Genomic DNA, 144,179 nt, shown 5'->3' on the forward strand with positions numbered 1-144,179 from the left:
GACATGCTTACTAATCTACACCACAGTAGCGTAGTGGTTAGAGTGACACTATTAAAGCTCAGGGTGTTGGAATGTGGGGTACAATTCTGATATCGTCTGTACACTTTTCCTGTGGAATGCATTTTTTTTTTCTGGGTGATCCAGTTTCCTTCCACAGTCCAAACACCTGCGAGTTGGTATGTAATTTGTTCATAGTAAATTTTCCCATGATTGGCGTAGGGTTGAATCGGGGGTTGCTGGTGCAATGCTCTTGAAGGGTCAGAAGAGCCTAATCATGCTGTATCTCTAAATAAAATTAAATAAGTAAGTAATCAAGGACATATCAAACTCCACTTTTAATACACCCAATGACATGGACTCCACAGCCATCTGTGGAAATGAATTCCAAGGTTCACCACCTTCTGGCTAAAGAAATGTCTCCTCCACTCCATTCTAAAATGACATCCTTTTATTCTGAGGCTGTACCCTCTGATGCTAGAGTTTTCCGTTACAGGAAACACCCTCTTCACATCCATTGGGTACAGGTTTTTCATTATTCGGAAGGTTTCAATGAGATCCCTCCTTGACCTCCAACAAGTATAGACACAGAGCCATCAAACACTCCTCATGCATACATTAACTCTTGCATCCCTGGGAACATTCTTGTAAACCTCCCAGGACCCTCTACAAAATCATATTCTTCCTGAGATATGGGACCCAAAACTCCTTAAAACACTCTAAATGTGTTCTGTGCTCTATAAAGCCTTAAGCATTATAGCTTTGCTTTAATATTCTAGTTCTCTCAAAATGAATGGTAACATTGCATTTGCCTTCCTTATTAGCAATTTTGTCTGCAAGTTAACCTTCCCAAAATCCTGCACGAGGATTCTCAAGTCTCTTTGAACCTTCATTTTTTGAATTTTTTCCCCATTTGGAAAATAGTCAATGTCTTTATTCTTCAATCAAAGTGCATGACCATACAGTTCCATACACTGCATTCTATCTGCCACTTCTTTGCTCTCTCTCCCAATGTGTACAAGTCCTGCAGACGCCCTGACTCCACAGTACCATCTGCCCCTCCACTTGTCTTTACAGTCAAGATCCAGATTTCTTGGGTACTTCTTAACAAAACTTGGTGGATGCCGAAACTGAAAAAAAAATCATCAAATTTCACTTCATGGGCAAAGAAAATCATGATCTTCTACAGATATCCCCAGCAAGTTAAACCAGTTCTGGATGTAGGTGAGTTAAAACCCCATGTCCTGGTGTACAGATGACTCCAACTCCACAAAAGCAATTTGACCCATCATGGCAAATGCAAGTTAGCAACTTAGAAATGAAGTGTCATGATTACATGAGATGGAGCACTTTGTTTTCTTATGGAGAGATTGGTGGTATTAATGCATTGAGAAAAATTAGAAACTCAAGTTATAACAGAATTTAACAAACTAATCTTTCCTCAGTTATAAACATGATACATTTAAGCTAAACTAATGTCAATTAAGTATTTATACTTTTCATTTTGCAAACTTGCAATAGATCTACTATCAGGCAATGAAATGATATAAGTTTTTGTAAGCAAAATCAAACTAGTTATTGGGTTCTGTTGTAAATTCATGAAACTGAAAAGTTAACTCTATTTTATTCTCTGAAAACACTGAATGGCTTGATGTGCATTTCTAATAGTTTTTTTGTTTAAGACTCAGTGTTTTAGGAACAACTCCTTCCCCCCCCATCATCAGATTTCTGAATAGACCATGAACCCATGAACACTACCTCACTATTTGCTCTCTTTTTTGCACTACTTATTTTGTTTAAATATTTTTATTGTAACTTATAATATTTTACGTATTAAACTGTACTGCTACTGCAGACAACAGATTTCATGACATACAGCATGTCATTGATATCTGATTCTGATTTCATTTCAAATTCTCTGTTTACATTTAAGTTGGTCTACACCTCAGTTAAAAAGATAACCGATATAAATGACAAATGACTGAAGCCTTCTTCATGAACCATGTTTCCGGATGTCATGTGCTGTTTTGTTGCTTCCCCTAATGTTTCTTCCTTCAAGTTCATCAAATGGAGAAGGATTTGAATTACTATATCACCTTCCTGCCCCTTTCACAATATGCCAAAGCCCTTTGTGAAGAAACGTTGGACTATGTTGACACAGCACGTTCTCATAAACTGCGATGGGATGGTAATAAGATAATCAGTTTCAGCAGTATTGATCGGAGTTAAAAACTGGTCAGACAACTAGCGATAATTCTTTTTTTTTCTTCTTCAAAATAGTGCAAAGAGTATTTTACAGCTTGCTGAGAATAAAATGTTGAACCATGTTTCTGAAGTCAGTACTCCTGCTGCACTCTTCACCCTGTTGTTTGTGCTCAGGTGAATTTTTTTTTAAAACTGTAAATGCTGGAAATCTGATATAAATACAGAAAATGTCAGAGACATTCAAGTGGTCAATCAGCGTTTGTAGAGTGAGAAACAGGTAATGCATTCTGGTTTCTGGAGTGGGACCTGCTCCTGCAACCTCAGCAATAGTAGTATTGCCCACTGAGACAGGTGACAAGGCAACACTTGGTATAAAGTTAGAGCAGGAATATTTAATTCACTGCATATGCTGGTAAACGATTTTACATAAGTTATTCACAGTTAAATGCAAATAATGTTTATGCATATAAACAAATCTAGTGTGCTTTTCACCCTCTGATAGAGGAGAATTAATTGCACAGTTCGGGGAACAGAGTGTGAATTTCTGGTTTGGAGCACTTTTAGATTAAAGTCTCAATGTCATTCCAACTATTCAATTGAAGAGTTAGGCTATAGGTTAATCCGTTAGATTGTCAGTCATAATCTCAAACATCACATCAGAAGAACTAATGAAAAATGCAGGGCAGAGATCTGTGTCAGATGCACACACACATATTGTGGGTATTTGATTCAACTATCATGGTAATATTGCAGCTGTCAAACTAACAACAAAATCTGTTTGGTTGAAGGAGACCAAATAATCAGTAACTTAAATCACTTGGTAGTAATATCACTTTCTAATATACACTGAGTGTATGTTCATGGTCTTCTGTAGCTCTAGTCCACCTAGTTTGATAAGTTGTACATTCAACGATGTTCTTCTGCACATCGCTGTTGTAACAGGTGGTAATTTGAGCCACTGTTGCCGTCTTGTAATCTTACCCAAATCTGACCTTTCAAATTATCAAAGTGTTTTCACCCACAGAACTGCTACTCACTGAGTATCTGTTTTCTTTAAAATTTTATCACCATGTTTGTAAACTGTAGAGACTGGTGTATGTGAAAATCCCAGGAGTATGACAGTTTCTGAGATACGCAAGCCACCCCGTCTGACACTGACAGTAATTCCACCATCAAAATCACTTAGAAGACAGTTCTTTCCCATTCTGCTTTTTGGTCTGAACAACAACTGAACCTCTTGACCATGTATGTATGCTTTTATGCATTTAGTTGCTGCCATGTGATTGGCTGATTAGATACTTGCATTAATGAGCAGGTGTACAGGTGAATCTAATACAGATGCCACTGAGTTTAGAATATTTGGTTACCATAACGGCAATGGTTAAATCATATTTAACTATTGCACATGAATGAAAGAAAAATGGAGGGTTATGGGCCGTGTAGGAGGGAAGGGTTAGATTGGTCAAGGAGTAGTTTAAATTGACATTGTGGACCAAAGAGTTTTCACTGTGCTGTAGTGTTCTATGTTCCATATTTTCTTAAATACATACATCTTTCATATTTGATCTTAGAGATTATTTTGAGTGGAATTATTAAAGTAACAATGCATTGAAAAATCTGCAATTTCCAGTTATATCATAACTTGTTTATTTCTTGCCTCTCAGTTGCATCAGAGGACTATCAGAATGAACATCCGGAGGACTACAATTTTAACCCACATCTTAAATGGAGCAACACTGTTGCATCAGGAGTTTTATGTAGTAGGTGACTCACCCTCTCACTTCCCAGTGGCTGTCTACCATCAGTGAAGTATGAGTCAGGTGTGTGACACTATATTCTCCAGTGGAGTGAATGGATAGAACATCTTCAATTTCAGGGAGCGCGATATCATCTAGACCAAAGAACTCTGCTTGCCTGGCATATATTAAATATTCACTGCTCACAAAAATTACTTCTGAAAGAAACTACATTGGGATCTCCCAATCTAAATTGGTTTACTCCACTCCTTAAAATGACTATAAATTTATGTTGTTAGCTGTAAAATCAACTCTTTGCAGTGCACACCATTCAACTTATGACTCATTCATTTATACATAAATCCTAATGAACCCTCTGTTGATAATGAAATATTCAAAAAGTTTTAAAATGTGCATTGCATGCACTAGACAAAAAGTTCCAGGAGTCTGAGTGAAGATCTATGAATGCACATGATTAAAAAAGATTCCCTGTGGTGATTAATTCACAAAGGCACAGCCGATTTCAAGGACAGGATCAATTTCTGGAGTGATCATTCTTTTAAGCCAAGAGCAAACCTAACCAAATAAAAAGATGCCAGGTCAAATCACTCTATACAAGGTGATAATTCAGAGTTAATTCCTATTGCAGGCTGTGCTCAGCAAGTCTTCTCTTTTCCTTCAGCTGTTGTCTTTGCCATACAGGAACCTGAATAAATAAGTGTGTGAGTCTTACATCAGCAGATCAGGCCATTGTTCTAAATTAATTGCGAAAATTATTTACTATCACTGCAGTATCCAGCAAAACAGAATATCAAGTTACATGTCCCCAGCCTTTGATAGTCAACTGAAAGTTGCAATTTATGTCACTGTGCATTAAATATGACATTGTCATGTTCCCAAAAGGGCTAAAATCATTATGTTGTGTGCATTGTATGATCAGCGATGTCTGCAGTGTGCTTTTTTTGCTTAAGAAAAAACAGCCTGAAAGATCATCTAATGAGTAGACAGGTAAGCAAGACAGATTGCTTGGTGGGCAGAACAGGAGTACAATATGTAGAGTGGGCTACATTTCATCAAGAAAAGGAATCTGCTGCTTTTGTGCATAAGCATTTTACAATGGTTATTTAATACTTCTTTTAAAAACTCACTGCTTGATATTTTGAGCTACTCTCTATCACTGGGTCCATAGTAACTGAAAGCTGATTCCCTCCCTCATTTCCCATCATTGTCAGAGTCCCAAAGGGAATTATAGTTTGACAAATATTATCGTTGCAGAGAAGGCTCATCTAAGGTTAGCAGTTTTAATCATGAGGGCATGCACTGATAACTGATGCTTTCTGTTCTGCAATATTTTTTCCACTGTAGTGAGTAAGACCAAATGGAACCTTGGTGTGGTGAACTAGATATACCTGTCTGGGCTGCTCCTGTGGCTCGTCCCACAGACCCCTACTGACTGCTTCTGTGGCTCCTCCCACAGACCCCTGTATAAAGGCGACTGTGACCTGTTGCCCTGCCTCATTCCCCAGGATGTAGTGTTGTTCATTCTTCCAGTCAATAAAAGCCGATACCTCGTTTCCTACGTCTCAGCGTGAGTTATTGATGGTGCATCACTTGGTGCAGTTAGTAGAGCCACTGCCGCTTTGAACGTTGACCCATAGGTTTTCTGGTTTCATTAGACATCCCAAAAACTTGTGGGTTAGTAGGTTACTTGACAACTGTAAATTGTCCTGTGTGTAGGTCAGTTGTCAACACTGCGGGGGGGGGGGGGGGTGGATGGGTTGCTGTGTGGGGAAGCTGGGAATTGCTTGATGGAAATATAGGAATGATTGATTAAGGATTAGAATAAATGCATGCTTAATATGTGGGCTAATCTGGCATATGGGTCTGTTTCCATGCTATACTACTCTAATCTATGTAATCTGAGATGAATCCAACTAGTATTCATTCCAAAGTTTAGCACTTTTGATCACAGCCAATGTTCTTTATAATGTTACCTACTATTCACTGATGGCAGATGGCCTTAACTAATATTAATCTTGCCACCGATATGTGTAATAGAATTAGCTAGTGCATGCAAGGCAGAAACTGGCAGCTTAAGCCCCTTACTTCTTTCACTACGGACACTTCGCAACTTTTTGTTTTCCCTCAGATTTCTGAACAGTTTCTTTCCCAAACATTGTTGCCACAAGCCTGATTGGGATTGGGGACTCTGTGGTCAGAACGGATGGTGAATGGAGATCTAGCAGCTGTAAGAAAAGATGGGGAATTACATTATATGAGTATAATAGAATGGGCTGAAAGGGATTCAGCCATGCGCTTGAGGGATAAAATCAAGCAGATATGAAAAGAAGATGGCACTAGCATCTCTTTTTCACAGTCACTGTAATATTGCCCCAACATGCTTTACTGCTGATGAGGTAATTTTAGAAGAGTAATCACCACTACAATGTTTGTTCATGATAATAAATCTGATTCTGAAACATGCCCACCAATTTGTGCATAGCAAGATCCTATGAACAGCATTTGTAAAATGCAGGGATAATCTGTGTGAGTCACAGTTGACCAGGGTACAGGGGGCAACTTCTCTGCTCTTTAGAGTGTAACTAGAAGAACATCTTCATATATTGACCAAAAATCAGCCAAAAGTAAACTTCTCCAGCATCGCAGTACTGACTGGAACACATCAATGTCAGTTTTATGTGTCCAAGTTCCTGGAGTGAGAATTGAACTGAAAGTATTCCGACACAGAAGCAAGAGCCGCATTTGTTACCTTTACAACAAGCACAAGCCATTGTGGGTAAGCAGAGCAGGAAATTCATGAAGACTCTTCCTTCAAATCACATGGATTGATTCATGTAATGAAGAACTGACTGCTTCCTCTGGTCACATCACCTAACACACAAAGACTAAAGAAGTGACTAAACAAATGAGGATTCGAAGAGAGAAATCTGTTGCAATCTGGAATCACAAAATTATCAAAGTAATATTCCCTGTGAATATTTAGTAATTAAGTTCCTGTCTCTGACTACAACCTGTGTTGTGGAACTTTCTTGTGTAGACTTAGCCAAAGATTTGGATAAGGTTACTTCTGGTGTTGTCAATTGACATGAATACTGTATTGTACATCTGTCTAAAGAAGCTAGAACAAGGTAGGAAGAAAATAATGAAGTGGCAGCATTTTGAATTCAGTGACATTGGGTGATATATTAATTTATTTATTTATGTATTGCAATGCAAAATTTATTATACAGAGTAGGCCTTTCCAGTTGCTTGATTTATGCTGGGAGGCAATCCTCCAGTTTAATCATGGGACAACTTACAATGACCAATTTACCAACTGGTGTGGTTTTGTACTGGGGAGGAAACCCATGTGGTCAAAGGAAGAACAGACAGGCTCCTTACAGGCAGCAGCGGGAATTGAACTCAGATCACAGGTACTGTAAAGTATGCACCATCGTGCTCCCCAACAATAATGGGAAATAAATTCTAAGATGTTTCTGTGTATACGAAATTATAAAATAGATGAATAGAGGAGGTAGTATGATTTTTTTTTACCTTGGTGGGGTGTCTTAACCAAAAAATCATAAATGTAACAAGAGAGCAATGGATGGTGGTGAAGGGAACTGCAGAATAAGTTCTAGAATTGAAATAAACAAGTTGGCACAAATGAAATCCAAAGGCAAAATCACAAACGGAAGTACTAGAAATGGAATTCCTACAATTGAGCACCGAGTGATCAGCATGAGGCCTCTAAGTACCAACTTTCCATAACGGAACGTGGCACTCTGAGTCTTAAAGCAATAGTGGCAGCTGGGGAATTAAAGCGCCAAAATTTGGATGCCTGCCGCTGTTGAGTCACGACCATAACATTAAGAGGTAGGAGATAGGGGATCTGGGGGGGGGGGGTGGAGGGGGCAATACTTTTGCACTTAGTGTGGTTGGCATCTGGAACACACTACTTGAGGAAGTGGTGGAGGCAGAGAGTCTTACAACATTTAGGAAGCATTAAGAAGAGCACTTGAAAGACTTGACTCACAAAGACATAGGAGGATACAGACCAATTGCCAATAAGGGGGATCAATATTGATAAGTACGACAGTCAGCATGGACATAATGGGAGTGAAGAGCCTGCTTCTGTGCTGTATGACTCTATGGCTCTATTTGGAGGGGTTAATTCCTCTGTTCATGCCTTTCCTTGGAAACAAAAGTCGTTCCCTGGGAATTTCATGAAACATCTTGGTAAATCATCTTGTAGGAGTGGATTAGGACCATTTATTTTCAAACAAAATTTCTCCTTGTTGATTCAGGCTGATATGTTACTGTAATTCAATAATTATTTCATGGACTGCTTTGTTCCATTAATCACTGATAGGCTTACCATGGAAATGTTAGCAATGGTGTGAATTTGCTGTAATTATTCACTGGCCCTGCAGTAAAGATGATTGAAAAGTTTAGAGCATGATGCACTTGGAAGTGAGAAAGATTTCAACACATTAAAATTTATTGATAATACTGCTGAAAAAATTATCTTGTCCTGAAGAAAGTCAGAGTTTAAACTGTCAGAGGAAAAAACCTTTAAAAATTTTTATGTTTACTTTTTTATCTTTTTCTGTTAATTCCATACAAAGGTTCCTTTCTTTAATTTGTTTTCTATATGTTTTTAAAGTTATATACTTTTCTTCATGCTTTCTAATTTAGAATCAGCGTTACTCTATGTTACTTGTTTGGTGAAGATGCCCAGTTGCTTCCCCTATTCCCCAATGCCCTGCAGAAATTGGCAATTACAGTCAATGCCAGATGACTGAAAATCTTAGCTCTAAAGTGATCAGATCTTTGAATATTTCAGAAAATGATATTTTTTGTCAACCTAAGGTTAGCGATCAAAGTTGGATTTCACTTTCTTAAGGTTTGGCAACCTCAGCTGTAGACAATTGAAAGGTGATGTCATTAGTGAAAGAAGATTTTTTGGATAATGAGAGATCTGGATAATAGAATATGCAACAGGATGGTCTCAAACTGGTTCAAGTTAATAGATTTGAAATGTTAGAATTAGTGTTTATTGGAACTTGTTTATTTACACAAAGGAAGTCAATGCAGAATTTTGATTAGAGCACAGGAAACAAAATCCTTTATTGATGACATAACATCCACTAATAAAGTGAAGCATGGGAACAACATTTACGAGTCACAGGAAACGATCTCGTACAAAGAAGGCAAGGTACTCAAAAAGCAAAATCTGTTCCAAGAGTGAGGGAACAGAAACCACAAAACATCTCCATGTAATATAAAGGTAACTTCTCCAGAGGAAAAGTGCAGTGAGTGGAAGGGGAAGCTAAGAGAACAGATACCTCATTAATGCTTGAACAGTGGAAGAGGTGAGCAGCTTCCAATACCTGGGTGTCAACATCTTGGAGAACCCCTTCTGGGCCCAACACTGATGCAATCACAAAGAACTCATGCCTAGGGCTCTGCTTTCTAAGGAGCTTGATGAGATTCAGCATATCACCAAAGACTTACAAATTTTATGATTGTACAGTGGAGCACATTCTGATTGGTTGCATCATAGGCTAATATGGACCCTCCAATGCAGAGTATCACAAGAGGCTGCAGAGGATCATACGTTCAGCCAGTGGATCATGGCCACAAGTCTCCCCAGGAATGCAGGATCCATCAATAAGAACCCTCACCATTGGGACGTATTGTCTTCATATTGCAACCATTAGGAAGAAGGTATAGAAACCTGAAAATCGTGATTCAGGAACAGCCCCCTTTCCTCTATCATCAGATTTCCAAATAGTCCATTAAACCATGTACCCTTTACCACATTATTTATTTTCTTTAATTATTTATTTATCTTTTGATCTTGGTAACTTATGGTATTCTTAAGTCTTTGTACTGCATTGCCATAGCAAAAAACAACACCTGCTATATAAGTTTGTGATAATAAATCTAAACCTGATTCTCAGTTCTGATTGATGAGGGATTATGTACTCAGCTTCATCCTACCTTGTCACATTCTTCATCCTTTTCATAATAGTGCAATAGAATCTTTCACCCTGTATCTTGGAAAACAGATTAAATTCTCAACCAAAAAGAAAGCCCACACACCTTCAACAATGAGGAACTGCACAGGTCTATCAGCCTAGATTTTTGTGTTCTAACCTTTGAGAAAGTCTTGAACTCCATTTAGAATGCTGAACACAAAATCTTTAGAATTATTTATGAAATAATTAAATCCACCAGCAGTTGACTTCAGGTTATTGCTTGATAAATCGTACAATAACACCAAAATGTCTTTTATATCTGTTAATTTCATCCTTCCAACACATTATCTCCTAAGCAGCAGTTGGATTTTACCTGGGACAGAGGTGCATAACGGTTTATTATCCAGATACTTGTGACAAAAAAGTGGGAGTTGAAGCAAAGTTACATTTTAGGGTTAAGTAGGGGTTGAGACAAATTGACATTGTGGTAACCCCATTATTAATTTCACACCATTCAATTTGCTTCATAGTTTTGAATTTATTTCTACATCACCTCTTAAAGAACTCACAAAATGAAAAGTTTTCAAACAGTCCAGAAATAAGTACTTAAAATCTTGCATGTTTGAACTGAAGTTTAAAAAAAATTCATCTAAGCACTTACTGTTTATTCCTACTGATCACATAACAGTAGTCATTATGTTGGAAAAGTAACTCACTGTGTGATCAGCAAGTTAGAGATATTTAATAATTCTGCAAGAAAGTCTTGCAATTTTACAGTGTAATATAATTGCACCCATTACAATTTTAGACTTGTAGTTCTGCACAACCTTGTATTTTTATACGATTAAATTCTTCTGCATTTGTGCATAGCGACCTTTCTCAAAGAACAGTTGGTTATTGACCTGACAAGACATTTCAGTGATGTTGGGTAAGTAGGCCTCCAAGCAGACCTAGCTATGCCCTAGGGAAATTCTAGGCAGTCTCTAGAATAGGTCACATGGTCAGCACAACATTGTGGGATGAAGGGCTTGTAATGTGCTGTAGATTACTATGTTCTATGCACAACCTCGTTGTAGGGTTTAGAGGCTTGTGTGCCTCAATGACTCAGAGATCTATGTTGGCTGGAGTCAAGGCCTTGTGTTTTGGCTCTTGGTAGGGTCACCTTTGTCAAACAGGTCAAAGGAAGAGGCCAGGCTAAAAGTGGTCCACCTGTCCTCCAGGTTTGAAGGTTCAGTTCAGGGCTAACAGCCATGTCTGGTCAAGAAATTTGTTACAGAAACAACAATGAAGAATCCTTCTATATCAATATACAACAGTATGGATAGACAAAGAGGGAGGGCTTTCATTGCTGCCTTAAATAGCAGTAATGTAACAGGGAGTAAGTGGTTCATACCAGCTAGGAAAGCAGGAATACTCCCTTGATCCCTTTCTTGATGTCACCACATTAGACAATGAGTGAAGATCGAGGAAGAACTTAGGAATCACAGAAAACATCTCTATTGTAAATCAAGGCAAGAAACTTAGAAGACAAAGTTCTTTCAGGAGGTAACCGGAATTACAGCAACTTCTATAAAAAATCAGGGTAACTTCTCCAGAGAGAAATGCAGTAAGTGGAGGATTGTTATGCCTGTAAAATCAATTTTAGTCACCGACTTTGATCGACAGAGGAATTACCAAAACATTTCAATCCTGTAGTCTTTTCCTAAGAGATTCCTTCAAGAACTGTTTACACTATACAAGAAAAAGTACATAGAGGTTTTATAGTCCCAAAGGAGCACTTCCAATATCAAAGTAGATTTTAGTGTTTAGTCTCTAAGAAAGAGTCAAACCTACAACCTTCAGATTCAGAAGGAGAAATGCTACCACTGTCCCACAGACAATATTATTCAAAAGGAATTTTAAATTATTCTCACATTAATTTCTTGACACAGCCCAATAACTTCTCATCTACATGTCCTTGATTATTCAAGAAGAGTCATTGAATTTGGATCTTAAATGGATGGCCCAGTATATTTCATCTTTGTATGAATAGCTGAGGAAATAATGGAGAAAATAAAAGATTCAAAGTGTATTTATGATCAGACTGTATAAATTATACAACCTTTAGATTCGTCTGCTTACATGCAGCCACAAAGCAAGAAAACCAAAAGACCCCAATTTTAAAAAAGAACCAACACCCAACGAACAGAGAAAGAGGATAAAGCACAAATCATGCAAACAATAGAAGTGAACAATAGCATTCTGAACCAAATTAAATCCTTAGATGCAAATCCCTGGAGCAGCCCAGAGAAGGCCCAAGCCTTGGTCTCAGCAGGCAAATTGCCGTGAAGCTCACAGACACCAAGCACAGCAGCCAAGGCAGTTTACATCCTCATCTGCTGAAGATTTCATGAGTTAATGGTTTGCCTACCTTGCTTTCCGGCTTGAGACACTGATCTAATTCAGTTTCTCCTCTACTTTGAAGCAGTTGACATTTGAATGAGTGGTAATTAGAATTCTGACCATTGATCACAGCAGGTCTGATACAAGGTGTAAAAAGATGCAAATTTGCTTTAATTGTATACTCACTGGCTGTTTATAAACACCATATGTTTTATCCTGGAAGGTTAATATATACCAACACAAATACCAGCAAATTTGGGTCTTTGCTATGTCTATGCCTGAAAACACTGATGAAGCTTGTATCATTATTGATTTATTATATTAGAGTCACTTGTACCGAGATACAGTGAAAAGCTTTTGTCATCCAGGCAGATCAAGTCATACAAAAGTATATTGAAGTAGTAAAACAGTGCAGAATATAGTGTTGCAGTGCAGGCAAACCACATAAAGTGTTAACAATGAATTCCAAATGGAGTTCAAATTTGGAACAAAAACCAGTGGAATTATCCTGCTGGGAACCTACTGACAGAGTCTGCATCAAACACATTCTATGTTGGCTCAGCAGGCAAAGGGAGTCCTCCCATACGTAAGTAAGATTGATCTCATAGACAAAGAACCGCACTCAACAGTTAATGACAAAAAAAGAATCAAAATAGAGTTGAGTGGTGTGTGAGAGAAGTTGCAGGGATACAGAAAAACAAGACGTGAAATGAGACTAATGGGTTCACTTTCCAATGGGTTGGTATTGACTTGATGGGTTGATTCTCCTGCTCTGCGTCATTATAAGAACAAGATACAATAATATTTCCTTCACGCTTTATCCATTTCCCAAATCTTTTTTGAGACTCACACCTCGGCACCACTTTACCTCATTCCACTGTTTCATACCTGTTCCAAAACTTCTCTTGACTTCCCCTACCCATCAATCACACTTCAAATCCTCTGATTATCTGAATCTCCCCTCCCCACTCCTAATCTTAGCCATTGACTCTCCCAAACCCCACTCCAAACCCAATTGCAGCTCCAACTTATCAAGTCGAAGCAGATTGAAATGATTGTAATTTTGGTCACATTGCTCATTGAAGAGTTATGATATGCAACATCTGCTTCCTGTCTTTTTTTAGAGGTTGTTAGAGTAGAGGTATAACGATTACCTACAGGTCTAAATCCTATTTTCTATTATGACAATGGATGCATGCTCTAACATAAAATACTGAAGTTCCCTATACCTGGGTGTCATCACTGCTGCACTCCATGTCTCTACTTTGAGGCTTTGTCTGCAGTTCCCTGTTATTACATTGGCACAATCAACATCCCTATTCACTCAAAGTTCAAAGGTTTATGCAAATTTATTATCAAAGTGAATATAAGTCACCATATACAACCCAAAGATTCATTTTCTTGTGGACATACTCAATAAATCTATACAATAATATCTATAACAGAATCAATGAAAGACCATCTAACTTGACCATTCAACCAGAGTGCAGAAGACAATAAACTGTGAAATACAAAAAGAAAAAATAATAATAATAAATAAATAAGTGTAATACCCTGGTAAAGGTCTACTGCTAATGTTCTAGGGTATTTCATTTAATTGTCTTTCTGAAGTAGCAGTCTTTGGGTTACTGTTAAAGATAAGGAATGCTTAGGGATGTGGGTCATCCAATCAGGAGAGTGGAATGGGGAGAAGGTTCTAGAGAAGGCTGGGGGAGTGGCTTTTGTGACTAACACTGATGTGGGTCTTTGTCTTTGTTCGGTGGGAGATGAAGAGAAAAGACATTGGATAGAACAAGTCATAGGTTGCGATCCGGTGGGAAAACACGATTCAATGGATCTGAGGTGTAGAGGTCTACGAGGATCGATGAATATGGCTTTTGAAAGATTTGAGGTGCATATTTGACTGTTTAGTTGTAATGGTCCCTTTTTTGTTTTTTTTCTTTACTAACTCTTTGGTTAAATTAACATTCATAAATACACTTCTTTATAATTGTATGCAGCATGCAATCTGTTATTTTATAGTGATAGGCTATTGCCAGGGCAGTAAATCATACAGCATTCTCACAAACCAGGGTTTGGATGGGTGAGACATTCCAATCTCATGAATTTGGTGATACCAAAGTCATATACATCCTTGACATATGAAGCCAGAAAAAGTTGGATTTTCTCGGCACTGAGCCTGGTGGCTGTTAACGAGGGGCTAACGTGCCATTTCCAGAGGCGCCCAGTAAAAAGGGGTTTCATAAGCAACGCATATTGAGAACATGATTTGAAGAGTCCGTGCAAGTGAATCCATTGGTTATTAGCTTTCACTGTTCTGTCCTGTACTACATGTGGGAAGAGCCTTAATGATTAGAAATAGGAAAAGGCCACAGGGCTCTTTGATCCTGCTTCCCCATTCATCAAGATCCCGGCTGATCTTTTGCTACCAAGATGGCATCATGATCAGGTACAGCAATTCTAATGTGCGGAAATATGACAAGCTGTAAAGAGTAGTAAATTCAACCCAATACATCATGGGTACATCCCTCCCCATCATTGATAGCATCTACAGGAGGAGCTGCTTAAAGAAGGCACATCTATCATCAACGATCTTCACCCATCCGATCTATGTCATCTTCTCATAGCTACCATTGGTCAAGAGCTACAAAAGCCTAAAGTCCCAAAAGTCCAAATTTCGAAACAACTGCTTCACTTCAACCAATAGTTTCTTGAACCAAACTGTGCAACCTAAATCACTACCTCAGTACAACAACATTATGATCACTTTACATTACAATGGACTTTCGTCTTTTTTCTTGTGTTGGCTTTTGTATAAATCTTGTATAATTTATGCTTAATGTATGTTCTTCTGGTAAATATTGTGTCTCTATTGCTATGTGCCTGTGATGCTGCTTCAAGCAAAACACCCAAAATGCTGGAGGAACTCAGCAAGCCAGGCAGCATCTATGGAAAAGAGTACAGTCAATTTTTTAGGCTGAGACCCTTCGGCAGGAATGGAGAAAAACTGCTGCTGAGTGTATTTAAAAGGTGGGTGGAGGGGAGAGAGTAACACGAGGTGATAAGTGAAACCTGAAGGGGAGAGATGAAATAAAGAGCTGGGAAGTTGATTGATGAAAGAGATACAGGGCCAGAGAAGGGGGAGTCTGATAGAAGAGGACAGAAGGCCATGGAAGAAAGAAAAGGGGGGATAAGCACTAGAAGGAGGTGATGGGTGGGCAAGAAGATAAGGTGACAGAGGGAAAACAGGATGGATGGTGGTGAAGGGCCAGGCATTACCGGAAGTTCAAGAAATCGATGTTCATGCCAACAGGCTGGAGGCTACCCAGATGGTAGCCTCAAGTAAGCTTTTCATTGTATTTGTGCATACATGTGCATATGACAATAGGTTTGACTCTGAACTCAGTATCACTTTGTTGCACTATCCTAGCATCTTTTTGTGCCCTTAGTATCCAGAGATTTAGAGATCTATTGATGTATAAAAATTATCTCAGAGACTTTGTGGTACTATAAGTAAAGCATTTTTTTTATTTTAGAGTGCTGAGAGAGAGGGAAGATATCTAGAAGCATGAAGAATAGAATATAGCAATGCATAAAATGACCAGTTATCACAGGCCTCACCACCACTGAAAGTTGACAGCTGACACACTCCCTGACTCCCATTCCAGTCCATGACCCCTCATGGATCTTTTATCCCCAGAGTCTGTCTCACCTGATCTCACTTGTGTACACTGGTACAGCACATGAAGGGAAGTCCTTCGACATGTAACGTCAGTCTGATAGGTCTCGATCCTCACACTCTATTGAATTTCCAAGCAGCAACTCCAGAACAAAAATCCACATTTATTCCTCAAATGTTTTCCAGGATCATAGACCTGAAATGCTCTCTCCATGGATACGGCCTGATCTGAAAAGCATTTCCAACATTCTCTGCTTTCACTTAATTCTCCCCGACTAATTACTTCTTTTAGTATGCTGTAATGAGTTTACTGTCAAAAGTCATTGAAAACCCCTAGAACATTTGGACTTTAAGCTGTGTAAGTATGTTTCTTGTCAGAGTTTGGCTCTGAGTGAAATGCTGAATGGATGATTACATTGAGTTCCACTACAAAGATTTTTCCATTGGCTATATTTGCTAAAAGCTTACAGAAAGCCTGACTAAGCATAATGACAAATGAAGCAGTGCCACTTTCAAAGTCATAATATGGCAGGAATTGACTGTGCCAAACAATAGTTCTTACTCAGTTTGTTGAGAAACACAATTTGCATAATAGTTTTATATAATTTAAAGATATCAGAAATATACATCTGAAAGAGATAATCAGTTGAATCTCATTGTGCTTTTACTGTTCTAGTGGTGCTGCTACACCAGTATCTGATGTTACTTATAATTTGACTGCAGCACAGACATAAACCTCAAAATAATTCCCCTTCTCTGGAGACAATCATATGCATGCTGCATGTATGAAAAGCTGTATAATTATACATCCTGGACTATAATTTTTGCACAAGCTCAGATCCATTCTGAATAACATTGCTGAATTATTCATTCAAGTATCCTGGTTACATTCTATGCAAAAACATTTGCAAGAATGAACATACATCTTCACCCAAAACCATTTCCTCATTAGTTGTGCGGTATAATAAAGTACATTGACAATATAAAGTTTCAGATTAGATAGTTCCATTTGCTTTCAAATCCTTTGGAATTCAAATCAGTATTGCTGTGATTATCAAGACAGAAATCCGCTCTAAGTGTATGGGCTCAATAGTTGCACATTGAGCTCTGGCTGAAGAATTCAGCTACAGGGACGTCTATGGAATTGCATGTCAGAAATGGTGTTGATTATGCACGGGTTATTATTTTGCCGTCCTGATAACTATTGAGTCTAGAGAAGGATTATTGTGGTGTCACTGTGCATCACGTTAAATACTGTTGTAGCCATGGTCCTGTCATTAAAGTTCAGCAGTGCACCTACCCTCGGGTGCAAATGACACTTCACCATTGTCAAAGTCATGTTCACTGTCATGTATACACAGGTGCAATGAATACTTTCCCACAGCAGTGTCACATGTACATAGTATCAGAGACACAAGAAAGACATGCAATACAATAAATGTAAATTATACAAAAATTATGGGAAATGGTTTATTATTGTCACATGTACTGAGAGACTGCGACGTTTGTCTTGCCTACTGTACATACAGATCTAATCATTATTTAGTGCATTGAGCTAAAACAGTAATAGAATGTATTGTCTCAAATAAAGATACAGTACACTGTTAAGGCAAGACCCTTAACAGTGTTGATAAACAGAGGGATCCTGAGTCCAAGTACATAGTCCCCTGGGAGTGGCTATTCAGGTTGATAGGGTGGTTAAGAAGGTATATAACATGCTTCCCTTTATTAGTTGAAGCATTGAGCTCTAAAGTCAGAAAATTATGTGGTAGCTTTATAAAACTCTAGCTAAGCTGCATCTAGAGTACAGTATTGCCTACAGCTCTGGTTGCCCTATTATAGCAAGGATGTTGAGGAATTAGAAAGGGTGCAGAAGAGGTTTACCAGGATATTGTCTGGATTAGAGGGCATGTGCTATAATGAGAGATTGTTTTCTCTGGAGCAGCGGAGGCTGAGGGGAGATCTGATAGAGGTTTATAAGATTATGAGAGGCATAGATAGAGTAGACAGCAAAAATCCCTTTCTTAGGGTTGAAATATCTAATACGAGAGGGCATGCATTTAAGGTGAGGGGTAATTTTAAAGGAGTTGTGGAGGTAAACATTTTAACGAAGAAAGTGGTGGGTGTCTGGAATGTGCTCTCTGGGGTGGTGGCAAATACATTAGGGACTTCTGAGGCATTTAGATTGGCACACGAATGTGAGGAAAATGGAGGGCTAATGATATTGTGTAAGTATAGGGATTAGTTTAGTTGGCCATATAATGCCAAATATATTTTGTATGGCACAGTATTGTGGGGTGAAGCACCTGTTCCTGTGCTGTGCTGTTTGATGCTCTATGCTGTAATGCAAGAAAAAGCACAAATAAATAATAGAAAGTCCATTGTATTGCAAAATGGCCGAAGTAGTCATAGAGTTGTTGTATTGAGATAATGATTAGGGTTGTGCAGATTGGTTCAAGAACTGAGTGGCTGAAAGGAAGCAGTATTCACGAACCTAGTGGTGTCAGACTTCAGGCTTCTGTATCCCGTGTCCAATGCTAGCTGCTAGAAGATGATTCAGCTCATTCGGCCTATTATGTCTACACAGCTCGCAATACAGTGTGATTCCTGCCACTGGATCTTCCTCTGCAAAATTTTCACCACCAGCTTCTTATCAGCTTCCTTTTTGAAGGCTGCAATGTTGAGGAAAAGGAGGCAACTATCAAGTATGTTTAAGACTGTTGCTGCAGTTGAACTAAGATAAATGATCATTGTAGAGAAGGAGCCAAATAAAGATAAACAGCAATGAATTTGTACGTATTTGAGTTTAAATCTTTTGGAGTGGTGGAGAATCTATATATATTTAATATTGAGATATAGGACGGAGTAGGCCCTCTGGTCCTTCAAGCCGTACCACCCAACAACCCTCCAATTTAATCCTAGCCCAATTTACAATGACCAATTAACCTACCAACTGGTGCACCTTTGGACTGTGGGAGGAAACCAGATCACTGGAAACTGGGAGAGAAGAAAGAATGACCGGGGTGGGGAAACACTTTGTAATACTGGATAGCCTTTTTAAGAATGCCACATTAGATACTTCTTGTATTATATTGGTGTTGAGATGAGATTTAAAATATTATCTCAGCACTGATATAATGTGTGAAATAGCTAACGCTATTCTTAATTAGGAAACTATCCAATCCTATCACTCCCACCACCCCTTCTATCAGACAGAAGACACCTTTGTTTGAAAGTGCTCAACGCCAAGCTCAAGGACAACTTCAACCCTAATGTCATAATAATTTTGGACGGTGCACTTGTACAAAAAGATGAAGTATTGATCCCTCAGTCTAATTTTTCATGGCCTTTACACATTCTCTGTAACAGGATTTTATATGCTCCATTCTGTTATTGTTTTCCATTTGTAATGCCTTGATATATTTATATACGGAATAATCTGTCTGGTTAGCATTGGAAACAAATGCATTACTCTGTACAATATCTTGGTATGTGTAACAATAATAAATCAATTATCAATAAATGTATTCTAATTTAGCAACAACAGGAAAGTTCTATAATGGGTAGTCAACAGCCCAATCATCACTGATACCAGCCTACCATCCATCAAGAATATTGATATAGGAAAGTGCTTGAAAAAGATCAGCAAGGGATCCCGCCCACTCATCCTGCTCATGGACTGTATGTCCCACTCCCATCAGGGAGGAGGCAACGTAGCATCCAGGCCAGACCGCCTGACTTGAAAATAGTTACTTTCCCCAAGCAGTAAGGCTAATCAACATCTCTATCCAGCACACCTCCCACCACTACTATTTTATTACTTCCTGTCAGATCCTCTTTTAAGTACAAACATTACTATGCGTAGTGTCACTTAATGGACATACAATAAATCTAAGTATATAAGCTGTCTTACGTCCTTATATTTATTGCATTTTTATTATTGTATTCTTTTGCATCCAATCCGGAGTAACAATTATTTAGTTCTTCTTTACACGTGTGTACTGGAAATTATTTTAAACAATCTTGAACCTCTCTTGAGACAAGGAATTCACAACACATAACACTCGTGTACACATCACTACTTTGTCGTGGCCCTTGCACTTCATTTGTCTCTTTACATTGCACTTTCTCTGGAACTGCAACACTCTACTCTACATTCTGTTTTTCTTTGCCTTGATGAATTTAGGTGTGATCCGCCTGGATGGCACCCAAAACTATATTTTTCATTGTATCTTGGTACATGTGACAATAATAAATAAACCAATATTCAACTGATGCTGATATTTTGCTTATTGGTAGAGACTGCCTATGCTCCTATCAGACAGTACTGTAAAGAACGATCTGTCATGTCACGTTTGCCCGGGTGTTATCATGAACTTGAAGTATGGTCATCCTAGAAAAGCAGAAAGCAGTAGCTGTAAGATCTGCACAACAAAGAGCCAGAAGCAGCAATCAGAAAGATAAGCTGATTAGATGGTATTAAAGTCATAAAGTAATAAAAATGTACAACACAGAACCAGGCCCTTCAACACTGTTAGTCCATGCTAGCCTGGCCTTCTGTCTTGCCCCATATACCTGTACTTGGAGCATGGCTGCCCATACCCTCTCATCCATGTACCTATTGAAACTTGTCTGAAATGTTACAATTCAACCTGCATCTACCACTTCTTCTGGCAGCTCATGCCATAATCACACACACCACCCCCTGAGTAAAGAAGCTCCTCCCCAGATTGACATTAAATATTTCACCTTTCACCTGTGACCTCTATTTCTAGTCTCATCCAACCTCAGGGCATAATGCCTGCATGCATTAATTCTATCTATACTCCTTGAGACGTTGTATCCCTCTGTAAGACCTCCTCAACAATCTCCATAATTCTCCTCTATAATATGACCTCGATAGGTGGATGTTGGCCCAGGAAACAGGACTGCTTTACCCAATGTATTTCCATGGGTTTGGATAGATTTGTTGGACAGGGATTTAGTTAACCATCCCATCATACAGCAAACTACAGCAATCTATGCTGATATGCCAAATTATTGAACCAAAGACGAGATCACCAACAGTTCCATTAAAACTAAATTTTCATGAAGCATGCCCTCCATGTTAAAACACTTTATATTCTGCCTCCATTCAGATGGAACATCACACATTTTAACCGATGGCCAAGCAAAACATTTCCACCTGTCAAATCTCCAATTTTCTTTCTTTGTTTCCTGAGCCACCCCTCCCTCCGAGACTTAGAGATGAGAGGTAACTAAAGGGAACTGTAGGTGAGTAATTGGTCTTAATTTTGGACATAAAATAACAGAGCTGCAAGAAAGCAAGGAAAATGGTCTCACTTCAACAAGGGAAGTGGACGTGTATGTGTCAGCACTTATATTGACTTTAGTTGTAGAGGATGCAGCCCAATTGATCTTCTCTGAGACCCAGTCACAGAAGAATCAGAGTTAGAACCGAAGCAAAGCACAAACTTGTATTGTTGCACGGAATAAATATGCACATATTACCTCAAAAAAACAATTCTTCAAACACAATCAGAATTTCTCACACTTTTCTTAGCAACGTGTATGACTGAATGAGTCTCCTTTTGTTTTATTAGATAAAGAGCTGCTGATCTGCTTTCAGCCTGTTTGGGTTATTGTTGAAGACAAGGGATGATGTAGAGTGTGTGCCATTCAATTAGCAGGAGGTTTTGTTGGCGAGGGACAATCAGGTTGGGCTTGAGTTTTTTTTTGTTCAAGAGGAGTTGAAGAGGGTAGATACAGGGGAGAACCAGCAATAGCATACCCCTGTGGGAGACCCGTTTGTTCGTGATGGATTGCAAGCGATGTTTGGAAGGTGGTATGTGCTTTCACATTGACCGAGGGCCCAGCACGTAAGCAACTGAGAAGTTAAAGATGAGTTCCAATTTGTGCATATTTGGATGTTTAATTACAATGGGCCCTTTTCCTTTTGTTATTCTTACTAGCCCTTCAGTTAAGATTCATAAACATAACTCCTTTAATTGTATGTGGTGTACTGTCTGTTATTTTGAGACATTAATTTGTAACAGGGTAGCAGGGTAGCAAATGACACAGCATCCGCACAAACTGAGGTTTGAGGTGGGATCAAGCGCGCCTCAATCTCTAAAGTTTGGCTCTGCCAGATGTTGTCTTCCCCAGACTTATGGAGCCAAGGAAACTGACGTGTTTCACATGTATTTCATTTCCTCCTGTCTAGCTCAACATTTTTCTGTGTCTCAATTAGATCTCGCTTCAGTGTTTATTTTATTTTATTTGAGATTAAGTGTGGAGTAGGTCTTTCTGGCCCTTCGAGCCACACTACCCAGTTTTCTGCTCGATTAGACCAAGCTGAACATTCCTCTTGGAATTGGTCCTCCAGCCCCGACAGCATCCTCCTCAGCAAATTGTTCTGAGGAAAAGTTACATTCATGGGAGATTTGAAGAGCAAGTGATAACCTGACTGAAACATAAAAGATCTCCAGAGATCTTGAAAGGGTAGATGCAGAGAAGTTGTTTTCTTGTGAGAGAATCTAGACCAATAGGGTCACTATTTAATAATAAGGCATCACTCATAGACACAGGTGAAATGTGTGTTTTTTTTTCCCCTATTGGAAGTGTTCGTAGAGTCTTAAAATATATTAAAGATAAAGGTAAATTATTTAAGGCAGTGGGGTATGAAGAGAAATATGAAGTTGAAATTATGATCAGAGTAGCCATGGCCTTATTGAATGGCAGAGCAGTTTCAAAGGGTCTTGTTCTAATGGTTCTGTTTGCATATCCATGTGCAAATCTCTTCTGCACTTTCTCTAGTGCTGACACATCCTTCCTCTGTGGGGGTGACCAGAACTAATTGTGGCCTAACGTTTTTTGCTGTTTTAATAGTGTTTTGCATGAACTGCCTAACCTCACTAGTTTAAAGGTTAGTCATAACCATCTGTTTCTCTCATCTTTATGGCTATGTCACTGGACTAATCTCAGGGATGTATTTGTTGCCTATTAGTTGCTCTTGGTTCTAATATTAAGTACTTTACCTCAGCATCAACCCCCAGGGAAAGACAAGTGGAATTCTACAAATTAGCTATACAAAATGAAGAATCAAAAATAAACATTAATCTGCTAAAATGTTGGTTTATATCTTCCCCATCCTTGCTAAACTCGGATATAGATTTACAGTGTTTATCTCATATACACCAAAACATACATTGAAATGTGTCATTTGTGTTCACAACCAACACACCTAAGGATGTGCTGGGGCCAGACATTCTAGCACCTGCTTAGCATGCCCACATTGTTTAGCAGAACAACACTGACAGCAGCAACAGCAACAAAACATCAAGATAACAACAGTGCTACAAGCCCCTTCCCCACCCACTCACACATAATAGGCACCTGACCCCAGGACAGGCTAACCTCTGTGCCTCCAGACCTTGGCCCTGTATTCTCAGACTCATGTCCCCCTTTTGACCTTCAGGTTTCTACCTCCAGATTTGCCGTGCTCTGGCTGTCGTACGTAAAGAGGTAGTTATACCTATGAATCGTAATTTATGTTCTAACTCTGTAATGAAATATGTTCTATCACTGAAGGTTTCCATCACTTACATTTTACACTTTACCGGGTAGCCATTTCATTAATCAATTTCAAAACTCTGAAGCTCATCGTTTGAAGGTGCCATGTTTTTTTTTGTGTGATTATGAACAGAACTTAATTAACACAATCCCGACAGCCCGGGTGTCAAATCATTTAGAGTGAAAACCTCGCGAGATCTAGACAATGCCAATTTAAATATTTCATTATTCTCCAGTTGATGAAGTATTCTAATAACGAAACTTGAAACTCCTTACAGAACACAGCATGTCAGACCTTAATTGTACTTATGCCTCATTAAGCAATGCATTTGCCATTAAAATATCAAAATGATTACCTATTTTTGTCTCTTTCACTTACATACTTTTGTCACTAGTTGGTGAGGAACTATGCAATGTTTCTTATATATACTCAGACACTAACATTCATACATTCTATTCTCTTTTTGACTTATGATAGGCTTTTTAATATCTGCTGATACTAAATGACAAAGCCAGCGAAGGAAGTATCCTGCACCATGAGGACTGCAAGAAGAAAGGGAAAATAAGCAGTCCTCAAATTCATACACGTCGAAGATGGTGACTAAGTGCTTGCGGACAAATGCTAAGCTGGTTTAAATGTACACGAGTTAGGACTTTGAATGATAGGAAACACTTGGTAATATATTAATTAAATGTTGAACTTGCAGTTGACAGTGTCAGAGACAGGGATATTGGTGTTGTTCTTCAAAGTCAACATCATTATTTAACAGATGATTGAGAAGTTGCTATTCCCACACATAAATGCCAATTTATGCTCCAGGATATTTGTACTCCTGTCACCCAAGAGATCTAACTCTTTTTCTCTCTCTCTCTTTTAAACTTGACTTTATGGAGTTCTGAACACTGGCAGATATTATTCATAAATGGCACTAATGAGGTTTGAACCACAATTCAGGGAATGTTGGAAATTAAACCATTAATAAATGGTGTAATTAATGCTTTGTCAGTGACATGCCATTTTATGACAGCAATGGATTAGTTACCCCAGCTCACGCCTGGCATCCATGCCGACAGCCTGAAAGTATAATGAATAGCAGCAATTTAGCACAGGTTCTTCAGCATGAGACCACCTGCCTAGCACTGGCTCACAACTTGTGCATCTGAATGGGATAGTGTTCTATTTTCAAAGCTTAAAGTAAGGTGATCATCCCAGGCAGTAAGATTAGTGCTTACATTTCTGTATATCCAGCTCGGGTACAACTCCTGAGATATGCCAATTTATTTTGGAGCCAAAATTTTAATCCTTGAGCAAAAAGGTAATTGTTCAGAAAAAAAACTAGTCACTGTTTGTCTCAGGAGAGGAAAAAAAAACGCTGATATAGGTTGATCCATCGATCGGATTCCATAATAGTTCATGTCAAGTAATTTTTCAGATAATTTCATCTCCAGCTTTTCCACTTTGTTACAGATCACCCTGAATGTTAGCAAGGAAATCACAGCACAATGAACATCTACACAGGGGCTGAAATTTATCTGTACTTTTCTGCTTAAATGCACAGTGAAGCTGTGGCAGGGCTCTGTATTTTGCTGACACAAAAGACTGCAGATGCTGGAATCTGGAGCAACACACAAGTCCTTGGAGAACATCAGTGGACTAAGCAGTATCTATGGAGGAAAATGGACCATCTTTTCAGGTCAGCTGATCCACAGATGCTACCTGACCTGGTGAGTCCATTCATCATCTTATGTATTGCATTATAAGTTACTGAAAAAATATATGCACTATACATTATTATTTTATTATATATTTTGACTGGTTGCATCACCATCTGCTATGGAGACACAAATGCACAAGATTGAAAGAGGTTGCAGAGGGTTGTAACTCAGCCAACTTCATCACGAGCACAACCCTTCCCACTATCAAGGTCATCTTCCAAAGGCGGTGCTTCAAGTAGACAACATTCATCATGAAAGACCCTCATCATCCGGGACATACCCTCTTCCCATTATTACCATCAGGGAGGAGGAACAGGAAACTGAAGACCCACACTCAAAAGTTTTAGGAACAGCTTATCCCCTCCGCCATCAGATTTCTGAATATTATATGAATTATGAACAATACCTCCCTATTCTCTTTTTCATTACTTACTGATTTTATTTCTCATTATTACTTACTGTATTTTTGCATGTTTTGCACTGTACTGCTGCAACAATAAAACAAATTTCAGGCATTTGTATGTCAATGGTAAAAAACCTTATTCTGATTCTGATTTCTGTTCCTTTTCAACCAATGGAATATAATATGAATTCTTAGCACAAGAACCCAAAGCAATTTTCTCTTTGAGCATTTCAAAGTTCAAAGCAAATGTTTATTATCAGGGTACATATATGTCACCACATACAACCCTGAGATTCATTTTTCGGTGGGCATATTCAGCTAATCTCTGGAAGAGTAACTATAACAGGGTCAATGAAAGATCAACCAGAAAACAACAAACTGCAAATGCAAATACAAATAAATAGCAATCAATAATGAGAACATGAAATAACAAGATAAAGAGTCCTTAAAGTAAGATCATTTGTTGTGGCTACATCTCAATGGATGGGCAAATGGGCGTACAGACAGAGAGACATACTTTATTGATCCCGAGGAAAATTGGTAGTTATCCTCTTTTGTTCAAGAGCCTGATGGTTCAGGGGTAGTAACTGTTCCTGAACTTGATGGTGCCAGTCCTGAAGTTCTTGTACCTTCTACCTGATGGGAGCAGTGAAAAAAGAACATGGCCTGGGTGGTGAGGATCTCAGTTGATAGATGCTGCTTTCCTATGACAATGTTTCATGTATAAATGCTCAATGGTTGGGAGGGTTTTTCCAGTGATGTACTGGGCCAAATCCACTACCTTTTGTAAGAATTTTCATTCTTAAGGCAATGGTGTTTCCATACCAAGCTGTGATGCAGTCAATACACTCTCCGCTACATATCTATAGAGTTTGTCAGAGTTTTTAATGACATGCCAAATCTCTGCAGACTTCTAAGGAAGTAGAGGCACTCCATGCTGTCTTCACAATTCTATTGACATGCTTTGTCCGGGACATGAGTTAGTAGTTATGACTTTTCCATGATAAGCTAATGAAGCTTTTCTGATGTAATGCAGCACCCTTAGCACTGGCAATTCCAAAGCCTTTCTATAGGAAAATATTAGGCAAGTTTAGCAGTGAGACTCATCAAAGAATATTAGAATTGGGCACTAAAATAAAGGCTTTAAGAAGTGGGGAAGAGAGAAGCAGAAGATGAGTTACTTAGAGGCAAGAGCAGTTTTGTTGGAATGGTATAATAATAGAAGCTAGGACTTGAAGAGGGAGGTTTCTTGGTGGAAGGTGCAGTTGTAGTCAGATCAACACACAAGGCCTCACGCAGGTCAGGGAGTGGGAGATTTAAATAAAAGAGCTTTTGTCAGATTTCAGCAGCATGTTCTCAGTTGAATCAGCACAGGAGGGCTCTCACATTGCCAAAGAAAGATAAAAATAAGACAAGGACAGGCAGAATGGCCATTGTGTGGGAAGGCCAGTGTTAGAGTGGGGAGGCTTTGGCTCATTAGGTTTGGGTAAGAACTGGCTTGGGCAGGTATATATGTGTTAAATTTCTTCATCTCCATTCTTCATTCTTTGTCTGTTAGTACACAGTTAGGGCAGTGAGCATAGCTCCAAGGGCTGTGAAATATTCTTTGTGTGCGGTGTGGGAATTCTGGGAGAGCTCCAGCCTCCCAGATAACCAGTTCTGCACCAGGTGCACCAAGCTGCAGCTCCTCAGAGAACGTGATAAGGAACTGGAACTGAAGCTTGATGACCTTTGGCTTATATGAGGAACTGAAGAGACAATAGATAGGAGCTACAGGGATGCAGTCACACCTAATTTTCAGGAGGCAGGTAAATGAATGACTGTCAGAAATGGGAAGTGGGAAGAGAAGTAGACAGCCAGTACAGAGTACCCCTGTGGCTGTTCCCCTTAAAAATAACTATACCATTCTGGATACTATTGAGGTTATCAACCTATTGGGGATGGGGGGGGGGGGGGTGGCGGAAGGAGGAACTACAGTGTGACTAAGTATCTAGCACTGTGTCTGGTGCAATGGCTCAGAAGGGAAGGGGGAAGTAGAGGACTTCAGTACTGAGAGAGGATTCAGTGGATGCAATATAAAAACCTGGATGGTATGGTGCCTCCCAAAGTCAAGGTGAGGGATGTCTTGGATCAGGTCTACAACATTTTAGGGAGGGAGAGCAGCCAGAAGTCTTAATACATATTGGCACCATCAACAGAGTGAGGAGGTTCTGAAGAGCGATTTTAGGGAGCTAGGTAGAAAGCTGAAAAACAGGACCTCCGGGGGAGCAATATCTGGTAGCTCCTGTGGACACACTATTTAGGATAATAGAATGATTTGGTAGATGAATGTGTGGCTCAGAATCTAATGCAGGAGCCATAGTTTTGGGGTTCTTGATCATTGGGATCTTTTCTGGGGAAGGTATGACTTGTACAAAAGGGACAAATTACACCTGAACCCAAAGATGACCAGTAGCCTTGAGGGCAGATTTGCTAGAACTGTTAGGGAGGGTTTAAACTAATTTGACAGGGGTGTGGGAACTTGAGAGATAGGGCTGAGGATGGGGCTGTTGGTTTACAAGCAGAGGCACCATGTAGTGATACTGTCAGGAAGGACAAGCAGATAAAAGGGCAAAATTTCAATCAGTGGGATGTATGGCAGTGTAGATGGGCTGTTGCATAATGAGCCAGAATTGATTACAAAGCATGGAGTAAAAAAAAATCGCTTAAGAGGCAGTGATCATAATATGTTAGAATTCACTCTGCATTTTAAGAGGGAGAAGCTAAAGTCAGATGTATCAGTATTACAGTGGAATAAGGGAAATTTTCAGAGGTATGAAGGGGACACTAGCAGGGATGACGACAGTGCAGCAATGGCTGGAAATTCTGGGAGCTATTCAGAACATCAGGATAGATACATCCCAAAGGAAAAAGTGTTCTAAAGACAGGATGACGCAACCGTGGCTGACAATAAAGTTAAAGCCATCGTATAAACAAAAGAGAGGGCATATAATAGAGCAGAACTTAGTGGGAATTTAGAGGATTGGGAAACTTTCACGAACTAGCAGAAAGCAACTAAAATAGCCATAAGGAGGAAAATGATGTAATGCGAATGTAAAATAATCAACTTAATCAAAGAATATACCAGAAGTACAAAAAGCAGGAAAAAAAAGGATGGTAGTTTGCTTCCCAGGTGCCATGTGCCAGGGTCTAAGATGTTTCTGGATGCATCCACAATATCCTGAAATGGGAGGGTGAGCAGCCAGAGGTCGTGGTACATACTGGTAACAACAGCATAGGTAGAAAAAGGGTGGAGGCCCTGAAAGCAGAATATAGGGAGTTAGGAAGGAACCTGAAAACCAGGACCTCTAAGGTAGTAATCTCGGGGTTGCTGCCTGTGCCACATGACAGTGAGTATAGGAATAGAATGAGGTGGAGGATAAATGTGTGGCTGAAGGATTGGAGCAGGGGGCATGGATGCAGATGTTTGGATCACTGGGACCTCTTGTGGGGCAGGTGTGACCTGTACAAAAATGAAGGGTTATACTCGAATCTGAGTGTAACCAATATCCTGGTGGGAAGGTCTGCTAATACTATTGGGGAGGGTTTAAACTAGATTTACAGAGGGGTGGAAACTGAAATGAAGAGGCGGTTGAACCGATGGAGAGGTTGGAGCACAAGTAGAGACAACTTGTAGGGAGTTTGTGAGGAAGGATAGGCAGATGTTAGAGCAAAGATGCACTCAACCTGATAGTTTGACATGTGTCTATTTTAATGCAAGGAGTATCATAAACCAGACGGATAAACTTAAAGCGTGGATCAATACGTGGAACTATGATGCTCTAGCCATTACAGAGACTTGGATGTCTCAGGAGCAGGAATGGCTGCTGAGTGTGCCATGCTTTAGATGGTCCAAAAGAACAGAGACGGAAGCAAAAGAGGTGGTACATGGCATTGCTAATTAGAGATACTGTCACAGCTCCAAAGGTAGTCGTAGCCGAAGGGTGGTAGTGGGGACGAGCTCCCCTGCTAAACAAATGCTCTTCATGGTGTGTATCTCAAACAGCCTCTGACAACCAAGTCCAACTCCTGGCCTTCACATGTGGCATAGTTCTTACGCCTGGAGGAGCTGTTCTCACTGACAGGAGAAGGGGCAAAGACGGGCGACTGGCGCCTTAAAACCAGTTACTCCAGGCAGATGGGGCTCGTTAACCTTGGAAGGCAGCTCATCTAGGAGAGGGAAAACTCCAATTTCAAACCTCCGCTGCCTTGCGGCTATACCCGCTCACGGGAAAGGCTTTGGGAGTAAACTCTGAGGAAAAAATCCGGAGTTGGAGTCCCGAAGGCGGATGACTGCTGTACCCAGCACCGGCACGGCAACTCCTGCGATGCTGCTGGCACCAAACCGTACCGACTTTCGTCGTTCCTTTGGACCTGTCATCAGCATGGGGGGGGGGGGGTCCCCACTGCATGGGCAACAGACGGATCTCCATATCAACTCTGCCCTGGTATGCGTCCTGGAGAGGCCACCCTCAGTGACTACCAGAGGCGCAGTACCCATGGTCGACCACAACCGACGGAGGCCACACACACACACATGGCTGCAGAAAAGGAGGAAGTTATGGAGAGATGATCTACTGAGTCAGTGTGGGTGGAAGTCAGAAACAGGAAAGGAGCAACAACTCTACTGGGTGTTTTCTACAGACACCCTCTGCAACGCCCCCCCCCCCCCCCGCCACAACAGTAACAGAAATATCGAGGAGCAGATAGGGAGGCAGATTCTGGAATGGAAAATAATAATAGGGATGTTGTGATGGGAGATTTCAACTTTCCTAATATTAGTTGGCATCTCCTTACTGCAAAGGGTTTAGATGGCATAGAAGTTTTAGGTGTGTTCCGGAAGGTTTCCTGACACAATATGTGGATAAGCCAACTAGAGGAGAGGCTGTTCTTGATTCGGTATTGGGAAATGAACCTGGTCAGGTGTCAGATCTCTCAGTGGGAGAGCATTTTGGAGGTAGTGACCACAACTCTATCTCCTTCACTATCATGCTGGAGAGGGATAGGAGCAGAGCATTTGGGAAAATATTTAATTGGAGTAGGGGGAAATATGATGCTATTAGGCAGGAACTTGGGAGCATAAATTGGGAGCAGATGTTCTCAGGGAAATGCACAGCAGAAATGTGGCAATTGTTCAGGGAACACTTACATGGAGTTCTGCCTAGGTATGTTCCATTGAGGCAGGGAAAGGATGGTAGGGTGAAAGAACCATGGTGTACAAAGGATGTAGAAAATCTAGTTAAGAAGAAGAGAAAAACTTATGAAAGGTTCAAGAAACTAGGTACAGTTAGAGCTCTAGAAAATTACAAGGTTGCTAGGAAAGAGCTTAAGAATGGAATTAGGAGAGCCAGAAGGGGCCATGAGAAGGCCTTGGTTAGCAGGATTAAGGAAAACTCCAAGGCATTGCACAAGTATGTGAAGAGCAAGAGGATAAGCTGCGTGAGGATGGGATCAATCAGGTGTGATCGTGGAAACGTGTGCATAGAGTCGAAGGAGGTAGTGGAGGTACTTAATGAATACCTTGCTTCATGATTCATCAGGGGAAAAGATCTTGGTAATTGTGGGGATGACTTACAGCAGACTAAAACCCTTGAACATATAGGCATTAAGAATGAGGATGTGTTGGAGCTTTTGAAAAGCATTAAGTTAGATAAGTCACCAGGACCGGATGAGATATACCCCAGACTACTGTGGGAAGCGAGGGAGGAGATTGCTGAGCCTATTGCAATAATCATTGCATCATCAGTAGAAACAGGAAAAGTACTGGAGGATTGGAGGGTTGCAAATGCTGTCCCTTTGTTCAAGAATGATAGTATTGATAACCCAAGAAATTATAGACCAGTGAATCTGACTTCAGTGTGGGCAAGTTGTTTGAGAAGATTCTGAAAAACAGAATTTATGAGCATTTGGAGAGACATAATCTGATTCTGGATAGTCAGCATGGCTTTGTCAAGGGCAGGTCCTGCACTACAAGCCAGATTGATTTCTCTGAGGAAGTAACAAAACACATTGATGAACGTAGAGCAGTGGATGTAGTGTATTTGGATTTCAGTAAGGTATTTGATAAGGTTCCCCATTCAAGGCTCCTTCAGAAAGTAATGAGGCATGGGATCCAAGGAGACCTTGCTTTGTGCATCCAGAATTGGCTTGCACACAGAACACAATGGGAGGTTGTAAATGCTTCATATTCTGTATAGAGATTGGTGACCAGTGGTGTTCCGCAGGGATCTGTTCTGGGACCCCTCCTCTTTGTGATTTTTATAAATGACCTTGATGAAGAAGTACTAGGATAGGTTAGTACGTTTGCTGATAACACAAAGCTTGGTGTTGTTATGGTTAGTCGGGAGGGTTGTCAGAGGTTACAGCGGGACATAATAGGATGCAGCACCGCGCTGAGAAGTGGCAGATGGACTTCAACACAGATAAATGTGAAGTGGTTCATTTTGGTAGGTCCAAATTGAAGACAGAATATAATATTAATAATAAGACTCTTGGCAGAGTGGAGGACCTGAAAGGTCTGGGGTCCATGTCCATAGGACACTCAAAGCTGCTGCACAGGTTGACAGTGTTGTTAAGACGGTGCATGGTGTGTTGGTATTCATCAACTGCGGGATTGAGTTCAAGAGCCGTGAGATAATGCTACAGCTATATAAGACCTTGTTCAGACCCTACTTGGAGTACTATGTTCGATTCTGGTCACCTCACTACAGGAAGGATGTGGATACTATAGTGAGAATGCAGATATTTACAAGGATGTTGCCTGGATTGGAAGGCGTACCTTGTGATAACAGGTTGAGTGAACTTGGCCTTTTCTCCTTGGACCAACGGAGAATGAGAGGTGACCTGTTAGAGGAGTATAAGAAGATGAGAGGTATTGATCGCGTGGCTAGCCAGCGGCATTTTTTTCCGGGCTGGAATGGCTAACACAAGGGGGTATAGTTTTAAGATGCTTGTAAATAGGTACCAAGGGGAAGCCAGGTGTAAGTATTTCACACAGAGAGAGGTGGGTCCGTGGAATGCACTGCCGGCGGCAGTGGTGGAGGCAGATACAATATGTTCTTTTAAGAGCCTCTTAGATCGGTACAAGGAGCTTAGAAAAATAGAGAGCTATGCGCTAGGAAAATTCTAGGCAGTTTCTAGAGTAGGTTACATAGTCGGCACAACATTGGGGGCTCAAGGGCCTGTAATGAGCTGTATATTTCTATGTTCTATAAGTATTTTCAGATATATAGAGTAAATTATAGGTGAGAGTTGTTATTGGATCACTGGAAATTGACACTGAAGAGGTAGTAATAGGAATAAAGGAATTGGCAGACAAACTGACTTGTGTTTTGCATCAGTCTTCACTGTGGAAGATTCTCACAGTATTCCAGAAGCTGGAGAGTGTGAGGGGAAGAAGAGAATACACCTGGTATTACCAGGGGGAAAGTGCTTGGGAAGTTGAAAGGTCTGAAGGTAGATAAGGCAGCAGAACCAAATGAACTAGACCTCTGGATTTCTGAAAGAGTTAGCTGAAGGGATTCCAGAGGTATGAGTAAGGACCTTTCAAGAATTACTTGGTTCTGGAATGGTTCTGGTGGACTGGAAACTTGCAACTATCACTCAACTCTTCAAGAAGGGATGAAGGCAGAAGAAAGGAAACTATAGGCTAGTTAGCCTAACCTCTGTGTTTGGGAGCATGTTGGAATTAATTGTTAATGATTGGTTTGGGGGTACTTGGAGGCAGATTGTAAAATAGGCCAAAGTTAGCATAGTTTCCTCAAAGACAAATCTTGCCTGACAAAATAGACAAAGGGGAATCAGTGTATGTTGTGTACTTTGATTACAAGAAGGTCTTTAACAAGGTGGTGCATGATAAGAGCCCAAACTATTACAGGAATAATACTAGCATGGATAGAGCATTGGCTGATTGGCAGGAGACAAAGATGCGAATAATGGAATCCTTTACTGATTGGCCACCTGAGACTAGTGATGTTCTTCAGGGGTCTGTGTAGGACCACTTCTTTGTACATTATATGTCAATAATTTAGATGATAGAAATTTTGGTTTTGTGGCCAAGTTTGTGGATGATACGAAAATAGGTGGATGTGCCAGCAGTGCTGGGGAAGCTGGGAGGTTGCAGAAGGACTTGAACAGTTTTGGAGAATGGGCAAAAGAGGTGTCAAATGGAATACAGTGTCAAGAACTGTATGGGGGTCATGCACTTTGGTAGAAGGACTAAAGGCATAGACTATTTTTAAATGGGAAGAAAATTCAAAAATCTGCGTGGCAAACAGACTTGGGAGTCCTTGTGCAGTTTGAGTTGGTGGTGAGGAAGGCAAATGCAATGTTAGCATTAATTTTGAGCGGCCTAGATTATAAAAACAAGGATGCAATGCAGAGGTTTTATAAGACACTGGTGAGGCCTCACTTGGAGTATTGTGAGCAGTTTTGGGACCCTTGAAAAAGATGTGCTGATATTGGAAAGAGTTCGGAGGAGGTTCATGACAATGATTCTGGGAAGGAGAGGGTTATTGTATCATATGCAATTGAAGGCTCTGTGCCTTTACACATTGGAGCTTAGAAGAATTAATAGGGATCTCATTGAAGCCAATTGAATGTTGAAAAGCCTAGGTAGAGTGAATGTGGAGAGGATGTTTCCTATGGTGAGGGAGTTTAGGATCAGAGGGCACAACCTCAGAATAGAGAAATGTCACTTTAGAACAGAGATGCGGAGGAATTTCTTCAGGAGGATGGTGAATTTGCAGAATTTGTTGCCACATATGGCTGTGGGGTTAAGAGAGAAATGGATCAGCCATGGTGAATTGTCGAAACAGACTCAATGGGCCAAAGGCTTAATTTATGGTCTTACGGTCTATGATACTGAAGAGCTTATAGAGTTTGCAGCAAGGTGACGAAAACTGAACACAGTATTTCGAATCCAGCTTCAATGACATCTTGTATAATTACTAATACCCCTGTAATTAAACACAGACCTCTTATATACTGAGCCTAACAGCTGACAACTAACAAATTTTCTCTCTTTTCCAGTTCTGAGGAAGACTTCAGGTATAGAATTTTCTCTCTCTCTCTCTCTCTCTCTCTCTCTCTCCACAGATGCTGCCTGACCTGCTGAATGTTTCCAAAAGTTTCTGCTATTATACCTCACCTAAAGTTTGCTTTAGACAAATTTCATAAAGGCATCGGATGACTACAGTCCAACCCAAACTACCTTTTTTATCATTTGAGTATAAATGAGATTGAATTCTGTACAATAACATCTGCAATGTAGGCTGCACATACTTATAATTTAATAAAATGTCACATCAATGGCAATGTTTTCATATTTTATACGATTAGTTTTTTGACAGTGCCCAGGAAACATTCAAAATAATATATTGAAAGCAATAGAGGGAGATGTGGGAGCATTTTGGTAAAGACTGATTAGGAATCTGGAGTTGGTGAATTACTAGTAAGCTTATATTGCACTTCCTATTATTACTGATGATATGGCATTGTCTCTGTATTAATTTTTCAAGGTGTCTCTGTTTTATTACTCGATAAAACTCAGTAGTCACTAAATTAGGACCAAGTGCTTATATTTTAAAACTGGAATAATGCTGTTGCCACTGAGGTATCAATGAAGACATTATAAACAACTAGATGTTCCTTAAGTACTTTGAGTTGTCTTTACTATTGATAGTAGGGATATGTGTTTACTCCCAGGAATTTGCTAAATTTAAAACTGCTGTCAGTCTGTGGCAAGAATCACTTATGGCTTGAAAGTAGATCTGGATAATTTATTCCCCTCCTGTGTATTAAACCCTTCAGCCACACTACCTTCTGCATAATGGCTAGCACAACACTTTACAGTACAGGTAACCCAGGTTCAATTCCTGTCACTTCCTGTAAGGAGTTTGTATGTTCTCCCTGTGACAGCAGTGGATTTCCTCCGGGTGCTCTGGTTTCCTCCCACAATCCAAAGATGTACCAGTTGGTAGGTTAATTGATTATTATAAATTGTCTTGTGAATAGTCTAATGTTAAATCAGGGGATGGCTGGGCGGCACAGCTTGAAGGGCTGGAAGGACCTATTCTGTGCTGTATCTCAATAAATGAATACAAATGCTTCCCCCTGGTGAATTCACCCCCACCCCACCCTTCACTTCCTCTTTGAGAGGCAGGAATGTGAGATCTAGGATTTCTTCCCTATCCTTTTCTTCCTTGCCAGCTTTCACGTGAAAGCTTTCCTTCTGTCCAGCCACTTAATTGCATGTCCTAATCACACTATATGTTACTTGCTGACAAACTATGTTGTATTTACATCCTTGAGAAGTGCCTTGGGGTGCTACTTTTTTACATAGATGGCTCTGGGTAGAAGTATGTTGCTGTTGTGAATCTGTTTCAAGAACCAATAGAGTTTAAAACAATAAATGTAAGCATAACATTTCACCCTCATCTATAAGTAACATGGACTAGCTACAGCTGATTAAACTTTTCTAATCATCACTTTTTATTGTCAATTTCCACACATTCATCTACTAAGCTATTAATTTGCTATTATCTGGTTTCTGCTTCATTGCCCAGTTGGTTATTTTTGCTATGAAAGCCAAAACTGCCAAGCTGTTGTCATGATGAGGACATCGTTTTCAAGACCATCACACTGCCTGTCCAAAATTATTTTAGAAAAGATCATGGTGAACTATCTTCTTTCTGATTCCTACATGGTATTCCCACTGTGAATTTGAGAGCACATATATTTCCAAGTAAGGAAGGTGTGACCACATTGTAGGTTCCAAGTTGCCCAAGGCAATACAAAGGTATTGGATACGATGTGTCCATCTTCCCCCTTGTTTTACAAGCAAGTGGAAGTTAGGGTTAGAAAGTGCTATTGAAGCTTTGACAAGTGCTTCTAGTGAATGCTGCTAACTGAAGTCATGATCAATTGGACCATAAAATAATAATATATAGGAACAGAATTAGGCCATATGGCCTATTGAGTCTGTTCCTCTATTCGATCATTGCTGATTTATAATCCTTCTCAACTCCATTCTCCAGCCGTTTCCCTGTAATCTATGAAGTCCATACTAATTAGGAAAACTGTCAAGGTTATGAAGATTGCCTGGGCTGCTGTGCTCCATGCCCACTAATGTGATAGATTGATACCAAGGCTTTGAGCCTACTCTGGGGTTTGGATCTAAGGACACATTTTGGTTTGGAATGCTATTGTTTGCTTCTATTTTTTGCATGATTTGTGTTTTTTTAAATCCTTTCTCTGCACATCGGGTGTTGGCCTTTTTTAAATTGGGTTCTTTCGGGTTTCTTTCTTTATAAGCAAACAAATCTCAAGGTTTTATAATTTATACATTCTTTGATAAGGAATGTACTTTGAACTTGAACTTTGAACCTCCACTATAAATATAAATCAAGTGACTTGATCTCCACAGCCAGCTGTGGCAGTGAATTCCGCAGATTCACTACTCTGGCTAAATAAACTCCTCCTCATCTCGTTTCTAAAGAGACATCCTTCTATCCTAAGGCTGTGCCCTCGGGTTCTAGAAATACCCACTGTCTTCTCCATGTCCAGGCTATCTAGTCTTTGCTGTGTTCAATAGGTTTCAATGAGATCTCTCCTCATTCTTCTAAACTCCAGTGAGTACAGGCCCAGAGCCATCAAGTGCTCTTTACATGTTAAAGCCTTCATTCCCAGAGTCATTCTTGTGAGCCACCTCTGGAGTCTTTCCAATGCCAGCATATACTTTCTTAGATAAGGGTCCAAAACTACACACAATACTTGAAATCCAGCATGATCAATGCCTTATAACACATCAGCATTACATCCTCCCTTTTATATTCTAGTCCTCTTGAAATTGATGCAAACATTGCATTTGCCTTCCTTACTACTGACTTAACCTGCAAGGTAACTTTAGGGAATCCTGCACTAGCTCTCCCAAGTACCTCTGCGCCTTCGATGTCCAACTTTGCTCCCATTTACAGAATAGTCTATGCCCTTAATCTTTCTACAAAAGTGCATGACCATGCACTATATTCCATTTGCCACTTCATTGCACATCACCCTAATCTGTCCAAGTCCTTCTGAAAACTCCATGCTTCTTCAATACTACCAGCTCCTCCACCTATCTTTTCATTATCTGCAAACTTGGCCATATTGTCATTAATTCCATCATCCATATTACTACCATATATGTAAAAAGAAGTAGTCCCATCACTGACCTCTGTAGAAGGCCACTCGTCACTGACAGCCAGCCAATAAAGGCTCAGGTTATTCACACTCATTGCCTTTTGCCAGTCAACTGATCTTATATCCATGTTAGTATCTTACTTCTAATACCATGGGCTCTTATGTAGTTTAGCAACCCCATATGCATCACCTTGTCAAAGGCCTTCTGAAAATCCAAGTAAATAACATCCACTGACTCTCCTTTGCCTATTCTGCCTGTTATTACTTCAAAGACTTCCACAGATTTGTCAGGCAAGTTATCCCCATGCTGACTTCGGTCAAGTTTATCATGTATTTCAAAACCTCATCCTTAATAACAGACTCCAATATCTTGCCAGCCACTGAAGTCAGGCAAACTGGCCTATAATTTCGTGTTTTTTGTTTCCTTTCTGTCTTAAAGAGTGGAATAATGTTTGCAATTTTCCAGTACGTCAGGACCATGCCAGAATCTGGCAATTTACTAACGCCTCCACAATCCTTTCATATACTCTACCTTGGGTGTAGTCCATCTGCCCCAAGTTATGCATGTATCTTCTGTCCTTCCAGTTCACCAATCACTTCTTCCTAGTAGTAGTGACTACACTCACTCCTGTTCCCTGACACTCTCAAATTTCAGACATGCTGTTGGTGTCTTACACTATGAAAACTGGGAAAAATACTTATTGAGTTCATCTGCCATCTCTTTTTTCTCTCATTACTACCTCTCCAGCATCATTTTCCACAGGTTTGATATTTACACTTGCCTCTCTTTTACTCTTCATTTATCTGAAAAAAACCTTTTGTTTTTTTATATTATTTCATATTTCATATACCTTCGTATTTCATTTTTTCTCTCCTAATTGCTTTTGTAGTTGCCTTCTGTTGTTTTTAAAAACTTCTAGCTATTGCTGTTCTAACATCACCCCTGCTAGTGACCCCTTCCAATTAGTGTTGACTATCTCCTCTCTCATGTTTCTCTAATTACTTTTAGTTAACAGTAATACAAATATATCCAATTTTATCTTCTCTCTAAATGCTGCGTGAATGCAATCATATTATGATCACTATCTCCTAAAGGTTACTTTACCATAAGCTCTTTAATAAAGCTGCTCTAAAAGAACATCTCATAGACATTTTCCAAATTTCTTCTCTTGGGATTCAACACCAACCTGGTTTTCTGAATTGACCTACATATTGAAATCTCCAGAGACCACTATGACATCATTGTCTTTTTTAAATGTCTTTTCTATCTCCCTTTATAATTTGTACCAGATATCCTGCCTATTGCTTAGAGACCTGTATGTAACTCTCATCAGGGTTTCATCATCCTTGCAGTTTCTTAATGCTACCATTAATAATCTACATCTTACATTGCCGAGTCACTTTTTCTGAGGATTTGATTTTACTTTTTACTAAGAGTTGCCCATTCCCTCTTCTCACCTGTCTGTCCTTTTGATACGATGTGTATTCTTGGATGTTAATCTTTAGGCTATGATCTTCTTTCAGCCACAAATCAGGGATGCCAACAACATCATTTGTGCCAATTTCTAGCTGTTCATTCAAGTATAACACATATTCATGACCTTCTGGTGAATATTGTCCTCATTTTGCCTGAAGTTAAATTCTTCTCTTTCATAATTTTTTGCCTTTTTCTTTATACTAGAGACGTGAGTAACCTCTCTTGCACTCTACCTCCCTTTATCCATAATTTCCAAGATTGTGAACCCATTCCCCCTCCACTATTCAGTTTAAAGTCCTATCTGGAGAAGTCAGTGTTCAGAGTTGTATTCTGCACACATTAATAATAAAATAAACCTTTGAACCTTTATCCATAGCCCTAATTATGCACTTTGTCAGGACCCTGGTTTCTGGCAGAGCTGGTCCCATCATAAAAGCTTCCTCTTCCCCCAGTACAGGTGTCAATCTCCTATGAATTCAAACCCATTTCTATCATATCAGTCTTGGAGTCACACAAATGGCTCTCTGATCCATTTTGCATGTGGCTCAAATAACAATATAGAGATTATTACCTTTTTGGTTCTGTCTTTTAATTTAGTCCCTAGCTGTTCAAATTCTCTCAACAGAACTTCTTTCCTTGTTATCCTATATCATTGGTGCCTACATGAATAACATCAACTGGATCTTTTCCTTTCCACTCCAAATTTTTCTGTAGGTCGGATGAGATTTCCCAAACCTGGACAACAGGCAGACAACACACCTTCAGCATTCTCAATCCTCATAACAAGAAATTATGTCTATTCCCCTGACTATACTATCCCCAATTGCAATTTCTCTTTTCTCTCCCCTCTTGAATGGCACCCTGAACCATGGTGCCATGGTTCTTTTGTTCATCCTTCCTTGGAAAGAATGGATATTTAGAGGGGTGGTGGCACTGCTATTTAGCGAGCTTTGTTCTGAATTATGTGGAGCTCCTTGAATGTGGCTGAGAGTAAGTAGTCATGAAAATCAACAACCAGTTCATGCAGTGGAGGTTCCTCCTCAAGGGGCACTCTAGGACTAGAGGGCATGGACTCAGAATAAATCAACACTCATGAGGAAGAATGATTTTGACTCTTTTGAATTCCTTGCCTCAAAAAGATGTGGAGGCAGAATCATTGATCATAGTCAAAGCTGAGGTATACTTTAAATCAATGAAGCAGTCAAGAGTTATGGAGAGAGAGAGAGAGAGAGAGAGAGAGAGAGAGAGAGAGAGAGAGAGAGAGAGAGAGAGAGAGAGAGAGAGAGAGAGAGAGAGAGAGAGAGAGAGAGAGAGAGAGAGAGAGAGAGAGAGAGAGAGAGAGAGAGAGAGAGAGAGAGAGAGAGAGAGAGAGAGAGAGAGAGAGATTGTGAATGTGGATTTAATTTAAAGTTGGATCAGCCAAGATCTTATTGAAAGGTGGAGCAGTCCTGAAAGAACAAATGGCCTACTCCTGCATCTACTCCTTATTGTCTTAATAACCCGAGACCGCCTCAATATGCAAACATTTGTATGAGCCATGAATATAGTCAATGTTTCATCTCAGGTGTAAATAATTCCAAAGATCCACAGCCCTCTGGGGGCTGTATGGGAGCGTAATAGTTAGCACAATGCTTAAGAACGTCAGTGACCCAGGTTCAATTCCCACCACTGTCTGTGACGAGATTTTACGTCCTTACTTAGGTGATGAGGGCTTGTAGGCCAAAGGACCTGTTACTCTGCTGTATCTCTAATCAAAATAAAAAAAATATATAAACAGAACTCTCTCCTCATTATAAGTGGGCAATTCATTATTTTGAAAGTGTGTTCATTAGTTCTTGGCGTCATTCAGCCTCTACTCTGACAACCGCCATCAAAATTATGGTTGTTTCAATAACTTAACCCCTTCTTCTGATCTCCAGTAAGTGTAGGTCCAATCTCCTCCGTCTTCCGACACAAAATAATCTCCTTATTACACAGTAACTCCTGATTGGTTTATTATTATCATGTGTTCTGAGATGCAGTTTAAAAACTTTTGTTTCTATGCCATCCATCCAAGCAGATCATGCCATACGTAAATACTGGATATGCAAAGGGAAATCAAAATGCAGAATATCTTGTTATAGGTACTCAAAAATGAAGTGCAAGTAAACAAGTAAAGTGCAAAGGCCACAAGGAGGTTGATAAAAAATTCATTTTAACTATGAGAGGTATGTTCAAGAGTCTGGTAACAGTGGGATCAATTGAGCCTAGATATATATGCTTTCTAGCTTTAAAACCTCCTGCCTAATGGAACAGTGGAGATTTTGCTGGGAAGTGTTATGTTTTGTAGCTCCAGATGAAACTCCAGAAACTCTTGAACACTCACTTGCACATCCATTGAGATGTTCCCACAGCCAATGATCTCACATTAAGGACACTTTATCTCATTATCTCATGTTCTCATTATTGCTATTTATTAACATTTGTCTTTTGCACTTTGGTTGATCTATCACTGATCCTGTTATAATTACTATTCTAGAGATTTGTTGAGTATGCCTGCAGGAAAATGAATAAGACCATAAGATAGCAGAATCAGAATCAGGTCTATTGCAGTTCAATGCAATACATAATCTAGCAGAGAGAAAAAACAATTATTATAATAAACAAAATATAAATAATAATAATAAGCAAACAAGTAAATCAATTACATATATTGAATAGATTTTTTTTAAATATGCAAAAACAGAAATACTGTATATTCAAAAATGTGAGGTAGTGTCCAAAGATTCAATGTCCATTTAGAAATCGGATGGCAGACGGGAAGAAGCTGTTCCTGAATCACTGAGTGTGTGTCTTCAGTCTTCTGTACCTTTTGCCTGATGGTAACAGTGAGAAAAGGACATGCCCTGGGTGCTGGAGGTTCATAATAATGGACACTGCCTTTCTGAGACACCGCTCCCTAAAGTTGTCCTGGGTACTTTGTAGGCTAGTACCCAAGATGGAGCTGACTAGATTTACAACCTTCTGCAGCTTCTTTTGGTCCTGTGCAGTCGCCCCTCCATACCATACCAATATTCTCTCCACGGTACAACTATAGAAGTTCTTGAGTGTATATGTTGACATGTTGAATCTCTTCAAACTCCTAATAAAGTATAGCAGCTGTTTTGTCATCTTTATAGATACATCAATATGTTGAGACCAGGTTAGATCCTCAGAGGTCTTGACACCCAGAAATTTGAAATTGCTCACTCTCTCCACTTCTGATCCCTCTATGAGGATTGGTATGTGTTCCTTCGTCTTACCCTTCCTGAAGTCCATAATCAGCTCTGTCATCTTACTGATGTTGAGTGCCAGGTTGTTACTGTGGCACCATTCCACTAGTTGGCATATCTCACTCCTGCACGCCCTCTCATCTCTATCTGAGGTTCTACCAACAACAGTTGTATCATCAGCAAATTTTTAGATGGTATTTGATCTAGGAGCAAAATTAGGCCATTTTGGCCCATTGAGTCTTCTCTACCATTTCATCATGGCTGATCCAATCTCAGGGTTAGATATGGTGAGATATATGTACTTAGTTAATAGAATTTACTTTGAACTTTAATTTGAGATACTAAGCTTTGGGAAATCTTTTGGGATGATTTCTATGTTGTAAAAGTTTGTAAGATCATTGGAGACATGCTGAGTCTCCATAGCCTTCTTAGCCGGTGTACGTTCTTGGCCATGTGGCTGAAGCAGGACAAATTGTTGGTGATACTTACATCAAAAAACATAAAGCTTTCATTTCTGTCTTGCTAATCACAATATACTTCAGAGATGGAAGGGACAGGTTGAACTTAACACTTAAAACTCACTCCAGTCTGAAACAGCTCTCCATTTATACTTTGTTCCAGATGGAAACAACAGCATTTATATTACAGACCTTGCCCGTTGACCAAATCTAGTTAAGTGAATCATTTACATAATTGCATGCTAATCGCTTGGGACATGCAGCAAATCAATCAACTTCACATATATGCTTGACAAGCCCTTGGTATTTTTGCCTCTCTGAATCTTGCTTTGCTGAGCATTACCTGACTGTTATCTGATCTCGATAAATTAAATCAGTAGCAAGCTTGGTGAATTCCTCCAGCAACAATTGATTGACATTGATGGACAGCTGTGGAGAGAGGAAGATGAAAAGGAGTGCCTGGGCAGATTGTACGCAGAGATAGAGATTTGATTGTCGACTTTTTCTCCATCATGCTTTCGATGATACTTTTCCCATATTTGTGCAGGAGAGAGGTAGGACTGATTTCAGCTGGGCGTAGAAGTGAGCTAGCAATGACCGTGATTGAAATGTTCCCTCTGGAGTATGTGGTGTGTAAAAAGATAGGTCAGAGCAAACAAACGAGAGTGTGTGTGACCTTAATGCATGGTCCTATCAGTCAATCTCTCACTGTCAGAACTGATGCTACAGCTGCGAATGTCAGCGAGACTGATGACTTTGCTTGATAGGAAAAGGTAATGTCTGCTATTGTGCATCTTCTTAATTTTGTTCAATACATTTAATTGATTTTTTTTTAAAGATTCAACCAAAAGTTAGCACATTGCAGCAAAGATGGAAGTGATATTCTATCTTCTGTGATGACCCTTAAGGGAATAGTGGTTATATTACACATATACAGTAGTAGCATTATTAATCACATTTAAGCTGCATTCTTTTGCACACTTTGATTGTTTTTTAATTACTAAAAAATAATCACTCAACCCATCAGAAAGGTCAGAACTTGATTCTATAGCAGAGTTTTCACAGTTCTTTGTGGTTACTGAGACAATCTTGTTTTATATCTTCAGTCAGGAGAGAGAAAACATGACAATTCACGTCTCCTTCTCTTTAGAATCTTAATGCTTGTAAATTTAATTGCACATTGATGTCTAGTTCGGCGCTTTGCGATAGAAAACTGATTTTTGTTTTCCTTCAGGGAAGCATATTTGCCAATTACTTCCAGGTCATTTTACACACTGTACAGCATGGTGGACACAGCTCATGCAAATCAACCGCCTCGCCGCAGATACTGTCTACACCTCTTGCCACTGCAGAAAAGCAGCCAGCATAATCAAAGACCCCGTTCATTCTCTCTTATCCTCGCTCCCTTCAGGGAAAAGATACAAAAGCCTGAAAGCACATTCCACAAAACTCAAGGACAACTTCAATCTTTTTGTTATAAGATTACTGACAGACCTCTTTTCAGATTCAGGTTGAATATCACCAACATACTGTATATCATGAAATTTGTTTACAGCAGCATTACAATGAAATACATTAAAAATAAATATAGAGGAAAAAATTGAATTATGTTAAAAATATATATTAATTAGTTAATATTAATCTATTAATTAGTTAAGTTTAAATAAGTAGTGCACAAAAGGTAGAAATTTAAAAAAAAGCAGGGAGGTAGTGTTCCAGATTTAGAAATCAGATGGCAGAGGGAAAGAAGCATTTCCTGAACTGCTGAGTGGGTGCCTTCAGGCTTGTGTACCTCTTTCCCAATGGTAATAATGAGAAGAGGGCATGTCCTTGGTGATGGGGGCTCTCAATGATGATGAAACACCTTCCTGAGACACCAGTCCTCTAAGACGTCTTGGATACTACGGAGGTTGATACCCATGATGGAGCTGACTAATTTTACAAGTTACGTCAATCTTATGCAGTAGCTCCCCCAACCCCAAACCAGCTGGTGATGCAGCCAGTCAGAATGCTTTCCATGGTACATTAGTAGAAGCTTTCAAGTGTTTTAGCTGACAAAGAAAATCTCCAAGTTTATGTTAAGATGGACTCTTGGCCTCACAATTTATACTGTCATGGCTTTGCACCTTGTTCTCTTTCTGTGCTACACCTTCCCTGTAACTGAAACATTTTATTATTACTTTACTCTTGTACCTTGACCAGTTCTAATGAAAGCTGATGCCTATTAGCACAAAATATTAATTCTGCTTCTCTCTCCACAGATGCTGCCTGACTTGCTGAGTGTTTCCAATATTTTCTGTTTATCATCTGAATGAGAAGGAATATATTATTCATGGAAAGGTTGCCAAGGATAGTTTCAACTTCTGAGTTTTCCTGAACCGTCCATAAGCAACAAGCTCAGAGAAATTCACTGTCATTACTGAAGTTCTTTTAACCTTGGGTTTGAATGATACCTTATTATAATTAATGTTACTCATAATGCTCATTTTTGTGCCTCTTCATATTGGGAGTTATAACTAACTCCACAACCTCACAATCTATTTCAGGGTTAAAGTATGTTTATTTCTATGCACTGTATTTGTCCTTGAATCTTCCCATATACTCCCAGTAAGTTTTTTCCAGTAATGCTCGATACTATTGCAAGGAAACAAACAACCTGCTGGAGGAACTCAGCTGGTGAAACTGCATCTGTGGGAGGAAAGGAACTGACAACATTTTGGACAAAGCCCTGGATCAGAAACGGCAGGTTTTAATATGAAACTTCCACAAGTCCTTTTCTCCCACAAATGCTGCCTGGCCCACTGAGATCCTCCAGTAGGGAGTTTGTTGGTCCAGATTCTGGTATCTGCAGTCAGTTGTGTCACTAATACAAGGTAAATTCACCTTTTGGACTCAACCAGTCTGCTATAATTTTTGAATTTAATATTTTCTGTAATGAGTTTATCAGCCAGATTTGTCATGTGGAGATAGCACTTAGATATATCTAAAACATCTTTACTTAAATGCGTTTCCACTGCTGGATTTCAGATAATACTGCTCACTCAACGGGAGATTCTCGAACACTTTACTCAGCATTTTATTCCAATGACATATTTGTTCTTATTTTGTATCCATCTGATTAAAATATCCTGTACTAATGAAAGTAACCCAAGTGGGTATAGCTGACATAAGTATCCTGTTAAGACTTATAGACAAGAGATTGTTCTTAAGTAAAGCATATCTAATTGCTCTAGCAGTAGCTTAAATATTTTTAACATTAAATCCTACACACAGTGACTGCAGGTATCACTTGCCATTAACTTACTCCCAGTTCTTAGTTGAAAAAAAAAGGTCTGCCATCATGAGCTAATTGCACTCGGTTAGATCGTATGGAATAATAAGTGTGCCATTTGGAGTGAAGGAAGACAGACAGGAAACATTGTTAATAATTAACGAGAAAGGATGTCAAATGATGGGACTGGGAAAAAGAAGTTGACACTACTGGAGGATCAAACCACCCACTTCAAAGGAGAAATTAAAAACCTTACTTCAAATAAATGGCTCCCACAATGTTCAACATTTCAAGCTCAAGTACAGTAAGTCTTGGGCATGTGTGTTACTGATTAGTTAAGGCAGGAAGATGAGGTTGAGGTTGATTAGGAGGAGCAGAATTGATGGACTAAATAACCTAATTATGCTCCTATATCTTACAGTCTTACTGTGACTCTGGGACCTCCTGTTTTATAGTCAGTATGGTGATGGAGAATAGGGCAGGTAAAGAACGTGAAGGAGTATCAAATATATTAGCTTGTCACCAGCACTGCAAGCCAGACATTTCAGCAGTGATTTCCTTTTGGACACTCACTCGTTGGATTCTTCATTAGTTAAACTGAGTGTATAGCCAGAGATCCCACTTATTTCAGTGAACATTTTTTTTGCCATAAATTTAAGAGGTAAAATAAGCTAAAATGCTTCATTTTAATGATGCTGTGAATTTTGATTATGCTGTCTGCTTTACTGACTGAGAGTAGGGAGGGGAGGCCCCTTTCAATGACATGTTCGACTGCATCTACAAGTCTCTGCAGTTCCTTGTGGTCACGGACGGATTAGAGCAGTTGCCATACCAGCATGTGATGTATTCCGAATGCGATGCCTTCAATGGAGCATTTAAAGAAACGATCAGGTGAAAGGGGACAAGGCAAATTTCTTTAGCATCCTGAGGAAGTAAAGGGATTCATGCATTTTCTTGGCAATGGCCTTCTCATGAATAGAACTAGTGATGTTCACTCCTAGGAACTTGAACGTTTAGGTATGAGCTGATTTCTTTCAGAGGTGAGTCCAAGTGTGTCAACAGTGAGGGATAGGCAGAACAAAGGGAAAAGGCTGAGCCAGATGTTGTTTAGTACCCTTTAAATGGATGACAACACATGCCAATTCATATGCAGTTAGCTCAGATGGCAAAAGGCAATTCAACTGATTTTCTTCTCCTTCCTTTAGCCCTGTTTGAAATGAGAATTTGATTTTCAAAAGTTGTGAGATATATTTTCAGAGCAGTCATTGATAATATTACCACACTGTCAAATCCATGGTTTGGTAACCTATTCTGTATCTGCTTCTTTTTCTGCAGTTAGTGGCCACTGCTTTCAGAGGGCAGGACTAGAAATAGTGACAGGACAATGCCAAAGAAAGTAAATTATGCTATGTTTCATCAAATAAAAAGCCCACAGCTCAAATACTTTCTTGTGTATGAGGAAGATTCACTCATACTATATAATTTTTAAAATGAATCTAATGACCACTACAATAAATCCATTGTTGTCATTCAGATATTGCTAACATTATACTTAGGTGCATGCAATACAAAGGGTTTGGCCACTAATTTTACACTAATTAATTTACCAGTGTTTGAGTGCCGGTCATGACAAATCAATTTGCAAATCTTGTGCACCTCTAGGCAGATCTTATCATATCTCCTAAACGCTTTCAGTTTAGCAATGAATTTTAACACAGAACTACTCCATCAGGAAAAAAATGTGCTCAAAGGCAAAACAGAGAACAAGTCAATACATTTTCTGGTCTATTGTAGGACTGCAGTCTTTACAGAATTCATTAATTCATTGCTGGGAGCCATCTTTATAAAGCACATTTTTTCTTACCACTTGCAATCATGCAGACGATAAGGTACAAGGCTAAGATCAGAGCTCATCTATAACCTCCTGTCATTAGAATAATAGATACCCTCTGAAAGCCTGGATATGTGCTATAAACCAAATATTCCAAAGCTGGGAAGTCTTTTAAGGTGTACCTTGTGCCCTTTCCAAATAAATAAGCCAGTAATAAAAATTGTAACTGTTTGGCCGAACATTTAGAAGCTTGCAACTGAATGAATAAGCACAGGGCAAAAATGAAAGAAAATTTATTTCAACAATTATCCACGAGATAGGACTTGTTTCACAGGGGTACTTCTAGAGGATTAAATTATTCATTTTATCCATTAGTGGACTTTCAGATTTAGCAGCAAGCATGCATTGTTTCAAATGATGTGAATAGCAATGGAGGGAAATGCACGAAAAGCAGTCAACTGGATGGATATTTTTGCTATGTGTCATGTTTTGGCAAAGGAATGCTTTGAAAAGTGTCTTTCTTCATCCAATGCCTGCAGACTTAAAACAATGACAATAAAACAGCATTAAAGATATTCCAGTGCAAAGATGAATGGAATAATGGAAGATAAGGAAGAACAGCCATATAGATACAAAGGAGAAACGAGAGACCGCAGATGCTGGAATCTGGAATAACAAACAATCCGCTGGAGGAAATCAGATGGTCAAGCAGTAATTGTGGGAGGGCAGGAATTATTGTTGTTTTGGGTTGACAGCCTGCATGATGACTACTGGTACAATGTATTGTCCTGAAACTTTGACAGTTCCTTTACTCCCACATGTACTGCTCAACTAACTGAGTTCCTCCAGCAAACTGTTTAGAGGAGACTTAATAAAATGATGGAGAATATTTTCCTAGTGGGAAATAAGACCATTAGACCATAAGGCATAGGAGCAGAATTAGGCCATTAGGCTCATCGAATCTGCTCCATCATTTCATCATGGCTGATCCCTTCTCTGTCAACTCCATTCTCCTGTCTTTTTCACATATCCTTTTAGGCCGTAACTAATCAAAAACCTATCAACCTCCGCCTTAAATGCACCCAGTATCTGGTCTCCACAGATTCACTAGCCTCTGGCTAAAGACATTCCTCCTTATCTCTGTTCAAAATGGATGTCCCTCTATTTTAAGGCTGTGCCCTCTGATCTTAGATTCCCTCACCAAAGAACACATCCTTTTCACATCTGTTCTATCTGGGCCTTTCAACATTCAATATTTGGGATAGCGAAAGGTTGACAAATTGTGTTGGCTCTTTTGAAATGTCGAGGCATTGGATGGGGTCTATTTGGAGATTGGGGTCTCATCTAAAAAGTTTGAGCCTTGGAAAGAGACCAAAATTAATGTGAAATATTGCCACATTGGAATGGGATCCAAAGACTGTGAGAAAGTTTGACACATTAGATGGTGCTCGAAGTTCAGGGTTTTTAGTGATATTTAATTACAGCTCAGTTGCTGATGCATAAACTTGTTGTTCTAATTGGCATTTAAAAATTTAGATATCACTCATTAATAAAAGTCTATCAGTTCTGCGACTTAAAATTATGCATAATTTCTAATATATAATATATTTTGCACCCCCATTAAAATGCACTGCTGATTTTATATCCTTAGTATTTGAATTTCATTGTTCAGTCTTTCATGACTTCATGGGAATCTGAGTGAGAGGTCAATGGCTCCTAAAGCATTATCTGTCCATGAAAATTAATGATGGAAATTCCGCTGTGGCTCATGAATATTTGTACTCATATGCACTCAAAGGAACAAAACCTGTAATATCTCCTCTAATACATTGTCTTACAAAGTTGTGTGAAATTGAGCTGACTTTCTTTATTAAATTTTGCCTGTGTCGAAGCTTCTTTGCTTATAGTCTGAGTGACACATTCAAATCTGCAGTGTGACACAGTCAAATCTCGTCACTGGAATTCAGTCACATGCTATTTAATTATTCAGTGGACATTTTACAGATGAACAGAAACTTTCATCTGTAATTAATAACTTTCCTTGCAATTTTATCTTTCATTTTTCTTGTGAGTTTCATCTGCCTGAAACTGATGGATGGTGCAGCTGATGAATAGACCTATTCTGCAGTAAGAATATCAAGTACTCCCAAGCCAGGTGTAGTGTCATATGCAAGAGATCAGATCTGATCTTTGGAATGAGTATTGGTATTGAATCTTGTCTTTACTCTTGTATCTGCAAGATACAAGTTGTGGTCACACCTCAGCACATCATGGAAATTAACCTTCCCTCCATGGACTTAGTCTACACTTTGCACTGCTTCAGAAGAACAACCAATGTATTCAAAGTGCCAACACAAACTCTACATTCCCTCTTCTCACTGCTTCTATCGGGCAGGAGGTACAAAGACTGAGATCACATACCACCAGGCTCAGAACAGCAGCCACCGTTTTAAGACTATAAAATGATCTGTTCTAGTATGATAAGATAGAACCTTGACCTCACAATCTACCTCGTAATGGCCTTGCACCTTATTGTCTGTCTGCACTTTCTCTGTAACTGCAACTATTTATTATGCATTCTCTCTTTATTTTTTTCTTATACTATCTACTGCACTGACGTGATGAAATAATTTGTATAACCGGCATGTAAAATAAAGCTCTTCACTGTACCTCCAATCATGTTTCAAAATTAAAGCAATTTAGCAATTAATATGCAATAACCTGTATTTATATAACACCCTATGCACTCCACTGTAGTGTTATCCAGTAAGATTTAATGGCAGCTCATATTCACTCTCATGTGTTCTTACAACAGAGAAGGAGGATATTCAACCCAGCACTCGAAACCAACTTGCAAAGTAATTCCATGTCTCTTTTCCCCACTTTTTTCTCTGTAACTGTGTTGCTCTCACTTATGCATCTACTCCCCACAGATTCTACCATTCACCTACAAGAGAGGCACTTTTCAGTAGCTAACTCATCTACCAACACATCTCTGGGATGCGGGAAGAACTTGAAGCACCATTGGGATACCCTTATGACTACAGGGAAAATTCTGTATAGATTGTAACTAAGGCCAGTATTGAACTCTATTTGCTGGAGATGTACAGTGGTACCAGCTCTGATTGCTGTATGACTATTAGAATGGGATTTGACTCAACCTATATTCTAGGATTGAACGGCTTGTCATATGATGAGTGTTTGATGACTCTGGGCCTGTATTCTCTGGAATTCAGAAGAATGTAGGGTGAACTAATTGAAACCCACCGAATGGTGAAAGGCCTTGATAGAGTCGATGTGAAGAGGATGTTTCCTAAGGTAAGAGAGTCTATGACTAAAGGACACAGCCTCAGAATAGCAAGGCATCCTATTAGAATAGAGATGAGGAAGAATTTCTTTAGCCAGAGAGTGATGAATCTGTGGAATTCTTTACCACAGGCAGCTGTGGAGACCAAGTCTTCATGTACAGTATATTTAAAACAGAGGTTGATAGATCTTCGTTTTCTCAGGGCTTTTAGGGAATTGGGGGAAGACAGGAGATTAGGGCTGAAAGGGAAATTTGGATCAGCCACGATGAAACGGCAGAGCAGACTCGATGGGTCAAATGGCCTAATTCTGCTTCTATATCTTATGGTATTATATCCAGATTACTGCACTCTGCCACTAAGTTATATTAGCCCAATATATATATTTTTAAAAACCCAGAAAATCCTGCAAACACCCAGAGAGGAACTGTGGAAAGGGAAAGACAGTGAATAGTTCAGGTTGGAGTTTGCTTATCAGAACGGTGGAGATGTAAACAGCACCTTCTTACAATTCAGGGACTCTCAGGTAAAGCAGTGACTCATTTACATTTCACCCAATTTTGTGTAATGCATTCAGTATTCAGAATGTAGTCTCCTCTACCTTTATGAAATCTAGCACAGATTTGGTGGCAGCTTTGCGATGTACCCATGTCCAGTGCACAGAAGCACCCTGAATTTTCTGTTACCTGTCTCGTTAGTTCTCAATCCTACTGCCACTGATTTGTCTTCCTGTGGTTTCCTTAACTGTTATAGTGAAGCCCAATGTAAGCCTGAGGAACAAAATCTCAGCTTTCTCAGGGTACACTGCAGTCTTCTGGTCTCAAAATCGCTTTCCACAGACCTGCTCCGTGTATTCAGCATTCTGATTTTATTTCAGATTTCCAACATATGCAATTTTTTTTATAGTTGAGTATTTGTTCAGATGCCCAAAAGCCTTATTAAAGAAGAAATGTTCAAGAAAGATAGAGTCAAACACTCTGTGGCCATTCTATTAAGGACATTTCTACAAATGCTATTTAATACAAACATCTAAATGACCAATCATGTTGCAGGAACTCAATGGATAAAAGCATAGAGACACGCTCAAGAAGATTCAGTTGTTGTTCTGATCAAATATCAGAAAGGAGAGGAAATGTGATCTAAGTGACTTTGACCTAGGTGCTAAATGGGGTGGTTTGAGTGTCTCAGAAACTTCAGATGTCCTGGGATTTTCATGGTCAAATATCCAGTGAGCAGCAATTCTGTGGGTGAAAACACCTTGCTAATTAGAGAGGTCAGAGGCGAATGGCCAGACTGGTTCAAGCTGACAGGAAGGCAACAGTAACATGTTACAGAAATAGTGTGCAGAAGTGCACCTCTGAATGCACAACACATCAAATCTTGAAGTGAATGGGCTACAGCAGGAGAAGATGACTCAGTGGCCATTTTATTAGGTAGATAGAGCAGTACCAAACAGAAACAGACTCGTCAGCCTATCTAGTCCGTGCTGGCTTCATCTTCCGCCTAGACCAATCTGCCTGCAACGAGACCCTATCTGAACCATGTCCTCCATCATTAAGGACCTTAATCACACAGGACATACCCTTTCTCATGACCAATCCAAACCTCTTAACTGTTTCAGTTGAACTCACATCTACCATTTCAGCAACATCCTTGTAAAATTTCTCTGCACTCTTTCATGCTTATTGATATTAAAGGAGAGAAGAGAGATGTAGCAATTCAGGGAATAAGGGAGTAATCTGAAATTCCAGGATTAAAGCTTGACTTTAGACTTAGAGTACACTTTGATTGATTCATGCCAGTGCTTCTGCTCATCAGGAGACTTCTTCCTGCCTAATTCCACAAACTTATTTTGTCTTCCTATTGTGTCCTTCATCATATATATATAGTATTTTATTGTGGATCAAAAATATTTGTTGTCATTCTTCAGTGGACAAAGGTAAATCGGGAAAAATAGTTGGTCGTCTGGATCCATGCGGGATGTAAAAAAACAGTTAGCATGAAGAATACAATCTGAGAAATGAATCAATAAATATAAATACATAGATTAGCTTATATACATAGACTGATTGTATGCACATAAAGAGATTTTAGATACAAGGATTAGTAATGGGTGGAGATATCGATCAGTTTGTTGGCTTGGGGAAATAGCTGTTTATTTTTGAGTCTGGTGGCCCTGGAATGGATGCTATATAGCCTCTTCCCTGATGGGAAGATAATGGCCAAATTCCCTGCTTTCTCACTGAACTATGAGAGAAGGAAGTTTGAGTTAATAAGATGGATTATTTTAGGAGAAAATTAATTTATGAAACAAGGCAGAAAGGGGAAAATAGTCAAAAGATTGAATAAGAGATGAATAATGAAAAAATAACTTTTGAAAAATGATGTAAAATTGTACTTCAGATAATTGGAAAGTGTTTGTCTCTTCTTTAATGTAGTTTTCTTGTAGGATAATGTAATAGGGTGACAGATGACACATAATGTTCATAATAGAAACTGTTCTACATAATTCACAAACACCGTCATTGAGATGTGTTTGCTTTAAGAGACTGTGTCTGACATAATGACGTCAATGTAAGGGAACTGGTTTTGGTTTATTCGTAATGGAAGTAAAGAGCTATTGCTTTTGTTAAGCACATGAAACAACTCTCACATGTTTTATTCACAAAATCAACATCCCATTTACTTCGTTCTGATGTTTAATGTTGTTTGAGAATCAGAGAAGCACTTGCAAGCATCATTCACATGTCCAATAGTGTAGGAGTCCCATCCCCCCAAAAAAAAGCCTGTTCCATGGAAATTTGTGAACATTTATATCTGGTGAGTATAACAGTAAGTTGAAAGCAGATCCCTTAACAATTTAGCTGATGTCATACTTCTGCTCATTAATATTGTAAATAACTAATTTTATAATACTATTTCTGATGTTTGTGTAGTTTGATTATGGTAGTATTACTTTTTCAATTTACCAGTGAAGAAATAAAGCTTTTATGATAGGTCCGGGAAAATTAAACATTTCCTATCGCACAGAGAGATAAACATTCATTTTCATGAATTTATCCAGGTCCCCTTTCATTAGTTTTATTGAAGTACATTCTCCTTAGGTGTCCAATCCTATCAATCATTTCGCAATTTTTTTCTCATTAGCCAGCTGTCTTGGATACTCCTTCATCAAAGTGCAGGGTTTCACGTCAGTGAACGTATTAATGGCTTTGATGAGTCAAAGGAATGTTGTTTATCTCCTGAGGCACAATATATGCAATATCGGTTGTGAATAATAATTGTTACTTTAAAGGGCTGTTGGATAATTGTCCCTTTAAGGATCGTGTCGTGGAAAGTTTCGAAGTCAGAAAATCTATGAAGAGGCCTTGAGTAAATTAAACACATATTATTTGAACTTTTTGTTAGAAGTCAATACAATCTGTATTGGATGCATTACATACATTGCATATATTAAGAATGCAAAGTATTTTACAAAGTTGTTTGAAGATACATCAATCCATCAGTTCAAATTATTAGTTGAGCTTTGTATTTATGGAAGTCTACATTCTGACCTGGCTAATTCCTACAAAAAAGATCCTTAGACCATAAGACCATGAGACATAGAAGCAGAATTGGACCATTCAGCCAATCGGGTCAGCTCCACTTTTCCATCATGACTGATTTATTATCCACCACAATCCCATTCTTATATGCCTTCTCCCTATAACTTTTAACACCCTTACTATTCAAGAACCTATCAACTTCTGAACACGAGAAATTATGCAGACACTGGAAATCCAAAGCAACACACACAAAATGCTGGAGGAGCTCAGCAAGTGAAGCAGCTTCTGCAGAAAAGAGTGAAGAATTCACATTTTGGGCCAGGACCCTTCTTCAGGACTGGCAAGGAAAGATGGAAGTCAGAGAAAGAAATTGAGAGAAGGGAAGAATCCCCTATCAACCTCCATTTTGAATATACCTATCGAGTTGGCCTCTATTTCTGTCTGTGACAATTAATTCCACAGATTCACCACCCTCCAGCTAAAGAAATTCCTGCTCATCTGTATTCTAAAGGGATATTCCTCTAAATGATGCTGTGCACCTCTGGTCATAGACAAACTCACTATAGGAAATATTCTCTGCACACCTGCTCTATCTAAGCTTCCAATATTTGATAGATTTTAATGTGCTCCCCTCCCCCATTCTTCTAAACTCTAGTATAGAGTACAGATCCAGAGCCATCAAACATTTAAAATATATATGAGCCTCTTTTGATGGACATATGCACAGAGAACCAATGAATTTGCTCCTCACTGTTTTTGCTTCATTGAATCAGTGAGCAGACTTTCATTCTAGATCAGCAGTTCCCGACATGTTTTACGCCATGGACTCTTACCATTAACTGAGGGGTCTGTGGACTCCTGGTTGGGAACCCTGTTCTAGATTGTCAGCAGTGGCAAGAAGGCATATTTGAGAAATAACCCAGGAGTTTTAAACCAACATTTGGACATATTAGACATTATCATTTTATCAAATGCATTGAAAGTTTCAAAGAAATCAGTCAATCAACTTGCAAAGCACACAGTATTTCATATTGGCATATTTTTGCAGATATTAATGAAAAATGCAGCCAGTGTATGGAGCCAGGACATTGCTGCATAAGCTCCTGACTTTGAGAAAACAGTCTTTATCCCTAATTACTCCTTGAGGTGTCCTGTTGATTTTATTTGTATCCTTTGGTTCTGCAATCACATTTCCAGTAAAATAACCATTAGTTGAAAATACTGGGTGACAGATTGGTTTTAAAATATTAAGGAGCCTGTGGTAAGAAAGTTCAAACAGCAGATGTGCTTACATATGCTGCATAGAATAAAGAAAAGTAGCATATTAGAACATATTCTGAGCATTATGTGTAAGAACTGCTGTAATTCTGACTTGGGTACTGTGCATTTTAAGTATGCATGAATCATCGTGTAATAGCTAGTTAGAGTTTCTTTTTTAATTCTCTGGTCTTTATGCTAATGAGTATGATTAAACTAGTTCACCTCAATGAATGACTGAAAGTAATGAGGCAGACAGCATGAAAGACTAATGTTCTTGAAGGTGGAAGTTGGTGAGCTAAAAACAGGAGATTACATAGGGGCTCCTGGAATAAATTCATTGATTTAGCCCAGATATACACACATGGATTAAAAGAAATCTGAGAAATCTCTCGGGGTTGAATGGTAATATAATCTTCCTTAGTAATCAGGTGTAATCTTGGAAGGAGACTCATGCAAAGGGACAGATCCTGCCACTTATAATAGGAAGAATGTTATTAAACTAAAAAATGTTTAGAAAAGATTGACCAAGATGTTGACTTGACTTAGGAGCCTGAATTTTAAGGAAAGGTTAAGACTTTATTCCCTGAAATTCATGAATTAAGCGCTGAACTGATAGGAGTATTTAAAAAAATAATCAGAGGCATAGGCACATTTCAATATCTCCAGATACAGTCTGGAAGAAGTGCTACTTTGGGGTGCAGTCCTGTAGATGACCCAGTTCCTCACCAATGTCGCCGATTGAAGTGTCAAAGGTGACTGAAAAATTGAGACAGCAGGAGGTGTGTGCTGCTGTTGGAAGAAGGCCTCTGTACTCAAGGGATCCCTCCCATTCTATTTTTGATTGTGAGGGACAGCCTGTCAGTCTTTGAGTCAGGGGGCTTGGAGAAGTAAAGATTGTAACATCAAAACGGCGAGCTGCTAGTCTCCTGCTTTTGTTTTTTACAGGACCTCTTTCTCCCTCCCTCACTAATGAGAGAGAGCCTGTCTGCGATACCAAAGTAGGGATGGGCTGTTATTTATTTTTATCATGGTCTCTTTGGGGACTTTGCTATTGCTTGCATGGGGGGGGTGTGTGGGTCTGTGCTTTTGCTGGAGCAAGTGGGGGGAAGGTTTTTTGTTTTGCTGCTGCTTGTGCATGGGAGGGGCTGTGTGGCTTTTGGGGTTCTGTCTCTTATGATTCATTCTTTGGGGGGTCTTCTGTTTCATGGATGTCTATGAAGAGTAAGAATTTCAGGATGTATACCGGATACATTCTCTAATATTAAATTCAAACATTGAACCATTGAACCCTTACTAATCAAGAAACTATTAAACTCAATTTTAAATATACTCAGTGACTAGGCCTGCACTGCTGTCGGCAGTAATAAATCTCACAGATTGACCACCTTCTGATTAGCAAAATTCCTGCGCCTCACTGTTCTAAGTGGACGTCTTTGAATTCTGAGTCTCTGACCTCTGGTCACAATACAGGAAACATACTCTTTGTCCATTCTGTCTAGGCCTTTCCAAAATTCAGTCAGTTTCAATGAGATCCACTCTTATTCTTCTAAACAGTACAGTCATCAAATGCTCCTCATATGTTAACTCTTTCATTCCAGGGATCATCCTTATAAACTTCCTCTGGACCATCTCCAATTCCAGAACATCCTTTCTTAGATACAGAGCCCAAAACTGATCATTAAACTCCAAATGCAGTCTGACTAATGCTGTATAAAGCCTCAGCATTAACCTTGTCCCCTTGAAATGAATGCTAATATTGCTTTTGTCTTCCTTACTACTGACACAACCTGCAACTTAACTTAAGGGAAGCCTGCATGAATACTCCCAAGTCCCTTTGCACCTCCAGTTTCAGAATTTGCTCTGTGTTGTGGAAATAGTCTACACCTCTATGCCTTCTGCCAAAGTGCATGACCATACATTTCTGTACATTGTGTTCCATCTGTCACTTCTTCGCCCATTCTCCAAATCTGTCTCTGTCCTTCTGCAGACTCCCTGCTTCCTTAGCACTACTTTCCCTTACACCATCTTTGTATCATCCATAAACTTGGAGACAAAGTCATCAATTTCATCTTCATTACCATATAATGTACAAAGATGCTTTCCCAACACTGAACATCACTAGTCACTAAGAGCCAACTAGAAAAGGCTCACTTTAAACTTAGCCTTTGCCTCCTGCTGGTCAGTCAATCTCCTGTACATGCTAGTATCTTTATAACAGTTGAGCCATGAAGCTTAGCAACATTTAAAGGCATCTGTTTAAGTATATGGATGGGAATGGATAGGAGAGATTTAGGAGCTATGAACCAAACACAGGCAAATGAGACTAGCTCACTGGGTAACATAGTTGGCATAGACAATTTGGGCCAATGGGCCTGCATGCTTTCTGTCTGACTCTATAACTCTATAATAAGTGTAACACCACAAGCAGAAAAAAAGTCACATCAAATATGAAACAAACATGGAAAGTTTGTCAATTGGCTTGTCTCGAGTAGAATTTAAATGGCTGAAAGACTTTTGTATTTCTATTACAAACTTCATATACTTTCACGTCTTGCAAGATTTTTTTTAAATGGAAAAGTATGGAAAAAAATGTGTACACAAAAAACCCCAATGTACAGCATTTTGAGAATGAACAGATTGTCTGCTCTGAAGTAAAACAGATTCAGAAATAATTATTAACCTTGATCTTGAGATGACTCATAAGTGATTGAAAAAGAAGTAGACTATTGGACCCCTGATGACAACTCCATTATTCTATAAGTTCATTGAATCTTGGCTTCAACTTCATTCTGTGCCTGAGCTCTTTAACAATTGACTCTAAAAGGCTTCATAATTATGTTTTAGCCTTGAGTACAGTGAATGATTCAGTCTGTATAGTTCTCTTAGGAAGAGAATTCCAAAGGTTCCCCACCCTGTTAAGACTATGGTTTCCAACCTTGTATCTGTCTGAAATCAACAAACGCTCATTATAGAATCATGTTCCCAGTTTAAAATCCTCCCGGAGGGGGAACCTGTGACCTTACTTCACAGTGTGTTACGGGGGTCTCTTCTTCATTTCACCACTCTGGCCTCTTACCTCTTCTCCTAACCTGCCTATAACCTCTCCTTGCTGCCCCACCTCCTTCCCTTTCTCCCATTATCCATTCTCCTCCACTATCAGTTTCCTTCTGCTCTAGCCCTAAGACCTCACAGCTTCTTCCCCACCCACCAAGCTTCACCTCCCACCATCTACCTTGTCCTCCTTCCCCTTCTCTCACCTTCTCATACTGCCAGTTTTTCTCTCTGTTCCAGTCCTGATGAGGGTCTTGGCCCAAAATTTTGACTGTTTACTCATTTCCATTGTTGCTACCTAGTGTGCTGAGTTCCTCCAGGATATTTTGTGTGTAGCTCTCGGTTTGCAGCATATGCAGGATTTCTTGTGTCAATGGGGTCTTTTAAATTCATCTGTAAAAACAGATAAGCTATCAGCCTAATACTTCGTTCAAAATATAGCACTTCTGAGAGTTCAACACTATTGAGAACTTCATAGGGCTCCAAAGTTTTATTCAAATTAAGACATAATGAAGAAAGCATTTGCTATAAACCCGGTATGTATATAATCCATTTACAATAACATTCTACAACCCAGCAATGTTACTGTCGTCAACAATTATCCTTCAAATATACATAGATCATTGTTTCTTCCTGCAGTTTCATGACAGGAGATGTGAATAGCTTCAGTATACTTACACGGGAGAATGTTTGATGAAGATATGCAGGGAGATCAGATGGTACCAGATGTTCAACAGACTTCTCAACTGCTGCAAACTGTCTGCCATCGCAATGCCCAGCAGAATTTTGAACAGAGGTATCTAAGATCAAAGATCATAGATGTAGGGTAAGGATTAAAAGGAATAGAGGGAATCTAAGGAAGAACTTCTTTTTAACAAGAGGAGGGTTGCAATCTGGACCACACTGCCTGAGATGGAAGTGGAGGCAGATATGCTCATTACAGTTCTGAAGCATCTGGACAAGCACTTGAATTACCAAGGCATAAAAAATTATGGAAACAAGTGTCAGTAAACAGGCTTAGTATAGAAAGGGTCAGAGGGTGACAGTGTAATACAACACATAAATAGGCCCTGTAGTCCAACTCATCCATGTCACCTGGGATTCCCATCAAAACTAGTTCCACTTGCCCAAATTTGGCCAATATCCCTCAAAGCCATGGGTTCCCAATCTGTGGTCCACTGGCCCCTTGCTGAATGGTATTGGTCTGTGGCATAAAAAAGGTTGGGGACCCCTGGAAAACTTTCTTATCCATCTTCCTAGCAAATATATTTTTTACTTCAAACGTTGTTATTATACTTGTCTCAACAATTTCCTCTGGTAGCTTGTTTCATATATGCACCACCCTCTGCTTGAAGAAGTTTACCCCTTAGGTCCCTTTCAATTTGCTTCCCCTAGTTTTAGGTGCCCTTACCCTGGGAGAAAAACTGTGTGCATCGATCCTACCTGTACACTCATGGTTAGGACTTGAAACCCAACTTGGGCATAGTGGGCATTGTAGAGTCTGTTTCAGTGTAGTATGACTTCACAACATGGAGACCAAACCTGCAATGTACACCCCCATGATATCATTCTGAATTCCTGCAGACTCCATGTCATCCAAGTCATAGGTGCACCTTCAGTGCACAAGGTACTGGTATTGGTTCATTATAGTTACATGCACCAAGATAAAGAGGAAAACTTGTCTTGCACACCTTTTGCACAGATCAGATTATTACATGGTGTCCTCAGACAGAATAAGTAAAAAAAAACAGAATCAAATGTTACAGCTGCAGAGTAAGTGCAAAATAGGTAGACATCTGAAGCCATGGATCTAGGGTGCCTAAGACAGTATTGTAGATTGTGAGGTTAAGAGTCGATCTTATCATTCAATTGTCTTTGAACAGTGGGATAGGAGCTGTCCTTGAGCCTGCACTTGATGATTTCAGGCTTTATATCGACTGTTGAATGGCAGCTTGGCGTTCAGATTTTTTTACAAATATTTTGCCACGAAGGCCAGAAGAATAATTGGCTTTTCATACTTTTGATTGTCCTTTGAATTTGCTCCATCAAGACAGAGCTTAATCCCTGGACTATGAGGTCTGCACCATATATCCAGTCTGCACCCTCATCTAGATCAGACGCCATCCATTCACATCTACTTACGGACATCACAATAACCTAAATCTGGGGTAGGATTAGGATTGAAAATCAGGGTCTTAAGAACACTAAAGTCTAAAAAGAGATTTTCTTTTAATTGTTTGCCATAACCCATCCCATGATTAGAAGATAGAAACTACAGTAAACAACAGTTTTTTTTCTCTCTAGCGATACAGACACAGACAGAGAATACAATCAGGCAACACATTGCTAGGCAACATTCCTGGTACTAAGCTGATATATTGTAAATTGCATCTTTACTGTGACAGGGGAACAGTTTCCTTGACTGATGGGTTGTCAACACAGAATTGGTGAGATGCTTTCAGTGTGACACTATAGGGTTAGGAATCCAGAATGAAAATATATTAGAAGTGGAGGTTAATTACATCAAAGTCAACTTTATTGTCATATGCACAAATACATGTCTGGATAGATGCAATAAAAAACTTATTTTAGCAGTATCAGAAACATCATACTGTATAAGCAGAATTCAGAACAAAAACAGAAATTAAATATAAATTATATACACTTTTACAAGAAGGAGCACAATAATCTATATTTGTCCACAGTAATTAAATAGTCATAATTTTGTGATCTTCTGTCATTTGGTTCTAGAATTAATTGGTTGAAGGGAAATTGCAGTTTGTAAGCCTGGTATCAAACTTCGATATCTCCTACTTAATGATACCTGTGAGAAAATGGCATGGTCTGGATAGTGGGGATCTTTGATGATAGATGTTGCCTTCCTGAGGCTCTGGCTCTCCTGTACACTACCGGTGGCTGGATGGGATGTGCCCACGATATATTGACAGAATCCACTGCTCTCTGCAGCTTCGTAAAATTTCTGCACATTCACATTGCTCTTGAAAACCATGATGTGACTCGTCAGGAACATTTCAGCAATACATCTGTAGAAATTTGTTAGAGTGTCTGGTGACGTGCCTAATCCCCTTAACCTCCAAAGATAATAAAGATGTGGATGTTCTTTCCTTGTGTTTACATTTCTTGTACATGTGTAGGAATCATAAATGAATGAAAACATTTGTGAACCCAATATTTTCTCACACTGTTCATTGTATATTAGTAACAGGAATTACCTGCAGCGTTAATCAATGGTTTAAAATTAAACATTAGCATAGTGAAATTGCTCCTAACTTAAATGTTCTCAAATTGCATATCCAGAAGAACATTAAAGCTTAGAAATGATTGCTGCTGATATTAGCAGGACATATAACGTAGCTTTACTAAGTGCTATGTGTGTTTACATGGCTTCTCCAAGTCTTGTGAAATAGCGGACATGTTAATTACTTTATTTTATGTGTGTTAATACCTTGATTAAAAAGCAGATATTGGAAAGTCAATGACCTTGACACTCAGTTTTAAATATTCTCAGGAACAGCATGTCATGCAAAATAAATTAATCTGTATTAGAAATATCAAATTCTCTCTCCTCTCACTATATTCCCCGCCTCCTGTTTTTTTTGACAAAATAAACTTACTTTCACTGTTCTGTACTTCTTAACCAGTAATTGCTCTCATTTTCTAATTGAAACTTGGTCAAGAATTGCCCAAAGCCTTTCCACTATCAACAAGTTGTTGAAAGTGTAATGGACAGAAGTTTCCTGAGACTGAAAGGAGCTTGGAAGGCAAACAGCATTAGAGTTTACTTATTTATTGAGATACAGTGTGGAATAGACCCTTCCAGTCCTTTGAGCTACACCACCCAGCAACCCTCCAATTTAATCATAGCTGAATCATGGGACAATTTACAATGCCCAATTCGCCTACTAACTGGTACTTCTTTGGACTGTGGGAAGAAGTTGGAGTACCCAGAAGAAATCCACACGGTCATGGGGAGAACATACAAACTCCTTACAGCCAGCAGTAGGAAAGCATTGTGCTAACCACTACACTAGCATGCCAACAGTGAATATGCTGGTTGCCAAATGAGATGTATTGTATATTCTCTCTGTGACCACATGGGCTTCCTCCAGATGTTCTGCTTCTTCCAATATCAGAAAGACTTGTGGATTATCAGGTTTAATTATCCACTGTAAGTCATCCTTATGTGCATATGAGAAGTGGAATCTGGGGGTTGATGGGAATATAAGAAGAACTTAAAAAAAAGAAATAATATAGGATTGGTGTGAATGTATGTTAGATATTTGCCAAGATCTCACTGAGTTGAAGGGCTAGTATACAGGACTGTATGGTCAGCAAAAATAAAATACTTTTCACTTTGGCAACATTTAATTCTTCCATCACCTTCCTTGTGAAGTTGCAGTTGTGCATAATGCATATAAATCTCAGCAGCACCATCCACGTCCGTGACTTCAACCTATTGAAAGACAATGGCAGAATGTGTGTGGAAACATCCTCATCTTTGTATTCCTCCCCAAGTTCCACACCGCCCTTTCTCAGACATATTGTCAATCCTTCATCATCACAAAGTCTACATCCTGAGAGTTGTACCCCACCAGAACTCCAGAAATTCAGGAAGGCCCTTCAGCATTGCCTTCTCTGGGACAATTAGGAGTTTGAAACACAATATTGGCTGACCAGCGATGTGCACAGTTATAAATGATAAATATGAATGAAACTCTCTCCTCTCTCTAGCTCCCTATCATGTACATGCACAATCAAAGCACTTGCAGTCAGTTTGATATACAAACGTTTGTATTTGCATTTACTATTTTAAAAATTTTCTTTGAGTTCCTTCGCTCCTTGAATTAGTAACTCTGCCCAATGTACTGTAAATTATTGCTGTAATTCTTTGTGTCACTCAATTACTGATGTCCAAACATTGCTTAAAAACAGGTGCAAGTGGGTATTTAAAAAAAAACAAATGCTCAAATATCTGCCCTGCATGTAAAGCTTGTAGCAAAAGAATACAATCACAGCCCGGCTCTTGCAATGTATATTCAAGTAGCACTTTCTTTAAAACACACAGGAGAGTCATTCATCAGGTAGGAAAGGTGAAGACCATGAAACAGCATTCCTCTTCGAAATTATTTATTTCCCTGTATGTATTCCTCAATAAACCTTTGTTATGTTTTATGGTTTATCACTAGGCTTTCTTTCTTGATTGTTTTCTTTCTACAGTAATTAAGAGGTGTAATTATGCAGCACCTGGTGTGCTTACTGCAGGGTTCTTATTAAACATCTCAGAGCCCTTATAGATTTTATTCAGCTCCTAGATATTTTTTTCAAAGAATATTCGGTGTCATTAGGGAACATTCTAATTTGTTCACTGTTTCAACCAGAACACAAGAGTTGTTCCTTCAGCGTGCTGTACCTCCAACCCCAAATGGATGATGGAACAGCCAATTATGTCTTTCACTCTATTCCCCACAGGAGGATAAGATCACCCAGTAACAACACATTTCAGTGAACGGTTGTTCCAAGTTCAATTGATTGGCACAAAGAATCTTTTTTTTCTCTCAGAAAATATCTTGGAAAACCATGAAATATATTCATTAATCAATTATCTGTCCTCTTCACTTTGATAAATTTTATAAGAAGGATTCCAAAGCTTGTTCCTTTTCGGTAGTTTAGGGATTGTATTATGAAGAATAAGTGAGTAAGTTGGGCTGATGCTTTGTGGAGTTTAGAAGCATGAAACATATACTGTAGACTAAAATACGTAACAGAAGATGCTGAGAGTGAGTCTTTGGAGTGGTTGAGGCTGAGTGGAGAGCTAATGGAAGTTTGTAAAATTCTGAGGAGCATATTTAGAATGGACAGACAATATCTTTATCCCATGGCCAAAATATCTAATCCTACTGAACATGCATTTAAGCTGATAGGGGGAAAATTTTGATGGAGATGTGCAGGGCAAGTTTTCACAGTGATAGTTGTGGGTGTCTAGAATGCCTGAGGTGGTAGTGGAGGCAGATGCATAGAGATAATTAGGTACACAATTAGGGAGAGTATGAAGGGATAGGGACTATGGGGTATCATTGGCTTAATTAGTTCAGTAGAACATTGTGGGCTAAAGGAACATTTCCTGGGTTGTGCTGTTCTATGTTCAATAAAAACTGGGAAGCATTGTCACAGTCTGAGAGGTCATCATTTAATCGAGAGAAGAGGAGGGATTGTTTTCTCCCAGAGGGATATAAGTAATTTCTCTATTCGATAGAGTTTAATGATCATTAAAAAAATATTCAAGACTGAAACCATGAACCAAATGGGGTAACTTCACTCAACTTCATTTTTCCCATCATTGAAATGTTCCTACACCCATGGATTTGTTTTCAAGAGCTCTTCATTTCATGTTCTCGATGTTTATTGTTTATTTATTTATTTATTTGTCTGTTTGTTTCTTATCTGTTTATTTATTTATTCTTTCTTTTTGTCTTTGCACAATTTGTTGTCTTTTGCACATTGGTTGAACACCCAAGTTAGTGGGGTCTTTCATTGATCCTGTTACGGCTATTATTCTTCTATGGATATATTGAGTAGGCCCACAAGAAAATGAATCTTACAGTTGCATGTAGTGACATATATGTACTTTGCTTTGATAATAAATTCACTTTGAACTTGGTGTTCTTCTTAAGACCCACTTGCCTTTGGCAAATGCACAGCATTTCACAAAATGACAATGAATATCGGAACCCAGGTATACTGTAGATTAGGACAAAAGTCAAATTCAAAGAGGTGTGTGTTAGCAAGGATGGAAGGAAAGGAAAGGTAGAGTGGAAGCATTGGGAAGGGTTCCATTCAAGGAACCTAATTTCCAAGCTTTAGCTGAAGTGAGAGTCAACAGCAAATGCATCATCTTTTGTTTGATTTTACCATATCATGGGTTTGAATTGATGAAAATTATTGTACTCAAGCAACAAACTCTTATTACTGAAAATCTGAAGGAGAAATGGAAAATACTGGAAAGACCAAACAGCTTCGACGGAGAGAGAAATAGAGCTGGTGTTTCAGCTTGGTAAAATGTCATCGCAATTCACTTTTGCTTCATATCTCTTAATACTACTTTTAGAGATAACCTTCTATTTTCTTTCTTTGTGTTTCTTTGTGCAACAAGAGTCACCCCTTGTAATAATGATCAGTGTGGTACAGAGAGAATCTGTATTTACTGACAAGTGTCCTTATTACCGCAGCAGACCAACATGTGAACTTAACAACCGATACCTGTGTGCACACCCAGCTAGGTTTTCCTGACCTTCCATGAGTAGTCAAAGAACAAAAAATATAATATCAGTTAAAAAGGGGTTTCTGCTACTGGCCACATGTTCTTCATAGACCCGGTTGTTATCTCCACGTCTGTGGGGCAGCTCGCATCCGCAACAGTTGTTCTACAGAGTTACCATCGCCAGCCCAGTTGAAGCATCTGCTTTTATATTCATTCCTTACCAATTCAAATGGTACATTCCAGTGCCAATGGCTGCAGGTCATGTGTCTGACAGATAACACCTTTTTATTGGCTCTACTCAAGGCCAGCGTCCACTTATTACCCCCTTCCCAGCAAATAACAATCGGACATATATGGCTTGTTGTTTTCGAGCAGCAACCAGCTTGAATCACACACTGCAAATATTGATTCCAACAGCCAAAACCCAGCTTGTTATATCCAACCAAAGAACATCTCACAAATCAGAATCAGGTTTATTATCATCGGTATGTGTTGTGAAATTAGTTAACATAGCAGCAGCAGTTCAATGAAATACGTAATACAGAAGAAGAAGAAAAAAATAATATAATAATAATAACAAATAAACAAACAAATAAATAAATAAGTTACAGAATACATATATTGAATAGACTAAAAATCATGCAAAAAACAGAAATAGTATATATATAAAGTGAGGTAGTGTTCACGGGTTCAATGTCCATTTAGGAATCGGATGGCAGAGGGGAAGAAGCTGTTCCTGTATCACTGAGTGTGTGCCTTCAGGGTTCTGTACCTCCTACCTGATGGTAACAGTGAGAAAAGGGCATGCCCTGGGTGCTGGAGGTCCGTAATAATGGACGCTGCCTTTCTGAGTCATTGCTCCTTGAAGGTGTCCTGGGTACTTTGTAGGCTAGTACCCAAGATGGAGTCAACTAAATTTACAACCCTCTGCAGCTTCTTTCGGTCCTGTGTAGTACCCACCCTCCATACCAGACAGAGATGCAGCCTGTCAGAATTCTCTCCATGGTATTTCTCTCCAAATACTTTCAAACTCCGAGTGAAGTATAGCTGCTGTCTTGCTTTCTTTATAAACTATATCGATATGTTGGGACCAGGTTAGATCGTCAGAGATCTTGGCACCCAGGAACTTGAAGCTGCTCACTCTCTTCACTTCTGACCCCTCTGTGAGGATTGGTATGTTTTCCTTCATCTTACCCTTCCTGGAGACCACTGTCAGTGCTCTTTCGTCTTACTGACATTGAGTACCAGGTTGTTGCTGCGACCCCATTCCACTAGTTGGCATATCTCAGCCCTGTATGCCCTCTCATCTCTATCTGAGATTCCACCAACAATGGTTGTATCATCAGCAAATTTATAGATGGTATTTGAGCTATGCCTAGCCACATAATCATGTGTATACAGAGAGTAGAGCAGTGGTATAAGCACACAAACCTGAAGTGCACCAGTGTTGATCCTCAGCAAGGAGGAAATGTTATCAACAATCCGCGCAGTTTGTAATATTCGGGTTAAGAAATCAAGGATACAATTGCAGGGGGAGATACAGAGCCCCAGATTCTATAAATTCTCAGTCAGAATTGTGGGAATGATGGTGTTAAATGCTGAGCTATAGTCAACTAACAGCATCCTGACATATGTGTTTGTTTTGTCCAGGTGGTCAAAGGCCACGTGAAGAGCCATTGAGATTGCATCTGCCATTGACTTATTGTGGTGATAGGCAAATTGCAAATAACTTCTTATTTGGAAATTAACTCTAGTTCATTAGATTACCTATTATTGTGTCTTCTTTAAAACACTGATCAAGCCAAATCACTTAAGCTCACAAAATAGAGAACAGAGCATCTTCATAAAATGGCAGCCTCTATCTCCTCTCTCATAGCAAGAAAAAAGGCAATTGGTCTGTCTGCTTCCACTGTCTTTGATTCATTTAAATTTACTGATTTGCAGGCTGTGCTCTTTCTGGCCAACAAGATTGTTCAAACTCTGTCAGCTAGTGCATGGAAATAGACGATAACCTTTCAATAATGCAGGAGGTTCTGTGGATGGTGGCAGTCTTGAGCACACACACAAAATGTTGGAGGAAATCAGTAGGTCAGACATCATCTATGGAGGGGTATAAACAGTAGATGTTTTGAGCCAAGACTCTTTGTCAAGAGTGGTAAAGAAGGATATAGAAGCCAGAAAAAGAATGTGAGTGGGGGGGAGGTGAACAGCTACAAGCTGTCAAGTGATATGTGAGAGGGAAGGGGGATGTGTGGGCATTGGGGGAAAAGAATCAAGAAGCTGAGAGATGAATCATTTCAACAGAAGCATTTTATAACATGTCATCATAGACTGAAAATGACTATTCAGAAAGAAAGAAAATAGAAAGTTAGGTTAAAAAATAGGATAAAAATATGAAAAAATAAGTAGCTTATGATTTCCAATTTAAGATGGTGCTACTGAAGCTCTGCGACAGATTATTGATCATTCAGAAGGCAAGAATTACGACTAAAAGCATTACTAAAAACACATCTTCTGAAGTAAATTGTGATAAACTATCACTTCAAACCATGGGGAAGCAAGCGGAAACGAGCTAGTTTGAAGAATAAACCATGCTGGTACATCACAAAACTGAAACACAATGTGTCCAAGATGGGGTTGCAGATGGGGTTGGAGTGAGTGATTTAGAGAGGAGTCGATGCATGCGGAAGAGTTTTGATGCTTGTCCACCTAACCCAGGTGCGTGTTTGGTTCACTCCAGGCGTCGAGCCGATTTGGTGAGATCGAGAACAGCTTCAGGCTGAGCAACCTTGGTGAGCCACTGTTCCGGGGTCTGGGCCCTTGAGCGAGGCACTGCCTGGTGCCTGGACAATGTAAATACCTTACCAGCCCATATGGACTGGAAGTGGTGTGAAGGTCAGGCGGATTTCACTCGCTCTCCCACAATATCCGTTCCTCTCTACGCGGCACCGAGCCTGTGGACTGCTTTGGCAGCTGTTGTCTTTGTGGTTTTCATGTGTTTTGCCCCACTAGAGTGATGAACTGAGATCGAGCCTTGGGCCTACTCGAGAGAGTGGATCTGAGGGCTCAATCTGGTTTGGAATGCTGTCGTTTGTTTCTACTGTTTGCATGATGTTTGGTTTTTTTTCCACTCTTTGTGCAGTGGTTACGGCCTTTCTTTTTTTTTAATTGGCTTCTTTGGGTTTCTCACTTTGTGGCTGCCTGTAAGCAGACAAATCTCAAGGTGTATAATTTATTCATTCTTTGGTAATAAGTGCACTTTGAATCTTTGAATTGTGCTGGTTTAACTAAGCTGAAATATTGTTTCCCTCTCCAGAGAAACTGTCTAACATGCTGAGTATTTCCATCTTTTTATTTTTTTTCTCTCTCTTTCAGGTTTCCAGTAATGAGACCTTGTTGCTTTGCAAACAGTGATAAAGTATATAGTGAGGTTAAAAAGAATTACAACATCCTGCAGTACTGAAGTAGGTCTCAATATCACCAAGACCAAGGAGATGGTGGTGGACTTTAGGAGATCTAGGCCTCATATGGAGCCAGTGATCATTAATGGAGAATGTGTGGAGCAGGTTAAGACCTACAAGTATCTGGGAGTACAGTTAGACGAGAAGCTAGACTGGACTGCCAACACAGATGCCTTGTGCAGGAAGGCACAGAGTCGACTGTACTTCCTTAGAAGGTTGGCGTCATTCAATGTCTGTAGTGAGATGCTGAAGATGTTCTATAGGTCAGTTGTGGAGAGCGCCCTCTTCTTTGTGGTGGCGTGTTGGGGAGGAAGCATTAAGAAGAGGGACGCCTCACGTCTTAATAAGCTGGTAAGGAAGGCGGGCTCTGTCGTGGGCAAAGTACTGGAGAGTTTAACATCGGTAGCTGAGCGAAGGGCGCTGAGTAGGCTACGGTCAATTATGGATAACTCTGAACATCCTCTACATAGCACCATCCAGAGACAGAGAAGCAGTTTCAGCGACAGGTTACTATCGATGCAATGCTCCTCAGACAGGATGAAGAGGTCAATACTCCCCAATGCCATTAGGCTTTACAATTCTACCGCCAGGACTTAAGAACTTTTTAAAAGTTATTATTAATGCTTTTTGAGATAGTGATTTAGATGCATATCATATTTTTTACTGAGTTAAGTATTGTATGTAATTAGTTTTGCTACAACAAGTGTATGGGACATTGGAAAAAAGTTGAATTCCCCCATGGGGATGAATAAAGTATCTATCTATCTATCTATCTATCTATCATTGAGCCAAATTTCCCTCTCTACAGATGCTGCATGAGTGTTTCCAGCAGTTTCTGATTTAATTTCCAATCTCCTACATCTATGGTATTTTATTCACTGGAGATTCTGCAAATGCTAGAAATCTGGAACAACGCAAACACACAAAATGCTGGAGGAAGTTAGCAGGTAAGGCAACATCTATGGAAAGAAATGAACAGACAAAGCTTTGGGCCAGGGCACTTCATCAGGACTGGAAGACAGGGCAGAAGCTAGAATAATAGGGTGGGGCAAGGGAGGAGAACAGGTGATTGGAGGGGGGAGTACAGATTGGCAGGTGAATGGGTGGAGGATGGGTAATGATGTAAGAAGCTTGGAGATGGTAAAGATAAACTCCCTTCCATTTTCAGTCCTGTTGAAGTGTCTCAGCCTGAAATATCAACAGGTTATTTTCTTCCATAGATGCCTCCAGTACTGCACAGTTCCTCTAGCATTTTGTGTGCATTGCTTGATGGTGTTTTGATTGCAGCCACACTGGTTGGTCTGGATTACACATGGGTAAGACTGGGTTAAGGAAGCAGATTACGTTCTTTGAAGTAACTTCATTCTTGAACATCATCCTTTAAGTAACTGATTGCATCTACAACACAATTTAAAGCACTGTGCACAAGTTTCAAAGCATATGCTTTATCATGGTGATCTTGCCAGGACTCACTCCACACTTCTCATTCGATTCTCCTCCAAGTCATATGCCTTTTGCTGCACTTTGTTCCAATTAAATGTATCTTCTTCCTTTAGTGTTTTCAGCCCTATAGCAAGACCTGGCAAAATTCTAGTATGGTGTTGTGCCATGTTTTCAGATATCCTTGCCCTCATAATTGCTTCCAACTTTTCTCTGACAAGTTGTAGTGCATTGGCATCTACTTTTAGCCCAAGACAAACTACTTCTTTCTGAATGAATGCACCCTTGCTTCTTTTGACCTTTAAGTCTGTATTCATGCAACTGCCGGAGCATTTACTCTGAGATTTGAAGACTCATTTCTCAGTACTTGTGACCGTCAGTACATCCCTTTGATTGCACAAATATGTGTTTCTTTTGACCTTTAAATTTGCATTCATAAAACTGCATGAGTATTTATTCCAATGTTGAAAATTCACTCTTCAGTACTTATGGCCATTAGAACATTCTCTTGTTTGCAAAGACTATTATGAGAATCTTGTATCTTGTAGTATATTGCTACTGCAGCTTAAAATATCCTTGCTGGCATAGAAATGCTTTATAATTATAGCCACATGTAGAGAGGTACAATATAAGACTTTGTTTTGCATGCCACCTGTACAGATCATTACATCATATCATGCATTGAGATGGTATAATGAAAATCAATTTGGAATAGTGTTACAGGTACAAAGAAAGTACATCACAGGTAGACAATAAGATCCAAGGCCATAACAAGGTAATTAATGATGCCAAATATCTATCTTATTGTACTAAAGGTCAGTTCAATAGTCTTTTAAGAGTGGAATGGAGGCTCCCCTTGACCCTAGTGGTACCTGCATTCAGGCTTCTGCATCTTCTGCCTGATACAAAGAGGAAGAAGTGAGGATGTCCGAGTTAGGTGGGATTATGACTACATTAGCTGCTTTACTGAAGTGCAAGCTGAGTAGTGTAGATTAACCGTAAAAACCAGCAACTCTCTGCATCCACATTCCACTGAGCACGTGCACTTGACAGAACACATCCAGCAATAATTCTGGCAAATTCTAGCAAAAGATGTTTAGAAGCTGGCATTTGGTATCATTCATTGTCAACTATTTCATTCAATATTGAACTCTGCCTGAAACCGAGAAGCAAAGAGGAACTAGGCATGTGGGATTAGTCCATTCAACTCTCCACTTAAGTTCTTCTAGTGTGCATATATCATACACATGAATCATACATTTACATGGATATGCCTAAAAGTCTCATTTCCCAATACTTTCAACAACAGCATGGTGTTATTGGTAGAGCTCCTGCCTTAAAGCTTCAGAGACTCAGGTTCAATCCTGACCCCTGACACTGTCTGTCTGGTGTTTACACGTTCTCCCTGTGACCATGTGGGCTTCCCCAGGATACACCTGGTTTCATCCCACATCCTAAAGACGTATTGACAGGTTAGTTGGCTAGTGTAAATTACCTTGATGTAAGTTTGTAGTACGAGAGCCGAAATGGAGTAGATGAGCACAAGGAGCAAGGGAACTCTATGTCACAAGGAAGCAAAGTTCAATATAATATTCGGTCCACAATGCCTCTGCTGACCATCACACAATTTCTCCTCAATATCTCAAAGCAAAACATAAGTGTAATCACAGTGGTTATGGAGATGGCATTCTTTGGCCTTACTTGGAGGAACTGTGCTGATCTCATGCACACTGTCATCCAATCTATCAGAAATAACAAGGATCGTGAGTATGCTGATATGGGCCTTTTTTTTTAACTTTAAACGTGCATTAATCATAGAAGTGGGCAATTCAACCTGTAAAAAATGGCACAAACTTTCACCAGATTAGGCATCATTTTTATTAAGATAAACGGTTCCCCTGTCAGGTGTGAGATTTCATCAGAACTATGAAAGGCGGAACAATGTTCTTTCCATTTCTTCCAAAGTGTCTATGATCTGAAGTACTTCTCTTTCCACAGTTGCTGCCTGACCTGATGGGTATTACCACATTTTCCATTTTGATGTCAGATTTCCAGCATCTGCAGCTTCTTTGATTTCCTTTCAGCCTCTCAAACCTTTTCCATCCTTTAATGAGATCCTGGCTCCTGTATTATTTATTTTCACAATCAATGCCCCTACCCTGATTCAGTTAGCAACCAGAAAGTGATCTCAACTATGAATGTACTGAATGAATGACTATCCATAGCCCCCTGGTGGGAGAATTCCAAGGATTTACTACAACATGGTTAGGTGTAAAGAAATTTCTCCTTGTCACAGTCCTCAGTGGTCTCTCCCTTATCCTGTGATTCAATTCCTAGGTTTGTATACCCCCAACTAAACTGGCAATAGTATTCACATTCTGGTTCAGTCATTCTGCTCTATACATCTATAGAAATGAAACAAAGTTCCTCCGGACCAAGGTACACAACACAGGACATGAGACTCACACACATAAGGTAATATTACCACAAATAAGTTAACAAATAATAAGGTGCATTTATGATACAAGTTAAAAAGTAAACAGCATAACACAACTGTCGCTTCATACATGATGAGACGTGGATGGTGGCAGGGGGTTCAATAGTGTTATGACCTGGGGGAAGAAGCTGTTTCTTGTCCTAACCATTCTTGTCCTAATGCTATGGTACCTCCTGCTGGATGGTAGGAGGTCAAAGAGATTGTTGGACAGATGGGGGGGGATCATTGCCAAAGCCAAGGGCCCTGTGGTATGCAGTGCTCCTGATAAATATCTTTAATGGGTGGAACAGAGACCCCAATGATCCTCTCAGCAGTCCTTGCAATCCTTTGCAGGGACTTGCAGACAGATGCCTTACAATTCCCATACCACATAAAGGGGCATTATATATCCTTTTGTGTCCATGTGGGTATTTTTGGACAGCTACACAAAGATCTCTAATGACCATTTATATGAGTTTAATTAGATCTGTGCTTAATTGTGGCTGTGTAGCTAATGGATCAGCTTCATCTTCAAATTTAAAATGTCTGGATGAGATACAAGCACAGGGTTTAAGACTGTGTTATGGTGCAGTAAGGTCATCTCCTGTTTCAGCTTTACGGGTTGAAATGGGATAACTACCCTTACAGTTGCAGAGGTTGAAGTTGATGTTAACATTCTGGACTAATTTGAAGGGGTAGAGAAATAACTACCCTGTTAAAAGTATGTTGGAAGACTGTTGGGAAAATCCCAAGATGAGTGTTTCCAATTTTGGATGGATGAGTTCTTATCATGCTAGGAAGATGGGTTTGATCAATTATGCAGTATGCCCCGTTGTAGCTTTTTCAGTAACCTCACCATAGTTTTTTCCAATTACTTTAGTTGGTTTTAGTTTGCATGATTTAATGATGTTCAAGGATCCTGATATGCCTGAGAGTCTGTTGGTTCATCAATATGTTAAGGAAAATTATTGTGAATGTGTTAACCATTTTTACTGATGATTCAAAAGATAATTTAACTGAGAATGTTGGTGTGGCTGTTTTCATGCCCAGATTGCAGGTAACAATAAAGAAACATCTTACTGACCATTTACCATTACATACAGCCATCATTTTCAGCCTACAGTGGGGGGAGGAAATATGTCCTTGTAAATTTATGATCTGTTGAGATTCTTTTTTGGTTTTGACTTGTCTTAAAACAGGTCATTCTAGCAGTAGGTCAGATTTACTGCTGGAAGCTCTTCAAACTTTATTTCATATTCTAAGTATTGCTTTGCCTGTCTCTTTTTATGGGCCCCTGTACATAGAGGTGTTAAGGGGAATAAGCAGGTTAATTGTTTGGTCAAAAAATTCGTTAAAAGTTCACCTGTGGATCTAGATCTTCCTTTTAGCAAATCAGAAGCTAAGGGATTAGTAAATTAGGGGGTTATGGCAAAACTTGTGGGACAGTGAGCATAAAGGGAGGCACTTGTACAGAATATATAAAACTGTTGGATTAATGGGGGAAGGGGTGTAAAACAAGAAGGGAAGAGATTATATTGATTTGACTTAGAATTGGGCATACTATGCTTAATTATTCCTTATATATCGTTGGAAAATATCACTCTGAGATGTGCTGTTTTGTCATCATTTTGAAACAGTTGAACACATTCTTTTACAATATGAAGCATATCAGGTTGAAGTTAAGCAAGTGAAGGCTGTACCACTATCTTGGTGGTTGATAGTTACATTTTAAAACTTTATTAAGTTATTTGGAAGGGACTAATTTAATTCACAATATTGTCTTTCATTACTTACAGTCAAGAGGGCATTTTAGGGTAATTAAATTTTCATTTGATAAAGAGCGACTAGGGGTTTTATTTCCCAACTCTACACCACATTCCAGTCCAGCTGCTGGCAGTATAGCACCTTTAAGTTGGACTGCCAACCGCCATGAAAAGTCAGAAGAAGAAGTGTTACAACGTGTCAGGACACTCTCGATGGAGCTACTGTAAAAATTAGTTAAAATGGGTGACAGGGAAAATTTCGCTCACCTCAATTTTCTCAGGAATTGGAGACGCTGCTATGTTTTCTCGACCAAAGAGGTAATGTAGAAAGACTAGATGAGATTGTCCATTATCCGTGCTCCCAGAAACATAATGATCCTAACTCTCTCCACAGAGGAGCCATGTATGTGCATTGAGTTTGCCCTGTACCATAATATAGTGAAAAGATTCAAAATTTCAATATACATTATCAAAGGATGTATGCAGTATACAACCCTGTGTCAGGCAGCCATGAAGCAAAGAAACTCCATGGAACCCATTTAAAGAAAAAGATCAGACTCTCAACGCAACAAAACAGAACAAATCACGCACATTGCACATAAAAAGAGCAAGAAGCACAGAACATAACACACCAAAACACCAAAATTATCGATAGGGTACAGGAATATGCAGCCCAACTCAGTTCACCTAAATCCGGCACTGTGTTGTACATCACCTTCAGAGCCAGTCCAGCCCAGACAAAATCGTACATGTTAGTAACAAAAGTAAATGAGCAACAAGAAACCAGAAACACATTATAACATGAACTACAGACCACGTAGACTAAAACACCCTCAAGAACCAGGTCTCTGGCACCATCCTCCAGCAGCACTGAACAAAAAGGAGAGAGAGAGAGAGACCATTCAAATACAGGGACCTTCCTTCATCAGCAGCGAGTGAGGGGCTGGTAGAGCATGCAGAACACCGGCTCACCTTCACTCTCGGCTTAATAATTTCAGTCTTCCTCAAAGCTTTGATCAGTGAGGTCTGCAAGAAATGGAGTTAACCATAGGCTCACGCCCCATTTCCAGGCTTCTACATGTCTATACTGCACATTTTGCTCAAAACCTCACCGAAATCCATCAGAGACAGCAAAGTGCCAGATTGCTCAATTGGCCCAAAAATACAACATCAAAATGTCATTCAGAGACTCCAACAACAGCACAATCAGATTTGAAAGAAGAACAGATGAAGCAAAAGAAGTAGTTTCATGAACCATCTGAACAATGCTGCCCTTGGTTGCATTGTTCACTGGCATCCCTTCTCAGCAGCTTCTCAGCATTTTTCCTGTTAAACCCCCACCTTTTCTTGATATAGAATATCTCAATATAATCATTTCTCAAACTAGTCAAATCCAGTTGCTGTAGCTAAATCTTACTCAAACCTTCTTTACAGGTCCATCTGTTCCTCTCTGGAATCAATGTGGTGAATTAATACTGCACTGGTCTCACTGTGAGTATATACATCCTCCTTCAGTATGCAGTACTGTTCTGTGTAAATGTGCAATGACAGAACACCCAGTGCTTGAGTTCATTTGCAATGTTTCACTTTCTCCTGAGGAGTAAAAGTTAGGTTTTAAGCCAAGAACAGTTAAAGTGGTGAGATCATTGCTTGGAGAGATACGATGGCACTTACTACAGTCAGGCAGAAGAAAGAAGCAGAGAGTGGTTACATGTGCACAAAACTTGAACTAACCAGGTATTAGGTAAATGTACTACCAATATGATTTTGGTGCATTTTTAAAGATCACTGATGGGAAAGCTTCAGCTTGGTACAAATAACATTATTTTAGATGCAGAATAACAACCTTAATGCTCTATTTATATTGTTCTTAACCACATCCTCAGAAACCAACACTTCTCTTTTGTAAACAAGCTGATATTTTAATTTTGACTTTGGGCTACCTTATCTTAAATGAGGTTACATTGTGCTGTTAAGTAGTACTAAATCAGATTCAGAATTAGGCTTAATATCACATACATGTATCACAAAATTTGTTGCTTTGCAGCAGCAGTAGAATGCAACACATGATAAAAAAAGACTACAAATTACAACAAGAATATATGCATACACATGTGTATATATATACATACACACACACCACCATTGCCGGCAGCCCATTCCATGCACTCACCACTCTCTGAGTATAAAACTTACCCCTGACATCTCCTCTGTACCTACTCCCCAGCGCCTTAAACCTGGGTCCTCTTGTGGTAACCATTTTAGCCCTGGGAAAAAGTCCCTATCACACGATCAATGCCTCTCATTATCTTATACACCTCTATCAGGTCACCTCTCATCCTCCGTCACTCCAAGGAGAAAAGGCCGAATTCACTCAACCTATTCTCATAAGGCATGCTCCCCAGTCCAGGCAACATCCTTGTAAATCTCCTCTGCACCCTTTCTATGGTTTCCACATCCTTCCTGTAGTGAGGCGACCAGAACTGAGCACAGTACTCCCAGTGGGGTCTGACCAGGGTCCTATATAGCTGCAACGTTACCTCTCGGCTCCTAAATTCAATTCCATGATTGATGAAGGCCAATACACCATACACCTTCTTAACCACAGAGTCAACCTGTGCAGCTGCTTTGAGCGTCCAATAGACTCAGACCCCAAGATCCCTCTGATCCTCCACATTGCCAAGAGTCTTACCATTAATACTATATTCTGCCATCATATTTGACCTACCAAAATGAACTACTTCACACTTACCTGGGTTGAACTCCATCTGCAATTTCTTAGCCCAGTTTTGCATCCTATCAATGTCCCGCTGTAACCTCTGACAGCCCTCCACACTATCCACAACACCTCCAACCTTTGTGTCATCAGCAAAGTTACTAACCCATCCCTCCACTACCTCATCCAGGTCATTTATAAAAATCATAAAGAGTAAGGGTCCAAGAACAGATCCCTGAAGCACTCCACTGGTCACCAACCTCCATTCGGTATATGACCCATCTACAACCACTCTTGCCTTCCGTGGGCAAGCCAGTTCTGGATCCACAAAGCAATGTCCCCTTGGATCCCATGCCTCCTTACTTTCTCAATAAGCCTTGCATGGGGTACCTTATCAAATGCCTTGATGAAATCCATATATACTACATCTACTGCTCTTTCTTCATCAATGTGTTTAGTCACATCCTCAAAAATTCAATCAGGCTCATAAGGCACAACATGACAAAGCCATGCTGACTATTCCTAATCATATTTTACCTCTCCAAATGTCCTTAAATCCTGCCTCTCAGGATCTTCTGCATCAACTTACCAATCACTGAAGTAAGACTCACTGGTCTATAATTTCCTAGGCTGTCTCTACTCCCTTTCTTGAATAAAGGAAACAACATCCACAACTCTCCAATCCTTCAGAACCTCTCCCGTCCCCATTGATGATGCAAAGATCATTGCCAGAGGCTCAGCAATCTCCTCCCTTGCCTCGCACAGTAGCCTGGGGTACATCTTATCCGGTCCTGGCGACTTATCCAACTTGATGCTTTCCAGAAGTTCCAGCATATCCTCTTTCTTAATATCTACATGCTCAAGCTTTTCAATCCACTGCAAGTCATCACTACAATCACCAAGAACCTTTTCCATAGTGAATATAGAAGTAAAGTATTCATTTAGTACCTCTGCTATTCCCTCTGGTTCCATACCCACTTTCCCACTGTCACACTTGATAGGTCCTATTCTTTCACATCTTATCCTCTTGCTCTTCACATACTTGTAGAATGCCTTGGGGTTTTCCTTCATCCTGCCCGCCAAGGCTTTGTCATGGCCCCTTTTGGCTTTCCTAATTTCCTTTCTGAGCTCCTTCCTGTTAGCCTTATAATCTTCTAGATCTCTAACATTACCTAGCTCTCTGAACATTTTGTGAGCTTTTCTTTTATTTATATATAGCTAGGGTGTCGAAGTCATTTGCACAGTTCTGTATTTGTCAACGTGGAACAGAGAGTGAATCTGTAAATCTGTCAAGAGCAAAGGATGTTGGGAATGGTGAGGGTGTAGACCAGTGGGAGGGAGTGGGACAGATGGCAGAGAAGGAGTGCTGAATTGGGGATGGCATGGGTGCAAAGAGAATCAGCTCTGGGACACCAGGCTGTGATGATTTTTTTTTTTACAGCAGTAGAAGTACAGTGCAATATATACAAGTACCACTGTATTGTGCAAAAGTCTGAGGCAGTGTGTGTGTGTGTGTGTGTGTGTGTGTGTGTGTGTGTGTGTGTGTGTGTGTGTGTGTGTGTGTGTGCCTAAGACTTCTGGACAGTATTGTCAGTATTGTGCGCACGTGTATTGGTGCATCACATTATGTGTCTTCAGCCTCCTGTATCTCCTCCCTGATAGTAACAATGAGAAAGGAGTATGATAGTTGCCCTTTTTGAGGCATTGCCTTTTGCAGATGTCCTCAGTGCTGGGGAAGCTAGTGCCCATGATGGAGCTGGCTGAATTGGCAGCTTTTTCCAATCCTGTACAGTGGCCCCTCCACATCAGATGGTAATACAACCAGTGTGGATGCTTTCCACAATATATCTGTAAAAATTTGTTCGAGTTTTTGGCGGCATACCAAGCCTCCTGAAACTCTAAGAAAATATAGTTGCTGTCATACCTTCTTTGTATTTGCATCAAAGAAGGTCCCATCCTGGTTGGGACCAGGACAGATACCCAGAAACTTGAAACTGCTCACCCTTTCCACTACTGATCCCTCAGTGAGGACTGGTGTGTTCCCTCAACTTTCCCTTTCTGAAGTCCACAATCAATTCCTTGGTCTTACCGACATTGAGTGCAAAGTTATTATCATGACACCACTCAACCAGCTGATCTATCTCATTCCAGTGCACCTCCTCAACACCATCTGAAATTCTGCCAACAATAGTTGTGGCACTGGAAAATGAGTAGATGACATTATAGATGGGCCTAGTCACATAGTCATGGGTGTAGGAAGAGTAGTGCAGTGGGCCATGCACACATTCTTGAGGTGCTCCAGAGTTGTTTGTCTGCAAGGAGGAGATGTTATCTCTAATTCACACTCACTGTGGTCTCCCGATGAGGAAGTCAAGGATCCACTTGCAGAGATAGAGATACAGAACCCAATAAGACTGAACACACTGACAATGATGAGTGGAACTGGAAATGGATTTGGAATTGGCTTGGTATTGTCATATGTATCACGATATGGTGAAAAGCTCACCTTGCATGCTGTTCATGCAGATCAGATCATTATACAGTGCGAGGGAAGGAATGAACTGTAATAAATGTGTAGGGTTCTCAGTACTATTAACTGTGATGTTAACTGTTAAGGCTAACAAAATGGCTTCTCTGTATCATTATAATGAAATGGCTTCTCTATAATGTTACTTAATGCTGTAATGGGTTTCTGTAGCTGGAATGTATGGGTTATAACTGCAGATAAGGGGGAACTAACCAGTGGAGAGTTGTTATGCTATCTTGTATGTGTGAGCTGAGCGGGAGTTTATGGTCTTTTGGAGAGGCGAGTGAAGAGGACGGACGTGTGGGGAGCGGACAGCAGTTCCAGGGCGGTGGATACTGGACGTTGACGTTTTGAACGGTGGCCAAAGGCACGGAAGGTTGTGGTGGATGGAATCGAAGGCATAAGCTCCAAAGTATTAAAATACTATGTGCACAAAACTGATAAACTTACTGATTTGGTGACTTTATTTTATCTGTTTCTACTAACCCATCACTAAGAGATCATTATAATGTTGTAATCATTTACTCACCTTTGGTGTGATGTCTGATATTTTGTGCTGCGGGCTTGTACTGGGGTGCATCACACCATATCCACAGCGAAGCGATTGCACTGTTGGTGGGGTCAACGGGGTTCACCCTAGGTGATCGGGAGTAAGTGGGGCACAGAACCTACAAATGTAATAAGGGAACATGCAATGCAGGTAAACAATAAGGTGCAAGTTCATAACCAGATAGATTGTGGAGTCAAGAGTTCATCATTTCTTACTAGGGAATCGTTTAATAGTCTTACAACAGCAGGGAGAGCCAGGTGGCCATGCTTTCAGGCTTTTGTATCTACATCCCAAGGGGAGAAGGGAGAATGTTTGGGGTGGGTGGAGACTTTGATTATACTGACTGCTGTATGGAGACAGCGAGGTATAGACAGAGTGCATCGTCTACACTTCTCACTGCTTCAGTGAAGCCGCCACAGTCTGGAATCTGAACCAGGTATTCCATATGGGAGTTCTGCAGCTGAATGACAGATGCCGCTCACACCATCTGCTTCAGTCACCAACCACAGTCTGTCCATTTAATGTGCTAATAAACTGTGCACTTTTAATCTCTCTGTTGCAGTTCGGTTACATAGGGTAGTACAGCACATCACAGGCCTAATGTTGTGCTGACCTTTTAAACTACTCCACAACTAAGCTAACCCATACCTCGACATAGCCCTCCATTTTTCTTTCCTCCATGTGCCTATCTAAGAATTTCTTAAATGTCCCTAATATACCTTCTTCTGCCACCACTCCTGGCAGTGTGCTCTATGCAACGACCACTCTCTGTGTAAAAGAACCTACCTCCGACATCCCCAATACTTTCCTCCAATTACTTTACAGTTATGCCTTCTCATATTAGCCAATCCACCATGGGAAAATGTTATTAGTTGTCCAATCTATCTATGCACCTTATTATCTTATACATCTCTATGAAGTCACCTAGCATCCTACTTCACTCCAAAGTGAAAATCCCCAGCTCTTTCAACCAATTTTCATAAGACATGGTCTCTAATTCAGGTGGCATCCTTGTAATTTTCCTCTGTACTTTCTCCAAAGCTTACACTATTCTTCATAGAATGAGGTGATTAGAACTGGACACAATATTCCAAGCAACACATATACAAAATGCTTGAGGAACTCAGCAGGCCAGGCAACATCTATGGAAAAGGGTGCAGTCGACATTTCAGGCCAAGACCCTTCATCAGGACTGGAAGGAAAGATGAGACGTCGATGCAAGGAGGTGTGTTTGGGGGGGGGGTAGGGGGAAGGAATATTCCAAGTATGATCTAACCAGTGTTTTATCGAGCTGCAACATTTCTTCATGGCCTTTGAACTCAGTCACCTGAATAATGAAGGCCAACACACCATAAACCTTCTTAACCACTCAATCAATTTGCCACCAACATTTAATTCTCCCAAACAGATAGTATCACATCCAGTCTGGTTGTGATGCTAAACCTACTGAACATTGAAAGGCCTGGAGAGAGTAGATAAGGTGGGTGTGGATGACTCCAATGGTAATCTAGGACCAGAGAACACAGCAACAGAATACAAGGTTATCCTCTTAGAACAGAGGAATTTCTTTATCCAAAGGATGGCAAATCTGTGCAATCCAGTCCCACAGATAGCTTCGGAGTCAAATCAATAGATATATTTAAGGCAGAGATTGATAGGTTCTTGATTAGTAAGGGGTATCAAAGTTACAGGGAGAAGGTGGAGAATAGGTTTGAAAGGGAAAATAAATCAGCCATGATCAAATGGCAGATCTCACTCAAGGGGATGAATGGCGTAATCCTCCTCCTCTGTTTTATGGTCTAAACCAGGGCCTCTCTGCACCCAGAACTGTACTACTAAATAAAAAGGTAAGGGAGCTTTCTTTGGTATAATGTATGGTATTTATTTCACGCCTAATACATTAAAACAGACATTAGTATTAATTAGAGAATAGTTTTTTGTGGGTGCATAAAATTTGTCTTTGGATTTCATAGCCATAGATTTATTGAAACAGACCTTTCAGGGCATCTCATCCATGCCAACCATGATACCAAATCAAGTTCCATTTGTCCACATTTGGTTCACGTGTATCTAAACCTTTCTTATCCATATAGCTGCTCAAATAATTTATAACCAAAATTCCCTTTAATTTATCTTACAGCTGCGGAGACTAACTATTGATCTGAGCATGAAATTTTTACATGGCCTGAAAAACGTGAGCACTTTGAATGTTTTTGTAATATTTCTATGAATATGAATACTGTATTTAGAATGAAATTTCAAAAATATGTATTTTTAACTTTATTTTTTAATTGAAGAGTATAATGAAATTCAGTGCAACAAAGGTAAACAATTCAAACCACACTCACAACATAAGTAAATTGTCGTCGTCGTGGCTATCTCTCGAGGTCGAGGATGATGGTCTTCATTCCGTTGATTGATTTGTGGACTCTCAAGTGGCTTATGAGTCCAATCTTGGCTTTGAAAGTTCTTCTGCATTCAGGACAGGTAGTTCCAGATGGCAGATCGGGCTTTGGTTGTTGCTGCCTCTCTTTCCATTTTCTTCTCTCTTCTTCTAATTCTGCACATCTGTTGGCTTCGAAAGTTGCTGTTCCTTCTCGGATGATGGTTTGCCAGAGTTTCTTGCCCTTGGCGTTGGTTTCCCAATTGTTGATGGTGATGTTACCATTTCTACATGTTGGCTTTTAAGTCGTCTTTGAATCTCTTCTGTTGTCCACCTCTTCGACGTTTGCCTTCTTTAAGCTGGGAGTAGACGGTTTGTTTCGGCAGACGTTAGTCTTTCACCCGAATAACATGACCGCTCCATCTTAGTTGGTTCTTGGTGACGTAGGCTTCAATGCTCATTGTTTTTGCTTCATTTAGCATGCTGACGTTGGTTCTTCTATCTTCCCATTTGATATTTAAGATGTTTCAAAGACAACGTTGATAGAACTTTTCAAGTGCTTTCAGATGTCGTCGGTATATTGTCCAGGTTTCTGATGCATACAGGAGCTTTGGGATCACCACTGCTTTGCACATTAACATTTTGGTGTCTGTTCGGATGTCACGATCATGAAAGACCCTTGTTCGGAGATGTCCAAAAGCTGTTCCAGCGCATTTAAGACAATGTTGGATCTCGTTATTAAGGTCGATATTGGAGGAGATGTGACTTCCAAGATACGGAAAGTGATCCATGTTTTCCAGGGTTGTTTCGCCAAGTTGAATTGTTGGTTCTATCCAAATTGTCTTCTTAGAATTGATGGTAAGTCCAAGTTTCGTGTATGCATGGTTGAAGGCAGTCAGAATCTGTTGTAGGTGGTTTTCTGTGAGAGCTGCAACACCATTGTCATCTGCGTATTGGAAGTTGATGAGGGAACTCTTGGATGTCTTGTTTTTGGACTTGAGGCGGGCAACTTTGAAAAGTCTGCCATCTGTTCTGTACATAATTATGATTCCTGGGGGTAGGTCGCCCTTGATGATGTGGATGATTGTCGCAATGAAGATGGTGAACAATGTTGGGGCAATCACGCATCCCTGTTTAACTCCTGATCTGACTTGAAAAGGCTCATAGTTACGATTGCTGACCATGACTGTGGCAAGCATGCCATCATGGAGGAGTCTCAGGATTCGAATGCACTTTTCAGGGCATCCATAGGTAAATAGGACATCCCATAGGAGTTCCTTTGATACCGAGTCAAAGGCTTTGGGGAGGTCGATGAATGCCATGTACAAAGGTTGAAGTTGTTCATGACATTTTTCTTGCAGCTGTCGCATTGTGAAGATCATGTCGATTGCTCCACATGATGGTCTAAAAGTGGCTTGTGTCTCCGGAAGGATCTTCTTGGCTAAAGGCTTGAGCCGGTTGTTCATGATGCATATGAGGATCTTTCCTGCTGTTGCTAACAGGGAAATTCCACGATAGTTTCAGCATTCAGATCAATCACCTTTCCTTTTGTAGATGGTAACAATTGCTGAGTCTCTAAAGTCTGCTGGTACATCTTCATTTATCCAGATCTTGATGAGAAGTTGATGCAGTTGGTAATGAAGCGGGTTACCTCCAATTTTGTAGACCTTGGCTGGTATTCCATCGAGTCCAATGGCCTTGTTGTTTTTCAAGGTTTTCATGGCTTCCTTGACTTCGTCAAGTGTTGGTACTTTGCTTAGAGAGTCGTCAACAGGTTGTTTTGGAATGTTGTTAATCACATTCCTGTCAAATGAGACGGTTTGATTTAGAAGATCTTCAAAGTGCTCCCTCCATCTAGAATTGATGCCAGCATTGCTCTTTAGGATGGTTGAACCATCTTTGCTTTTGAGAGGGGCTTGACCGTAAGTGGATGGGCCAAAAATAGCTTTAGTTGCTTTGAAAAAACCTCGAGTGTCATTAGCATCTGCTAATTGCTGGATTTCCTAAGCTTTCTTCCTCCACCATTGGTTTTTCAGGCTTCTGGTGCTCTTCTGGACTGCAGCCTTGCATTCCTGATAGTGTTTCCTTTTGGTAGCTGATTGTTGGTCATTTTGTAAGGGGATAAAAGCTTTTCTCATTTTGCCGATGAGTTGTTGGAATAGTTTGTCATTTTCATCAAACCATTCCTGATGTTTTTTCGTCTTGAACCCAATTGTTTCTTTGCAGGAAATGATGATAGCATTCTTCAGTTGATTCCAATGTTCTTCTACAGATGGTGGGATTTGTTGAGGCAGTTGTTCTTGAAGGTTTTGTTGGAACTTCTGTACATGGTTGATGTCTTGAAGGATGTCAACATTGAATTTCTTAATAGTGTTCTGATTTGGTGTTTCCTTTTGGGCCAAATCTTTACTCTCATGGTGGACAAGATGAATTGATGGTCTGCCCAGTAACAGCTCTTGTTATCAGTACATCATGTTGATCCCAAGATCATACGACGATGTAGTCGATGAAGCGCCAGTGTCCTCTGTGGATTGTCACCTTGTTGTGGTGGAGAAGCTTGTGTGGTCCTGAGATCCCGAGAGCGATGCCGTCTGGGGCTATGCTCCTGCTAAGGTCACCCATGGCAGTAAGGTTCAGGTGAGGTCCCTGACAAAGAACAATCCAACCAAGACCTCAACGGTGGAACAGGCGGACGAAGTTACTTCGAACACAATGGCTGTGAAGGCGGATGAAGGCTGCAACAAATCCATCAGCTCCAATCGTCGTGGTTTCCGTGCCATTGGAATCAGTTGGTTGATTTGTGAAGTATCGTGTGCTTCTTGGAGTGCAACATCAAGTACACGTTAAACAAATACACGCACAGGCATCTTCGCTCCTTGGGCCACACCTTCAACTCTTTTGGCGATCGGGAGAGGGTGACGGGAGCAGGCAATGTGATGGCTGGAAGTTCCGAGTCAAGAACCGGCACAAAAGCGGTGAATACTTGATTCAGTCGCTCAACTTTTGGACAGAAGCAGGAAAGTTTTTTGGTATAGCAGTATTCACGTCTGAGCAGCCCTATTTAGGATCCACTCTGCTCACCCTGCACTGGAAGGGGGCTGGAAAAGGTGCCCTAAAAATAGTCTGCTTCACCCCCCGTCCTGTCTGGAAAGCCACGTCCAGAGGGATCACCATCGTGCGGTTAAAAAACATTGAGAAGTGAAACTATGAAATTTGGAACCTGGAATATACGAACTCTGATGGATAACCCAAACTCAGACTGACCAGACAGGAGAACTGCCTTTGTTGCCGGGGAACTCCAAAAATTCAACTTTGACATTGAGTGAGTGAGACCCTGAGTGAGTCTCTGAGTGAGACCCGCAGAGCTGGAGAAGGGCAACTAAAGGAAGAGCAAGGTCAATACGCCTTTTTCTGGAAAGAACTTGATCCTGAACAACTGAGGATCCATGGAGTAGGTTTTGCCATCCAAAACAGCCTACTTCAGAAGCTGACAGAGCAACCACTGGGAACCAACGAACGTCTCAGGACTCTGCAAATCCAGCCCGTCAAGAACCAACACGCCACTATCATCAGCACCTACTCTCCAACTCTGGACGCTGAGGATGAAGTAAAGATAAACTTCTATGCCCAACTTGACGACGTCCTTTTCTCTGTTCCCAACAATGACAAGATCATTCTTTTGGGAGACTTCAATGCCAGAGTCGGGAAAGATCATAAGCTGTGGACTGGAATAGAAAGCAAGGAAGGAGTTGGCAAGGTCAGCGCCAGTGGAACACTCCTCCTCACCAAATGTGCTGAACACAACCTGGTGATTACAAACACCCTATTTCGCCAGAAAAACAGGCACAAAATTTCCTGGCAGCATCCACACTCCAAACACTGGCACCACATCAACTACATCATAAGTAAATAATGTCAAGCAGTTAAAACAACTGACAGGCACAATAGCAAAAATAAGATGTTTTGACTAGATGGCATTGGCGCTCAGGAAGCCGGCAGTTTATTAACAATGAGTTACTGACTTATATTCTGTGTTTTTGTTACAATTTGTAAGTGTTGTAACTTGAAACGTTGACAATGTAAATATGTTGAAGCTCTAAAATTGCTTAAAGGTTGTGTTCCATCTTATTACTTTGAACATTTATGGATTATATTCATGAACACATAATTAATTACAAGGTATTTCACAATTACATTAACATTATATTTCAAAATTATATTAAAATTATATAAAAGAAAATCTCATCCGTGCGGCAACAAAGGCTATGAGTGTCAGAGCATTTCTGTTACTGCGCAGCCATTCACCCGTGCAGCCTAGAAAGAACAGAGCTCATAATGTTTTCCAGTGCCAATATTTCAAAAAGATTTTGTTGGCTGTGTTAATCTTTGGGGTGCTCTGCGTTTACAGAATTGGTTGCATTATTATAAGGTGGAGACTCAGGAGACTACAGATGTTGGCACCTGGAGCAACCAACAACCTACTAGAGAAGTTGAGTGGGTTGAGCAGCATCTGTGGAGGAGATGAGGATTTGTTAATGTTTCAGTTCAAAACCATCCATTAAGATCAAAGCCGTCTTGATGCATGGGTGACACAGCTGCACAGAGGACAGCATAAAGACTTATAGTGCCTGCAATCAGAAGATTGAGGTTCAATTCCTGCCACTGTCTTTAAGGAGCTTATATGCTTTTCCCATGACCACATGGTTTCCAACAGGTGCTACAGTTTCCTTTCACATTCCAAAGATGTACCACTAAGGGTAGGCATGTTGGTTACACTTTGGGATGCCCCCAGGCACATCTTCAGACTTCATTCATCATTGACGCAAACAAAGCATGTTACTGTATGTTTTGGTGTTTCAATGAACATGTAACAAATAAAAACTGATCTTTAATTTAATCTTTATCTTTAAACAAAGCTAATCTTTGACCTGAAACAGTGATAATTTCCCTCCCACCAGATGTTCTGCTTGCCCCACTGAGTTCCTTCAGCAAATTGTTGCATCATTATAAAGTTATTGTTTTGAAGCACTCTAATAAACTGTCAAATGTAAAATGTTCAAGCAACACACACAAAATGCTGGTGGAATGCAACAGGCCAGGCAGCATCTATAGGCAGAAGTGCTTTCGACATTTCGGGCCGAGACCCTTCATCAGGAAGTATCTTGGCCCGAAACGTCGACAGCGCTTCTCCCTATAGATGCTGCCTGGCCTGCTGCATTCCACCAGAATTATGTGTGTGTTGCTTGAATTTCCAGCATCTGCAGATTTCCTCGTGTTTCCCGTAAAATGTTCAACATTGTTTTCCAGAAGCCTCCAATGCTCTGTCCTTCCTTCCTCCACTCTTACAACTCTAAATCCCTGTGGCCCTCACATTTTGTCCTCAGGCTCAATTCTATATTCAATTGTTACACCGACTCTGGTTATGACTAACTACGAACTCATGCCTTTAGCATCTAAGTTCACAGACTTTGAACTCTTCTTCTTGTACCTCTCCCTCTGTTATATATATATATATATATATATTCTTTAACACCCTTTGCACAACTTTCTGAGCAATAATCTAATAATGTATTTCAACGTAAACTCTTGTTTGATAAACCCTTTCGTGAAAATATTTTGGGACATTTGATCATGTTAACTGCACCATAAAAAAGCAAATCCTTGTGGATGCATATATATAATTTAACAACACTACTTAGAGTCAAGTAAATATAGACTTGATTGTTCCCAGTTACCCCAAGTAAACATCTGCTTTTTCAAAATTAAACATTCTGGCCTATTTTCCATAGGAAATACCCTCTCGTTTAAATTCAAAGCCCAGTCAATTTGATGTGCATACATGCAGAGAGGTACATGTTAACTTTATTCTAATACATGCTCTTTTAAAATGCAGTTGTCATATGGCAAAGCATTTCCCTGTTCGTTGTCTTGATTTGATACCCATTGGTGATTCAGCTGCCTCTGTTAATTTGTATGCATTTAGCTGTAGCCCACATCAATTCATATTCAGCAAACTGTTTCACAGCCTTAGACTGGCTCCATCATGTTCCATTGTTTCTCATCTCATTTGTAAGCTGTGTATCATCTGTTGTCTGCTGTGATACAGAAACACAGCCCTACGTGGCACCTGGGCTTTGAAGTTAATCAGCACACCATCATCAGCGCACTATTATCTCATATATTCCAGGGACATCCTCCTTGGCAAAATCCTGCAGCAGTTCAATATTCAGCTGCATCAAAAATAAATTGTTGGAAGAACTTACTTTTGTGTACAGCTTTTTCAGGATATTGCTCAAATGCTTTACTGCAACTGAAATGGTGAGCAGCACAGTAGCGTAGTGGTTAACACAACACTTTACAGTATAGGCAACGCAGGTTCGATTCCCGCCATGACAGTTTTCCCCATAACCGTGTGGATTTCCTCTAGGTGCTCCAGTTTCCTCCCATAATCTAAAGACATACTGATTAGTAGGTTAAATAGTCTCCAGTATAAAGTATAAGACCAGAACTTTAGAAAGAGACAAGAATTTAACTGCAGGCAAAGTGGAGTCAAAATTAAAAAGAAGGGTGTTGAGTATAAGATTGAAAGTGATTAGGTGCAGATTAAATCGGGGGATTGCTGGGCAGCGTGGCTTGGAAGGTCTACTCCATGCTGTATCTCAATAAATAAACAAATAGTGTTTCAATGTTGTCATTTGTGTGAAAAGTGGTCCGACTTATACTCAGCAAGAGCCCATCAACCACAAAGTGCGGTTAACCAGATGAGATGTCAATATCACCTGTACGATCTTCTTCATGTTGTTGCAATGAGATCTTCTGCATCCATCTGAGAGAGCAGATGGGGTTTTGGTTAATGGACATGAGGACAATCTTCTACAGAGGAAGAAATCATAAACACAAGAGATTCTGCTGATGCTGGAAATCTTCAACAACACACATAAAATGCTGGTGGTACTCAGCAAGTCCAGTAGCATTAATGGAGGAAAATCTTGAGCTGTTAGTTGATCCAAAATGTCAACAGTCTCACCAACCCTTCACAGAATCAGAGCCACATGCAAATTGGCAGAGGGGTAGTAAGATCAGAAAACTAAATGTGTGGCTCAAAATGTGTGGGCGAAGTGTGTTTGAATTCATGGGACATTGGCACTAGTATTGTAGAAGGAAGGAGCTGTTCTAATGGGACAGGGTCTACCAGAACCATGCTGGGAATAGGGTTCTTGTGAATCACATAACAAGGTTGTGAATAGAGTTTTAAACTAAATAGAAGGGAGGTGGTTTCGATAGCTTGGAAAAGTATGCATGAAGTAAATGGAAAGGAGAGATTACCGAAGTCCCCAGAATAAAGAATAAGGCTAAAGTTTAGAAAGAGGTAAGAATTTAACTTCAGGAAAAATGGAGACACAATTGAAAAGAAGAGAGGTGAGTATAAGGCCGAAAGTGTTATACTTAAATACACGCAGTATACAAAAGGGAGATGATTTTCTAATGTAGGTATAACATCATGGACATCACTGAGTTGTGACTGAAGCAAGATCACAGCTAGGAGCTTAACATCCAAGAATACACATGTTAAAGAACAGCCAAGTGGACAGAGTGGTTGGTATGGCTCTGTTGGTGAAACATTAAATCAAATCCTTAGAAAGAATTGACATAGGATCTGAAGCTATAGAATCGTTGTGGGTAGAGTTAAGAAATTGAATAGGAAATTATAAAGGTCTCTGAATGGTAACCAGGATATAGGATACAAAATTAGAAAGGGAGATAGAAAAGGCATGTAAAAAGGGCCATATTATAATGGCCAAGTGGTTAAGGCATTGGTCTAGTTATCTGAAGGTCACTTGTTCAAGCCTCAGCGTGTTGTGTCCTTGAGCAAGGCACTTAAGCACACATTGCTCTGTGACAACACCGATGCCAAGCTGTATCAGCCCTTGCCCTTCCCTTGGACAACATCAGGGGCATAGAGAGGGGAGACTTGCAGCATGGGCAACTGCCGGTCTCCCATACAACCCTGACCAGGTCTGTGCCCTGGAAACTTTCCAAGTTGCAAATCCATGGTCTCTTGAGACTAACGGATGCCTAATAGGGTACTTCAATATGCAGATAGATTGGGAAAGTTAAGTTGATGCTGGATCCAAAGAGAAGGAGGTTGTAGAATGCCTATGAGATGTTCTTTTTAGAGCAGCTTGTGTTTAAGCCTACTAGGAAAATAGCAAGTCTGGATTGGGTGTTGTGTTATGAACTAGACTTGATTAGGGAGCTTAAGCTGAATATCGGTAATCTGACATGTTTTACATGTGGATGCTTTAGATTTTCAATAGTAAAGGCATCGACGAGGATAGTGTGGCTTGTGCAAAGTTCCTCACCGGCCAAGTAGGTCAGTCTTTCTGTAATTTAATTACCAGGCAATATCAGGTAAAAGTTGTGCCAAAGTGTACATTTTGTGTAACTTTATTGTATCATGACTGACTGTGAATGTAACAGTATAACATGAATGTTTAGTCTCTGTTTGGAATTTAAGCACGTGCGGGAGTAGACGGCTTAGATGAAATGCATTCACTTACATTTTTCGCTGCTATGTATAAGATACAGGGTTGGGGAGATTCTAATGTTGTTTATATTGTGTTCCTTCAGAATTGCCACTACCGTATTAGTACTGTATTAGTTTTGTGCAGTTTTCTTTATGTATTTTTATACTGCATGCACAATCCGTCGATACAAAAGTGTGTGGATCGAAGGTTAAATGGAGATTGTAACAGCAGGACCTGATTGTAAAGTCATATGTTTTGTTTTAAGACGCTCTTCTGGCACTAAAACATCTAAAACAGATAAAGGAATTAAAACCCGAAAAAGTAGTTGTTGTAACACACACAAAATGCTGGTGGAATGCAGCAGGCCAGGCAGCATCTATAGGAGGAAGCACAGTCAATGTTTCGGGCCGAGGCCCTTCGTCAGGACTGACTAACCGGACATTGAACCCATCAACACTACCTCACTACTTTTTTTATTTCTAGTTTTTTTTTGTAATACTTATTTTAACTTAAATATTTTATAGATATATATGTAACTGAGTTTTTTCTATATAGTTATTTATCATGTATTTCATTGTACTACTGCCAAAAATGTTACCAAGTTTCATGATGTATGCCGATGATATTAAATCTGATTCTTTTCCATTCATTGGCATTGTTTTCTTTCAAGATGCTTGTCATTGTGCATCCATAGAAGTTTGTTGATGAAGCAGATGCCGTTCTGAATCTGTGCAAACTTCTGAAAAAGTAGAGGCTCTGTCATGCTGGTCCCAGGACAGATCCTCTAACCTAATACCACCAATAAATTTAAAGTTACCAATCATCTCCACCTCTGATCCCCCAATGAAGGCTGGCTCATGAACTTCTGGCAGTAATTTGGAAGGTGCAGCAATCGCTGCACTGAGTGGAAGAGAGTCATCCTAGATCTCCTCAGAGGAGGAGGAGGAAGGGGAGGATACATTACATTTAAGTGCAGAATCTCTTGCTCAACCTTTTGTTCCTCCTTGACCTTCCCCTGCCAAGTTTAAATATGAGCTGATTGGCATTGGCCACCTCATCGTAAAAGTCACACACACATACATTTACTCTACCACTTAGCTCTTCTGGAAGCAAGTTATCCTTGACTTTGAGGGACTGCCTGTGACAAATAGATGTTGCACACAACTCGTCATATATCTAATTGGACATCAGTCAAGGACACATAAACCTGCATAGACTGTTGCTTTGATTTATTACATAGATATTTTTCCACCTTGTAGTACAGGATTTACAACTGAAACTGATTAAATCTTATTGTAATATCATTAACTTAATATGACTCTATCATTTTATTTTTGCATAATTCTTATCTATATAAAGTAATTTCAATGGGAGTTGCACTGTATGGCTAGGGGCATAGAAATCAGACCTTGTCTAAAATATGACATTACATCTGATCACTTTCTTTACAAGCGAGATGTCACTTTGTGGAAAATTTACTGACAACCTAAAACATTTTTCTGTTTCATTAAGTACTCACTAAACCTTTTCCTTCAGAATGGATGACACTGACAAAATATTTGGGTGAGTGCCTTGACTCTTCTGAGATTTTAATTGTATGTTTTGAAGATGGAAGGTGAAATGAGGTGGGGATTTGGAATGGAAAGGGAAAATGCTGCAGATTATTGCTATCTGAAATAAATTGTTGAAAACTTACATTATTGAGAAAGAGAGAGGGTATTAACTTTGAACTCTAGTGGGCAGGACTCAGATGCCAATGGTCACATTAAGTTAATGACATTATATTAAGGTTTAATCAGTTTAAGTAATAAGTCCTTTGCTAAAAGGAAGTAAAAAGTTCACATAATAAATTCAAGTAACACCTTTCTCCTGTCTTCTCTGTAAGTTAAAACTAACCTGTTTTCTTTTGCAATTCTAACAAAGTGTTTGACCTTAAAACACTAACTGTTTTTATTCTTGCTGGTGTTGATGTGCAAATTCCAGATTTTATTTCTGATTTACAATATTGATGATTAGTTGTTTTTCATTACAATCCCTTAAATTTATATCTTTAGCAAAGATGGGAAACCTTTTGAATAGGGCTGCTATAGATGGGAGAAACAATAAATGGTACAGAGTTGCGGGACCATGTGTGATGTGTGTTTGGGCTTTCAGCTCAGCTTGACCAGAAACATCAATGGACTCAGTATCTGACCTCTTTCAGTTCTGCATACATTTGAATCATAGAGACACAGGGTCATGGAATCATACATCATGGAAATACGCCATTCAGCCCAACTGATCCCCATGCCAACTGTCTGTAGCATCCTCCCCACAAGCCCCAGTTGCATGTGTTTGACACATAACATTCTAAGCCCCTCCCCTACAATGCACCTATACAACTGCCTCTTAAATGTTGCAGTTTCCATAAGACGATGAGACACGGGAGCAGAATTAGGCCATTCAGCCCATCGAGTCTGCTGTGTCATTCAATCATGGCTGATTTATTATCCATCTCAACTCCATTCCCTTGCCTTCTCCCTGTAACGTTTGACACCCTGACTAATCAAGAACTCAATAATATTCACTCCAAATATACTCAATGACTTGATTTTTACATCTGTCAGTAGCTACAAATTCCACAAATTCACTACCTTCTGGTTAAAGAAGTTCTTCATTTCTGTTCTGAACGGACATCCCTGTATTCTGCGGCTGTGCCCTCTAGACTCAACTCACTCCATATCCTATCCACATCCACTTGATCTAGGCCTTTCAAAATTCAATAGATTTCAATGAGATCCCGCCCCCACCATTCATTTTTTAAACTCCAGTGGGTTACAGACCCAAAACCATCAACACTCCTCATCTATTAACCCTTTTATTCCCAGAATAATTCTTGTGAACCTCTTCTGCACACTCTCCAAAGCAGGCACATCTTATTTTTAGATGAAGTGTCCAAAATTATTCACCTAACTCCCTGTAGTCTGGCCATTGCCTTATAAGGCCTCAGCATCACATCTTTTCTCTTATGTTCTAGACCTCTCTAAATGAATGTTAACATTGCATTTGCCATCCTTAACACCAAATCAACCTGCAAGTTAGCTTTTCGGGAATCCTGCACAAAGTCTCCCAAGCAACACACACAATATGCTGGAGAGACTCAGCAGGCCAGGCAGCATCTATGGAAAAAAGGACATTTGACGTATTGGGCCTAATCCCTTCAGCAGGACTCCCAAGACTCCTAAGTCCTTTTGCATTCAATTTTTGAATTTTCTCCCCATTTACAAAATAGTTCATGCCTTTATACTTTCTGCCAAAGTGCATCACCATACGCATCCCTACGCTATATCCATCTGCCACTTCTTTGCTCATTCTCCCAATCTGTCTAAGTCTTTCTACACTCTCCTTGCTGCAACACTATCTGACCCTCCACCTATCCTTACCAACCGACTCCAACATCTTCCCAATCATTGAAGTCAGGCTAACTGTCTGATAGTTCCCTTTTTTTCTGCCTCTCTCCCTTCATGAAGAGTGGAATGGCATTTTCTAATTCCAAGTCTTCTGGATCCGTTCCAGAATCAAGTGATTCTTGAAAGATTATTACAAATGCCTTCACAATCTTTTCAGATACCTCTTTCAGGGCCCTGGGGTGTAGTCCATCTGGTCCAGGTGACTTATCTATCTTCAGACAGTTCAGCTTCCCAAGCACTTTCTTATTAATAGTAGCTGCACCTTGACACTGTTGAATTTTTGGCACACTGCTAGTGTCTTCCACAGTGAAGGCTGTCACAAAATACTTATTAATTTCTTTTGCCGTTTTTTGTTCCCCCAATACTACCAGTTCAGCATAATCTCCAACAGTCCAATATCCACTCTTGTCTCTCTTTTCCACTTTATATATCTGAAAAATCTCTTGGTATCCTCTTTTGTATTACTGGCTCGCTTACGTTCATATTTCATCTTTTCTCTCCTTAAGTCTTTTTTTAGTTGTCTTCTGTTGGTTTGATAAGAGCTTCCCATCCTTTATCTTCTCACTAATTTTGCTAAATAATATGCCCTTCATTCGTAATTACTTACCGTACTTATTTACTTGCTTATTTATTTTATCTTGCAAGCAGAACAACTGCTACACCTGCCCCTACACCTCCTCCCTCACTACCATTCAGGGCCCCAAACAGTCCTTTTAGGTGAGGCAACACTTTGCCTGTGAGTCTATTGGGGTCATATACCATGTCCAGTACTCCCGGTGTAGCCTCCTGTATGTCAGAGAGATCCGAAGCAGATTTGGAGATCGCTTTGCCAAGCACCTACACTCCATCCACCAAAAGAAGCAGAATCTCACAATAGCCACCCATTTTTATTCCACATCCCATTCTCATTCCGATTTGTATATCCTTGGCCTCCTCTACTGTTACGATGAAGCCACACTTAGTTTGGAAGAACAACACCTTATGTTCCTTATGAGTAGAGTCCAACCTGATGGCATGAACATCGATTTCTCAAACTTCTGGTAGTGCCCCACCTTCATCATTGCCCATCCCCTTTTCCCTCCCTCACCTAATCCCCTTGTCTGCCCATCGCCTCTCTCTGGTGCTCCTCCCCCTTTCTCTTTCTTCCATGGCCTTCTGACTTCTACTAGCAGATTCCCCCTTCTCCAGCTCTTTATCTCTTTCACCAATCAACTTCATATCTCTTTACTTCACAATTCCCCCTCCCAGTTTCATCCACCACCTTGTGTTTCTTCCACCCCTCCCATACCTTTCAAATCTGCTCCTCATCTTTTCATCTCTCCAGTCCTGCTGAATGGTTTCGGCCCAAAATATCGACTGTACTCTTTTCCATAGATGCTGCCTGGCCTGCTGAGTTCCTCCAGCATTTTGTTGCTTGGATTTTAAGCATCTGCAGGTTTTCTCTTGTTTATTTTTCCTTTTTATTATGCTGTCTTTGACTTTCCTTGTTTGCCCTGGTTGCCTCATCCTCCCTTTAGCATATTTCTTCATTTTTGGGATCTATCTGTCGTCTGCCGTCTGAGTTTCCCCCAGAAACTCGAACCATTGCTGTTCTGTCATCATCCCTGCTAGTTCCCCTTCCAGTCAACTTTCATCATCTACTCTCTCATGCCTCTGTAATTGTCTTTACTCCACTGGAATACTGATGCATCTGACTTTATTTTTTCCCTCTCAAACTAGGAGGATAAGTCTACCATATTATGATCACTGCCTCCCAATGGTTCCTTTACTTTAAGCTCCCTTAGCAAATCTGGTTTATTACCCAATCCATTTTTTTTTCCTTAGTGGCCTCAACCACAATTTTCTCTGAAAAGCCGTATCTTATCATTCTATGAATTCCCTCTTTTGGGATTTAGGACCAAACTGATTTTCCCAATCTATCTGTATATTAAAATCCACCATGACTATCATAACATTGCCCTTTATACATGATTTTTATGTCTTCAATTGTAATTTGAATCCCACATCCTCACTACAGTTCCAAGGTCTGTAAATGCATTAACTCTCATCAGGGTCTTTTTACTCTTGCAGTTTCTCAAACCTACTCACAAATATTTGACATCTTCTGATCCTATGTCACCTCTTTAATTTTTTATCAACAACGCCACTGGACCACTTCTGCCTACCTGCCTATCCTTTTGATGCAATGTGTATCCTTGGATGTTTAGCACTCAACTATGATTTTCTTTCAGCCACAGCTCAACGATGCCCATAATACAATAGTTGCCAATCTCTAAATGTGCTACAAAATCATCTACCTTATTCTGCATACTGCATGTATTCAAATATAAAACCTTCAGTCTTGTATTCATCACCTTCTTTGATGTTGCCCCATGTTACACTTAAACTTATCCCATTGACTGCAATGTTGCTTTATCATGTATCTGTCCTTCCTCACATTCTCACCACACACTGTATACTTGTATACCAAGTGCCCCTTCTTCAGCCCTATCAGATTCCCATCTCACTGCCAATTTAATTTAAACCTTCCCAAACAGTTCTACAAACTAGAGCAGAAGGATTTTGGTCCCTCTTGGGTTTAGGTGTAATTCGTCCCTTTTCTACAGGTCATAACTTCCCCATAAGAGATCCCAATGATTCAGAAATCTGAATCCCTGCATCCACACCAAATCTTCAGCCACTCATTCATCTGCCAAATCATCCAATTCTTATCCTCACTGGTGCAGGGAACAGGTAGCAATCCAGAGATTACTACTCTGGAGGTCCTGTTTTTCAGATTTCTACCTTACTTCTCAGGTTGGATGGTACAACAACTCCCAATCCCCACATAAGGTAATACAAATCAAGGGCAAGTTCATTCCAGCACTGGTAAAAATGGGGAAACTGGAATTCATGCTGCACTTTCCAAGCATTTTAGGTCACCATGTAGAGCTGAGACAGTGTGGGGTCTTCTCTGATCTCCCTTTGGAGCATCTCTTCCTTAATAGGGAGACTTTTGATTTGAGTTAGGGAAAATAAATCCACAGGATGTAACTTCCTCAGGTGTTTCCTTTGCCAAGGATAGTCAAGACAACCCATCAGCATTTCCATGACTAGTTGCCCTCCTGAATTTGTTCTTGTAGTTGTGCTGTCCAAGAAACAGAGCCCATCTCTGCATTTGTGCTGCTGCTGTTAGTGGTACACACTTCCATAGATTGAAAAGGAACACTAGTGGTTGATCAGTAATAAGTGTAAACTCTCTCCCTTGCAAGTAATGGTTGAAGTGTTTTATACCCCAAACCAGACTATGTAATTTTTCTCTACAGTGGTAAGGGAACGTGAAGCAACCAGGCTATAAGGCCATAAGATATAGGAGGAGAATTAAGCCATTTGCCCCCTCGTACCTGCTGCGTTATGTCATCATGGCTGATCCATTATTCCTATTAGCCCAATCTCCTATAAGACCACAAGATACAGAAGCACTATTGCACTGGATATGGATGGATCGCCAATCAATTTGCAATTATCTCAGCCAACCAGGGCCTCACAATGCTGGCCCTTCTGTTTTTACCACATACAAGCCCCCTGTGGCTAATTGATTGCTGTATTTCACTGTTACAAATGTCATTCCCGCAAGTATACATTCTTAGTTGGATACCTGAAGTCTTCAGTTCAGTATATTTGAAATGCTGTTCAAATTCATTTTGAGGAAGCAGCAGAGCCAGTGAACAATTCATTTAATTAGTTTGTCACTCACTTTTGGTGTAAGCCAAAACGAACGGTACAACAAAGTGAACTGCAACCCAGTGTTGTGTATGGCTTTAGCATAAATACCCTCTATTTGTAGCAACACACTGGAGCGTGGACCCACTAAGCCTTCAGGAATTGGGCCTTTCACTTTCGGGGATTCCTGGGTAAATTGCTGGGAACGTGTTCTCCTAGAGACACCAGGCCGTTCCCTCACTTGGTCTCCTCTAGGTTTTCCCAAAGGTTCTCCCTGCTTAGATATCCGGGGGCTCACTCTTCGTCTGGTGTGACACCTGCTGCCAGCAGCCCTCCGCATTGTTCGGCCCCTTGGGAAATCCACACCCCCCCCCCCCCACCGTCAGCTCCATCATATGGGGGGGTCACACTCGCTGATAACAGCTGGCATATCTCAGTTCTCAACTCTGCCACAATTTCCTCTACCGCTTCCCGGGGTAGGCTATCCGTGGTCACTTCACCGCAGGGGACTACTACCGAGGACTGTACCTTGCTGACGGAGTCCTCCCGTGCTTCCAATGCGTTCTCCTCTTCCTGTACCTCTCTGATCAGCTCAACAAAAGATGGGGGGGGGGGCACGTCATACAAGACTGTCGGAGACCCCAAGCAATCAGGTCATGGGACTGGGCACCCCTGGCTATCTGGTCCATTCTTAACTGATCCACCTCAGCACCTGAATGACCCCTCTGCGCTGCAAGCAATTTAGCTGCCTCTCTAGCCAAAAAATAAAAGCAGAAAGCTTTTCCCCCTTCTCCAGACATATATTCTGAAACCCCACCATGAGCTCCATTGGGCTTCCAGTCGGGCCAAAAGCATTGTTCAGTGCTTACACGTAATTGACAGCTATCGCTACCGGATATTTCAACCTGACAGCTCTCACAACGTCAGCAGCCCGCCTATTCAAACTTTCAACTGATCTCTGTCAGTTAATGGTCGGTTACTTAAGAGTGTGGATGAACAGAGGGACATTGGAGTTTAAATCCATACATCCCTCAAGGTCACTGCACAGGTTGATAGGATAGTTAAGAAGATCTATGGGATGCCAGGCTTCATTTATAGGGGGATTGAGTTCAAGAGTAGAGAAGTCATGTTGCAACTCTACAAATCTCTAGTGAGACCACACTTATTGTGTTGTACTGTTTTGAGTATTGTGTTCAGTTCTGGTCACCTCATTATAGGGGGAGGTTTGATAAAATGGCTGGCACAGGTCTCGTTTTAATGCAGACCAGCACTGAGAAAGCGGTATCTGGGGGCAGAGATTCCAAAGACATGGTTCTCCTATTTCTGAGTAGTGAGGGGAAAGAGTGGTCGGATTTGGAAAGTCTAATTAGTACACTCCCCGATGAAGAGTGAGAATTCTGAGTTAGTATCCGCCCTTACTTCTCTGGCGAATAAATGGAAAAATCAGTTTGAAAGTTCCAGCTATGGCAGGCTCCGCCTATTCTCTGACATAATGTCCACCCCTAAAGGGGAGGAGGAGTATGAGACTTGGGCGGAGCGGACCTCTCAGTTGTTAGATGAGTGATAGTGCTCTGATGATGGAAAACGACAGACACTAGACACTAGAATACTACAGCACAGTACAGGCACTTTGGCCCTCGATGTAGTGCCAACCCATATATTCCTAAAAAAAAGTCTTAAAGCCACACTACCCCATAACCCTCTATTTTTCTTTCATCCATGTACCTGTCCAAGAGGCTCTTAAATACCCCTAATGTTTTAGCCTCCACCACTATCCCTGGCAGGTCATTTCAGGCACCCACAACCCTCTGTGTAAAACACTTACCCCTGATGACTCCCCTAAACTTCCCTCCCTTAACTTTGTACATATGCCCTCTATTGTTTGCTATTCATACCCTGAGAAACAGGTACTGGCTATCCACCCTATCTATGCCTCTCATAATTTAGTAAACCTCTATCAAGTCCCCTCTTATCCGTCTACGCTCCAAAGAGAAAAGTCTCAGTTCTGCTAACCTTGCCTCATAAGACTTGTTTTCCAATCCAGCAACATCCTGGTAAATCTCCTCTGTCTTTAGAATCTCTGCCCCCAGATACTGCTCTCTCAGCGCTGGTCTGCATTAAAACGAGAGCTGCGCCAGTCATTTTATCAAACCTCCGCCCACAATCGCTACTTCAACAGCACTTAACAGGCGAATTAACAACTCATCTGGAGTACAAATATCTGCCCCACTGGTTCATTGCTCAGGGTAATCACACAGCATCCAACAGAATCAATCCCGAACGTAGACCCCACAATTGTAACTCTCACTTTGGCTAGCGGCTTAATATAGGGGGTGATAGCCCCCGGCCCGGCCAAATAAGAAATCTCGTTTGAGTGGATGCTGCGCGATGTGTCCCCTTTTACAAGTCAGTACCCCAAAATAACAAACAATACACAATATGCGATTAAACGATTAAACTTTATAATTCTTACTTTGACTGTATGGTTAGTAAAAAAAATGAAAAAAAAAGAAAAAGGGCCCAATTTTATCAAACAGTCTATTGCACAATTTTGGAGCTCACCGATAAGCTGATTGACCACCATCGACCTCCCCCAATCATCACTGCCTTTCAGACCCTCGCTCCATGTCAACCCCATCCTGCGGTCTACCAACTCTCTTCAATTTGCATCTTCTCTCCTCATCTCTCCCTGGCAAAAGACCACGAAAATCTCTCTTCCAGACTCACAAGAAAGAACAACAGCATTCCAAACCCTGTTTTCTCTGGTCATTAACCAAACATTGCTGCTATAGAGAAACCATTACATTATCAGTGAAACCTTACAGCATGTTACATATCCTATGTGTAATTTCCTCAAAGAATTCCAAACAGGTTCACCTAGCAAGATTTTCCCAGAAGGAAACCATGCTGACTTTGTCCTTTCTCCAAGTACTCCATAACACCATCCTTAACAAATGACTCCAACATCTTTCCAAACACTGAGGTCAGGCTAACTGGTCTATAATCTCCTTTCTGCTGTCTTCCTCCTTTATTAAAGAGTGGAGTGACATTTGCAATTTTGCAATCCTCTAGAACTATGCCCGAGTCCAATGATTTTTGGAAGACCATTACTAATGCTTCCACAAACTCTACTGCTACATCTTTCAGAACCTTAGGGTGCATTTCACTTGGTCTGAGTGACTTATCTACCCTTAGGTCTTTCAGCTTTTTGAGCACCTTCTCCCTTGTCATAGTAACTGCACTCACTTCTATTCACTCACACCCTTCAACATCTGGCACACTGCTAGTGTCTTCCACAGTGAAGATTGATCCAAAATACTCATTTAGTTCATCTGCTGTCTCCTTGTCTCTCATTATTATTTCTCCAGCCCCATTTTCTAGCAGTCTTTTATCCACTCTCATCCATCTTTTAATTTTTACATACTTCAAGCTTTTATCATGCACTTTGATAGTTTGCTAGCTTGCTTTTATATTTCACCTTTTTGCTCCTAATGATTCTTTTATTTGCTCACTGTAGGGTTTTAAAGGTTCCCAATCCTGTGCCTTCCCACAAATTTTTGCTTTTACATTAGCTTTGACTTCTCTTGTCAGCCACAGTTGTAATATTTTGCCATTTGGGTATTCCTTTGTTTTTTGGAATTTATCTATCCTGCACCTTCTTCATTTTTCCCAGAAACTCAAGTCATTGCTGCTCTGCTGTCATCCCTGCCAGAATTTCCTTCCAATTTACTTTGACCAACTCCTCTCTCATACCATTGTAATTTTCTTTACTCCACTGAAATACTGCTATGCCAGACTTTACTTTCTCCCTATCAAATTTCGAGTTGAACTCAATCATATTGTGATCATTGTCTCCTAAGAGTTAATTTACCTTAAGCTCCCTAATCAACTCCAGTTCATCACATAACACCCAATCCAGTATAGCTCATCCCCTAGTAGGCTCAACGACAAGCTGCTCTAAAAAGCCATCTTGTAGGCATTCAACAAACTCACTCTCGAAATCCATTTCCAAACTGATTTTTCCAATCAACCTGCATGTTGAAATCTCCCATGACTATCATAACATTACCCTTTTGACATACCTTTTTTATTTCCTGTTGTAATCTTTGGTCCTCATCCCAGCTACTGTTGGGAGGCCCAATAACTGCCATCAGTGTCCTTTTACCCTTGCAATTCTTTAACTCAACCCACAGTGATTCAAAATCCTCTGATCCTTTGTCACATCTTTATACTCATCTGATGCCATTCTTTACCAGCAGAGCCACGCCACCTCCTCTGCCTACCCTCCTATACCTCTGATACAATGTGTAACCTTGGACATTCAGCTCCCAACTACAACCATCCTTCAGCCACAATTCAGTATTCCTGACAATCTGTAATAGTGTAACAAGATCATCCACCTTATTTCTTATACTCCATGCATTAAGATGTTACACTTTGTGTACTGTATTTACTATCCCTTTTGATTTTGCATCCCTGATGGACTGATACTCACTCTGCCTGCCCTTCCTGACAGTCTGACTGCACGCTATCTTTGCTTTTTTACCATTCTGAGTCTCTTCACTCTTGTTCCCAAACTCCTGCCAGATTGGTTTGAACCGTCCCCAAAAGCAAGCTCCAATGAGAAAATTGGTTCTCCTTAGGTTCCGGGACAATATGTCACTTTTGAACAGATCATACCTCCTCAGAAGTAATCCCAGTGATCCAAGAACCTGAAACCCTGCCCCCTTCACCAGTTTCTTAGCCCCACATTACTTTGCCAATTCATGCTGTTTCTACCCTTACTAGCATGTGGCACAGGCAGCAATCCAGAAATTACTACCCGGGAGGTCATGATTCTCAGCTTTTGCCCTCTCTAAGTTCCCTTTTCAGGACTTCTTTTCCTTCCTAAGTCATCGGTACCAATGTATACCAAGCTATCTGGCTGCTGTCCCACCCTCTCCAAGATGTTCTGAATAAGATCCAAGACATCCCTGACCCTGGCACCTGTGAGGCAACATGCCATTTGGGTGTCCCGTTGACATCCACAGAATCTCCTGTTTGTTCCCTGGATTACTAATCACTACTGCTCCCTTTTTTTCCCTTCTTCTCCCTCTTTCTCTACTGTACCACATACCTATGCTCAGTGCCAGTAATCTGGTCTCTGTGGCATTTCCCTGGGAGGTCATCCCCCACGACAGTATCTAAAACAGTATGCTTATATTGAAAGGAATGGCCACAGGTTCTCTGTGTCAACTGCCCATTCACATTTCCATTTCTCCTGACAGGCACCCAGCTACTCATCTCCTGCAACTTCGGTATGTGTGTGTATAACAGTTAAATTAATTAAGTAGTGCAAAATAGAAAATTCTAAAAAGCAGTGAGGTACTGTACATGGGTTCAAAGTCCATTAAGGGAAGAAGCTGTTTCTGAATCATTGAGGGTGTGCTTTCAGGCTTCTGTACCTCCTCCCTGATAGCAGGTATGAAAGCAAGGCATGACCTGAGACATTACTCCTTGAAGATGTCCTGGATACTATGGATCTAATCTTCCAGAGACAACTGCCATATGGGATTCTGTATAAAGTCTGACTAAAATTGATATAGAGAAAATACTCTACCCTATCTTCCTCTATCTCTTTAGTTACCTCTTCAAAAAACTCCAGAAGAACAAGCTAACTATTCCTGATAAGGCTATCCCTCAGGACCTTAGCAACTCTCTGCCAAACCATTAGCTAGCTAGCCATCAGTGTGATTTGGTCCAACATTTGCGAGTTCTGAGGACTAGATGATGCAGCAGCATAAGAGAGTGGCAATCCTCAGTAAATCAGGTAAGGCCAGGAGATAAAGGATGACCTGACATCAATGTCAGATATCCCTTGTAACTAACTGCAACAGACTGCTCCATCACTGCCAGTCGGAGCAACAGCCTGACCGAAAAATAAAAGCAGTAGAGTAGGCAGCCACAGATCTACAGGGAGCAGTTCACACCTGCTGGGTAACAACAAAAAGTGGGTCCTTTATATCTTTGACAAGTGCTTGTTGACAACATGGAGATGGAAAGAGATTGCTGGCAGATTTGGAGAATTAAGTTGGAAGATCCAGGAATATTGTTTTTTTCCCTGTGAGTTGTCAAGTTCAGAAATTCGGAAGATAAAAAGGATCCCTAGGGCAGACCGCCACTGGAATTCATCTAACACATTTGTGATAAGTTTTATATTCCTGTTCGAACTGACATTAGTGCATCAGTGAAGGATGAAGGAAAGCTACTTTGACCACTGAAACTCATCCAGCCAGTACATTAACATCCTCATTATGCTACATAATCGTATTTTGAATAACTTGAGTGCTTTTGCTTCTATTTAATGCTTGGTAGATTTTTCTAAACCTTTGACACTGAGCGAAGATATTTTTTCTCTAATTTCCTTTCATTTCATTCCTTATTAAATACAGCTCTCATTGGCTAAGCTGTCATTTACTGCATATTCCGAGCTGCCCTTGAGAAGACTCTGCTGTCTCACTTCTTCACCGCTCCATGGGTATATAATGTGACTGTTCTTGACTCACTGCAGAGGACAGATCAGAATCAATTGGTGAATGTGGAGTTGCACATAGACAAAACTGGATTAAGAAGGCAGACCTTCTTGCTTTCAGGACATGTGAATAACACCATCTGTTTTAACTGGTAATTGATAATTGGTTTACTATTGTCACATGTACTGTGGTGTAGTGAAAATCTTTGTTTTGCTTACTAATTGTTCCATCACATCAGCACATCAATGTAGTGCAAGGGGAAATTAATAACAAAATGCAGAATGTAGTGCAGTGCAGGCAGGCAATAAGGTTTAGGAGTCTTGTTAATATAGATTGTGAGGTCAAGTGTCTATCTTTTCATACATGAAATTTGTTCCTTCGCCTTCAGGCTTTTGTATCTTATGTCCAACTGGATAGGAAGAAGAGAGAATTTTATAATTATTCAATTGATTTCACAGTCATCATTTTAAAATTTCAGTTTTGAGGATTCTAGAATCACCAGCAAGAACAACATTTACTGCTCATCACTAGTTGTCATAGAAACAAATCCATGCCAACCAAGTAACCTACTAAGCTATTTTCCCAATGTCCCTCTAATCCTTTCCTATCAGTATACAGTACCTGTCCAAATTACTTTTAATGCTGTTAGTGAACATGCTGTACCACTTCTTTTTGCAGCTCATTCCATATACCCTCCACCCTCTGTGTGAAAAACTTGCCCCCCCACCCCATTTCTTATTGTCATCAAGTGATAGAGAGATACAGCATGGGAACAGGTTCTTCAGACCTTAGAATTCATGCCAGTTATCAATCTCCTATTTACACTAATTTCACATTAATCCCAATTTGTTATTATCCACACATTCTTATCAACTTCCCACTGATTCCCCAGTAGTAGAAGGTTTCAGTGAACAGTTAACCTACCAACCCTCATGCCTTCCGGATGTGGGTAGAAAATTGGTGCTCAGTATCCTGGCACTGTGAAGGGTTGTTAAAAGTCAAGCACATTGATGTTGGTCTGGAGACAAGTATAAGCTAACCCCTGTGAAGACAACAGTTCCCTCTCAGGAACACGAATAAACTGATTTTAGATCAATCTAATGGTTTTATGGTCATCATTATTGAGGCATGCTTCTTTCAGACTTGCTGTTTATTTAATTAACTAGTTTGATCTTAAATATCCAAATTGTTAGTCTCAGCCCCTTAATGATTTACCCAGATGAGAGGAAAGCAGCAAATAGACTATAATTCTCCAGTCAACGGTTTTCATTTGCATAGTACAAGTTCAACAGAAGGAAAATGTACTGTCCTACAGTTCTGACAGTTCAAAATTCAAAGTTCAAAAAAAAATTTTATTAACAGAGTACGTATATGTCTCCATACATAACCCTGAGATTCATTTACTTGTGGGCATACTCAACAATTCTATAGAATAGTAACTATAACATAATCAATGACCAACCACCAAACTAGAGCTTTCAATCAGAGTGCAGAAGATAACAAACTGTGCTAATGCAAAAAGAAGAAACAATAATATAAATAAATAAACCCCCCAAAAATATCTAGAACATGAGATGAAGAGTCCTTGAAAATGAGTTATTGGTTGTGGGAACATTTCACTGTTGGGGCAAGTGAAGTTGAGTGAAGTTATCCCCTTTGTGCAAGACCCTGATGATTGAGGGGTAGTAACTGTTACTAAACCTGGTAGTGCAAGTTCTAAGGTTCTTGTATCTTCTTCCTGATGGCAGCAGTGAGAAGAGAACATGTCCTGGTTGGTGGGGGTCCTCGATAATGGATGTGGTTTTCCTGCAACAGTTTTTCATGTAGATGTGTTCAATGGTTTGGAGGGTTTACCAGTGATGGATTGGGCCGTATCCACAACCTTTTATAGAATTCCCGTTCAATGGCATTGTGTTTCTATACAAGGCCAAGAAGTAGCTGGTCAATATACTCTCCAGTACACATCTATAGAACTTTGTCAAAGTTTTAGATATCGTGATGAATTTCCACAAACTCCTAAGAAAGTAAAGGCACAGACATGCTTTCTTTGTTAATGCACTTATGTGCTGGGCTCAGGACAGGTCCGCTAAAATAATAACACCTAGGAATTTAAAGCAGCTAACCTTCTCCACTTCTGATCCTCCAATGAGGACTGGTGCATGGATCTCTGTCTTCCTCCTTCTGAAGTCAATAATTAGTTCCTTGGCCTTGCTGGCACTGCATAAGATGTTGTTGTTATGACACCACTCAGCTAGATTTTCAATCTCCCTCCTATATGCAGATTCATCACCACCTTTGATTCACACTACGGCATCATTAGCAAACTTGAATATGGCATTGGAGCTGTGCTTAGCCACACCGTCTTAAATGTACAGAGAGTAGAGCTATGAAAGAAGATTCTCACCTTCTTATGTATTAGAAGCTGGGCTGGACCATCAAACCCTTCCAGCTTCTCCATTCATACCTCAGCACCACTTTCCTGCTTTTCATCCCAAAACATTAATTCTGTTTCTCTCCCCACAGACGTGAGCATTTCCAGCATTTTCTGTTTTTATTTCTGGCATCTACGGTTTTTTTTAATTCTCTTTTTTTCTCTGCTTTGTTCCATTTCTCTTGCTATCCTTAATATCCCGAAATGTAGTGATCTTTGTTTTGAATAAAGTCACCAACTGAGGTTCCAGGTCAAAAATCCTGAAGATTACCACCCTCTCAATGAAAAAAAAAACTTCTCATCTCATTCCTATTCAGTGACTCCTGGATCTCGCATCCTTAGCAAGGGCAAACTTCCTCTATGGATCTGCCCTGCCAAATCCAAAATACAAGAGATTTAGCAGGTGCTGGAAATCCAGAGTGGCAGACAAAATGCTGGAGGCACTCAACAGATCTGGCAGCACTTCTGCATAGGAATAAACAGTTGGGATTTCAGGCCGAGACCCTTTATCAGGACTGGAAATGAAAGGGGTTGAATATGAAGGTGGGAGGTAAGGGAGGTGCATATGCTGGCACTTGATAGCTGGGATGATGTGAGGAGTAAAATATGTAGGTGGAGGAGGCAATATGAAATGAGAATCTGGGAGGTGGTAAGTGGAAAAGGGAAAGAGCTGAAGAAGAAGGAAGAGGGAGGAAAGGGAAGAGAGACCTAACATCACTGACAGGGAAATTATTGAAAATTCTTTGTGATAGCATTTACTCACATTTGGAAAAGCATTGACTTACTAGAAATAGTCAGTATGGCTTTGTGCAGGGGAAACATGTTTCACCAGTTTGATTGAGTTTTTCTGAGAAACTGGCAAATAGGATGGATGAGAATAGGGCAGTGTATGCTGTCTATATGGAGTTCACGATTGCTTTAGTCATGGTCCTTTATGGTAAGCGGGATCAGAAAATTAAGTCATATGGGAGTCAGTAAGTTGAATTCAAAGTTGGTTTGGTCAAATCAAAGGCAGAAGGTAATGGCGAAAGGCTGTTTCCCTGACTTAGGGTGTATGATCATATAACCATATAACAATTACAGCATGGAAACAGGCCATCTCAGCCCTTCTAGTTCTTGCCAAACGCTTACTTTCACCTGGTCCCACCAACCTGCACTCAGCCCATAACCCTCTGTTCCTTTCCTATCCAAATACCTACCCAATTTTACTTTAAATGACAATACCGAACCTGCCTCTGCCACTTCTACCGGAAGCTCATTCCACACAGCTACCACTCTCTGAGTAAGGACATTCCCCCTTGTGTTACCCCTAAACTTTTGCCCCCTAACTCTCAACTCAAGTCCTCTTGTTTGAATCTCCCCTACTCTCAATGGAAAAAGCCTATCTGTGTCAACTCTATCTATCCCCCTCATAACTTTAAATACCTCTATCAAGTTCTACCTCAACCTTCTATGCTCCAAAGCATAAAGACCTAACTTGCTCAACCTTTCTCTGTAACTTAGGTGCTGAAACCCAGGTAACCTTCTAGTAAATCTTCACTGTACTCTCTCTATTTTGTTGACATCTTTCCTATAATTCGGTGACCAGAACTGTAAACAATACTCCAAATTTGGCCTCACCAATGCCTTGTACAATTTTAACATTACATCCCAACTCCTATACTCAATGCTCTGATTTATAAAGGCCAGCATACCAAAAGCTTTCTTCACCACCCTATCCACATGAGATTCCACCTTCAGGGAACTATGCACCATTATTCCTAGATCACTCTGTTCTACTGCATTCTTCAATGCCCTACTATTTACCACGTATATCCTATTTGGATTATTCCTACCAAAATGTAGCACCTCACACTTATCAATAATTCAATAAGATTTGTCAAACATGACCTTCTACACACAAATCCATGTTGACTGTTCCTAATCAGACCCTGTTTATCCAGATAATTATATATACCATCTCTAAGAATACTTTCCATTAATTTACCCACCACTGACGTCAGATTTACAGGCCTATAATTGCTAGGTTTACTCTTAGAACCCTTTTTAAACAATGGAACCACATGAGCAATACACCAATCGTCCGGCACCATCCCTGTTTCTAATGACATTTGAAATATTTCTGTCAGAGCCCCTGCTATTTCTACACTAACTTCCCTCAAGGTCCTAGGGAATATCCTGTCAGGACCTGGAGACTTATCCACTTTTATATTCCTTAAAAGCACCAGTACTTCCTCCTCTTTAATCCTTATAGTTTCCATAGCTTCCCTACTTGTTACCCTTACCTTACACAATTCAATATCCTTCTCCTTAGTGAATTTCGAAGAAAATAAATTGTTCAAAATCTCCCCTATCTCTTTTGGCTCCATACATAGCTGTCCACTCTGATTCTCTAAGGGACCAATTTTATCCCTCAGTATCCTTTTGCTATTAATATAACTGTGGAAACCCTTTGGATTTATTTTCACCTTACTTGTCAAAGCAAACTCGTGTCTTCTTTTAGCTTTTCTAATTTCATTCTTAAGATTCTTTTTATATTCTTTTTATTCCTCAAGCACCTCATTTACTACATGCTGCCTATATTTATTGTAGATCTCTTTCTTTTTCCAATCCAAGTTTCTAATATCGCTTGAAAACCATGGCTCTCTCAAACTTTTAACCTTTCCTTTCAACCTAACAGGAACATAAAGTTTCTGTACCCTCAAAATTTCACCTTTAAATGACCTCCATTTCTCTATTACATCCTTCCCATAAAACAAATTGTCCCAATCCACTCCCTCTAAATCTTTTCGCATCTCCTCAAAGTTAGCCTTTCTCCAATCAAAAATCTCAACCCTAGGTCCAGTCCTATCCTTCTCCATAATTATATTGAAACTATTGGCCTTGTGATCACTGGACCTGAAGTGCTCTCCAACACATACCTCCGTCACCTGACCTATCACATTCCCTAACAGGAGGTCCAACACTGCCCCTTCTCTATTTGGTACCTCTATGTATTTCTGCAAAAAACTATCCTGCATACATTTTATGAACGCCAAACCATCCAGCCCTTTTACAGAATGGGCTTTCCAATCTATGTGTGGAAAATTAACATCTCCCACAATCACAACCCTGTGATCACAATCACAATCAGTGGTGTTCTGAAAAGATCAGTAACAGGACCTGTGCTGTCTGCAATATATATGGATGATCTGAATGAAAAAGTAGGTTTTTTTGATTAAAAAAACTGTGGACAGCATGGAACTTGGGTGAGATATGTATTGTGAGGAAGGTTGACAAAAAGTACAACAGGATATAAATCAGTTGTCAATTTGGGTGGCAAAATAGCAAATGGAACATAATGCAGGCCAGTGTGAGGTGTTACATTTTTGAAGATCAAATGCAAGAGGAAAGTATACAGTAGATGGGAAGAACTTGAGAGCATTGAAGTACGGAGGAATTTGAGGATGCAAGTCTAAGCTCCTTGATGGTGAGAACACAAGAGAAGAAGATGGTAAAGAATGCATATGGCATGGCTTGTCTTCATCAGCTGGGGCATTGAATATAAAAATTAGTGCGTTAGGTTGCAGCTGTACAAAACTTCGATCAGGTCATATTTAGATTTTACTTTCAGAGATTTAGAGATATAGCATGGTAATGGGTTCTAGCCCAAAGAGCCTGTGCTGTCCAATTACCTCCTGTGACCAATGAACCTACTAACCCATACGTCCTTGGAATGTAGGAGGAAACCAGAACACCCAGAGGAAACAAATGTGGTCACGGGGAAAACATACTAATTCCTTAAGGACAACTGTGGAATTGAACCCGTGTCACTGGTACCGTAACCGTTACACTACCTTGCAGTCCTAAATTTTAAGTACTCTGTGCAGTTCATTTCACCAAACTACTGGAAGGATGTGGAGGCTTTGAAGAGGGTGCAGAAGATGTTCACAAGAATAGTACTGTAAGAAGAGGTTGGACAATCTTGGATTATCTTCTCTAGAGTGTTGGAAACTGAGTGGAAACCTGATAAAAGTATATCAGACTATGAGAGGCATAGATAGACTAACTGGATCAGAGTCCTTCTTCCCCCAGAATGGCAATGTTCACTACTAGATAATATAAGTTTATGGTGAGAGGAAGAAATTTGGCATGTAATTCTTTACAAAGAGAATGACAGGAACACATGGCCAGAGGAAATATTAGGTGCAGATACTCCATTATAGCATCATTTTAGAAGCAGTTATACAGGCACATAAACAGGCAGGGATTAGGGAAATAAAGTCCCTGTTCACGTGTTGCAGTAATTGTCAAACCTACCTACTTATTGAAAGCAGGGATTAGCCCATGTAAGAAGTATTGGCCCATGTCTGATCTTTCCGATAATCCTCTATCATGGCATGGAATGTGATCTGTTGCCTGTGAACTTGAAATGAAGTTACCTTGCTGATGCCCCTGTCCACAGGTAACTACAAATAGCCAATTACTTAGAGTTTTAGCTATCAGAGATTCAAGGTGATCAAAGTGTACTGGGCCAATAGGAATCAGACAAAATGCATACGAATGACCCGGCTGCAATTTAAAGATTGGTTGAAATCAAGAAAACAAAAATGTCCAATGAGAGGATGTCATCAAATTTATGGAATATTTTATTACCATCTCTGCTCAGTCTCCTAGAGAGCCAATTAAGAAGGATAAATAGTGTAGATATATGTGCACATAGGGACATGATAGATTAGAAATTGGGAAAGGGATCTGAAGTGAAGGGCATTCATTTCCATTCACTTTGCTGCCTTACTTTACCAGATCCTACTTAAAATCTGGTCTTCCTGGAATGTATTTGAGTCCAGTGGCCAAGAGCATGGTATGCTAGGGAGTATTCTGCAGTTATGTGAAGGTAGCAGATATTAATTCAAGTACAAACCAATGTTCAGTACATTGAAGTTTAAAACATACCTTTGCAAAATGACAGCCTTGAGATAGTCACATGTGTATCAACCAAACACCAAGACAAGGTTTTGGGAGGTTGCTGGACTACTGCAGTACACTGGGTGGCAACTAGTGGGCTGATAATTCTGGGTATTTTGTGTAATATGTAAGTGTGTAGCATAATGGGGTGTCTGCAGGGGTTATATTAGCCTGCAGTCCAAGCATGGTGTTGTGTCTTTCCAGGGGTAGAATATTATAGTGAGTGTCAAATTTACCCACTCAACAAAAGCCACTCCCCTGTAGGAGAAGTGGTCTGACTGTGTAAGGAACATGTAGCTCCTTCCTCCAGCTGCCATTTAGCTGAAGACAATACAGCGCCAGTAGATTTGAAAACTAGCGCGTGGAAACCATATGCCTCTTTATCTCTGTCCAGGTCACCATGGGCTGGGAGTGGAGGCTAATGCTGTAGAAACAGAAAACAGAATAGGGGTGCTGCAGTAAAGAAGGCCTGAGTGCGCACTTTACATAAGTATTTGCCCTTGCCATTGTGTGTATGCTTAGTGTCTATTTTGTCCTGCCACTTTGGGCGCTCAGTTTGGATAAATATTTGTAACTGAGTGTAACCTGAACAGTTTACTAAATGCTTAGTATCTGTCTTGCCTTGCGAATAAATAGTTAACTAACTTACCAATAGCGAGTGTCTTCTGTCCCCTCTCACCGAACTAGTGAAGCTGATTTCACACGACAGCAGGTAAATGGCATTAGTTAGATTGATGCTATGTTTAGTGTAGGTATGTTGGACCAAGGAAATATTCCGAAGTTGTACAGTTGTACATCCTATAATGAGTTCACCTCTCCTCCATCAAATTCAGAAAATAAAAGATGAACTTATTCATTAATTCGGGACAGCATGGTAATGTAGCAGATAGTGTAATGCTATAACAGTGCCAGCGATTCAGATTCCAATCCACCACTGTCTGAAAGGAGATATCCATTTTTCCCGTGACTATGCAGGTTTTCTCCAGGAGCATCTGTTCCCTCCAACATTCCAAACACAGTAGGTTAATTGGGTCACAAGTACAATTGGGCGACTTGGGCTCAATGGAGCTGAAGAAACTTTTACCATGCTGTGTCTCAAAATAATAAATAATAAATACTTCCTCATGTGGCAAATATATCAACCCAGGAAGCAGGCTATTGTATCTTCACTGTATTCTGACAAGAATATCTATTTTTAGATGAGGAGGCCAGAGCTGTTGACAGTTCTCCAGGTGCAATGTCACCAAGGCACTGTGCAATTGCAGCAATTCAATCAAAGTGAACGTATATTACAGAGGATTAATTAAATGCTTCTTTTGTTGGAAATGTTGTTAACTGATTGCTACAGCCTCAATGCTGAATGCATCTTTCCTTTTTACCACATCACTCATATCAGGATTTCATGTCCACTGCTAGGATTAGTTTTGTTGGGAGTTTTAAGTCTGTACTTCCTAATCAGGGGAGAATTAGGTAGGTTGGTCATGAATTCATAACATTAGCACAATTCAGGGGACCATTCAGCCCATCAATTCTGTACTAGTTTGCAGTGTTAGTCCTATTGGTCTGCTCATTTTCCACTTTAATGCAAATTATTCTCTCTCAAGTGCCTATGCAATTTTTTTGTGAAGGTACTGGAGTGTTCTGTGTTCAGCATCCTCACAGGAGCTAGTTCCAAATCATTACCACATATTGAAATGTTTTCTTTACATTCCCCTCTTTTGTAACTCTTACTGAAAACTTTACAACTGTGGCTTTTGGTATATAGAGCTTCCTTCTAGATACCCAGTCTAAACTGATCATAATAATGTTACACTTGTCACAGTCTCAATCTGGTCTCCCAGATTCTACCATGAACTCTCAATGAGCAAGTCTTTCAAATCAGAGAAGTTATATTCAGTGTTTCTCTTTTTTTGCCATTTACGTGATTTGTTCATTATTTTGTGCTTTGGGAGTTTGATGTTTTCCTTTCAGCAGGTTCCATCGTTTTTCTTTCTTTAGTGGCAGTCTGTGAGAAGAGGAATCTCAGAGTTGTATACTATATACATAGTTTTATAATAAATGTATATTGAATCTTTGAATCTTTAATACACTATTAGTGAGCAAGTTTTTCAAATCTGAGAAATTACTGTATATTTATGGCAGCATTCTGGCCTAGTTAGTAGGACAGCTCTTTTAGCATGTCAGAGACCTACATTCGGTCACGGTCTCTCTCTCTGAGCATGTGGGATTCCTCCAGGTGCCCCTGCTTCCTCCCACAGTCCAAAGGCATACAAGTTGGTAGTATAATTGATCACTTTAAATTGCCCCTGGTGTATGAGTGGAGTGGCAGGTTCCAGGGAAGAATTAAAGGGAATATTAGGAAATTAAAATGAGATGAATGTAGAATTAGTATAAATGGATCATTGATGGATAGTACAGACTCAATGGGCTGAAGGGCCTATTTTCATTGCATGGGTCTCCAAGACAATACGGTTCCACCTGCTGAAGATTTATTTCCTACCAATTTTCAAAAGGTCTTACACACTATCAATTGTGAGTCAACATCAGTAATGCTGTTTTCCAAGCCTGTAAGGTCAGTTTGCAGGATATCAATAAGAAATTTATGGTATGGTGTGACTCTCCACCCTTTGGCCAACCAGGTGCAATAACATCTTAACTTTTGTGTAATTTGACTTATCTGTGATAACCAAATCAATATACAGGCAGTATCCAAGTTTAATAAGGGTTCTGCTGCTGTAAGCAGTCCGTAGGCTGACTTCTCTGTAAGTTAGAAATAACTGTTTTCTATAACTACCCACATGGTATCACTCTAGCTATACTTGTTATAATTCTTTCATTTCATTGAACCTTAGCCCTATCAATAACTAATCTGGGGACAGAAGAGAGACTGAAGGTACAGGAACATGGGGCAACACACAAAATGCTGGAGGAACTAGTCAACAGCACTGATGAAGGATCTCGATCTGAAATGTCGACTGCCCATTTCCCTTCATACATTCTGCTTGATGCACTGAGTTCTTCCAATGTGTACCGTGTTGATCTATAATTAAACTAATGAAATATATATTAAATCCAGTCATAAATGATTACCATGAAACATTTTATTATTGCTGTTATTACTATTATTATTATTAGCTTGAAAAAAATGCTTTCAAAAAATTTGGGGTGAATTTGTATAAAGCCCGATTTCCATAAGTCAGGATACCTGTATCTCAGAAATTTCCTGTATAACAAGAGACTTCTTTCCACTCTTTCTATTACGTATATGATCACTTGCCTGGAAATCCAGCAGCTCAGATGTTTTTACTTGATCCCTAGTATAGTAATTCATTCAGATCTCACAGCTCATTGATGATTGTAGAGTATTTACCCAAAGTTCATCCCTGTTGGGAAGAACCAGCCAAACATTCTTTATTTTCATTCAGAAATGATATCCAAACCTTAGTTTCATGAACTAGCTTTTCTGGAACCATGTCTCAATAACCTCCCTTTCTTCCCCTTGTATACTGGAGAACAAAAATACAAAGGTGATTTATTTGCAAAATGAACATATATTGTGCAAAGCAGCATTTCTTCAGACACATACTGACTTCTGGCAAGTTCTCACAACATCTCAACAGCAAGAGAACAGGTGGTCACCGTAGCGATTCTTTCTTGCAATACCTGTCAACAGTACCAATGTGTGTTTTCAAAAGGACATTAAATCCAGCAAAGGCCAAGGAAAATCTGACCAAAAGAAAATAGAGGGCCAGAAATAGCAGAAGACCAATAATCATATGCATGATAATCAAAGAAATGCAGATACCAAAAATCTGAAATTAAAAAAACATAAAACACTCAGCAGTTCAGAACATTTTTGAGGGAAGAGAAAAAGTTAATGTTTCACACTGTGGACTTCTTACTTGAACCTTTGAACTTTGTTACTCTCTTCACCTGCTGAGTGTTTCTAACCTCGTTTTATTCCAATAGACTAGTAACTGGCTGATACAATGGAGAGCCGAAAACTGCAACCTCATAACCATCTATATGATATTTTTGACCAATCATTCATCGCTATATCAACATCACTGTTTTAATCCTTCATTCACTGTTCATCTTTGCTGCAGGGAATAATCCCTAGACATTAATGATGGGACACACAAGAGAATTTAGGTAAATAACTGTAATCCTGTACAAAAGTTACCTGGGACTTAATATTTGCTAATGTGAGCTCGGTTACTGGCTGTGTTGTGGCCTGGAATGAATGTGATCCTTTGTCTTAAACCACCATAGAATCTTAGCAATCACCAACATAGATTTTACAAACTGTGATGGGGAAAGGCATTGACTATTTTCCCTAAAACAAGGGTATGGTTGGAGTCCAATTTGACTATGCAACATTTTGGGATATTAAAAGGTGTTACAGGAAAGCAGATTGCTTTCTTTCCCCAGTGTTTGCTTATATTTATGGAGACACAAGAGATTCCAATCTTGCATTAGCTCTATCTGCCCACCACCCACAAACTCCACCCTTGGGTGTCCTCTCTCTGCTGTTCCTAACTGCCCACCTAACTGTCTGATTGTAGTTTGCACTTTCTTCTTTTGGCAAATTCCATCACCTGCAACCCATTGTTGGTTCCACCAATCATCTCCCAGCCTCTGTTGATATCTTCACCTTTCCATCCCTCACCTGACTCCACCTGCCAAATAACACTTCCTTGCCTATTGCTCAATAGCTCCTGCTCCACCCCTATCCCCCACATCTTTATACCAGCCACTTCCCTCTAGTTCAGGGGAAGAGAACTCAACCCAAACTGTCAACTGTTCATTTCTCTTCACAGACACTGCCTGACTGAAAGCTCCTCCAGCAGCTTCTTTATTTTAACTTTTGCTGGTTATGCTTATGTTGAGTCTGCTAGTGATTTTCCCATTATTTCTAGGGTCTAATCTTTTCCCATTGCCTACTCCGAAGGAATTTAGGAATTGACTATGGAGGAGTTTGTATCAACAAAGCCAAAAGTTTTTCCACTCATTTGTTGACAAACTTACACTTTTTTTTGACACAGGTAACATTTCACACACCAAGTACTTCTGCTAAGCTTGAATGAACTCCAATAAAAAGACATTGAAATTTGCATTCAAATTGACTCGCAATACTGAAACTCTGTACAACATCTGGGACATGCAGAAATTACAGTCTGTTCATTTGTGCTTGAACAAATCGGATGGGGAATAGGACAATGTTTCTACCTTTGCTCAAAGGTCATTGCCCATAAAAAATAATTTTATTTCTCTCCAAACAGATGTTACCTGTTTTTTTCTCCCCAGCAATTTCTATTTTTAAAGGATTTTGGACTTCCCACTTGCAAGTGGACCCTCCTAAATTGGTGATGTTGAACCAATAATGTTGCAGCTTTTCTTCAACCAGTAGAGATCTTCTGATGAACGCACACCCAGAGTTGCCAAGTGCAAATTTCTAGAAGTTAAATCCATTGACTATGAAGGAAGAGCAATATATTTCCAAGACAGGGTGGTCTGTGACTTGGAGGGGAACCTGCAGGTGGTAGTTCCAAATGATCTGTTATCATTGATGCTGTGGCAAAATGCAATACATTGTTTACTGTCATATACACAGGCAGGTGTACGCACAGCTGCAATGAAAAATTTACTTGCTGCAGCACTCATAAGTAACCTTCTCAAGGAATAATACATATTCAACATAAATGATTATAACTGTTGTAAAAATGAACACAATTAGAACAAACCAAATGTCATTTAGATTGTGCACTATGTGGTGATTGTGGAAGGAAGTAGGGATGTTCCAGTCGATGTGTGGGGTGTTCAAGCTTCTTGACATTATTGGAGCTCTCCTTATATCAAGGTAAATATAAAATATTCTTTCAAGCTCCTAACTTGTGATTAGTGGGTGAAAGGTTTGGGGCAGAAGAAGGTGAATTATTTCCCGCAGGGCACCCAGACCATACCTTTCTCTTGTAGCTATTCTTTTATACTGCTGTTCCATTTGAATCCCTGGTCAATAGTGGCACATTCCTCATTCACAGTGATGATAATATATTTGAACAACTCCATAAAAAATATTAAAACTAAAGCAAGATTGCATATGAACAGGAAAACCTACTGAGATTGCAAGTAGCGCAGCCATGATTGGGAAATATAGAGGAGACTTGATCCAAACACAGAGAAGTAGAAGTGATTTAGCAGCGTGTGATCACTTTATTAAGAAACTGTAAAATAACAAGCCATGAGGGCCACAAAACATTGAGAATGGATACACAACAGGAGAAGGTAACAATTTAACTGAAGGCTAAGTGCAACTGGCTAGTTCAAAGCGTGAACAAGTTCTGTGGATGAGAGCTGGGTTAAAATAGGCTGCCAGTGATGAGTTGGAAATGAGTGGCAAGTGACTGCTATGGAGGACAGGCCTGAGGCAGTTCACATGAAATTAGGTATGATCCTGAGGGATGGTGGAAGTTGGAGATGGTAGGTGACTGGGTTGAGGTAATGGGTGACTTTGAAAGGACTGATGAATGGGGGCAGGAGCTGTGATAGTTGGCATGCAGGGGCAGATCTCAGCTGAGCAGCCAGATAGAGTCCTCTGGTGGGAGTAGTTGACCTGGCAGCAGTAACATGGCTGCCAGTTAAGTTAGCCCTCTGTGCCCTCCTCTAAGCACGTGGCAGCAGTGAAAATAGGGCATCGGTGGACAGGACCTCTACCAATGGCTCCCCGACAGTTAACAATGAGGGTTGGTAGCCATGAAGCGATTCAAAGGGTGACATACCTGTGGCAGAGGAGGTGTGTAGGTTATGGGACTGTTCGGCCCAGAGCAGATACTTCTTCCATATGGAAAGTTTAGAGGTGGTGAAACATCGCAGAACCTTCTCCAACTGCTGATTTGCTCTTCCTGACTGACCAATGGTCTGCGGATGATAACCAAAGGACAAACTCACTGAGGTGCGGAGAAGCAGGAGAAGAATTGTGGGCTCCAGTCTGATTCAATGTCCCAAGGGAAACCCTGGAGGCAAACTACATGTTGGAGAACCAGGTCCGTGGTCTCAGCAGCTGATAGAAGTCTGGGAAGTGGACCATCTTGGGGAATGTGTCCACCACAGTCATGATCGTCGTGGCCCCATCGGAAGGTGGAAAACCCATGTTGAAATCCATTGCAATAAGGGACCATGATCATCGAGGGACTAGTAGAGACTGCTATAGCCCAGAGGTCCACTGGTTGGCGGATTTGTACTGGGCACATAGAGTGCAGGTACTGACAGTGGGCCACCAGAACTGGCATCATAGAAAATTCAGGGTCCATCATGAGCCTGGTTGTCAGAGAGGAGTGGACCTGCTGGAGAGACTCAGAGTACGCGACCTCTGGCACTTACATGCACGTGTCAGTGTGTCAACCAGAGCAGGCTTGTGCTGTAGGGCTTGGCAGATCCAGATCTCAAGATCCTTGTTGATCAGGGCAAGCACCTGGTAGGACTAAATGGATGGGCTGAGGGTTGATCTCCATTTCAGCAGGGTCAAACTGTCATGACAGCATGTCCACCTTGCTGTTGGTTCAGTAGGAGATGGTCAAGTTTAATTGCTCGAAGAAGAGCAATCCTGGTGTGAGTTGAGTTGGCAGGTCTGTTGAATGGATATGAGGTTTTGGTACTCAGTCCATATCAGGAAGGGCTTGGCATTCGCCATAGCCAATATCTCCATTCATCGAAGCCCCATTTAATGGTTAGCAGCTTGCTGTCTCTTACACCATAATGGCACAGTGGAGAGCTGCACTTGCTCAAAAAGAAGGCAGAGGTGTGTGTCTTCCCACTCTGCCCTTGCTGGGATAGGGCGGCTACAGTGCCCAAATCAGCTACTCACACACAAAAGCTCTGGAGGGGTTCGGGTGGTAGAGAATGGGAGAGGTGGTAAAGCGTCTCTTGAGCTCTTCATAAGCAGGGTCCACAGCAGCAAACATGGTAATCTGTGAGCCAGGTGACTTGATGAAGGAGATGCATGGAGCTCTGAATTAGCTATAGTTCCTGATGAAATGGAGATTGAAGTTGGAGATGCACAAGAAGCACTGTAGCTATTTGAGAAAGCATGGTCAGGGTCACTCAGCAATGGCACACAATTTCTCTGGGTCCATGGTCATACATACCTTAGGGTGGAAGGAAGGAAATGACTGGGGTGTGGAACGAGCATTTTTTTTAACTTGCAGTACAATTGGTTTTCAAAGAGACACTGAAGGATTGAAGTATGTAAAAGGTTTTGTGGGGTCCTCGGAGAAGATGAAGCTGTTGTTGAGGTAGCCAAACATACACCTGTGAGGCATGTCTCAGAGGATCACATGAATGGAGGGTTGGAAAATTGCTGGACTACGGGGAAGTCTGGGAGTCATCACCAAGTATTTTTAGCAGCCAATGGATGTTACGAACACCATCCTCTAGTCATCTCTCTGGCTGATGTGGATCAGGTTATACGCGCTCCATAGATCCAGTTTGTTGAAGATCCAGGCCCACCAAGTGCTTTGAATGCACTTTCCATCAAGGGGAGACAGTAGTAGTTCTTAATAGTGATTTTGTTGAGTCTACAGTAATCGATGCAGGGATGGAGATCCCAATCATTCCTTTTGATAAAGTAGAATCTCTGGGATGGTCCAATGAAGACATGCTGTAGCAATGTAGTTATTCACGGCTTGTCTCAGGAGGGGAGAGGGAACATAGTGACTTGGGCATGGGTGGTGCTTGGCAGTAGGTTGATCGTGCAATCTTGACGCCTGTGAGGCAAAAAGGTTCTTGCTGGCTTCCCTTTTACTGAAGTACAGTAAGGACACAAATTGTTTCTCCACCAATGCTCATGCTCTTTAGGGGTTAAGGGAACTCAGCCTAACTGCACTGGAGTTCTGGTGGTATTGCTGATGAGGATCCTGCAGCCTGACATGGCTCTAGGAATGGAATTGGGAGTCTGGCTGGTGATAAGAGGAGTTGTTCTATAAGATGCTTGTCAACATGGAGAGGCAGAGTGATATGTCTTTTGAAGTCATTGGGCATCTTTCAGATCGACAGCTCATCTTTCAAGCATTCCAAGAGGTCGCAATGGTAATGAGCTAGCATCGCTTCTGCAAGCCTGCTGCACTCTACCACCAAATTCCTGGATCCCATGGTGTCATTCGGGACCAAGTATGAGGCTTGATGCAAGCAAAGTATCTCTGCCTCCCTTCTACTTCCCGTATGGTCAAAAACCCAGCGCATCTTAGTAGTGAATTCCTCATATTTATTGCAGATGGGGGTTTTATTGTCCCAGTTAGTGGCAACTCAAGTCAGAGCTCGCACAGTCAAGAGTGAGGTGACGGAGACGATCTTGGCTCTGTCCATAGGATACAGAGATGGCAGCAGCTTGAAGTGCAAACTGTACTGGAAGTTGCGGCATTTGGTTGGGGATTGGTCAAAACATTCGGGACTGGGATCTGCGGCTCTGAGGGAGAAGGCTGACTGGTGCGGGGTTGCTGTAATAGGGTGGTGAGTTGGTTGAGAGTGGTCAGCAAAGGGTTTGCTGCCGCTTTTGGGTTGTGTACTCGTTAATGCAGTTAAGTTCCTTTAGGTGAGCAAACTCTGCTGGGTCAGGAAATGTAGAGGAGGCTTGACACAAAAGCAGAGCAGCAGAGATGATTTACTGAAGAACTAAATCACTAATAATAATAAGCTGCACAGTAACAAGTCATGAGATGCCGCAAAACAAGAGAGAACAGATTCTTAATATGACAAAGCAACAAGGTAACTGAAGGTCAGGAGCAACTGGTTGAAGCTGGCTGGTTTGATGGGTGAACAAGGATTGTGGAAGAGAACTGGGTTAAAATAGGCTGCAAGTGATACGCTGGAAATGAGAGACAAGTGACTTCTGTTAACTGCGTGGAAACTGAGAGGTACCAGCCTGTGACACTTGCATTATGATGTTCACATGAATGTTTGGAATAGGTAGTTACCTGGATTGTTGGTTAAGTTGCCAGCTGGTTACATGACAGTATTAATCAGTTCTACCAGAATAAGGTCCCTGACTGGTTGATTCACGATCTGGAATGGCAATTCGATTGCAGAGGAATGTAAGATGCTGCAGAGCGCAGTGGATTCAGCTTAATACATCATGAGTCCATCTGTTCCTTCCGTCAGTGGCATCTACAGGAGGAGCCACCTCAATAAAGCAACATCCATCATCAAAGATCCCCACCATCCAGGCCATGCCATCTTCTCACAGCTACAGAAGGAGGCAGGAGGTATAGAAACCTGAGGTCGCACACTATCAGATTGAAGAACAATTACTCCCTTCGACCATTTGATTCCTGAACCATCTGTCACAACTATAATCACCACCTCAGTATATCAACATGATCACACTTTGATCACTTTTCAGTACAATAGACTTGTTTTTTTTGTGTTCTTTATGTGAAACATCTGCATAATTTATGTTTTATTGTGAAAATTGCATACCTCATGCAATGCGTCTGTGCTGCTGCTGCATGTTTTTCACTGCAGCTGTGCTTTACTTGCATTTTTCACAACAAACTCAGCTTTGAATTTGACCTTCAGTAGGATGCCATTTTCTGCCTGGACTTTCACTTGATTTCCCTTCTACAGTTGTGGGTCTAGCTGGACATGTATTTAGACTGTCAGCTAAATATCCAGATGCCAAGCATTTATTAATCACAGATGTGACTCGGCAGGAGCATTGTGGCAAGTCTGTTAAGCACATTGCAGGAGAGAAGTCATGTCCTGGAGAGGATTTTTATTAGGATGATACCAGATTAAAGGAACTTCAATTATATGAAGAAATGTGAGAAGGTACAATAGTCTTCCTTAGAGCAAAGAAGATTAACGGGTATCTGTAGAGGTGTTTCAAGTCCTGAAGGGTTTGGTTGAGTAAATAAGGAGGAAGTATTACCATTGGCAAAAGGACTGTAATACATGATTAAAAATCCAAAGTAACCCTTGGGTGATGACATGTGGTCACTGAATTGTTGTGGTCTGGAATGGAATGGCAGGAATGAATGGTTATCACAGAAAATCTTATTACAGATATACTGTACACTTGATGGAATGAAGTCTCTATAGGATATAGTGTGGGGAAGTGTTCAGTCATGAATTTTGGTGGAAGGAATGAAGAGGTGGACTAATTTCTAAACAGGGAGTGAATTCAGAAATCAGAGGTGTAAAGGGATTTGGGAGTCTAAGTACAGGATCCCCTAAAGGCCATGAGACCATAAGACATAGGAGCAGAATCGGGCCATCTAGCCCATCGATGTAAAGGTTACCTTACAGGTTGCTTGAGTAGTACAGAAGGCAAATTCAATTTTAGCATTTGTTTCATGATAACTAGAATATAAAAGCAGGGATGTGATGCAGACTTGTTAATGCATTGGTCAGACCACTTTAGGAGTATTAGGGGCAGGTTTTAGGTCCCAGTTCTAAGAAAGGATATGTTAGACTGGAGAGGGTCCAGGGGAAGATTACAAGAATGACCCCAAAAATAAAATGGTTAACATGTGAGACACGTTTGCTGGCTCTGGGCCTGTACTTGCTGGACTTTAGATGAATGAGGGGGATCTGATTGAAACCTAGAGTGGATATGAAGATGATGTTTTAAATAATGGCCAAGTCTAGGACTAAAAGACATAGCTTTAGAATGGGCGAATTGGCACAGGGTGTTCAACCAACAGCTTCATGAAGGAAAAAGTGAATGGGAGACAAAATGGCTTCCTCTTGTAATTTAGAGCTTGATGAGACTGGAAAAATATCCCTAAATATTGGAGAACGTTTTCCTGGAAGTGCATTTCCTGCAGACAATGAATGGAATTGAAGCCTGATGAATTGATTGCCATCAGCTACGCATTTGACACTGTTCTGTTGCCGGTGTGACAAATGTTTGTCACACATTTTGAACCATGGTATAGTTTTAAATGACATTGTACACTCTGTGGAATAGTAATGCAGTAAATTTGCTTCTTTAGACATACTCCAAATCAACAAAAAGCAACTTGCATTTATAGAGCACCTTGAACATGGTAAAATATCCCAAGGAGTGTTAGGGGGAAAGGAAACAGAGAGCAGAAAACAAGCCAGTTGATTTGAAAATGCTGTTTAATAACAGCGATCAAAGACAATGTGACAGGTTATTCAGAAAATCTCAAGGCAAATGAAAAAATCAGGGTAGCTGTGGATACTGAGTCTTTGGATAGTTTTAAGGCAGGCATAGATATTGATAAGGGAGGGACAAAGGGTAGGTAGGAATGCAGAGAAGGGATACAATCAGATCAGTTTTGATCTGATTGATGCACCATCAATAACTCACTCTGAGATGTAAGAAGCGAGATATCAGCTTTTACTGACTGGAAGAATGAACAACACTACATCCTGGAGAATGAGGCTGGGCTCAGGTCTCAATCGCCTTTATACACGGGTCTGTGGGAGGAGCCACAGGAGCAGTCCAGACAGGTATATGTAGTTCACCACATTCACCCCCCTTTGTTTTAAAAAGAGTCCCAGGTGGCGAAGTTTCTTACAAGTATATTTACAGGTTAAGTCTATCAGGTGGTCGAATCTGTCGCTGCGATCTACGAAGCTCTGGCTGCGATTGCACAGGAGACGGAGGTTGTGCTGGTTCTGGCCTAACTGGAGGTGTCAGGGATCCCTCACGTGTGTGCGAGGCACCCGGAATATACGCGTACGAGATGCCTGGTACATGAGCGTCGTGAGGAGTCTGTGTGGGGCACGGTGTGCGCAGTGTCACCTCGGGTACAGGGTTCACAGTTACCGTGGAGTGTACGGGGTAGTGGTCTGCTGCTCCTGCGGGCGCCAGGTCACGGACAGAGACCGTGTCCTCCCGCCCATCAGGCAAGACCACGTAGGCATACTGGGGATTAGCATGCAGGAGGTGAACCCTCTCGACCAGCGGGGAGTATTTATTACTCCTCACATGTTTTCATAGCAGCACTGGCCCCGGGGACGTCAGCCAAACTGGTAGGGTGGTCCCAGTGACAGACTTCCTGGGAAAAGAAAATAGGCGTTCATGAGGGGTGGCATTGGTGGACGTACATAACAGGGAGCGGATAGAGTGGAGTGCCTCAGGGAGGACGTCCTGCCATCGAGAGACCGGCAACCCTTTTGACTTAAGGGCTAAAAGTGTGGCCTTCCACACTGTGGCATTCTCCCTCTCCACTTGTCCATTCCCCTGGGGATTTTAACTCGTGGTTCGACTAGTAGCAATGCCCCTAGCTGGCAGGTACCAGCGCAGCTCGTCAGTCATAAAGGAGGACCCTCTATCACTGTGAATATAGCAGGGATATCCGAACAGAGTGAAGAGCTGGCGCAGGGCTTTTATGACGGACGTGGTAGTGGTGTCGGGGCAGGGTATGGCAAAGGGGAATCGCGAGTACTCATCAATAATATTGAGAAAATAAACATTGCGGTCAGTGGAGGGAAGGGGGCCCTTAAAGTCAACACTCAGTCGCTCAAAAGGGCGGGTGGCCTTGACAAGTTGCGTCGTGTCAGGACGGTAGAAGTGCGGTTTGCTCTCAGCGCAGATTTGGCAGTCCCTGGTCATCGTCCTGATGTCCTCCAGGGAGTACGGCAGGTTCCGGGCTTTAACAAAATGGTAAAATCGGGTGACCCCCGGATGGCAAAGATGTGCATGAAGGGCATACAGCTGGTCGAGCTATGCGCTAGCACACGTTCCCCGGGATAGGGCATCGGGGGCTCATTGAGTCTGCCAGGCCGGTACAGGATATCATAATTGTAGGTGGAGAGTTCTATTCTCCACCGCAAAATTTTATCATTTTTGATTTTGCCCCGCTGTTGGTTGCTGAACATGAACGCAACCGTGTGCTGGTCGGCCAGCAAGGTGAACCTTTTGCCAGCGAGATAGTGCCTCCAGTGCCTAATAGCTTCCACTATGGCCTGGGCTTCTTTCTCCACCGCGGAGTGCCAAAGTTCTGAGCCTTGAAGGGTACGAGAAAAGAATGCTACTAGCCTGCCTTCCTGATTGAGGGTAGCGGCAAGCGCGAAATCGGAGGCGTCACTCTCTACTTGGAAGGGAATGGTCTCGTCCACCGCATGCATCGTTGCTTTGATAATGTCCCCTTTAATGCAGCTGAAGGCCACGCAGGCCTCAGCAGAGAGGGGAAAAGTGGTAGACTTGACCAGGGGGCGGGCCTTGTCTGCGTAATGGGGGACACATTGGGCGTAATAGGAAAAAAAACCCAGACACCGTCTGAGGGCTTTGAGAGTTGTGGGAAGAGGGAGTTCTAACAGGGGGCACATATGGTCGGGGTCAGGGCCAATGACTCCGCTTTCCACAAGATACCCAAGGATAGCGAGTCGGGTGGTTCTGAACACACACTTGTCCCTGTTATAAGTAAGGTTCAAAGCTTCGGCCACTTGGAAAAATCGTTGGAGGTTGGCGTCGTGATCCGACCAGTCATGACCACAGATGGTGATGTTATCTAGATAGGGAAATGTGGCCTTCAGGTTGTACTGGTCCACCATCCGGTCCATTTCCCTCTGGAAGACTGAGACACCATTGGTGACACCAAATGGGATGCGCAGGAAGTGATAGAGCCTGCCGCCCACCTCGAAGGCGGTGTAGGGGCGGTCCTCTGGGTGGATGGGGAGCTGGAGATAAATGGATTTCAGATCTATTGTCGAGTACACCTTTTACTGAGCTATCTGGTTCACCATATCCGCGATGCGGGGTAAGGGGTACGCGTCAAGCTGCGTGAACCTATTGGTGGTCTGACTATAGTCCACAACCATCCTATTTTTCTGCCCAGTCCGAACAACAACCACCTGGGACTGCCAAGAGCTTGTGCTTGGCTCGATGATCCCCTCCCTGAGCAGCCGCTGCACCTCTGACTGAATGAAGGCCCTGTCCCCTGCGCTGTACCTCCTGCTTTTAGTCGCCACCAGTTTACAGTCAGGGGTCAGGTTGGCGAACAGCGATGGGGAAGGGATCTTGAGGGTGGAGAGGCTGCAAGTAGTGTCAGTAGCACAGCTATCGGCATGGTGCTGGACGGGACGTGTGGTTCGGTGTGTGTGTGCGGTAACGGGGTTTATGGCGAAGTCCCACTAAACTGAGGATTCCTGACAGTGAGCGGTGGGAGGGGCCTGTCATATGCCATAGTCACACTTTCGAGATGGCTCTGGAAGTCCAGCCCCAATAGCACAGGTGCGCACAGTCGAGGCATGACCAGTAGCGCAAAGTTCCGATATTCTGTGCCCTGCACCATCAATGTCGCTACACAACCCACCCGGATGTCTGTGGAATGTGACCCAGAAGCCAAGGTGATCCTGTGACTTACCGGCCGTGTCACAAGTCCACAGCGTTGCACTGTGTCCAGGTCAATAAAACTCTCAGTGCCGCCCGTGTCAAACAGGCAGCTAGTCCTGTGTCCCTCCACCAGGATGTCCATCATTGACCTTGCGAGCTGATGCAGAGCGCTTTGGTCGAGGGTTATGGTGGTCAGAATTGAAATGCCGTCTTGGTGCCCGGTAAATACCGGCGAGTCGGGGGCGGGGCATGGTGACGTCGGCAAAGATGGCTGCCCACATCTGGGCATGCAAGATGGCGGCCCCCACGTCTCACACGGGTAGGTAAGGGCGGGGCATGGAGATGCCGGCAAAGATGGCCGCCCACATCCGGGCATGCAAGATGGCAGCCCCCACGTCTCACACGGGTAGGTAGGGGCAGGGCATGGTGACGCCGGCAAAGATGGCCGCCCACATCCGGGCATGGAAGATGGCAGCCCCCACGTCTCAAATGCAGCGCTGCTTCACCCCGCGCGCGGTTTAGACTTACAGGCTCTGGCGAAATGGCCCAGTTTTCCGCAGCTGGAGCAGGTCGCTTCTTGAGCTGGGCAACTGTTTCGAAGATGTTTCTCAAGCCCACAGAAATAACACAGCTTTCGCTTGGTTGGGTTCGGGGAGTGCGTGGAACCGCGACTGGCAGCGGCGTTGGCGAATTCGCTCGCGGGAACCAGTGGCGGCGGGGTCGGAGGTGTCCACGGAACCGGCGGCGAATCGCGCGGCTGGACAGCGTCAGCGTTCTGCAGAGCAGCCTCCAGCGTGTCGGCCGTCTCGATCGCCGAGTGTAAGGTAAGATCAGCATTTTCCAGCAGCCGCTGGCGCACATACACTGACCTAATTCCGGTCACAAAGGCGTCTTGTACCAAGAGTTCCACATGCTGTTCCGCCGTGAGCGTTTTGCAGTCACAAGTCCGCACGAGTGCCTGTAGAGGTCAGAGAAATTCGGCGGACGACTCCGCAGGGCACTGTCTGCACGTGGCCAAGCGATGTCTGGCGTAGACGGCGTTCACTGGCCGCAGGTCCTGTCTTTTGAGGGCGTCAAGCGCCCCTTCGTAGGTCGAGAGGTCCCTGATGAATGAATAAACTTTTGGGGCGACTCTCGAGAGGAGAATTCTGTGCCTAACAGCGGGGTCAGTTGCACGAACCTCCTCCAAGTATGATTGGAAGCATGCAAGCCAGAGTTCAAAGGCAAGAGCTGCTTCAGGGTCTTGGGGGTCCAAATCCAATCTTTCCGGGCGTAAAACGGTTTCTATGTTTTAACTTCCAGTCAATAAAATTGATGCACCATCAATAACTCACTCTGAGACGTAAGAAGTGAGATATCGGCTTTTATTGACTGGAAGAATGAACAACACTACATCCTGGAGAATGAGGCCGGGCATCAGGCCTCAATCCCCTTTATACAGGGATCTGTTGGGAGGTGCCACAGGAGCAGTCCAGACAGGTATATGTAGTTCACCACAATCTGATTGAATGGTAGAGCTGGCTGAAAGGATAAGTGGCCAACTCCTGTTCCAATTTCACATGCTTGTTTGTTCGTGTTATCAGACACAATTTGATACAAATAAAAGCAGTGCTGGAAACACTATGGAACAAGCAGCAGGGTTAATGGTTCAGGTCATCCAGCTGTCTCTCCTTTTATTGGAGACTTCAGGCATCTGCAGTTTTAATTTCTTTTTCAAAATTTGACATAACTATATAAGGAGATGTTGAATATAGGATATTCACTTTAAAGTGAGAAGGGGAAAGTTCAATGGAGATGTGTGGGATAAGATCTTTATTATACAATGAGTGGTAATGGTGGAAGCAGACAAGATAGTAGTATTTCCTTGGGAACACAGTAGAGATGGAGGTTTATAGATCATGCGCAGGCAGAAGAGATTTAGTTTAATTTGGCACTGTATTTGGCATAGGGCCTGTTCCTGTGCTGTACTGTTCAATGTTCTGTGTAGATGGGAAAATGAATCGGGCACTAGAGGAATGATGAGGATTTTCAGAGGTAACATTGCAAAAGAGGGAGGACACACAAAATGCTGGAGGAACGCAGCAGGCCAGGCAGCGTTTGTCCCTTCGTCTGTCCTGACGAAAGGTCTCGGCCCGAAAAGTCAACTGTACTTCTTCCTATAAATGCTGCCTGGCCTGCTGTGTTCCACCAGCATTTTGTGTGTGTTGTTTGAATTTCCAGCATCTGCAGATTTCCTCGTGTTTGCATTTTTAACAGAGGTAGGAGATCTTTTGAAGCAGATAGGCTGCTTGTGATTGGACAGAAACAGTTTTGATAAATGAGTCTCCCACCTGAAACATTGGCTCTCTTGCTCTTTCCACGCATGCTTCTTGACCTGTTAAGTGCTTCCTCCATTTCAACTTTTAGCTCAACAGGACAAGTGAAGAACAATGTTGAAAATTAAAAGTTCAAACATGTTTGTGGGACTGAGATAGTTGCCTTTTGGCCATATGTTTCACTAATTCCTTTACAAATAAAATTGTGAACGAAGTTATGAGTATTACAAATAGTAATAGAAAACTGCAAATAGTAACTATTATGGATTGGAAGTTGATTTAGTCTTCAGGTTAATGTCCAGTAGTCAGAAGTTGGTGAATTAACACTTTGTTTGAAAAACCAGAACAGGGCTGAGGGTGAAGCTTTAATAACATTGAAGTAATTTGAAAAGTTCGCAAAAAGCTTATAAATTAATATAAATATACTTGACACACCGAAACTCACAGTCTTGAATGGCATATTTAGAATAACCCCAAATCCAGTTTACTTTCATTAGGGAAGAGAAAAGAAAATTGTTGTTACATTTACACCAGAAAAAAAGTAAAAGAATTTACAATGACGAGAGGTATTTGCAATCAAATGGGATTCTGAGAGAACTAATTGTAGTTAACATGATATATGCTGTATAGAGGTAAACCGATTGTCGAAAATCAATTTGTATGTTCTCTCTGTGACCACATGGGATTCCTCCAGGTGCTCCAGTTTTCTCCCACATTCCAAAGTATGAGATGATAAATAATGAGTATGGTATGTTGGAGCAGGAAGCCTGAACTGCTTTTTACATTTATACCTTTTTTCTGCCTCTTGGATGACTTCGCAAATATATTTTATTCTTTCAGGTGCCTTTTACTACAAGTGGTCCGAAGCTTCTTTGTGATAAAAATCCAAGGTACCCACAATTAATGTTGTGAAGCTGATTCCCTGTGTACATAAACCTTTCAATTTATTAATAGACCAGTTATTGATATGCTAAATGATTTTTTTTCCATCTGCCCTGCAAGCTTCCTTGAACTAAACAATGTAACCAGCATTATAGAGTGTAAACAAGCCAAATCAAATAACCCATTGTCTTATACCACACTTCTTCAGCAGTTAACCTCCTACTATGAGCCAGCAGTTCTGTGGCTTTATGCATTGCTTATTTACAAAAATGTGTTTTCAAGCACATTATTGATTACTGCTTTCTATTTACATTAAGGACTGAAGACTGGCTCCCCTTTATGACCAGAAGCTAAACAATGAATATAACTGGAAGTTTAACTTTCAACCATTTGATCTTTACAAGTGGCAGCTGCTGTGTTTAGAAAGCTAGGCTTGGCAAAAAGAAGAGAGCCCATAACCCAGGAAGCATTGCATGCTTGGTCAAATAAAAAATAGGCAGCAGAATAGATTTTAAGTATAAGTGGATGGATTAGCAAAGATTTAAACATTTATAATAGTTTATGGCAGAGAAATGTACTTCATCTTGATCTGAAGACATCCAAGGTATCTAGGATGACTTGCTTCCACTCTAGTCTGATGGGTTTACAGTGAATGATGAGGCCAGTGCTGTAGCACAAAGTCTTCCACTGATGGACTAAGGAATTGGTTAACTTTATGAGGGTGCTTTCCATCTACCACTTATACAGGTATTCTGTGTGCAACTGATGCATGGACGAGAAGCCCCCAACTCCCTGAATTCTTCTTGCTAACCATGTATGTGTGAAAAAAATTTGTGCTATTAAATGTTATTGTTTCAGATAATTAGTCAAATATTTTCTTATCTTTTGTTTTGTGTTTTATGTGACAAGATGTTGAAGCCAGTTCCGTGATTAGAACATCTTCCTTTCATTTGCATTGTTCCTTTCAAAATATGTTGTTAAATTTCAAACACATAAGGACAGATCTTCTACCTAAGCACAGTGTATCTGTCCTGATTATTTGTGTTTCTCTCTGATAATCCTGGTTTCACTCAACACCAGTATCTTCCACCCGAGCTCCTTTTGTTATCCATTGACTCTGCACTGTAACAGCTGATTTCCCATGTAGACTAACAGGGCAGTTTGAAGGCCCACAGATCTCCCTTGAGTTAGGATGAGAAACCTAACCACTGAGCCTGCATCAGGTACAAGGCCACAAGAAAATAGGAACAGAAGAAGGATCTCAGGCCCATCAAGACTCATCATTCAATGTTATCGTGGCTGATCTAGACCAGGCCTCATCTCCTTTGCCTCAAATCCCTACAGACCTTTGTTAAGTTCTGTAACTCCAAAGCATTAAATCTAATTGCTAGAAAAAGACTGAGCTGGGAATGCTGGTCAAACTTTGACTTTAAGTGAGTCATGCATGTATCATGTGTTAGCAACATAAAATATACAACTCACTTATTTTGACATATCATTTGTAATGAATTTTTAAAATAAAAACAAGAGTCCTTAACCAAACAATATATGTATAAACATGAGGAAATCTACAGATGCTGGAAATTCAAGCAACACACACAAAATGCTGGTGGAACACAGCAGGCCAGGCTTCCTATAGATGATGCCTGGTTTGCTGCATTCCACCAGCATTTTGAATATATGTACAATATTACTCAACGCTACTGAACTATTAAATACACAATGCTCCTCCCTGCTTAGCTATAAACTCCTTCTCAATATAGAATGTATCTCCATGATATACTCAGTATACTATATTATACAACTATTATACAGACATCCATCACATTGTAAATTTTAGATTGTCACATTCAGGTCTAAAGATTAAATCACTGTGGAGACTTTCTTACTCTTGTGGGATAATGTGTTTCCTGACAGGGCGAATCAGTCTGCCTGACAGGTTAGACTTGTGACTGTGAAAAAAAAATCTTAGGTTTTAGAGCCTCCTCTGTGGTAGTTGTAGGAGTTGACTCTGAGATGGCAGGAAGTGGTTCTGACAGCTCTTGATATCTATCTTCTCCTTTTCGCAGCTTTTCTCTCTGGATCTATTTCCATCCTTACTGCTCTCCTAGTCCTAGCTTCTTTTTCACTCCGTATCCCTCTCTCAATCCCTTTAACAGTCTCAATTCCTCTTAAGCTCTCATTCTCACTCTTTTTCTTTCTCATATTCCTTCTCTCTTTCACACTTTTCTCTTTCTTTTCCTTTTCCTTCTTTCTAGGGTGTGCATTTTGATCTTGGGAAGGTGCATTTAGTTCACTTGATTACAAATTAATGCTTTTATTGATGATTTGATCTCTCCCCTTAGTTTCCTCATCCACAGCATCATCTGACAAATCTTCTGTTTTCATATCAGTATTCACTCCTTTCTTTTTGGTCATCTGTTCCTCCAGCTGGGCTTTGGTCTTTGCTTTTCGTCTCCCATTTGAAGATCATACAATAACCTTAATTCACGCAGAGTAGATTCTGGTTCTTTACACTTACAAAAGCTGAATTCCTTCAACTTTTCTAAAGCTCCTTGAACTCTCTTGCAGCTTAAAACCAAAGCAAATTTCCCACGTAACTTCCTGATGAACATATAAGTGGGTTTCTCAGATATGTTACGTATGAAAAATGCTGTAGCTGGACCACTGCTTTCATCACTTTCATTGCATTCATGTTTTCTCTGTGCAGCATGGCCCTTCCTTGGTCCAATATGCTTTCTAACCAGAGGCGCAGAAGTTGCACCATCACCTGTTTGCCCTTTGGCGGGCAATGGTTCATGGTAGGCATGAAGACAGTTGTGGCATCATTCATTATATATCTTAATTTCCTTTCAGTTGACTCTATTGCAGAGGATGTGGTGTGCAAATGATGGATGTATCTCCAATCAAATTAGCTTTTTTCCTTCCCTGTCCAGTCCATTGATTTTTCTCTGCCCAATATGCTCTTTGTATGCCTCCTACTTTATTGCATTTCCTGTAAGTTTTATCTTTAACCATGCATTTGTCTGGTATATATGAGCCCCTGCAACAATGGTAACACAATTTGTTTGTCTTGACTGGATTCTGTTTAGCCATGACAATTTTGTTCACGCTCGCTTTCATTCCTGATTGTAGCTCAATTGCATCTCTGTCTGCAGTTTCCATTGATACAGTGATTTCATCTGATCCTTTAAATGTAAGATGTGCTTCAATTAGAAGCCATTTTTAAATGCTTTCTTGTAAAATTCCACAAAGTAAACAATCTCTCTGAGCATCATTAAGCCCATCATTGAACTGACAATGCTCAGACAAACTCTTCAATTCAGTATGTACTCTGAAGTGGACTCCTTTTCCTTTAGACTCCACTTACAAAATCTAATGTGTTCTGCAATTAACAGTTCTAACTGTTCCTGTATTATTTTCACAATATCAGCAAAGCTCATTTCTGCTGTTTTGGTTGGAGCAGTTAAATTCTTAAGCAAGCTATATACCTTTAAATCAAATACACGCAGGAAAATTGGCACTCGTTTCTCATTGGCTATTCTATTTGTTTTAAAATACTACTTGATCTGCTCAGTATATAAAATCCAGTCATCTGTTGTATAATTAATCGCATCAGTCTTTCTGATATACCCAGCCATTTCTGCTCTTTTTTTAATGATTTTTAACACCCGGTACTCAATGTTTATGAACCCATGAAATCCGCTTTTTTAAAAACTCAATCAGTCTTCCCTTCTGGAGAACATGTGCTGTGCTGCATTTTTTTTTAACTTGAAGGTCTCGCTGTGCTTCCACAGGTAAGTAGTGTTCTCAGGTTCATGTTAAAAATACCTCATCACCACTGTTATGTTTTGTAACTCCAAAATGTTAAGCTAATTAAGCATTAACCAAAAGAGCCAGGAATGCAAGTCTAATTTCATGTATTACTTTAAGCAAGGTGCGTGCGTATCACGTGATAGTGTCATGACATATACAATTCACATGTTTTTACATATGACTCATAATGATTTATGTAAACAAACAAAAAAGCTTAATTAAACAATGTATTTACAATATTACTTAAATACTACTGAAATAGGTCAGTTGTTGAGAGCGCCCTCTTCTTTGTGGTGGCGTGTTGGGGAGGAAGCATTAAGAAGAAGGACGCCTCACGTCTTAATAAGCTGATAAGGAAGGCGGGCTCTGTCGTGGGCAAAGTACTGGAGAGTTTAACATCGGTAGCTGAGCGAAGGGCGCTGAGTAGGCTACGGTCAATTATGGAAAACCCTGAACATCCTCTACATAGCACCATCCAGAGACAGAGAAGCAGTTTCAGCGACAGGTTACTGTCGATGCAATGCTCCTCAGACAGGATGAAGAGGTCAATACTCCCCAATGCCATTAGGCTTTACAATTCAACTGCCAGGACTTAAGAACTTTTTTTAAAGCTATTATTAATGCTTTTTGAGTTAGTGATTTAGATGCATATCATATTATTACTGAGTTAAGTATTGTATGTAATGAGTTTTTGCTACAACAAGTGTATGGGACATTGGAAAAAATGTTGAATTTCCCCATGGGGATGAATAAAGTATCTATCTATCTATCTATCTATCTATCTATCTATGTTAAATACACATCTTCCAGAAAGCAATGGGAATAAATAGCTGTAGGATGCAATTTGCTGGAAGAACTCAGCGTATCAAGCAGCATCTGATGGAGGAAAGGAGCTTCTGATGTTTTTGGTCAGGATCATCCTTAATAAGAAGAATGATAAGTAAAACTTTTCACTTTGTTTAATTCAACTAATCTAAACATATATAATATCTTTCAAGTTTAGGTGACTGCAATGCAATGCTCTTTTAACTTTATTAATAATTTCAATTTGAATATTATTGTCAGTTTTTAGATGTTGCTTAAATTTCTTCATTCGTTGGAAAAGAGAAAGCATTCAACATTAATGATGGATTTGACAGTCACTGAGCTTGGGCCCAATTCTTCACTAACAGACAATGTTATCAGCATGGAGAGCCTCTTACACTGGAAGGGCTCTTGTACTGTTCTGGACCATGCAGATGTAGTATACTGGGAGGAAAGGAATTGTCAATATATCTATTGAAAACCTTGCATCAGTCAGCAACACCTTTTATCCCACAGATACTGCTTGACCCACTGAGCTGTTCCAGCAGATTGTTTGTTCCTTCAGTTTCTAGCATCCACAGTCTCGTGTGTCTCAGATTTTCTGTGAGACAGAGTCCCAATGGAATGTAATGGATACAACCACGCTGCTAAAGTGTCAATGTTCCAAGTAGAGAAGCATGTCCATCTTGAGCTCATAGAATATAGGTTAATGGATTTGAAGATTCCCACCACTTATAAATAATTTTGTTTATCATTTGTTCATGCGAGCTTTTCATTACTTGGATTATTCTTGAAACAGATTTCATCAAATACTTCAGTGCAGATACAATTGTCTCAAACTTCATTTTTATCTTCGTGGTTTTATAGCTTGACTTTACTAGGAGGTAATTTCAAAGACTCTTTTGAAACATAACTCATAAGTTCTTTTATCACTTCAAGTGATCACAATCAGAATCAGACTTAGTATTGCCAGTTTATATGACATGAAGTCCATTGTATAGTGCAAAAACATTAAGTTATTATAAATTACAGAAGTAAATAGTGCAAAGAAAACAGTGGTGTTCATGAAAGGAGAATATTATTCCCCCTCCTATGTGAAAATATCAGTACCCTTAACAGCCTGAAATCTATCTTAAACTTCCCTAAAATTTTGTTAAATCTCTTCCTCCTTTTACTAGGTTTTTGACATAAATCGTGCATTAAACAGATAACTACTTTTCTCATCGAGGTTGCCAGAGCCTTAATTTTACATAAAGGATGAAAAGGGTCAGTGAGTTTACCTTTTACATTTCAGCAGATTGCATAATAGAGGATTCCCATTGGAATGAAACGAGTACATTATCTCTTATGGTGACTCCTTTTGAACCCATCAGTGACCCTATTAATGATTTACCTCTTCCTGCTTTCCCTATAGTCTTTTAACTGATCATAAAATGCCAAAGTATGGTGATATATGTGGTGACTGCTGTTTTATTCTGTTTTGGTTTATAGATAAAACATGCAGCCAAAATGATCAGACACATCACTGTGTGTATCTATAGCTGTAAAGCTGGTAAGTGAAGTATTTTTATGTTTCTTCTTATCAGGCATTTTTCAAGACAAGATTTCTTATCAGGATTTATTCCTTTGTCAAAGTTAAACATTTGGATTTTCAAGCATACATGTTTTCTACTTCAGTAGATAAATGGCCACTTTTCATTTGGCTCCTTGGTGTTACCTCGTGTTACAAGTTTCAAAGCAATTTATGCTCACTCTGCAGAGTAAGGATTGGCCCCACATTATGGCATTAATATACATAACAGGGAGTAAGAGTCTTACAATCAAGGTCCCAGTCTGGTGACCACTCAAGTTTTCTTCCAGCTGGGCACATTCCAACATGCAAGGTTCTGCTGAGATCCACAATGCCAGTTCATCGGCAACTTTTGTTTCCATGTTGCTGGAGTGGTTAGGTTTTGTGTCTCTCACACACAGTAACTAAAGTCATATTTACTTTAACAACGACGGTCACAAACATTCCACCTATTCTCTCCAGCTCTCTGTAAATTAAAATATACCATGGTTTTCTCACCTTACCAGTTCAAATTAAAGGTAATTGACCTGAATCATTAATGGTGTATCTCTCTTCACAGATGCTGACTGACCTGCTGACTACTTTTTGCATTCTCTGATCTTGTTTCTGATCTCTGTGGATTCAAGAACAAAGCGAAGTTGGAAGGGTAGGGCTGGTCACAAGAAAAAGATTTTTACCAGCAAAACTCAGGATATACTTCCATCTTGCATACATGTGCACTCAACATTAGATAGTGGGTGTTCATGTGAATCAAATCAAACAATACTACAAAATGGATTTACTATCAGAGTCCTTGGTTAGGATTGAAGGAAATGACTCTGGTAGCAGAGAACCTTATTTCAGCAATAATCCAACTTCAATCTTCCACTGAGGAGGAGATACTCAACTGGTGTCTGAAAAAGTTAAACATGATCTTTAAACTCTGGTCCCTTAGGCCTTCAAGTGCAATTTGAACCTTTGGCAGATTTTGAATGGGCGGGTGTTTACATAAAAGTACAGGCATGCAATTATAACCCCCAAGCTGTATTAATAACCAGCTGAACTTCTCCATGGAACAGCAAGGGAGTTTCCCTGAAATGAAAACTATGAAGCTCAAACATGACACAGACACAGTTTGGAGAAAAAAATGATATGGAGATTAGACAGAATATGAACAATTAACCCAGAAAACATTTTCAATATTTCTGTAAAATAGTGGCAATTGAACTTGTTTTCACCTCAGAGGATAGGTTGAGTGTGGGTTTCACATGTTTTTCAACAGTCAGCACCCCTCACGAGATAACACAGACTTGCTACAACAGTAGTACTACAAACCTAAATTGTATGCCACTTAAGTGGGATTTGAACCCTACATTTCCTCAATCAGAGACAACTTAGGGCATGATCTACGAGAACTTGATTTCAATCACTTTAGCTGGACCTAAAATTGTCTCTTGTTCTCTGCTCAATATATCAGTTATAGTTAATATGTCATCAGATATAGATCCCATTAACACAATAACCTTTTGTTAGATTGTGGATCACCATGACCTTTTACATTTATCTAGCACATGTTGATGCATTTTTAAGCGCTTGTATCAAAAAAGGGACATGTACAAATGGGAGATGAGGACAACATTTATCGATGGAAGTGGAAATAGTGCTGTTATAAATTTCACATTTGCAGTACAACTCCTTTTAGTTCAATATAAGTTCAATGCTGAAGGCAAAATCTCCTTTATTTATGTTATTTTATTACAGCCTGGCACTTCTCATGAAAAAGATCTCCACTTTCTCAGAAGTTTAAGGAGATTTGACATATCATCAAAAACTATAAAATCTTTTACAGACATGCAGTGGAAAGCATTCTGAATGATTATATCACACCGGGTATGGGAACTCCAATGCGCAGGACTGCAAGAGGCGACAGAGAGTGGTCGACTCAGCTATTTCCATCAGGGATCAGTTCTCCCCACCAGTGGAGACATCCGCAAGAGGCAATATCTTAAGAAGTCAACATCCATCATTAAGAATCCCCACAATCTGGGTATGCCCTCTTCTCATTGCTGCCATCAAGCAGAAGGTACAAGAGCTTGAAGACCCTCTTCTTGAGGTTCAACAGAAGGTTCTTCCCCATTCCAACCAGGCCCTTGAACTGACCTGAAAAATCAAAACCAACATTTCTTCTGACTACATATATTTCCCTCAACCTACACTCATGTTGACATGTTAGTTTTGTTCATTGTATCATGTACTGTAAGTTACACATAATTTATCTTAATTTTGTAATTTATGTTTTTAATGTATCATGATGCCATTGCAAAAAGCTGATTTGTATTACATGTATGGCTGCTCTAAATTGCCTTAACTATGAATGTGAATGATAGAATCTGGGGAAGCTGAATAAATTGTAGAGAGATTAAAATGGGATTAGTGCAGGACTACTGTCAACAGAACAAGGAGATGGCTGGAACAGATTAGATGAGCCTATGAGCCTCTTTCTGGGCTATGTCTCTCTATGATTCCTACTAAGTCCTACTAAGATAACTTGAAAGTCATTTTAAAAAGGGAATTGAACCGGGAAATCTTCGAGGATGAGAGGAGAGGCCAGAGGAATGTGACGAAAATGGTTAGTTCTTTCAACAAGCATTTCCAACTTAAATGGTACTGTCATACAAATGTCATCAGGACCAAAGGATACATAAAATAAAGTTTCTTACAACAATTTACCACATTGCACTTCTCAGGAAAGTGGCAATGTGTTCCCTTTGCTCTGGTAATGCTGATATAACTTATGTGCAATTTGTTTTCAAACTGAATGTAACTTCTACAGCTTCTAGTTCTTTCAACAAACATGCATGGACATGATAGGGTGTATAGTGCAGTGCAGCCATTAAGTTTGGATAGTGAGGGCAAATGACATTGTTGTCCAGCATGGAAAATAATTTTGTGGAGACATTTAATGAAGTAAACAAATATATGTTATTCAACTGTGCAAAATAATTGGTTTTGATCAATTCCTGATGGCAGCTGGGAACTTACATATATTTACCATTCCTTCAACAGCATTCTGCTGCAAATGAATTATTAAAATAGACTGCAAACATGTAAACAATGGAAATAGTATTTGGAATACAACTACTTGCATTAAGTTTTATTTATTAAATATTTATTAAACAGCTGTCAATGGGGTAAAATTTGTATTATCAACTCTAAACACACTATATAGTCACACACTACAACATTTCCTGAATACTGTAGAGGTTTAGAAATGGATTTCAACATGGAAAATTGACCATGCTGCAAGAATCACTTAGATGGCTGGCAGTGTAGTGTCATCAGCACTGGAGTTCGAGGCAAGTGGTCCCAGGTTCGAGTCCGGCTGTCTCCTTGTAGGGTTGAGTGTTCAGCCAGCAACTCAGCCTCATTTTTAAAAAAAGAGAAAATACTAAGGAGATTCCAATGCACCACAAGGCGTGGAGAGGAATAACAAAAAGAATTATTTATTGGTTGGCCCTGTGAAGACAAATACACATTGGTTAATGGCACATACATAAGCCTCACACACATGACGATCAACAAACATTAGATTTTTCTTCCTTTTCCTTTGAAGGAAAGGAACTGTAGATGCTTCCAGTCAAAACTTTGTATCAGGACTGAGAATGGATAGGCAGAGTTCAGAATCAGAATCAGGCTTATTATCACTGTCATACAGTATGTTGTGAAATGTGTTGTTTGGTGGCAGCAGTAAGACAATAAGACATAGGAACAGAATTAGGTCATTCCACCCATTAAGTCTGCTCTGCTACCCTTTGAAGCCCTGACCAATCAGGAAACTATCAACTTCCACTTTAAGTACTGTATATTCCTGGACTTGGACTCCTCCACAGTGTGTGGCGGAGCATTTTACAGATTCATTACTCTCTGGCTAAAAATTTCCTCCTTACCTCTTTCCTAAAAGGTTGCCGCTCAATTTTGACGCTGTGTCCTCCAGTTCTGGATACCCCCACCACAGGAAACATCCTCTCTGCATTCACCCTATCTAGTCCTTTCAACATTCAGTAGGCTTCAATGAGATCCCCCTGCATTCTTCTAAATTCCAGTGAGTACAGGCCCTAGGCTGCCAGCCACTTCTCATATTAACCCATTCATTCCCAGAATCATCCTCGTGAACCTCCTCTGGACCCTCTTCAATGACAACACATCCTTTCTGAGATGTGGGGCGCAAACCTGTTGACAATACTCCAAGTGCAGCCTGACCGGTGTCTTATTATGCCTCAGTACTATCTCCTGTTCCTCTTGAAATAAATGCCAACATTGCATTTGCCTTCTTTAGCACAGACTCAACCTGTAAATCTACCTTCTAGGAGATGCATAAGGACTCTAAAGTAACTCAGCACCTCTGATGTTTGAACTTTCTGATTATTTAGATATTAGTCTGCACTATTGCTCCTTTTATCAAAATGCATTATCATATATTTCCCAACGCTGTATTCTATCCACCACTTTTTTGGTCTATTCTTCCAATTTGTCTTAGTCCTGCTGAATCACATTGCTTCCTCAGCATTACCTACCCCTTCACCTACCTTTGTATCATCATCAAACTTTGCCACAAAGCCACCAATTCCATTATCCAAATCATTGACAAAGAATGTGAAAATAGCAGTCCCAATACTAACCTCTGAGGAACACCACTAGTCACTGGCTGCCAACCAGAAAAGACCCCCTTTATTCACACTCACTAGCTCCTGCTTGTCAGCCATTCCTTTAGCCAATATCTTTCCTGTAACACCATAGGATTTTATTTTGTTAAGCAGTCTCATGTGAGGCACTTCATACAATGTCTTCTGAAAATCCAATTAAATAACCTGCACTACTTGATTCTCCCTCAAAGAACTCTAATAGATGTGTCAGACAAGATTCCCTGTGACAGAAACCATGCTGACTTTGATGTATTTTATCATTAGTCTCCAAGTACCCCAAAATATCATCCTTAATAATGGACTCCAACACTTTCCCAACCCCTAGAGTTAGACTATCTGGCCTATAATTTCCTTTCGTTTGCCTTCCTCCCTCCTTAAAGAGTGGAGTGGCATTTGCAATCTTCCAGTCCTCCGGGACCATGTCAGTATCAAGTGACCAATGCATCCGTTATCTCCTCAGCAATCTCTCAGGACTCTTGGATGCAGTCCAACTGGTCCAGGTGACTTATCCACCTTAAGTCCTTTGAGTTTGCGTAGCACTTTTTCCTTTGTAGTAGCAATGACACTCACCCCGCTCCCTGACACTCACACACCTTTGGCACACTGCCAGTGTCTTCCATAGTAAAGACTGAAGCAAAGTACCCATTAAGTTTATCTGTCATTTCTTGTCCCACCGCCCCCCCCCCCCATTACAACCTCGCAAGGATAATTTGCCTGCAGTCCAATATCAATACTCACCTCCTTTTTCTCGTTATATAAGTGAAAAAACTCTTAGTATCTTGCTTTATATTGCTGGCTCGTTTGCCCTCATATGTTTCAGAGAAATATAGAAAACCTACAGCATAACGGCCCAGAAAGCTGTGCCGAACATGTCCTTACCTTAGAACTACCTAGGCTCACCCTTAGCCCTCAAAATGCTGGTGGAACACAGCAGGCCAGGCAGCATCTATAAGGAGAAGAACTGCCGAAGTTTCGGGCCGAGACCCTTCGTCAGGACTAACTGAAAGGAAAGATAGTAAGAGATTTGAAAGTAGTGGGGGGAGGGGGAAATGCGAAATGATAGGAGAAGACCGAAGGGGGTGGGATGAAGCTAAGAGCTGGAAAGGTGATTGGCGAAAGTGATACAGAGCTGGAGAAGGGAAAGGATCATGGGACGGGAGGCCTCGGGAGAAAGGGGGGGGGGAAGCACCAGAGGGAGATGGAGAACAGGCAAACAACTAAATATGTCAGGGATGGGGTAAGAAGGGGAGGAGGGGCATTAACGGAAGTTAGAGAAGTCAATGTTCATGCCATCAGGTTGGAG

This window comes from Hemitrygon akajei, chromosome 2 (assembly GCF_048418815.1).
Source record: "Hemitrygon akajei chromosome 2, sHemAka1.3, whole genome shotgun sequence".
Classification (NCBI taxonomy): Eukaryota; Metazoa; Chordata; class Chondrichthyes; order Myliobatiformes; family Dasyatidae; genus Hemitrygon; species Hemitrygon akajei.